At 38.6% G+C, this 144179-nt stretch overlaps 1 long non-coding RNA gene across 1 annotated transcript; it reads left to right on the top strand.

Annotated features, from left to right (window-relative positions):
• The first annotated feature begins 33184 nt into the window (after positions 1-33184).
• Positions 33185-98761, top strand: LOC129480457 (uncharacterized). Its single transcript, XR_008657051.2, has 6 exons — positions 33185-33507; positions 50718-50819; positions 86225-86377; positions 92796-93000; positions 96064-96325; positions 98646-98761. It is a non-coding gene; the product is annotated as an uncharacterized lncRNA (long non-coding RNA).
• Positions 98762-144179: the final 45418 nt, after the last annotated feature.

Here is a 144179-nt window from a genome sequence, read left to right as displayed (position 1 = left end):
TTAGGTGTATCTCCTAATGCTGTCCCTCCCCCCTCCCCCCACCCCACAACAGTCGCCGGAGTGTGATGTTCCTCTTCCTGTGTCCATGAGTTCTCATTGTTCAATTCCCACCTATGAGTGAGAACATGCGGTGTTTGGTTTTTTGTCCTTGCGATAGTTTACTGAGAATGATGTTTTCCAGTTTCATCCATGTCCCTACAAAGGACACGAACTCATCATTTTTTATGGCTGCATAGTATTCCATGGTGTATATGTGCCACATTTTCTTAATCCAGTCTATCGTTGTTGGACATTTGGGTTGGTTCCAAGTCTTTGCTATTGTGAATAGTGCCGCAATAAACATACGTGTGCATGTGTCTTTATAGCAGCATGATTTATAGTCCTTTGGGTATATACCCAGTAATGGGATGGCTGGGTCAAATGGTATTTCTAGTTCTAGATCCCTGAGGAATCGCCACACTGACTTCCACAATGGTTGAACTAGTTTACAGTCCCACCAACAGTGTAAAAGTGTTCCTATTTCTCCACATCCTCTCCAGCACCTGTTGTTTCCAGATTTTTTAATGACGGCCATTCTAACTGGTGTGAGACGGTATCTCACTGTGGTTTTGATTAGCATTTCTCTGATAGCCAGTGATGATGAGCATTTCTTCATGTGTTTTTTGGCTGCATAAATGTCTTCTTTTGAGAAGTGTCTGTTCATGTCCTCTGCCCACTTTTTGATGGGGTTGTTCGTTTTTTTCTGGTAAATTTGTTTGAGTTCATTGTAGATTCTGGATATTAGCCCTTTGTCAGATGAGTAGGTTGCAAGAATTTTCTCCCATTCTGTAGGTTGTCTGTTCACTTGGATGATAGTTTCTTTTGCTGTGCAGAAGCTCTTTAGTTTAATGAGATCCCATTTGTCGATTTTGGCTTTTGTTGCCATTGCTTTTGGTGTTTTAGACATGAAGTCCTTGCCCACGCCTATGTCCTGAATGGTATTGCCTAGGTTTTCTTGTAGGATTTTAATGGTTTTAGGTCTAACATATAAGTCTTTAATCCATCTTGAATTAATTTTTGTATAAGGTGTAAGGAAGGGATCCAGTTGCAGCTTTCTACATATGGCTAGCCAGTTTTCCCAGCACCATTTATTAAATAGGGAATCCTTTCCCCATTTCTTGTTTTTGTCAGGTTTGTCAAAGATCAGATAGTTGTAGCTATGCAGCATCATTTCTGAGGGCTCTGTTCTGTTCCATTGATCTATGTCTCTGTTGTGGTACCAGTACCATGCTGTTTTGGCTACTGTAGCCTTGTAGTATAGTTTAAAGTCAGGTAGCGTGATGCCTCCAGCTTTGTTCTTTTGGCTTAGGATTGACTTGGCGATGCGGGCTCTTTTTTGGTTCCATATGAACTTTAAAGTAGTTTTTTCCAATTCTGTGAAGAAAGTCACTGGTAGCTTGATGGGGATGGCATTGAATCTATAAATTACCTTGGGCAGTATGGCCATTTTCACGATATTGATTCTTCCAACCCATGAGCATGGAATGTTCTTCCATTTGTTTGTATCCTCTTTTATTTCATTGAGCAGTGGTTTGTAGTTCTCCTTGAAGAGGTCCTTCACATCCCTTGTGAGTTGGATTCCTAGGTATTTTATTCTCTTTGAAGCAATTGTGAATGGGAGTTCACTCATGATTTGGCTCTCTGTTTGTCTGTGATTGGTGTACAAGAATGCTTGTGATTTTTGTACATTAATTTTGTATCCTGAGACTTTGCTGAAGTTGCTAATCAGCTTAAGGAGATTTTGGGCTGAGACAATGGGGTTTTCTAGATATACAATCATGTCATCTGCAAACAGGGACAATTTGACTTCCTCTTTTCCTAATTGAATACCCTTTATTTCCTTCTCCTGCCTGATTGCTCTGGCCAGAACTTCCAGCACTATGTTGAATAGGAGCGGTGAGAGAGGGCATCCCTGTCTTGTGCCAGTTTTCAGAGGGAATGCTTCCAGTTTTTGCCCATTCAGTATGATATTGGCTGTGGGTTTGTTGTAGATAGCTCTTATTATTTTGAGATACGTCCCATCAATACCTAATTTATTGAGAGTTTTTAGCATGAAGGGTTGTTGAATTTTGTCAAAGGCCTTTTCTGCATCTATTGAGATAATCATGTGGTTTTTGTCTTTGGTTCTGTTTATATGCTGGATTACATTTATTGACTTGCCTTTGTTGAACCAGCCTTGCATCCCAGGGATGAAGCCCACTTGATCATGGTGGATAAGCTTTTTGATGTGCTGCTGGATTCGGTTTGCCAGTATTTTATTGAGGATTTTTGCATCAATGTTCATCAAGGATATTGGTCTGAAATTCTCTTTTTTGGTTATGTCTCTGCCAGGTTTTGGTATCAGGACGATGCTGGCATCGTAAAATGTGTTAGGGAGGATTCCCTCTTTTTCTATCGATTGGAATAGTTTCAGAAGGAATGGTACCAGTTCCTCCTTGTACCTCTGGTAGAATTCAGCTGTGAATCCATCAGGTCCTGGACTCTTTTTGGTTGGTAAGCTATTGATTATTGCCACAATTTCAGGACCTGTTATTGGTCTATTCAGAGATTCAACTTCTTCCTGGTTTAGTCTTGGGAGGGTGTATTTGTCGAGGAATTTATCCATTTCTTCTAGATTTTCTAGTTTATTTGCATAGAGGTGTTTGTAGTATTCTCTGATGGTAGATTGTATTTCTGTGGGATCGGTGGTGATATCCCCTTTTTCGCTTTTTATTGCATCTATTTGATTCTTCTCTCTTTTCTTCTTTATTAGTCTTGCTAGCGGTCCATCAATTTTGTTGATCTTTTCAAAAAACCAGCTCCTGGATTCATTAATTTTTTGAAGGGTTTTTTGTGTCTCTATTTCCTTCAGTTCTGCTCTGATTTTAGTTATTTCTAGCCTTCTGCTAGCTTTTGAATGTGTTTGCTCTTGCTTTTCTAGTTCTTTTAATTGTGATGTTAGGGTGTCAATTTTGGATCTTTCCTGCTTTCTCTTGTGGGCATTTAGTGCTATAAATTTCCCTCTACACACTGCTTTGAACGTGTCCCAGAGATTCTGGTATGTTGTGTCTTTGTTCTCGTTGGTTTCAAAGAACATCTTTATTTCTGCCTTCATTTCATTATGTACCCAATAGTCATTCAGGAGCAGGTTGTTCAGTTTCCATGTAGTTGAGCGGTTTTGACTGAGTTTCTTAATCCTGAGTTCTAGTTTGATTGCACTGTGGTCTGAGAGACAGTTTGTTATAATCTCTGTTCTTTTACATTTGCTGAGGAGAGCTTTACTTCCAACTATGTGGTCAATTTTGGAATAGGTGTGGTGTGGTGCTGAAAAAAATGTATATTCTGTTGATTTTGGGTGGAGAGTTCTGTAGATGTCTATTAGGTCCACTTTATGTAGAGCTGAGTTCGATTCCTGGATATCCTTGTTAACTTTCTGTCTCGTTGATCTGTCTAATGCTGACAGTGGGGTGTTAAAATCTCCCATTATTATTGTATGGGAGTTTAAGTCCCTTTGTAGGTCACTGAGGACTTGCTTTATGAATCTGGGTGCTCCTGTGTTGGGTGCATATATATTTAGGATAGTTAGCTCTTCTTGTTGAATTGATCCCTTTACCATTATGTAATGGCCTTCTTTGTCTCTTTTGATCTTTGTTGGTTTAAAGTCTATTTTATCAGAGACTAGGATTGCAACCCCTGCCTTTTTTTGTTTTCCAGTTGCTTGATAGATCTTCCTCCATCCCTTTATTTTGAGTCTATGTGTGTCTCTGCACGTGAGATGGGTTTCCTGAATACAGCACACTGATGGGTCCTGAATCCTTATCCAGTTTGCCAGTCTGTGTCTTTTGATTGGAGCATTTAGCCCATTTACATTTAACGTGAATATCGTTATGTGTGAATCTGATCCTGTCATTATGATGTTAGTTGGTTATTTTGCTCGTTAGTTGCTATAGTTTCTTCCTAGCCTCGATGGTCTTTACAATTTGGCATGTTTTTGCAGAGGCTGGTACCGGTTGTTCCTTTCCATGTTTAGTGCTTCCTTCAGGAGCTCTTTTAGGGTAGGCCTGGTGGTGACAAAATCACTCAGCGTTTGCTTGTCTGTAAAGTATTTTATTTCTCCTTCACTTATGAAGCTTAGTTTGGTGGGATAGGAAATTCTGGGTTGAAAATTCTTTTCTTTAAGAATGTTGAATATCGGCCCCCACTCTCTTCTGGCTTGTAGAGTTTCTGCTGAGAGATCAGCTGTTAGTCTGATGGGCTTCCCTTTGTGGGTAACCCGACCTTTCTCTCTGGCTGCCCTTAACATTTTTTCCTTCATTTCAACTTTGGTGAATCTGACAATTATGTGTGTTGGAGTTGCCCTTCTCGAGGAGTATCTTTGTGGCGTTCTCTGTATTTCCTGAATCTGAATGCTGGCCTGCCTTGCTAGATTGGGGAAGTTCTCCTGGATAATATCTTGCAGAGTGTTTTCCAACTTGGTTCCATTCTCCCCATCATTTTCAGGTACACCAATCAGACGTAGGTTTGGTCTTTTCACATAGTCCCAAATTTCTTGGAGGCTTTGTTCATTTCTTTTTATTCTTTTTTCTCTAAACTTCCCTTCTCTCTTCATTTCATTCATTTCATCTTCCATCAGCGATACCCTTTCTTCCAGTTGATCGCATCTGCTACTGAGGCTTCTGCAATCTTTGCGTAGTTCTCGAAACTTTGCTTTCAGCTCCATCAGCTCCTTGAAGCCCTTCTCTCCATTGGTTATTCTAGTTATGCATTCTTCTAATTTTTTTTCAAAGTTTTTAACTTCTTTGCTATTGTTTTGAATTTCCTCTCGTAGTTCAGAGTAGTTTGATCGTCTGAAGCCTTCTTCTCTCAACTCACCAAAGTCATCCTCCATCCAGCTTTGTTCCATTGCTGGTGAGGAACTGCATTGCTTTGGAGGAGGAGAGGTGCTCTGTTTTTTAGAGTTTCCAGTTTTTTTGGTCTGTTTTTTCCCCATCTTTGTGGATTTATCTACTTTTTGTCTTTGATGATGGTGATGTACAGATGGATTTTTGGTGTGGATGTCCTTTCTGTTTGTTAGTTTTCCTTCTACCAGACAGGACCCTCAGCTGCAGGTCTGTTGGAGTTTACTAGAGGTCCACTCCAGACCCTGTTTGGCTGGGTGTCAGCAGCGGTGGCTGCAGAACAGCGGATTTTCGTGAGACCACAAATTCAGCTGTCTGATAGTTCCTCTGAAAGTTTTGTCTCAGAGGAGTACCCGGTTGAATGAGGTGTCAGTCTGTCCCTACTGGGGGGGTGCCTCCCAGTTAGGCTGCTCAGGGGTGAGGGACCCACTTTAGGAGGCAGTCCCGTCTGTCCGTTCTCAGATCTCCAGCTGCGTGCTGGGAGAACCACTACTCTCTTCAAACTGTCAGTCATACAGGGACATTTAAGTCTGTGGAGGTTCTTGCTGGGTTTTTGTTTGTCTGTGTCCTGCCCCCAGAGGTGGAGCCTACAGAGGCAGGCAGGCCTCCTTGAGCTGTGGTGGGCTCCACCCAGTTCGAGCTTCCTGGCTGCTTTGTTTACCTAAGCAAGCCTGGGCAATGGCGGGCGCCCCTCCCCCAGCCTCGCTGCCGCCTTGCAGCTTGATCTCAGACTGCTGTGCTAGCAATCAGCGAGACTCCGTGGGCTTAGGACCCTCCGAGCCAGGTGCGGGACACAATCTCCTAGAGTGCCGTTTTCCAGTCCCGTTGGAAAAGCACAGTGTTAGGATGGGACTGACCCGATATTCCAGGTGCCGTCTGTTTCCCCTTTCTTTGACTAGGAAAGGGAACCCCCTGACCCCTTGCACTTCCCGAGTGAGGCAATGCCTCGCCCTCCTTCGTCTCGCGCACAGTGCGCTTCACCGACTGTCCTGCACCCACTGTTAGGCACTCCCTAGTGAGATGAAACCGGTACCTCAAGCAGAAATGCAGAAATCACCAGTCTTCTGTGTCGCTGGGGCTGGGAGCTGGAGACCGGAGCTGTTCCTATTCCGCCATCTTGGCTCCACCCTCAGATATATTCTATTTTATAATTTTTATTAGTATTTAGTGTAACCAGTCTTAAGGGGATGCCTGTATTACAGATAGAATCAGAAACAGAATAAGAATTGGCATTAGAATGTACTCAGTCTCTTTTTCTTGTTTCGTAATTACAGCTTTCAGTCTGCCAAGTAGAATCATTTTATAGATGAAGATTCACAGTTAACTAGACAGCAGAAGCTGGAGAAATAATTGAGCTTTACTATCAATTAGATTTTATTTTCATCATACAATTTTGCTTTACATGCTTGCTTTTCTTTCTGCATTTTAATTACCAGTGTCCCTTCTTCTGGTTTTCTGTATGTGATATCATTTATATATGATTTTAAAATATTTTGTATCTTTTCCTCTTCTCATTTTGATGTTTCCATTTGTCCAAAGCAGTAATGACCTTTATGGTAATACTTGGCTCATAATAACTTAATTCCTCTGAGAATCAGCCCACCTGTAGGAAGTGGTCTTTGCAGATCAACTTATACTGTGTGCCTCTCCCCCTTTACCAAAGCACCTTTGCTAGATGTCCAGTCATATTCTCTCCCCGTGAGTCACCCTCTGTGGGTGGCTTGAAATGAACTGATGTCCACTCAGGACGCTCTGGGGCAGGCATCTCCCACCCACCTTCTGTGCTGGGAAAAGAAAGTGAACGTCCAGAGAGAAGCAGAGATGGAGAGAAGGCATGACTGGTTTTTATTTTTACTTTTTGTAACTATTTATTTACTGTTTCAAATGCTTCCCCAGTCTGGCTATCTTTGAGTGTGTTACCCAACATCTTCCTAATAGAGTCTTTTTCCCTTTCTTAAGCCAGGATAAATTGCTTTCTTTTACTATTAGGATAACTGGGGCTATTATTACCAAAGTGAAGAGCCTCCAATACAGTACTTTGGGAGCAGTCAATTCCCTTCTTCATGTCCCACCTTTTTTCTCTCACAAAAATTACATCAGTATTTTCTTCTCTCACAGCCCCATAGCTAACATATTGTGCCCCTTGAGTTCCTTTGCCATTTGTGTTGCATGTTCCGATTTTGAATTATGCTTGTCCACGTTCAGGTCATTTTTCTTATTCTGTCAAGTATTCCTCTGAGCCCTCTTCCCTCTTTGTCTCTCCTTGTGCTTCTGGCCATCTCTTAGGCCCAGATATTTGACACTATTTTGGACTTGGATTTCCACCTACAATAGGCATGCTGCTCTCCTTGGCTATGGCCTTTCCCTACATTAATTCTTCTGCATCTTTTCTCCCTTATTCCATTCTTCCTGCAGGTTTTTGACAAAGCTGCATATATTGATGAGACTGCAAGTAGTTTTTGTCTTCTTCCTTCTGTAGGAACAATTTTCTCTCTACTGTTTTCCTCATGTTGGCTCTTATTTATCTCTAGATTCTTCCTCTTTTCCTTATAAATTATAAGATTTTCTTCATTGGAAATAAACTTTCTTCTTTATATTCCTCTAATGGTTCCTGGAGTCTTATCTTACTGCCTTCTTATTGGCCCATATGTCCTCCCTGCATACATTTGGGCTGAGAGAATAAGATCCTGACTCATTCAGATGCTCTGGCCAGCTTCCCTTAAATAAGGCCAGTTCTTGAAAAATTTGTATGAGTGTGGCTTTGTAGACATAGAGATTAAAAAGGAAAAGAATATTTTAGTCTGGGTTTTCCAGAGAAACAGAAGCAATTATAGATATATTTGTACCTATATCTTTATACATTTACCTGTTAGTTTTTAAAATATATATATATATTTATTATACTTTAAGTTCTAGGGTACATGTGTACAACCTGTAGGTTTATTACATATGTATACATATGCCATGTTCGTGTGTTGCTGCCATTAACTCATCATTTACATTATGTATATCTCCTAATGCTATCCCTCCCCCCACCCCCCACCCAACAGGCCCCGGTGCGTGATGTTCCCCTTCCTGTGTCCAAGTATTCTCATTGTTCAATTCCCATCTATGAGTGAGAACATGCGGTGTTTGGTTTTTTGTTCTTGCGATAGTTTGCTGAGAATGATGGTTTCCAGCTTCATCCATGTCCCTACAAAGGACATGAACTCATCCATTTTTATGGCTGCATAGTATTCCATGGTGTACATGTGCCACATTTTCTTAATCCAGTCTATCATTGTTGGACATTTGGGTTGGTTCCAAGTCTTTGCTATTGTGAGTAGTGCTGCCATAAACATACGTGTGCATGTGTCTTTATAGGAGCATGATTTATATTCCTTTGGGTATATACCCAGTAACGGGATGGCTGGATCAAATGGTATTTCTAGTTCTAGATCCCTGAGGAATCGCCACACTATCTTCAACAATGGTTGAACTAGTTTACAGTCCCACCAACAGTGTAAAAGTGTTCCTATTTCTCCACATCCTCTCCAGCACCTGTTGTTTCCTGACTTTTTAATGATGGCCATTCTAACTGGTGTGAGATGGTATCTCATTGTGGTTTTGATTTGCATTTCCCTGATGGCCAGTGATGATGAGCATTTTTTCATGTGTCTGTTGGCTGCATAAATGTCTTCTTTTGAGAAGTGTCTGTTGATATCCTTTGCCCACTTTTTGATGGGGTTGTTTGTTTTTCTCCTGTAAATTTGTTTGAATTCTTTGTAGATTCTGGATATTACCCTTTGTCAGATGAGTATATTGCAAAAATTTTCTCCCATTCTGTAGGTTGCCTGTTCACTCTGATGGTAGTTTCTTTTGCTGTGCAGAAGCTCTTTAGTTTAATTAGATCCCATTTGTCAATTTTGGCTTTTGTTGCCATTGCTTTTGGTGTTTTAGACATGAAGTCCTTGCCCATGCTTATGTCCTGAATGGTATTGTCTAGGTTTTCTTGTAGGGTTTTTATGGTTTTAGGCCTAACATTTAAGTCTTTAATCTATCTTGAATTAATTTTTGTATAAGGTGTAAGGAAGGGATCCAGTTTCAGCTTTCTACATATGGCTAGCCAGTTTTCCCAGCACCATTTATTAAATAAGGAATCCTTTCTCCATTGCTTGTTTTTGTCAGGTTTGTCAAAGATCAGATAGATGTAGATGTGTGGTATTATTTCTGAGGGCTCTGTTCTGTTCTATTGGTCTATATCTCTGTTTTGGTACCAGTACCATGTTGTTTTGGTTACTGTAGCCTTGTAGCATAGTTTAAAGTCAGATAGCGTGATGCCTCCAGCTTTGTTCTTTTGGCTTAGGACTGACCTGGCAATGCAGGCTCTTTTTTGGTTCCATATGAACTTTAAAGTAGTTTTTTCCAATTCTGTGAAGAAAGTCATTGGTAGCTTGATGGGGATGGCATTGAATCTATAAATTGCCTTGGGCAGTATGACCATTTTCATCATATTGATTCTTCCTATCCATGAGCATGGAATGTTCTTCCATTTCTTTGTGTCCTCTCCTATTTCGTTGAGCAGTGGTTTGTAGTTCTCCTTGAAGAGGTCCTTCATATCCCTTGTAAGGTGGATTCCTAGGTATTTTATTCTCCTTGAAACAATTATAAATGGGAGTTCACTCATGATTTGGCTCTCTGTTTGTCTGTTATTGGTGTATAAGAATGCTTCTGACTTTTGCACGTTGATTTTGTATCCTGAGACTTTGCTGAAGTTGCTAATCAGCTTAAGGAGATTTTGGGCTGAGACAATGCGGTTTTCTAGATATACAATCTTGTCATCTGCAAACAGGGACAATTTGACTTCCTCTTTTCTTAATTGAATAACCTGTATTTCTTTCTCCTGCCTGATTGCCCTGGCCAGAACTTCCAACACTATGTTGAATGGAGTGGTGAGAGAGGGCATCCCTGTCTTGTGCCAGTTTTCAAAGGGAATGCTTCCAGTTTTTGCCCATTCAGTATGATATTGACCATGGGTTTGTCATAGATAGCTCTTATTATTTTGAGATATGTCCCATCAATACTTAATTTATTGAGAGTTTTTAGCATGAAGAGCTGTTGAATTTTGTCAAAGACCTTTTCTGCATGTATTGAGATAATCATGTGGTTTTTGTCTTTGGTTCTGTTTATATGCTGGATTACATTTATTGATTTGCGTATGTTGAACCAGCCTTGCATCCCAGGGATGAAGCCCACTTGATTATGGTGGATAAGCTTTTTGATGTGCTGCTGGATTCAGTTTGCCAGTATTTTATTGAGGATTTTTGCATCGATGTTCATCAGGGGTATTGTTCTAAAATTCTCTTTTTTTGTTGTGTCTCTGCCAACCTTTGATATCAGGATGATGCTGGCCTCATAAAATGAGTTAGGGAGGATTCCCTCTTTTTCTATTGATTGGAATAGTTTCAGAAGGAATGGTACCAGCTCCTCCTTGTACCTCCGGTAGAATTCGGCTGTGACTCCGTCTGGTCCTGGACTGTTTTTGGTTGGTAAGCTATTAATTATTGCCTCAATTTCAGAGCCTGTTGTTGGTCTATTCAGAGATTCAACTTCTTCCTGGTTTAGTCTTGGGAGGGTGTATGTGTCGAGGAATTTATCCATTTCTTCTAGATTTTCTAGTTTATTTGCGTAGAGGTGTTTATAGTATTCTCTGATGGTAGTTTGTATTTCTATGGGATCGGTGGTGATATCCCCTTTATCATTTTTTATTGCATCTATTTGATTCTTCTCTTTTTTCTTCTTTATTAGTCTTGCTAGTGGTCTATCAATTTTGTTGATCTTTTCAAAAAACCGGAACCTGGATTCATTGATTTTTTTGATGGGTTTTTTGTGTCTCTATCTCCTTCAGTTGTGCTCTGATCATAGTTATTTCTTGCCTTCTGCTAGCTTTTGAATATGTTTTCTCTTGCTTCTCTAGTTCTTTTAATTGTGATGGTAGGGTGTCAATTTTAGATCTTTCCTGCTTTCTCTTGTGGGTATTTAGTGCTATAAATTTCTCTCTATACACTGCTTTAAATGTGTCCCAGAGATTCTGGTATGTTGTGTCTTAGTTCTCGTTGGTTTCAAAGAACATCTTTATTTCTGCCTTCATTTTGTTATATACCCAGTAGTCATTCAAGAGCAGGTTGTTCAGTTTCCATGTAGATGAGTGGTTTTGAGTGAGTTTCTTAATCCTGACTTCTAGTTTGATTGCACTGTGGTCTGAGAGACAGTTTGTTATAATTTCTGTTCTTTTACATTTGCTGAGGAGTGCTTTACTTCCAACTATGTGGTCAATTTTGGAATAGGTGTGGTGTGGTGCTGAGAAGAATGTGTATTCTGTTGATTTGGGGTGGAGAGTTCTGTAGATGTCTATTAGGTCCACTTGGTGGAGAGCTGAGTTCAATTCCTGGATATCCTTGTTAACTTTCTGTCTCGTTGATCTGTCTAATGTTGACAGTGGGGTGTTAAATTCTCCCATTATTATTGTGTGGGAGTCTAAGTCTCTTTGTAGTTCACTAAGGACTTGCTTTACGAATCTGGGTGCTCCTGTGTTTAGGAGCATATATATTTAGGATAGTTAGCTCTTCTTGTTGAATTGATCCCTTTACCATTATGTAATGGCCTTCTTTGTCTCTTTTGATCTTTGTTGGTTTAAAGTCTATTTTATCAGAGACTAGGATTGCAACCCCTGCCTTTCTTTGTTTTCCATTTGCTTGGTAGATCTTCCTCCATCCCTTTATTTTGAGCCTATGTGTGTCTCTGCACATGAGATGGGTCTCCTGAACACAGCCTACTGACAGGTCTTGACTCTCTATCCAATTTGTCAGTCTGTGTCTTTTAGTTGGAGCATTTAGCCCATTTACATTAAAAGTTAATATTGTTATCTGTGAATTTGATCCCATCATTATGATGTTAGCTAGTTATTTTGCTCATCAGTTGATGCAGTTTCTTCCTAGCATCGATGGTCTTTACACTTTGGCATGTTTTTGCAGTGGCTGGTACCAGTTGTTCCTTTCCATGTTTAGTGCTTCCTTCAGGAGCTCTTTTAGGGCAGGCCTGGTGCTGACAAAATCTCTCAGCATTTGCTTGTCTGTAAAGTATTTTATTTCTCCTTCACTTATGAAGCTTAGTTTGGCTGAATATGAAATTCTGGGTTGAAAATTCTTTTCTTTAAGAATGTTGAATATTGGCCCCCATTCTCTTCTGGCTTGTAGAGTTTCTGCTGAGAGATCAGCTGTTAGTCTGTTGGGCTTCCCCTTGTGGATAACCTGACCTTTCTCTCTGGCTGCCCTTAACATTTTTTCCTTCATTTCCACTTTGGTGAATCCTGACAATTTTATGTCTTGGAGTTGCTCTTCTCGAAGAGTATCTTTGTGGCATTCTGTGTATTTCCTGAATGTGAATGTTGGCCTGCCTTGCTAGATTGGGGAAGTTCTCCTGGATAATATCCTGCAGAGTGTTTTCCAACTTGGTTCCATTCTCCCCGTCGCTTTCAGGTATACCAGTCAGACGTAGATTTGGTCTTTTCACATAGTCCCATATTTCTTGGAGGCTTTGTTTATTTCTTCTTACTCTTTTTTATCTAAACTTCTCTTCTTGCTTCATTTCATTCATTTGATCTTCAATCACTGATACCCTTTCTTCCAGTTGTTTGAATCGGCTACTGAAGCTTGTGCATTCATCACGTAGTTCTCGTGCCATGGTTTTCAGCTCCATCAGGTCCTTTAAGGACTTCTCTGCATTGGTTATTCTAGTTAGCCATTTGTCTAATCTTTTTTCAAGGTTTTTAACTTCTTTGTGATGGGTTCGAACTTCCTCCTTTAGCTCGGAGAAGTTTGATCATCTGAAGCCTTCTTCTCTCAACTCGTCAAAGTCATTCTCTGTCCAGCTTTGTTACATTGCTGGTGAGGAGCTGCGTTCCTTTAGAGGAGGACAGTTGTGGTTTTATCTACCTTTAGTCTTTGCTGATGGTGATGTACAGATGGGGTTTTGGTGTGGGTGTCCTTTGTGTTTGTTAGTTTTCCTTCTAACTGTCAGGACCCTCAGCTGCAGGTCTGTTGGAGTTTGCTGGAGGTCCACTCCAGACCCTGTTTGCCTGGGTATCAGCAGTGGAGGCTGCAGAACAGCGAATATTGCTGAACAGCAAATGTTGCTGTCTGATCGTTCCTCTGGAGGTTTAGTCTCAGAGGGGTACCTGGCCGTGTGAGGTGTCAGTCTGCCCCACTGGGGGGTGCCTCCCAGATAGGCTACTCAGGGATCACGGACCCACTTGAGGAGGCAGTCTGTCTGTTCTCAGTTCTCAAACTCCATACTGGGAGAACCACTACTCTCTTCAAAGCTGTCAGACAGGGACATTTAAGTCTGCAGAGGTTTCTGCTGCCTTTTGTTCGGCTATGCCCTGCACCTGGAGGTGGAGTCTGCAGAGGCAGGCAGGCCTCCTTGAGCTGTGGTGGGCTCCACCCAATTCGAACTTCCTGGCTGCTTTATTTACCTACTCAAGCATCAGCAATGGCGGGCACCCCTCTGCCAGCCTTGCTGCAGCCTTGCAATTCTATCTCAGACTGCTATGCTAGCAATGAGCAAGTTTCCATGGGCATGGGACTCTCCAAGCCAGGCATGGGATATAATCTCCTGGTGTGCCTTTTGCTAAGACCATTGGAAAAGCACAGTATTAGGGTGGGAGTGACCCAATTTTCCAGGTGCCATCTGTCACAGCTTTGCTTGGCTATCGAAGGGAATTCCCTTACCCTTTGCACTTCCCAGGTGAGGCGATGCCTCTTCCTGCTTCAGCTCATGCTCTGTGTGCTGCACCCACTGCCCTGCACCCACTGTCTGACAAGCCCCAGTGAGATGAACCTGGTACCTCAGTTGGAATTGCAGAAATCACCTGTCTTCTGCATTGTCCATGCTAGGAGCTGTAGACTGGAGCTGTTCCTATTCGGCCATCTTGGAACCTCCCACCTGTTGATTTTTTTTTTTTTTTTTTTTTTTTTTTTTTTTGAGACGGAGTCTCGCTCTGTCGCCCAGGCTGGAGTGCAGTGGTGCGATCTCGGCTCACTGCAAGCTCCGCCTCCCGGGTTCAAGCCATTCTCCTGCCTCAGCCTCTCCAAGTAGCTGGGACTACAGGCGCCCGCCACCGCGCCCGGCTAATTTTTTGTATTTTTAGTAGAGACGGGGTTTCACCGTGTTAGCCAGGATGGTCTCGATCTCCTGACCTCGTGATCCGCCCACCTCGGCCTCCCAAAGTGCTGGGATTACAGGCGTGAGCCACCGCGCCCGGCTGTTGATTTTTATATAACCATGAAAAAGACACTTGCACACACGTTTATAACAGCACAACTTGTAATTGCAAAAATACGGAACCAGCCTAAATGCCCATCAACCAACAAGTGGATAAAGAAAATGTAGTATGTTTACAACATGGAACACTACTCAGCCATAAAAAGAAATGAAGTAATGGCATTCACAGCAACCTAGGTGGAGTTGCAGACCATTATTCTACATGAAGTAACTCAGGAATGGAAAATGTTGCATGTTCTCACTTATAAGTGGGAGCTAAGCTGTGAGGACACAAAGGAATAAGAATGATATAATGGACTCTGGGGACTCAGAGGTAAGGATGGGAGGGGGATGAAGAATAAAAGACTACACATTGGGTATGGTATACACCGCTTGGGTGATGGGTGCACCAAAATTTCAAAAACCACCTCTAAAGAACTTATCCATGTAACCAAAAACCACCTGTTCCTCCCCCAAAATAAAAATAAAATAAAATAACAATTTTTAAAATTTTATACAACTATATATTTATATGTAAATAAATAAATCTCTATGTTACATATATGTATGTATGTATACAGAGAAAGAAGAGAGAGAAAGAGATTATTATACAGAATTATATAAAATTTATTCAAATAATTTTGGAGGCTGTGAAGGCAAAGAACTTCAGTCAGCAAGCTAGAAACCCAGAGAGCTGATGGTGTAATTACAGTCTGAGTCCAAAGTCTGAGAACTAGGAAAGCAAATGGTGTAAATTTCAGTCCAAGTTCAAAAGCAGGAGAAGACCAATGTCTTCAAGGCAAGTTGAATTCTCTCTCTCAGCCTATTTGCTCTATTCATGCCATCAACGGACTGGAAGAGGCTCACACACATTAGAGAGAGCATCTGCTTTATTCAGTCTACTAACTTCAGTGTCAATCTCTTCCAGAAACTCCCTCAAAGACACACCAAGAATAATGCTTAACCAAATATCTGGATGCTCTGTGGCCCAGTCAAATTAACCATCATTACTTCAACTGCTCATCCCCATCTTGTAGACACTCAACTCTTGGTGAATGCCTCTGGGCTCACTTTCCTTTGGTCTCAGAAATATGAATTCCTGTTCTCAATGAATTCCTTGCTTCTCTCACACATGTCTCCCATGGCTATTCTTTCTCTTTGCTCTTTAATTTAATCCAGAAAAGGAAAGAGTTTGCACAAAAAGTGCCCACATATCGCATTTGAGGATAGTGAGACCTACAGAGGGGTTGGGGAACAAAGATATTGTATACTCCATCAGTGCCATCAGCTAAGTCATATAGTAGGTTCTATTTTTAATACATCTATTTAGTCACTCCACCTGCAGGATTTTTTCAGTGGCCACGTTTCTTCCATGAAATGGCTCAATTACCTGTCTCCCCTTCCCCCTTATTCTATACCTCCCTTCTGTCCTGAAGCCCCAAATTCCTATTTGTGTCATATGGGCAGCAGTTTAGCCTATTCTTTGTTGCAATGCATCCTTCCAAATTATAAATTTACAAGTTCACTTTTTCTACACAAGACAATTTCTTTCTACAAAGCTATTAAAATAGTTTATTCACTTCATCTTGTTTATTCAGGCAAGTAATCATTTATTAAAGTTAAATATACACCTACTTGACATTCATTGAAGATGGAGATGCAAACGATGGGCAAAAGATGTGTCGTAACTGTTTTAAGTGATACTACTAGCATGTTGTGCTATGATTTAGTATTTATTGTATTATGACAGAAAATTTAGAATAAGAAAGAAATGCATTGTCTCATGGGTTTAGAAATTCTGGTCTGAATAAGGGCTGAAAAAATAAAATATAAATGATAAAAAATAAATTACACATTTGTTGAAGCTACCGCTTTAAAAAATATAAAACATACTTCCTATTCCTAAGGGAATTTATAGGCCAGAGGAAGAGATGTATAAGGAAAGAGGAAACTCCAGCACAGTATGACACAATAGAGGTAAACGTGGGATGGTAGGACTTAGCGTGGATGGACGGTGGTCATCACTGAAATGGTGCCACTTAAGTTGGGTCTCACAGGGTCTCACGCAAGTAACAAAGCATTTGTGTGTTCTTGTGTACTTCAGAGTGAAGATGGGCCATGATGTTGAAGGAAGATTCAACATCTCCACAAAGGTACCTCCCTAATAGAACTCAACGCATCCTAAATTAAGCTCATTTTTTCCTCCAATTTTGCTTTTCCTCTGACATTATCAGTACATGACACCAATGCTCACCTTCTTCAAGCCAAAACCTGGGCATCCTTTTTGTGTCTCCTCTCCTTCAACAACATAGGGAGTCAATTTGTTACCAATTCTGGCTATTCCAAACAATTTTCAGATCTCTAAGTACGCCAAACTTCCTTTGACCTCTAAACATTTGTAACTATTATTTCCTTTCCTTGGGGCACAGTTCCTCTCCCATCACCCACATTTCCCTGGGTAACTCATCTTCATTCTTAAAGCCTCAGCTTAGACATCACTTGTATCAAAAAGGCTCACATAACAACCTATATCCAAATTAGATGCTCTTCCTGCAGGCTCCCCAATGTATGCCAGCAAAGCACTTATGACACTCCATTGTAATTCCCTGCTAGTGTCTCTGTCTCCTTCAATAGTTTATAAGCACCGTAAAGGAAGATATTATTGTCTGTTTTAACTATAACTGCATTTACAGTGATTGGCACAGTCGTTGCCACAAAGTAGGTATTCCATAGGTATTTGTGAAATGAATGAGTAAACACATGATTGAAATGTCACAGGTAGAAAGTTCTGAGAATGGTAAAAGCCATAATGTGGATATGGGTCTGTGTAGCAAAATTGAAATGGAGGTAAAAGTCACCAGAATTGAGAAAGACAATTGTCTACCTTGCATGTGTCTGGAGGGAATTGAAGTTGTCCAGAGTGGTAGTCAGTCATGAGGTGAATAGAAAGATCATGAGCCACTAGCCAAGGTCTTCAGTGAACATGATGAATGATATGGTTTGACTGTGTCCCCACCCAAATCTCATCTTGAATTGTAACTCCCACAATTCCCACGTGTTGTGGGAGGAACCCGGTGGGAGGCGATTGAATTATGGGGGCGGGTCTTTCCTGCACTGTTCTCATGACAGTGAACGAGTCTCATGAGATCTGATGGTTTTAAAAACAGGAGTTTACCTGTATAAGCTCTCTTGTCTCATCTGTCTCCATGTGAGATGTGCCTTTTACCTTCTGCCATGATTGTGAGGCCTCCCCAGTCATGTGGAACTGTAAATTCAGTAAATCTCTTCTTTCTGTAAATTGTCCAGTCTCGGATATGTCTTTATCAGCAGCATGAAAACAGACTAATACAATGAAGGACGAGGAAGGCAACAGATCACCAATGAGAAAGAGTAAATGATTCAACAGTCAGATCTATTAGTGTCAAAGGAGTAAGCGATTTTATACAAACATACTTTTTACACCAAAAACATTTTCTTCTGTCCCTACAGAACTCTCAGATTGTCTTCACGACCTATCTCTAGCACATATTTACCGTCCTTAATATCAGCTTTAATCTTGGACCCCTAAGTGGAAAGCATCAGGTGAATATTTCTCATTGCTTCCTTTCAGTTTTTCATTTCCAAGTTCAGCTTTCCAGTCAGCCAACCCTTTTACTGAGACTGCCAGTTCAACATCATGCCTTTGAAAACAGTCACAATGCCTCCTATAGTGATTGTTTGCTTCCTGGAGATAAAAATACGTGTTTTTAACCTTAGCTTTCAAAGTATGGTCTCTCATTGGTTCGTTCTTTTTCTTTTAATACTCTCTTCAAAATCCAATTTTTCTGATGCTCTCTGGCTCACATTGAATGACTTATTTTCAAGGATTTGAATTGCAGCAAACAGGTCTCTTGAGTCTGTCCCAGTGAAATCAATAATCGGCATTACTACTGTGTAATATCTTGCCAGAAGTATTTTGTATTCCTTTTTATTTAGATCATCACAGCAAATCTTTATATAATGGTTCCCTTCTCCTATCCTTCTCTGCCAGAAGTTTCTCTGTTTCCCTTTCTTCTCCTTCTTGTCACTGGTAAAAAGGTACAGCAGAGACACCAGTGATTTTTATTTTGTTCCCATTTTTCTCATATTCACCATTACTTTTCTTCATACTGCTCCATTTCCAATTTCTCAGCTATTTCTCCCTTGTCACTTTTTAAAAGTTTCTGCTTGCGCTTAGGAGCTGAAACAGAGCCTCTTGAGACACCGTCTCACTCTGAATGAGACATAGACTCACTCTGAAGGACTCAGAGTATAGTGCTGAGATCTCACCCATAGTAGGGGCTCTCCCCACCTTACCTTTCCCCACCAGGGTTTGCATGGCCAGACCAGACCCTATGCTCGCTGTCTTCATAGTCCTCTATTCTCCTAGTTCTTGTTCTTCCCTGAGGTTTACTACAATGTCCCCAACAGTTACTCACTCTGCTGAAAGAGATACATTTCCACCAGAAGACAGCAACTTGCTTTGGACAATTGAATTTGATCAGCACTTGAAGGAAAGAAGCCTTTGAAGATGAACTCACATGAAGCTGTTTTCACTACTTTGAGGCCTCCAAGTGACAATAATGAATAAAATGGCACCATTTAAGTTGGTAACATAAATTAGTAGCATATGAATATTATGCATCCTTGATAGAAAAGAAAGCTGTCTTCATATTTGAAAAGTGTATCTTCTTTGACCAAGAAGGCAGCTCCAGTAGAAGCATGACACAAGAGAAGGAAACTAAATTAGCTCTTGTAACTAATAGGTGACAGATGTCACAGATAGATCACATTTACATCTGAGTAGAATTTCTTCTCTTAAAATCAAACAGGATTGGTGGTAATATAAATCTTGGCCTGTTGCCTGCGTTTTCCTGTGGGGGTTGCAGAAAGGCTTAAGTTAAAAGGAAAATACAGAAATCTTGGGTTTTCTTTGTGCTGATGATTTTCCCTTCAGTACTGTGGTACTCTGATGTCTGCCTTTCTAGGTTATCAGGGTACATGTCTATGAAGAGACCGCATCCCCTTTCTCGACCATATCTCCCTCTTGGAAGCTCTTTTACAGGAAACACTGGACTAGAGCCCAGGCTGCTGGTTGCTGCTGGCTCTGATGCTTCTTTCTGACATGAGAAATAGGCAGAGGGACAGGTCAGAAGGATAACTCATCCAGCTCAAAATTAATTCCTGTAGAACAGACAGCAAACCTGTGCCCACTGCTGACTCCAGGGTGAAGATGTGGGCATCTAGAGGCTGCTTGTCTTCCCACAGTGGGAGATTTTTTTTCTCTGTGCTTTTTAAAATTCATTATGTAGGTAGAGAAACTACTGTTACACCATTTTAAAAATGAAATGGAAGCAAAGATGATTATGTGTCTGGCCAGAGGCCAGAAAACACATACAAGATGCAACTAAACCCAGGCCCCAAATATTCTGACAACCAGCCTGGTTTCTTGCTGTTGGTGTAAGCCACCACTCTCCCAAGCCCTCATTCTTTCTCAGAAGTCATATCATTCTATACAAAAAGGAGTTACATTTTAAAAATTCTAAGCATGCACTTTGTTCTTCTGCCACTGAGCTGATTCATTTATCTAATCTGCACACAAAGAGTCCTGACTTCATTGTGTTTTGCTAGAATCACATTCTGAGGCTTTGTGGTCGATATTATGCAATGCCACTTTGCCAGTTTGTGCTTTGCCAATTTTTTTGAGCAAGCTTAATTATGCAAATGCATCTGATAATAGATCATTCATTTTAGTCATGCACAATTATTTATTTTTTATGCATAGCTCCAATGACTTGGACAGAGCTTAGTAACAGCTCATCTCATACCTATCAAGGATATGTAAGAGAGAACATAATTGTGATGCAGGTCAACTGCTCTGGTGAGCGTCAAGCTGCTTCAGGGAACGTTATATTTGAGGCAAAGCCAACTATTTCTAAGGAAAATGCCAGCTGTTGCTGCCAATCTGTTCTCAGAATGAAAGTCCATTTCATGGGGGGCTGGAGGAGCAATGACAGCTAAAGGCAGATATAATGTTACTTAAAATTATGGTTTGGAGGTGGATGGAACTCCCACTGTTTGGTTACTTCCACTGACTCCTAAACTGTAACTTTTTGTCATTTGTGCCCCTTCTAACTTTAGAGATAATAAAAACAGGCCTGGAAGGAAATCCAGTAGATACAAGTGGAAAGAGATATCCTAGAGTGTTTTGCCCTTCTCAGAAGAAAGTAGGTGACGCAAATCCTATTAAACAGAAACAGAAAGACTGGCTTTCTTTAACTTATTCCATTTTTCCACACGTGCCATGATCTTATTGCCTCTGGGTCTTTGCGTACTCTAACTGCACTTAACTTTGGACTCATCCTAGAGTTATCAGTTTAAATATTATTTCTCCCAAGAACACTTCCCTGATCACTTCCCCTCTAACCTCACCCCTAGAATAGGTCAGGTATCCCTATTATGTCCTCTCATAGAATCAGGTACATCATTTATCATACCTCTTATTTCACTTTGTGGGACTACACAATTCATTATTTCCTATTTATGAAGGTGGAGACCATGTCTATTTTGTTTATTGATGCTCAACTAACACTTAACTGAATCCATGGAATGGTAGTATTTAATAAACATTTGCTAAACAAAAGAATAATTTAATGAATAAATAAAGGGTTGGAAATTGTGATAGGGGCTCAGGCTTTGGCTTCTTCCTTAATGTCCCATTGAAACCCTAAAGGACTCATCTAACATGTCAGCAATATCTATTTCTCTCTAACTTTGGAACACAATACAATATCGTTTCTAGTGTTCGGTGTTAATTTGAATGATGCTTTTGTGAGAATGGTGGCCGATGTTGGCAATAGTACTTGTCTGCCCAATAAATTTTGCCTTAATCTTTCCCCCGCTTTTATTACACTGTTCCTCCTGTCCTCTACTTGCTCATATCCACCAGAGAGATGAGAAGAGGATGTAGACCTGGCCAATAATGACTCTTCCCCAGGATCAATTTTAGAAGATAGTACTCTCTTTTCTTATGAGGTTGCCAAGCTGGAGAATTTGGATCTGGGGCCACTGATGGCCATCTTCAAGAGTCTATGGATAAAGCCAATCAGATCAAGTAGGAAGTCAGAGTCTAAGGTCCTGATTCTTATACCTCTTTCTTTGTTGTCATGGTCTTTTTTTGGTATGCATTCCAAAGCTGCTCTCCTAGCCCAGCTAAACTGGGCATCAGCATTCTTTTCAAATATCAGCCGTTTGCCTATTATCTTCATTCCTTTTTGCCATACCTATATGTGGCGGTTTTTAAATATATTATTATTATTTATTATTTTCTTTAAACTAACTCACTTTTTAACCCAAATATATTTACTTTAAAAGAAAAGAAATATTTTTTCCTAACGTCAATATGAGTTTAATTTCTATTTGTTGCAACCGAATAAGATCTGGCTAATGCAGTAATTAAAGTGCATTTATCTTCAGGGAGATACGGAGAATCGGCTGAAGTCAGGGGGAAACGCAGTCACATTCTTAGATTCCATGTTTAAGTGGGGTTCTGACTTTTAAACCTTGAAAAGTCCTGATAAATATAGACATTGACGCCTGAGGCCAGATTTAAGGGTCATGTTTTGATAAAGTGTCTGATGTTGGTGACTAAGTAGTGGAGGGTACAAGAATTGAACAGATCAGCACCCAACTGAGATTTTAAGGAAATTTTATATTGACAAAGGCACCCCAAGCCTGGCAAAGAATGTCCTATAATTACTCAACTCCTTAAGGCCCTTACCACAGCTATACTTGTACCAACAGAAAGGAGATAAAGCACTGTAAGACAGAGAAGTCATATTCTGAGGCATATCCAAGAAGGCCAATGGTTGTGGTCAGGTAGCCAGGGAGGGGCAGAGAAGCTCATCATGGGCTTGCACTATGAACAGAGAGGTAAGTCCTTGATATTCTGGCTCCATAATATGCTGTATACGCTGTGGACCAGAGGTGACTAGCATTGCTTCTTTTTTTCTGTGCTTTCCAAATGGTAGTTTTAATTGCAGACATTGTATATTTCTCTGTAATTTTATACTGGTCATGTAGGGCTAGTTAAATTTATTATATGACAAAACTATGAGAAGAAAGGCTTGGGATTAGATACAGCAAATGATGTGCTTTGCTTTGTCTCTTTGGAAAGGGTGGATGTGTTTTCTGTTGTAGATGGGATACTGGCATTTTGGTAGGTGGGCATTTTGTAATTCAGTGTCAGGAGAGAAGGGTACCTTGAGTGTGCTAGGAAGTCAAGGGCTGGAATGTAGTAAACTATGGCAGATATTGTGTTGTCCACAGGGTTTATCCATCCTCTTCCACGGTAATATGCTCCTTCTTGTCATTTCCCCCATCTCCTCCCACCACCACCACCATCCCAGCCATAGGGATGACCTTGTAACCCACGCCTGACCAAAATTGTTTCCTTGGATTGAGAAATCTTCGGAAAAAAAAGACACTCTATTTTCTACTGGGTTTGCCTTAATGGGAGGATGTGAATCTGAGAATGCTGAGACTAAAGGGAATGAGAAGTAGGAAGGAAGGTTGTGTTTTCGTGGTTTGATTTCCCATCTCTGAGGCCCCAAGGCCCTGGACCCTGTGGTTACTCATTTGATCATGAGGCTACCTTAGTGTCCTATCCACGTTCTTGGGTCAATAAAATCTGTTTTTAGTGTTATTTGATACGGATTTTTATTATTTGGAACTAAAAGAGTTGTGAGCTTCTCTCCTTGGAGAGTCTTTCTTTGACTCACTGTAGCTAATTTAGGATCCTTTCTGCCACGTACTACATTTTATAGCTCTATTGCTCTCTAAAATTACCTTTCTTTGTCTAATTTTCTGTGTTTATTGCTCATTTCCTTCCTCCTCACTCTGCTGGCTGCTAAAATGCAAGCTCCATGATGTCAGAGATTTTGTCTGTTTCATTTATTAATTAATTTCTCCAAGGCCTAGAACAGAACTGGGTATAGACCAGGTGTATCTTAATAAATACTTACTAATTGATTCACTCACTATCGCAGGTATAAAGACTAAGGAGTGACAAAGAGGAAGGAATCTGCAGAAGGAGATATTCATCTGTTTATCCTGGTTCTCCTCGTTTCCATATTACTTCACTAACTGATATTACATGTTTCCCCCTTTTTTCTCCTTCAGTTGCTTTTCTCAATCCTTGTTCTAAAGTAACCTCCTACTTGATCTACAATACTACTTTCCATTACCCATCTCTGCCCCTTTGCTGTTTTTCTGTTTAAAACCACCAACCTCATTTCACATCCACATTCCATAAATACTTATTCACTGGGTGATTTAATTAGTAAAAACACTGCATTTCCTTTTGCTTCTTCATCCAAAGAACCAAATTCATCACAGGGCCTGAACTCTTTACGACCAGCCTGAATAGTTTTCTCGACCTTCCTGTGGGTAGAAGGTGATTAAGAGATCTATTTTCTTAAAGGTATATAGTATTTTATTGTCATTAAAGAATTTTTGATAAATTAGTTAATCTCAGTTGATTTAGATAGCATCACTTATGAGGTAGACTGGGATAGGAATTCGTATCAAAAATTCAGAAATGAGAAAACCAAGATACAGAAAAGCTGATGATTTTTCTAAAGCCACAGAGGTAGTGAAGGTTAAGTCTGTACTTTAGTATTTTGCTTCTTTGTAACATGCAGTTCTGTAGAAGACTGTCTATTGGTATGAGAAAAAAATCATAGAGCTTTGGTGAGCTCCATGATGTCAAGGCCACAAACTCACTTATGACCATATTTGCCCAGATTTCCCAAACAAAGTAGGAAGTCAAATCTCTCTTACTAGTCAAATTTTGATATTAAGAAACTGAAAGCTGTCATTTGGATTTTCTTATGGTACTATCTATCAAATATCAGACATAAGGTATAGAAAGATATCTTTTTTTTAACAATTTGCATTTACCAGTTTTAAGAAAAATCCAATGCATCATAGGCCCAATGACATTTTGAGAGTTTCAAGTCTGTAATGGCTGTCACGATATGAATCATTCAAGCAGAGTCCACAGTCCTGAACAAAGTAGACAGCTTGAAGAGAGACAAACACATTTTCCCTCTACTTGGAGCCATTGTTCGAATGAAATAAATCCACTAAAACCATGGATACTATGAAGAAGGCTGAGGCTTCTACTGTGTCCATGGCAGAAGCACATTCTTGAGGAAAGGCCACCAAGCCAAAAGCAGGGACTTTTCTTCTCTGCTACAGATAAGAAATGTGACCCGGACAGATGTTTTCAGTTCTCCTTGCTTCAGTTTCTTTGTTAAAATGCAAGAATTAGACTACACAAGCTTAGAGAGACTTCTGGTTCTAACACTTGTTGAGTTGGAGTCATTTGACTTCAGTGCTGGAGTTGTTACTGATTATAGGTATTTTCTTACTCATTAAGAGAAACAATGACACCAAGTAAGAAGACCACAGAGCATGGTGATACAGGTGCTGATGGGTTGCTCCCAGCTCAACTACCACTGTGGCCAAGAGAGTAGAAGACAGAGTTATTGCCTGGGTGGCAAATACTTTAATTTGCACAAAGATGTTTGTATAACTTGGAGTGAGACACTAGGTTCTTACCTACCTGGTGTCTAATTAGAACATCTTTTTTTTTTTTTCATGGCAAAGGAAAGTACATTCGCCAGTACTTTGGTTGCACTTTTACATACTTTCTTGTCACCATTCCTGGATTCCTATTCTGCCTCCTAACCCCAGGAGGGAAGGAGAAATGGGGATTGATAGAACTTAGATTTGGTCCCTGCCCAAACCTCATGTTGAATTGGAGGAGGGCCCTGGTGGGAAGTGATTGGATCATGATGGTGGATTTCCCCCTTGCTGTTCTTGTGATAGTGAATGATTTCTCAACAGATCTGATGGTTTAAAAGCATGTGGCAGTTCCCCCCCCGACTCTGTCTCTCCTCCTCTGCTCTGGTAAGATGTGCTCCCCCTTTGTCTTCGGCCATGATTGTAAGTTTCCTGAAGCCTCTCAGTCATGCTTCCTGTTAAGCCTGTGTAACTGTGAGTCAATTAAACCTCTTTTCTTCATAAATTACCCTGTCTTCAGTAGTTACTTATAGCAATGTGAGAAGGAACTAATACAGTGATGTTAGAGAGAATAAAGTGGTTTCATCTGTGGCAGGGGTGTGATAGAGCAACCACTGGTCTGAAGGATGGAGTTGATCTCTAACTGCTGCAGGATTGGATAGTAGCAGAGCATTTTCCTTTACATCCAAGCACTCATGACTCATCCTTCCAGATATGACTGAAGGGAAGTTTTGCTCAGGCCAAAGTAGCTCCTTGATGGAGGCTTTGTTTATTGATAGATAACTTTTCCTTAGGTTCAAATTTTTTCTGGGGAATAAGTTGGAGAGGTTTGAGAGGTATGCAGAGGGAAGGAGTCCCATGGTTTCAAATTCCCACTTTTTCAATCAATAATGTTCAAGTGCTTCAAAAATTTAAATTATTGTATCTAGTGCATACTCTTATATACTAATGACCTAATTAAACCCATTGAATTCAAATATTCACACAATTGAAGCCATTGATTCAAAACAACTTGTTTACAATTGCTGAACCTACCGGTGTCCTCCTGAAACCATCTTCTGGGAAGTATCACAGGGTTGCCTGTCCTCACAGGGGTTTTTCTGGGACTTCCCATGACAAGCAGCTTCAGGGATTCTTAGGGTGCTTTCAGTGGCCCTTGGACTGGATACAGCAAAGGTTGATAGAATTATGGCTTGTGTGTGAGTGGAGGGGCAAGGTAGGAATCAGGGTGAGAATGGTGGGTTCTAGTGCTATATATATTTTTAATTGTGGTAAAATATACGTAACATAAAATTTATCATTTTAACTATTTTAAGGGCACAATTCAGTGGCATTAAATACATTCACAAAATTCTGAAACTATCACCCATGTCAATTTCCAGAAAGATTTCATCATTTCAGAGACTCTATCCATTAAACAATAACTCTCCACTCCCCTCTCCCCTCAGCCCCTGCTATCCTATAGTCTACTTTCTGTCTCTACAAATTTGCCTATTCTAGATACCTCATATAAGTGGAATCATACAATATTTGTCCTTTGGTGTCTGGCTTATTTCACTTAGCATAATGTTTTCAAGGTTCATCCACATTGTAGCATGCATCAGAATTTCATTCCATTTCATGGCTGAATAATATGCCATTTTATGTATATGCTACATTTTGCTTGTCCATTTATCTCTTGATAGATATTTGGGTCATTTACTTTTGGCTATTGTCCATAATGTTGCTATGTACATTAGCGTGCAAGTGTCTGTCAAAGTCCGTGGTGTTTATTCTTTCAGATATATACCTAAGAAGGGAATTAGTTTGTCATATGGTAATTCTATGTTTAGCTTTTTGAGTTACCACAAAACTGTTTTTCACAAAGCTTGCACCATTTTACAATCCCATTACAAGGGTTCTAATTTCTCCATGTCCTCACCAATTCTTGTTATTTTCTGCTTTTTTTTAATAATAGCCATCCTAATGGTATGAAGTGGTATCTCATTGTAGTAGTGCCATAATTTTGATAGAGTAAGAGAAGCAAGGCATAGAAAATAATACATATGCTTAGAAATATCATGATTGACTATATCCCAGAAGATATAATGTCTGCTTCACAGTCCTGAGATCCAAATAGAGCAAGTTACTTCAACTCAACTGACTGTTCTCCTCTAGTATGTGTGATCGTGAAGCTCCTATTAAAGAAATCACCCAGGAGACACTGTATATCTGCATAAGTCATTCAGAACACGTGGTGAACCATGGGCCATGTTCCTTGCAGACTGATTTGCCTTCAGCAAATTACAGGTTTGGCACAATTTGGTAAGGCCCAGCATGTAATAGACTCCATTTTTGGAAAAGATAAGCATTACAACCCTTAACTAAACCTTTTTATTTAAAATACATTCTATTTAAAATACAGGCCAATTTATTATTTATTTATTTTTTATCAGTTATCAGTTCAAATTTCTCAAGCTAATATTTTAGATAAGGAGTAGGTAGAGTTTGCCCATTGCTATTATACATGACATATATTTATTTTGTGCAGAAATGAGATGTATTGAGATATATTTATTTTGCACAGAAATCTATCAGGAATAATATATAGTATTATTTGTTATTTTTATTGATCTTCCATTAGCTTTTGGTTTGTGCATAAAAAGTTGGTTAAATAAATTCAAAATACCTTTGTCTCCTTCTTGCCCAACACTCAGCTACTGATGTTTGTATAGCATCTGAAACATAATATTCCATGAGTCACAGAGAGTAGGTGCCCCTTAATCAAACAGGCAAGCTTTTCCAGTGAGATAAAGCATGACTATGTCCTAACTTTCCTTCATTTTAATTAGTTTCTTATCATCTGATAACACACTGAGATGTGTTATGTTTTTAACATTATTATCTAGGAGAGATCTTACTAGGCAACTTGACATGTTATCTAACTATTACAGAAAAGAAAGACTACGGATTGAGTATACCAAAATGAAAAATAACTTCGTAGAAAGCAACTAATTTGTACTTAATTCTTATTCAATAATTTCACAACTTGATCAGTGGTCTTGGCACATGTTTTTCATGAAGGTAATGGGAAGTGATGTACCTCAAAATTAGTCATTCTGTGAATGGTATTTTAAATGGTGGAGAAGTCATGTGGATTCACTTGGCTGTGAAATATTCCATGTTAAAGCAATTTTGGCCAGGCTACTTAGATCTTTCTGGAATATTGATTGCCTTTTATTTTGTTGGGATAAGGTAGGGGGAAGCAGATATAAAGATGAATAAAAAACTCAGCTTTGTTCCCATGAATGGCTTGAATCCCTTTTTAGAATGTAGGTGAGATATACATCCATGTTAGTCTTCTCAAATTTCACAAAAAGATGTCAACTCATCCTCCATCTCAGCTGCCAGTTAAGACACACCATTTCAAATTTAAGTAGCAAGAGGAAAGTGCCCCAAGCCAGGTAATTGTCAGGAATTGAAAATGTGAGTTCTCTTGTGCTCCATTTAAACTCTTAGTCAAGAAAAAAAATTTTATAGAGTAGGGCTTCTAGAATAGACAACTTATTTAAACTTCCAGATAAGGGCTTCCCAATTTCTCTTAACAGATAAGATAGTAAAATTAGTATTTATTAAACATAAGAATGTTGGTATTTGACAACTGGTGCAGCACTGGCACTAACCATTTCAGATGGTGGCTGCAAACAGCCATGTGCTCATGTTGGTCCTGCTTTTATTTCTTCTTCACATTGCAAAGTCATGCAGAGCCCCTTGCCACACTGTCACCCCATGAGAGTAATTATATTTTTAATATCTATGGTCAAAGAATGAGAAAATAAACTTCCAGTAGTCCTATATTAAAATTTACATTAACATATTTTATAACCACAACAACATCTACTCATATTTGAACATTTTTTATATACCAGTGAGTGATACAATTATTTATGGAATAAATGTATGAACACTACTTCTGAAGCCCTTTCAAAAACATCAAGTTTCCTCAGTGATTTGTGTGCACAGGCTAGGAGTCATAAAATAACCTAAACAAATTGTGTAGTGCAGTCAACAGGTGAAAATCAGAACAGCTTGTAGAGCATGTTGAAACCCAGTTCATTACATCACACAATGCCAGTAATACAGGAGTTATTAAGAAATAATTTTAGGCAGCTAGATAGGGTAAAGGATTTTGATGGAAATTTTTCTTTTAATGGAAACAACCCTCAAAACATTTTTTGTTTTGTAACAGAAAAGTGGCTTAAAGAGCCAGACAGGCAAGCTTTCATATGTAAATGCTGGCAATTAAAAACTAGGTCCATTGGTGGCTCACACCTGTAATCCCAGCTCTTTGGTGGATCATGAGGTCAGGAGATCAAGACCATCCTGGCTAACATGGTGAAACCCCATCTCTACTAAAAACGTACAAAAAAAATAGCTGGGTGTGGTGGTGGGTGCCTGTAGTCCCAGCTACCTGGGAGGCTGAGGCAAGAGAATGGTGTGAAACAGGGAGGCGGAGTTTGCAGTGAGCTGTGATAGCTCCCCTGCACTCCAGCCTGGGCGACAGAGCAAGACACTCTCTCAAAAAAAAAATAAAAATAAATAAAAAAAAGAAAAAAAAACTAGGTCCATTTGACATGGCCAATATGGCGATTCCCACATTCTTCTCCTTGCCATCAGGTAAGTGTCATGGCCACCTCTGAATAACACTATGTGCTTAAAACATCATGGTGGCCCACATTTACATATTAAAGGGCTAAGGTGGAAGGGCCAGGTTTTTCTCAGGCTATGTAAATAGCATACCTGGTCAACCCAATCCCCTGGGCCCTATGCAAATCCAATACCACTTCCTCCAGACTTCAATATAAGCAACCACTTTTCCACCGCACATGGGGTTCCCTCTCTTGGCTTGGAGTGCCTTTCCATCTGTCTCTCTATAGGGGGCTTCTTCCTTCTTTCTTTCCTATTAAACTCTTTGCTCCTTAAAACCACTCCAAGTTTGTTCATGTCATTTTATCTACATCAGCACGAGACCAAAAACCCTGGTGTTCCTCCAGTCATCAGAGCCATATAGTTTTGGTGCATTGGCCAGGAATGAGAATTCATTTATCCAAGTGGTGAGTACCAGAGCAGAGCAAATCTCAATCTCAAATCTGTCCTTTAATCTCAAGACTGTCTTCCTGCTATCCTGTCATAAAACTTTCCTCCCCTTTGTATCCACAGTCTCCTACTCTCTCTGTGTGTGTCTAACATGCAGGAATTCTTACAGTTCAGGGAAACAGTTCTATTAGAAAAGATCAGCAATCAAGCAGGCAGTAACTTAATAAACATCTCCCTCTAGGGTTTCTCTGGGGATCACATGGTATTTTAAGACAACAGTGCCAACCAGCAGAAATAAAAATCCTCTTTATAAGACACATTGCTGGTTGTCTGTGGTACATTGCAGCTTCACAACTTTTCCTTTTTGCGTGTTTTCTACTGGAAACTAGGTTCCAGGCAGCCTCTGTGAACAGGAAAGTTTTACCTTTAGCAGTTTGGAGTAAGATGTCTTCCACAGCCAAATTTTAGTCCTGATACTGTTCCATCAGTGGGAAAATAGCCATTTGGTTCCTATGTTTCTTTAAGGTACCTATTGTCTCCGATTAAGACAATACTTAATTAGTAAGGGAATCTTAAGACCAGAAGTTAACTGGAGCCATTTTTCAGAGGGTTAATGCTGTAGCTTGAGCCATAATAGAAGGCAATCTAGCACATTACTTCCGTTAAAGGAGCCTTGCCCAAAGGTGACACAGTCTCTCTGGAGATCTGTTTTAAGGGGAGCCAGGGAGATCACATAGGTTTAGAAAGTCAAAGGGAAATCCCACAAGGCGAATAAGCTAATGTTTTGTGTGTAAGCACGGGTAGTCCCATCACTTATTTCATCCGGTTCCATAGCTTGTAGGACCATGCCTTCAACTATGGGTGGCACATTTAACATGGTGCTGGGATCCAGGAACAAGGGAGGTAAAACAGTTGGAGAATGCTCCTATGGTCTTCTTCTCCACCTTGGGTCATAGCGAAAGGAAGGAGGCTAAGAGAATGCTTTTATTCTGGCTTCATTTTCTAGATGGGTAATACATTATCTTCAGCTGGCACCCCCCTGGAGGGCACTCTGAGACACTGGAACTTTCTTAACTTCAGAACTTTGAAGAGAAAAACTACTCATTTTATTTTGCACCAGGGCATGGCATTTTTACTAAACCTTTGCAAGCATTGTAAAATCAACACAGCTCTTTCAGCAATCATATCAAGCAGGCCCAGGGAAAATAGTTCCCCAAAGTTAGAAAAGCAACTTCCAGGGGAACCATCAAAGGATTCCCCTTATTTTGGGCCCCTTCAAGTTCCCTTCTCATTACAGGACCTTAGGCAAAGCCAATTTTCTAAAGACCCTGATAGGTATATAAAAGCTTTCCAAAATTTATCTCAGGTGTTTAACCCCACACAGAGGGATGTTACACTGCTCCTAAGGCAAACCCTAACAACAGATGAAAAGCAGGCAGCTCTGCAAGCAGCAAATAATTTCAGAGATGAGCTATATATCCCCTATAATACACAAAAAGGGAAGAAAGTGGATGGGGAAAAAAAGAAACAGCAGAAAAGCCATTCCCAATTGTAAGGGAAGCAGTTCCCCTTGACAACCCTAATTGGGACCACAATAGCTCTGCAGATGAATGGAAATGGAAGCATTTTTTAATATGCATTTTACAAGACCTATGGGAAACCAGGGCCAAACCTCTCAATTACTCTAAACTGTCTATAATAGACCAAAAGCAAGATGAAAATCCTGCAGCCTTTATGGAGAGGCTGAGCAAGGCACTAATAGAGCACACCTCCTTATCCCCTAATTCAGTTGAGGGACAGCTCATCACAAAAGACAAGTTTATTACACAGGCAGCTCCTGATATTAGAAGAAAACTACATAAGCAAGCTATAGGACCCAATAGCACTTGAGAGAACCTCTTGAAAGTGGCCACTTCAGTCTTTTATAATAGGCACCAGGATGAGGCCCCAAAGAAAAAGAGAAAGCTCAAAAGAAGAACAAAGTCTCTGGTAGCAGCTTTGCAGGCTTGCAAAGTCCAGGATCCCCAAGGAGCATCTGCTAGTTGCTATTGGTGGGGCAGGCCAGGGCATTTTAAGAAGAAATACCCAGACAGCAAGACGAAGCAAACTAGACCCAGTCCAGGCTGTGGCAAAAACCACTGGAAATGAAACTGCTCCTGAAGGCAGAGGTCATTGGGTTCAGAACCAATCTCACAGGTGGTCCAGCAGGACTGATTGGTCACGAGATTCAAACCTCAGCTCCAGCGGCTCAAACTGCCATTATAGCACAGGAGTCCCAGATGATTCTGGAAATTATAGGAAGGAAAGTAGATCTCCTTCTAAACACTAGAGCCAATCTCTCTCTTTTCTTCTGTCCAATTCAGGCCTCCTCTCTTCCCATAGCACAACCTTAAGGGGCATCTCAGGAAAAACTCTAATTCAATGTTTTTCTCAACCTTAGTTGCAGTCAAAAGGACCTATTGTTTACACATGCTTCCAAACTATGTCATGATAGCTCTACTAGCCAGAAAAGCCTCCAAGTTAACCCTACAAAATAATTTAACTGTTTACACTCACATAGTGTGGCAGAGCTACTGTTCTCTAGGGGGAGGTCTTAGCTAACAAACAGCCAGTAAAGTAAGAAGTACATAAGGCAGGATAAGCAGTAGTCGCTCTGAATAACATCTCTCCCCAGATGCAAGCACTCAATTGCTGAGCTAACAGCTCTTACAAGAGCATTTAAATTAAGCAAAGGAAAGGTTGCTAACATTTATACTAACTCCAGGTATGCTTTCTTAGCTTTCCATGCTCATGTTGCCATTTGGAAGAAAAAGCATTTTCTTACCACCAATGAATCTCCTATAAAATATCACCAGGAAATTAGCAGGTTATTATCCTCAGTTTTTCTTCCCCGAGAAATTGCAGGGATGCATTGTAGGGAACATCAAAAGAGAACAAGTGAGGTAGCTGAAGAAAATAGATTAGCTGATCAGGCAGCTGAGTCAAAGGCAAGGAAACCTCAAGGCATTAACACACGTCAGGCCCCTTCTAATCCAGGAAGGCTTCATAAGAAAAATGAAACCTCAGTATTTTCCTGCAGAAATAGAATAGGCCACTTTTCAAGGGCATTCTTTCCAGCCCTCAGGATGACTACAGTCAGGATGGCAAACTCTATTTGCCAGCCTTCAGCCAATGGAAAGTCCTTAAAATTCTTCACCAAGCTTTTCACTTGGGAAAAGATAAAACTTATCAAGTTGCTCAAAGATTGTTTTTAGGCAGAAAACCTCTAAATTGGTTAATCATGTAACCTCTCTTGCTCACTTCCAATAGGAATTAACACAACTGGCAGAAGCCCAACCCCAGGCAATAGAACCACCTTTATTTAATCTAGGAAATTTGGTATTAGTAAAAACCCTCATCTCTCGCTCCTTCCCTAAGCCAAGCTGGGAAGGGCCCTACACTGTTCTTCTTTCAAACCCCTCAGCAGTAAAAGTTACAGGAATCAACTCCTGGGTACATCACACTCAAGTAAAAGCATGAAGAGCTGAGGGAGCAACCCATGACAGCACAGAGGAATGTCCTGAATATTAATGTAAAGAAATAGAAGATCTTAAGCTGAAAATCATAAAAGGTAAGTAACTGAGTGAGGGCTACTCATCTTACTCAGTCCCACTCCTACCTCACCAGATACTTTTTATTATTTCTATCCTTTCCTCTCAAATTCACTGCCAAATATTAAAATTTCTTTTTAACTCATATTTGCAGGAAGATTTTAATTATACATAGGATTAAATTTGTAACTTTGCAAATCTTCAAAGGGAAATGTTATATCATGGCAAGTAAAGTTTTAAACGGAAATTATTTGCTATGTCACTCTTGTGGGAATTGTTATAGTCACGCTACTATTTGCAATGGAACTATGCAGTGTGGTGCCCACAATGTAGAATTCTGGTTGTAAAATTCGAATTGCTGTAACATTTTGCCTAATTATTGTCCTTATAACGTAAGTAATAATTGCAGGAAAGATTTAGTCAAGGTTGTTTTGCTTATAGTAGGAGTAATAGTTACGGATAAAAAGCAAGCATGGAAGTTTTACTATCATTAAGTTTAATAGGACTTTTTACTGAAGGTTGGTAATATAATGCACTCTAAGCTATAAAAGGAAAGTTATAAAGAAAAATATTTTATGTAAGAAAAAATTTTGTATGGTAAATACTTGTCCTAAAAGAAAATGACTGGTTGTTTAAAGAATGGATGTTTAGGACAATCAGAAAGTTTAAGTATGTTGCAAATGGGTCTGTGAAAGTCATGAAAAAATTTAATAATTAAAGAAAAGGAATTGCCAAGATTAACACTGAAGTTATTTTAGCCACTTAATAACATATTTCTCCCAGTCATATTACAAGTTATAAAAATGCCCTGAGCCTAAGTTATTTTCTAATAGCAAGTCAAAGGGGAAATGTATACTTTTCTCAAGGAAAATGTTACTTTTACGTTAACGTTGCTGGTAATGTACAGCAACATCTAGTGGAGGAAAACCAGTATTGCGGTCCACTGGTGTAACAGGCATCTACCTCTCTGGCCTACATCCATAGGACCCCCACTAAACAATGATCATCTTAATGCTCGCATTCTAACCTTATAATTTAAACTTTCTTGTAAAATGTATCTCTGTTTGCCTGGAAACAAACTCCAAACAGTGCTGTGAGCAGAGCCACATGTGGACATGCCATTCTTTCAAGAGCCCTTAGATCAACCTCAGGAGAAGGCCTAACTGCTGTTCCCCCACACAATGCCCCTTTTCAGCAGGAAGTATCCAGAAAAAAGTCGTCGTTCAATGCCTCCTAACAGCAGTTAGATTTACTTCTCTTTAAAAGGGGAATAATACAGGAATTATTAAGAAATAATTTTAGGCAGCTGGATAGGGTAATAGTTCTCAGTGGAAATTTTTCTTTTAATGGAAATTTTTCTTTTAATGGAAACAACCCTTGAAACATTTTGCTTCTAACAGAAAGGTGGCTTGAAGAGCCAGGCCAGCAAGCTTTGAAAGGCAAATGCTAGCGATTAAAAACTAGGTTCATCTGACATGGCCAATATGGCAATTCCCGCCTTCTTCTCCTTGTCACCAGGTGTGCCGAGTGTTGTGGCCACCTGGAAATAACACCAGGTGATCAAAACATCATGGTAGGCCACATTTGCATATTAAAGGGCGAAGGTTGGAGGACCAGGTTTTTCTGGGGCTATGTAAATTACACACGTGGTCAACCCAATCCCCTGGGCCCTATGCAAATCAAACACTGCCTCCTCCAGGCTTCACTATAAGCAACCACTCTTCCATCCCACGTGTGGTTCCCTCTCTTGCCTGGGAGCCCCTCTTTCTCTGTGTCTGTATCGGGGGGCTTCTTCCTTCTTTCTTGCTTATTAAACTCTGTTCCTTAAAACCACTCCATGTGTGTCCATGTCATTTTACCTACATTGGCGTGAGACCAAAAACCCTAGTGTTCCTCCAGTCACTGGGGCCGTATCACCAGGCCCCTTAAGTGAAACATTTGACTTTAACTTGTTTTTTCTTCTTGACAAATAATTTGATTTTATTCTGGAGAAGCAGAATTATATGATGGAATAAATGAATCATTGACTGTTGGGATATTGAGAGGCAAATATGCCTCTTTTGTGTGGCAAGCAAATAATGCTTCATGATATGTATTTTATATCAACCTCATTCTTAGCTTGATTTTATTTCCTTACTATTGTAGTCCCATGCATTCACTTTATCAACTACTTCTAATGTCATCTCAAAGTATTTTATGTATTTTTGAAAGATAATGTAAGTCTTTTTAGAATATAACTATATCAATATACAAAATTAAGTGACTGATGGTAATAAGGTAACTAGCAGACATAAGCAAAGGGGAAAGACCTAAATATTTGTGGATTTCTTATGTACAATCTATGGCCATTTTGAATATTGTGTTAGGATTTATCTGCAAATGCTATAAGATCCTGCTTCACTTACCAGGTTGAAAGCAGGTATAGTTTGGCTGAGGAAAGTCACTGGAATGAGAGGAAATTCTGCACTTTTAACTTCAGTGTGGTTATTATTAACCAGGTGCATGACCTTGGCCAAGGCTCCTGAGCATTGCTTTCCCTATTTTAAATGTCAATGGGTGATCAGTTCAGAAATAATATCTTAATGTCTTCAGTGAGGAAGTAAATGTGTGAAGTTCTGGGTGTGAGACAGGCCAAGTGGGGGCTGTGCGGGGTGGAGAACACCTGCCCTGCCCACGGCATTCCAGCAGAGTGAGCAGAGTGGGTTAAATTTGTCCATAGGCTGTCAGGTGGGATTTTACCTCCTTTTTCATTTTTATTTTATTTATTTCTTTTTCTAATCCCTGGCCCCAGTGATCCTGCTGGGCCCTGGCTGTTCTGACAGTCTGTGGCGATAATTCTATTGTTCCATGCAGGCCGCCTCTTTCAGCCCAGACAAGTGTGAAGAATGAAATGAAATGACAGGCAGAGTGGGAGCTCGAGCAAGGGGATCACCAGCCTAGAGATGGGAGAAACCTTTTAAGAATTCATGGACAGCCTCTGGCACTGGCACCAGGGCATAGTTGCATATAGCTGGGGAACAACGCAGCTAACAGACTGGCCTGGTGGGTGCTGTGAGGAGCGGGTTGCCCTTTCTGATTCTGACTTTGGGCTGGCCATAGATCTAAGCAGCGGAATCACAAATAGTGGCAGGTGGTAATAAATAACTCTTTCTTGGCTTCCCTTTCTTCCCTCCCCTAGGCCCCTAGGCATTCAGCCTACTTTCTGTTCCTTTTACAATTTTCTCATTATATTCTAACCATCACTCAAGTGCAGTTCAAATGCCAGTTCCTCCTGGAAGCCCTACTTTCTCCTCAGCTGGAGTTTTCCTCTGTGCTCTATCAGTGTTTTGCTTGGCATTCATTGAGTGCAGATTGCATTCTACCAGATGCTAGTATTATATAGGGTCTGATTTCCCCTGCTGGAACATAAGGATGTTGAGAGGAGAAACCACATCTTTCCTGATTTTCTACCTCTCTCCTAGCCTAGAACAGTGCATTGCTCAAAATAGATGGTAGTAAATGTTCAGTAAATAAGGTAGGAAAGCCTAGGGCAGCCAGAAACAAAGGCTCAGTCCTGGCTGCTGAATCTGTTAGCTGTGCAACTTTGAATGAATTATCAACCTATGGCTTGGTGTTTATCATTAGTTAAGTTCTTTTAAAGGATTGTATGAGAAAATCATGTATGATTCTCAGCATAATAATATCTTGTACCTATTAAGCACTGAATAAAGGTTAAAAACAATGTTGCTTTGTGTTGAGTTATATGTGCACTGTGACTGCATTCCTGTTTTCACTGTGTGAAAAATGAGTTTATGCATGTTGATGCCAAAATGCCAAAGATGGCTTTGTGAGTGATGGCTTTATGATGGACCAGGAATGCACTGACAAAAATTGGGAAACACAAATTCTGCATCTTCGATTTAGAGGGATATGGAGAGACAGTGACTGATGTTGGAAAGCAGCAATTGCAAACTAATTATGAAAAGAGGACCTGAGGTAAACAGTAAATTTAATTAAGAGGAGCCGTTGTTCTAGCTGTCCAGAATGACATATTTGTTTTTTTGAGAGAAAGAGAGTCAGAGGTAGAGATTAAGCAAAAACTGACAAAAACTCAAAGACAGAATCTGCTTGTGGAATCTCTCCCACTAGGGTTGGTGAGGTAGAGAGACGAAGTAATTCTTATGTGTGGATGGCTGAGGGTTGAACAACCTACTTGGAAACCTTGGGCTGTACCTGGGTCAGGGGATCCACACTGGGTCTTAGCAGAAGGGGCCAGACATACTCCAAGCTGAGGGCAGAGAATCCTCTGTTCTCTGGGAATGAGAAAACTCCTAACTAATCTGTTAAAACATGCCAAATACAAGTTGGTGACTGAGCTATGCGTGGTGATTCCCTCCTTTTTCTGGAGCCAGGAATTTCACAGTTTCTTATAATTTGCATTGCTGTTCTTGATTTTTAAAGCACCCATGATGAATGAACTGATGTTGCATTAATGGAAGGCTTTGAGACTAGATGAAGCTTTATGGAAAGCCCAATAATTAGAAGGTTGCTTGCCGAGCATGGAATTAAACTACCGTATTTCACTAACTCTTAAGACATATGTATGCTCACATTTTAACGTCTTCAGAATTACGATATGTATTAGACAATGATTTCTTACTGTTGCTGTTGATCAGGCAGCAATTGAAATGTAGCTTGTTAAAGTCTGCATATGCATAAAATCAATAATCTCAGCATCAAAACTTGGAAAATGGGTCAGCGACTTGGGAGAAAATCTCAGAGACAAATGTGGATCACTCTTTTAAGACATGTGAGAAAAAGATAAGAGAAGTCCAGAATAGGCAAATATAGACAGAGAGTAGATAAGTGATTTCTTGGAACCAAAGGGTGAGGGTTAGGGGATAGGGTAGGTGAGGGTGGGGGAAAGAGAGAAATTTGGAATGACTACTAATGATTAAGGAGCTTCTTTTTTGGGTGATGAAATGTTCTAAAATCGATTATTGTATTGGTTGCACAACTCTATAAATGAACTAAAAACCACTGGGCTGTACACTTTAAATGGGTGTATTATATGACATGTGTATTATATCTCAATAAAACTATTTGTATAAGGAAACGTGAACTTACTATGATTATAATGGCTCAGGAGATGGAAAAGAACCTTAGTAACTCTCAGGCAAAAAGTGGTTAGGAAGAATCGGGTTTGTACTGTGAAGAAACTTAGAAATATTTTGAATTTCACTTATATTTTTCAGTTTGTATGTATACATGATAAAAATGCTTAAATCAGTCTCTATCATTTGGGAGCCAAGAGGAAACTACGCATGTAGGAGAGAAACAGAGAGGAAGTGCTGTGACCTGGGACTGGTAACAGCAAAGCCTTTGCCACTGCTAGTTGGAAGAGGGAAGATGCTACTAGCAGCCAGAGGGAGAGAGTTGTGAGACAAGGCCTATGGTGATAAGTATAAGAGGAGGAGGGCTAGAACTGGTGCATGTGGCCCCTCTGGCAGGGAGCTGGGGGAATAAATAGCCCCATCTCCTTTTCTCTCTCTCAGTCTCTAATCTCTTACTGAGGCTCACCATTGGTCAAACTCAGTTGGAAGCCGGAAGTTAGAGTGTATAATCCATTAGCTCTCAAACTTTTTGGTCATAGGACTCTTTTACACTCTTAAAAATTATTGAGAATCCCAAATGACTTTTGTTTTCTTCACTAATATCTACTGATATTTACCACACTGGAAATGAAACCTAAGAAATGAAAATAATTAACTCAATGAAAAATAATAAAAAACCCATAGCATATTAATAAAAATGACATATCTCAACAAAAATAGCTATAGATTTCAAAAATAGTGAGTAGAGTAGCATTGTTTTATACTTTTGAAAATCATCTTAATGTTCAGCTTAATTAAAAACAACTGGATTCTCACATTGTCTCCTGCATTCCAAATATTTTGATATATTGTTTTGGTTGAAGTGTATGAAGAACATCTGTCCTCATACAGGCATGTGGTTGGAGAAGTAAGAGGTATTTGAAGTACCTTTTTACATAAGTATGAATGTTCTTTTTAAAGAATACACCACAACTTAACAAGTTGTTTCTTAAAGGTTAGGGCAGTGTGGAATCTGAAATTATATCACTGCGTTTTTTTGTACTTGGTTACATTAAAATCCATTGGTCTATCTTGTATGTTGAATGTACCTTTTACTTGTGCATGATTTTCTAGCTTCATGCTTTGGTTATTTAACAAATATAGGTTTAGTGAATTATGCACATTTACCACATATTGATACATATGACAATATTAAAAATAACCACATTTGTTTCTATCACTACTGATCTCATCTGAAGGATCTTTAAACTCTGGGAAGTTGTAACATCATTGTAGCAGATACAACTTTTTAAAAAAATCTGATGTTTACTTGAAAGCTCAAATTTTATCATTGGCAACAAATATTAATACCATCACTTTTTTTTCTTGAAGTGATAGGCTCACTTGCATTATTTTTGAGAAGATGTCTGTCAAATACCTAATTTTGAATACCATTGTTTGTCTGCCAGTCTTCTTTCCAAATGATGTTTAATGAGAAAAGCAGGCAGTTTAACTTGCAGTTCAAACAATCCTGCAGCTCAAACAATCCTGCATGTGCTTTTCTGGGAGGCAACACTCGTGCTTTGGTATGCAGCAGAAGTGCTTTATGCATGCTCCCATTTTGATAAACCACTACTTCTTTTTAGAGACGGGGTCTTGCCGTATTGCCCAGGTTGAAGTGCAGTGACTATTCACAACCCATAATAGTGTACTTACAGCCTCTCAAACTCCTGAGATCAAGTGATCCTCCTGCCTTAGCCTTCTGAGGAGCTGGGACTACAGGTACATGCTACTGTGCCTGGCTCATATCTCCATTTTGTAAGATGGAATATTAAAAAGAGGAACTCCACGGTTTAAATGGAATAAAATTAATATTGTGTTTGCTGCTTTATCACAGACATCCTTAAATGAAAATTGATTTTTTAACTAATTGAGAGTGTTTGGTGAGTGAAAAACATAAAGACTACTAGCACAGTTTAGTGCCCCTGCCTTGATGCCTAAGACGACAATAGACAGGCGTTATTCACCTCTGCTTTTACACCATCAGTGCAAATGCCATCGCAGCAGAGAAGAAGAATAATGTATTCATATTATTATAAAGATAGTTTTGACCTTGTGTACATCCTGGAAAAGTCTGGTGGAGGTCTGAGGATCTGAGGGCCACACTTTGACTACAGAGGTAGCTCTTCTAAGGCAGGCTTCTGGGACAGAAAGCCATACGGAAAAAGATGGGGAGTCGATTTTGCAGGGAAAGGTGAAAGGAAGTTATATAAAACAAAGCCTAAATAAGCACTTTACTGTAATATTTTAAAAGTCTCTCTTATAAGAAATAGTACAGTATAATTGCAGCTTGTTTTTTCTTTAGTTGTATATAAAATAATGTGAATTTTTGAATGGATTCTTTGAGTCTGAGATTCTATGATCTATGATAAGGAAAGAGAATCAGAAGAATCACATGGTGGAGAGGGCCTGATGCATCTCTTTCCATGATCGTGTGGAATTGCCATGGGGACCAGACAGGTTGGGGTCTTTGGGATTGAGTTTCTGCTCCGTAGGTGGAATATTGTAAATATTTATCTGAGAAAAACATGGTTTTCTAGGCTTCCGTTGCTAATTAATCTCTTTTATGACAGACATTTTGTCTTTTAAATTTATGAATGCATAGATGGATAGGTGAATGAATAACTATTGATGGCCTAGAAACCACTGTGCCTTTTTCAAGGGCCTTTGCCTATCCACTCTTGTGGGATGATTTTGTCCCTTAATATTTATAGGGCAGATTTACCTTCTTTACCTCCGAGCCTCTTTCACCCTTGAGGAGGAAGGATCATCTCACTGTCACTCTTGTACTTCTTGCCCTATATGCTTAAAGACTTAATGAAGAAATGGAACTGATCTGTGCATCCCAGTATCTTCAGACTCTCTTCCACATTTGTCTGGCCAGCATTTCTAGTTATGGCTCAAGAGAAAGGTTAGTGTCATCTGCAAACTGCAAGCACATGGGTTTATTTCCAAAAGAAATGTCAGCCTGAAAGCTATTCTTCTCTTCGAGGGGATTAGAGCTTCAGCTGATATTGGACTCTCTTATTTGTTTCTATAAATTTTTAACAGCCTGAAATGACATTAAACTCTGCGGAGAGCACAATGTAATGCCACTAATCCTGTTGATCTTACATTGCTTTACAGAGGTGAGAAGAGCAATAAATCCTTTTATGTGTAAATCAGGAGAGATGTTAGCCATTTCTCTGCAAGGACATATCTTATTACTAGAGTTGGCTGAAACAAATCAGAGCTCAAGTATTAAATTTGAGATGCTCCATTTTTCTTCTCCCTGATAGTCCATTGATTCTCACCCTCCTCTGATTGTCCCTTCTTCAAATAGTTGTATGTTTCCATCTGTCTGTCTGTCTGTCTGTCTACCTCTCTATCAATTTGCTAAACCTCAGGTTTCGGCCATCCTGCTATTTTAGGATATATTCCTGCAGAGTATTGTGACAGATATTTTTAGGGAACAGAGTAAAACTTGATTCTTGGTTTCTAAGAGCTTGCAGTCTACTAGAAGGAACAAATCAAGTGTGGACATGTAACAGGAACTTAAGGCTGTATTTAATAGACTATTGGTAAGGGTGAGTGAGGGCTTAGTGGCTGTGCTTGAATTCTGTGCTTGTCTCTCCCACTTACCACCTGTACAACCCCAGCAAGTCCTTTGACCTCTCTGAACCTCAGTTCTTCATTTGCAATACAAATTAATTACATAGGGTTTTTCCTATGATTAAATGAACATAGACTATTTAGCACAATGGTATTTATTGCTATAATTAGTATTATAATTTGTGTTCAATGAGATGTATAAGCAATGACCAAAGTGGTCCTTATAATCATTGTAAATGGTGGATTTGCTCCACTGCCAATAATAAAATGCATTAGGTTTGGGTTTTTATGCATGTACATTAGGATAGACTGCTTTCAGAAATAAAGCTAACCAAGGGCTCCTCAGCACTCACCAATATTATACATATGGTAAAGTCATTTATTTTACACAATTGATATGGCCATGATTAAAAAGAGATACTCCTGAAACTTCTTTCCTGTGGTAGAATATGTTGCAGTAAAACACCCACACTGTTTCAAATAATTCCTATTCAAGTGTGTTACCTTTCCAGAGCTGGAATTTATCCAGACCAAAGATAGTCATGGTCACTGCCCTGCATATGTCATCATGTTTGCTGTGTTTGGTTCCAAATACACCAAGCCCACTGTCTTCAGCTGTTTGCAGGTTTGGCCAGTATCTGTGCTTAATGTCTTCCCATTTTCTATTATAGAGGGTGATACCTACCACTTCCCCCTCTTTCTGCCCCTTCTCATTCCAACAGAGACACCCATGACTCACTTGAGTTATGGAGGAAAAGGAATCACAGTCTCTAGAATTTAGGGTACCAGAAGAGGCCAATCTGCTTTAGGACTTTGGCGATCTGGAGTTCCCAGTGGAACAGGAGAGCAATGGAGATAAGTGAAAGAGGCCTATAATCAGAATATCAAAGTGTCTTGTAGCCTAAGTTCTGATTTACTTCTTATGCTAGATGAATCACTGAGACTTCTGGGGCCTCAATCCACCCATGTGTATAGCAGATGTATTGCACTGTAAGGTTATTTTATTCGCCACCTCACCCATTTAACATTATAAAGAGCCTACTCTGTATTATGCATTGTGTAGAATATGAGACACAGTTACACACACACCACACGTATCATTGCTCGGAATGTGTTGAGAGCCACAAAAAGGTAAAAAAAAAAATGTGAAGGGCTTCAGTTGTTCTGTTGTGTTTCTTTAAGCTACTTCTTAGTTCTAGGCATTAGAGCCAAATCTGTGATTTGTCTCCTCAAGTTCATTCACATCTCATGGATCATCACTACGTTTCTGGGACTCCGTTGTCTCCTATAAAAAATGAGAGAAATGAATAAAAAAGCTATTTCAAAGGATTTTTTTTTCAAGAGGGCAGATGGAGAAAGGTGAGGAAGATTAAAGGAGAAAATCCATCCAGATGAATCATTCTGTGGTCACATATCCGTATCTTATTTGTCTCCTAAACTCATTGTGAGTTGGGCAATGAAGATATTCTTCTTGTTCCTTTTTGAACTAGAAGAAAATGAAGATCAGAGGCTGAATCATGTTCTGAAGGATAAATCAAGGTCAGGATGCTCAGTACAGTACTATCAGTATGATGCACAAAGGAATCTATGTTAATTCCTTAAACTCAAAACTCACCTTTGCCATGATTTTAACCTTCTTTACCAAATAAGCTTTGTCAGAATTAGCTAGTCATCAGCACTTTCTTCTCCTAACTTATAATGCATGTAGTAGAGAAGATAATGTATGGTGCTATCAGTTTTTTGGTGAAAAATTTTCATCTAAGTTGAGGTTGGAGTGCTTAGAATTAGCTCAACCAGAGGATGTTTCTCCTGCCAATAGGTGGCAGAGTGAGTAAGCTTGTCTGAGAATGAAAATGAAATCTGAAAGAAGGGCACTTGGATTGGGATCTCCTGTTGAATCAACCTACAATGATGATGTACCTACAGTGCAAAGCCCATCACAAAGCATGGAAGACTTGAAAAAGACACCATCTCTTTCTCTTTTGCAGCTCGCATTTAGCAGATCCATAAAAGGGTTTTTCTTTTTATAACAAGAAACATTATGCAAATGGTTAGTAGAGCAAAAGAAACATAAAGAGCAAAATACAACTCTGTTAAGTAAACTATACATTTCTTATCTCTTCTTGATATCATTCATTCCTTAGTCCTAACTCTAATATTGAGGAAACCAAACTGTGCTTATAAGGAGCCACAAACAAATGAAAAACAATAAAACCCCAAAACTCTGACTCAGACTCAGGGGCCCAGGCCTTCTCTAAAGGAGTAAAGTGCCCTCTTCTTTTCCTGACTATCCACTGATACTGATAAATGCTAAAGAGTTTTCTCTGGAACAAGTTGTCTTTATTCTACTCCTTTGAATAACCAAAGGAAATTCAATTAAAACTATTTATAATTTTATTTAAAGAAGAAATAACTTGTGAAAGATATTTTTTACTTATCTATTTGCCTACTGAATTATTAAAAGGCAAGAAATGGGAGATGAAAATACTGGTGAACTCTTATTCATTCTCTAAACCCAGCACAATTGGGGTTTCCCTAGGGAAGATTTTTCTGTCTCTTTAATTTGTTTATCCTTTCTTCTGGGCTTCTAAAGCACAGTGTACCTTTTGACATCACATACATTTATCAGGCTCTTTTAAAAAATCTTTATATTTTTCTCGCCTGAGATCTTGGATGTCATGAAGATATAATTAGTTATCTTGATTCTCAGTGCCAAATGCAGGAATCATATATTAAGTATTTATGAATAAATGATGTACAAATAGACAAATGGTTAAAAAGGAAGGATTGAGTAGTTTCTAAACTGCATCTTCATTTTTGGATGAATATGAAAGCAACTATGCAGAAATTATGAAATGACAGACAGCTTGACGGCATCAGTTTTGTGACACATCAGCCATAACATATTTTAGAGCCATATCTGAGTTCGTATTTGACCCTGCCACATTCTTGAAAATAATTGAACAGCTTTGAGTTTGTTTACTCATAAAAATGGGAAAAAATAGTGCTTTACAGAACTGTTATTAGCTTAAATTGCTAATAAAAAGCTTTATACGATGTGAATATACATAAGGTATGATGACTATTACTGTTATCTCTGTGACAAACCACTTTCTCTTTTAAGTGGTATTGAATATCTTTACCAAATTGCAGCCAAATTGGCAAACAAATCAAAAGTAGTTTTTGTTTGTAGTTGTGAGAAACAAAACAAGTTGTTTGTTTTCTTTTTTGTTCTTTTTTTTATATCACCTTGGTGTTGCTACCAAAGAAGTAAAGACAATTTTGCAGATGAAAAATTGCTGATTCATTGAAGAAAAAAATGGTTTGCATTTGTTATTTATTTTTATGATTTACTTTAATGGACAGTTTGTAAATGAAAAGGGCTTATTTTATTTTAGTCTTATACTACATTTTAAAAGGTATTTTTATAAAGATCCTGAATTGTGTTACCTCTCTGATAGGTCTTAGATACTTTTTTTCCTCTGGAAGATTTATAAATTAATAATTTGATAGGCTATAATTTAAAGTATGACTTTAAGTTCAAATTGGGGTCTGTGAAATTTTGAGAGTGGAGAATCCATTTGAGTAAAGAGAAAACACTCAAAATACATTTGTGATTTGTAAAGTTGTTTACAGAATGATTCAAAAACTGTTTCTGGGTACTCAGAGATCCAAGTCTAAGTTAAATTGTCTGTGATACCCACGGCTGTGCAGTCTCCTTCTTTCAGTTCACTCCGGGGTCAGGTTAGCTGCATCGTTAGCTTTTGGCATGGAATGTGCTTCGATGAACAAATGTCTCATCAAACAGCCAAAATGGTAGAACTCGCATACTTTGAGGTCAGACACCAGGTCTTAACATAATTAAAAGATCATGAAACAATAAAAAGTAGGTGACAAGATCACCTGCTGAATTCACCTCAATTCTTTAAAGTTAGTTCTTTGAGGGCATGCAGCTTGCAAAACCCATGCTTTAAAAATGCACTGCGATTTTCTCACCCCCCCACCCCCTGTCTTAGCTGTATCCAAAGAAAATTTTTATCCTTATTTTTGTCTGTGGAGTGAGATTTTCTTTTCAAGTGCTTGGGAGATTTCCATGGTGTCCTGTGGATGCTTCGAAATGAAGCCCTCTCTTTTTAAATCCTTTCCTTTTCTTAGACAGAATTGCCTCTTATAATTTCTTCTTTTTTACTCTCAAAAAAAAAAAAAAAAAATCAAAAGAAAGGAATAAAAAGAAGCAGAAGGAATCCAGTTGGAGACTGCAGCCCAGGTATTACAGAGGACAACTGCTGTAATTGGTTGTTAAAAATGGCACTGCAGTCATTTTCTCCACTGATGGAAAATCGACTTTTCCTCTCAAAATTTTGTTCTGTGGCTAGGGAAATTAACAATTTAATTGATTTTAATGAAATGACCATTTAAACATGCTCAAATACTAGCTTTAAAGAGAAACAAAAGCATTTTGAAGCATCTCTTCCCTAAACCAAATTCTTATGTAATTTGAATGGTGCAGTGTGTGAATGTTGATATTTAAATGCTAAATCATTCAGATTTGGTTCTCAGTATAAATTTTTCTAATCAAGAAATATTGCAAAGATTTAGCATAACTTGTAGCCTATTGCGAGGACAATCCAAAGTGATTTTGTTTTGTTTTGTTTTGGTGTTTTTCGAGACAGAGTCTTGTTCTGTCACGCAGGCTGGAGTGCAGTGGCACGATCTCTGCACACTGCAACCTTCACCTCCTGGTTTCAAGTGATTCTCCTACCTCAGCCTCCCAAGTAGCTGGGATTACAGGCATGTACCACCATGCCCGCCTAATTTTTGTATTTTTGGTAGAGATGGGATTTCACCATGTTGGCCAGACTGGTTTCAAACTCCTGGCCTCAAGTGATCCACCTGCCTCGGCCTCCCAAAGTGCTGGGATTACAGGCGTGAGCCACCATACCCAGCCCATAATTGAAATATTCTACACTGTGTTAAATCATTGAAAACTGATTGGGGGAAATCTGAAAAGGATTGTATGATAGCCATATGTAACTAGTCAGGGAAAAGAAAGGTTTCTAGGGAAATGAACGTTATTCTCAACCATATTCTTGGACCATCCAAGAATCCTTCAGTGGTTATTGGAATGTATGGCAATATGAGTGACATAAATTAAGAGGAAAATGTTTCCATCAGTACAAATAACCACACTATGGGTATGAGCAGTCTCACACTTTGCAGATACTAAATTTCTGTAGGGAAATTTGTAACTGTTTTGACAAATTTTAAAAGTGTTCCTATTTCTTGTCTCCTCAATTACATTCTAAAAATCTATCATAAGAAAATTTAGGATGTGTACAAAGATTAACCTACAAGCATGTTCATTGTGGAAGTGTTTATTATTGAGATAAAGTGGAAAGAAATCCAGAAATCCAACAATAAGTTTAAATAAATCATAAATAAATGTCTATGATGCTATGTCATTAGGCTTGAAATTGCTATCAAGTTAATGAAAACAGGTTATAAAATTATATAGAGTAGAATTCCTTCTCCCTTATTTTTACAATTAAAGCATATGAAAACATCTAGACAGTACACTTTAAAAGGTTACTAATGGTTATCTAATTGGTTTTGGGATTATAGGTGCTCCCTTTTTATTGCTTTCTTCTTGATATTCTCTACTTTTTCTACAAAGAACATGTGCTTATATAATAAAATTGCCCATTTGTCCACATATTACCACATTGGGATGGCTCAGAGCCTCCCAGCCTTCCTGGGCACAATCAGAATTTTTGTTTTAGTAGGAATTAGTTTTCTTCAGAATATAAAGATTTTGTAGTTTTCAACATCTTAACACTTTCTGATTTTATAACATCTTACGTCTTTAAAACCTATACTTCCTCGAAGTGCTATATGGTATGTGTTAATTTTTTAATTAAACTTTTTTTAAATTAAAAATATATTTGAGTATCTTTTGTGATAGCTACTTAGATAATGGGGGAAATCCAAGACTGGGAATTACTTCTTCTGAAATATTGTTTTATGATCTACTTCATAGATATGAATCACTTTGGTATGGACACTGGGTAGTGACTCTTAAAATCCTTTTCAGTAGGTTGGCACTGAGGAGCAAATCAGAGTCAGAAAAGAAAATCTAGGGAACTCCAGTAAGAAAATAGCTCTCCCATATTCATCCCTGTACTAGCATCCTAAAGAACTCCAAAACATCCTTAATTTCTGTGAATGAGGCCAGTGGACTCTCCCTGCTTCCATTATGCATGCAATCCAATCATAATGATCTGGATCAAAGATTAAACAGCCATATGCTTCTGGCTATAATGGAAAACAAGTCATATCATCCAACTTTCAGGTGTACCAATTTTATAATTTCCCAAAGAAATTTTCCAAACAAAATTCTCACCCATTTGTGTGCCTGATGCCGTGATTTTCGTGTCCAAGTTTCCTACTGTCATTGTGCCCTAATGCTCACCAACTTAACTACATCAGGGCTTACACCCTTGTTACTAAACCTTCTTTGCCATTTTGACTAGGTCCTCAGAGGGGAGCAAACCTAGAATTAAGGTGATTAAAGTCTGGAGAAACAATTTCTATAGTGATTGGGTTAAGGCATCTTGCTTTTGTGTGAATTAAATTAGTAATTTCTTTGTTGGGGCTAGTTTGTCCAGACTGTTGGTATAGTTCATGCTAAATGAATAAATTCAAGATCTTCATTTCATCAGAATCATGTATAGTTTATATTACACAACCAACTATTTTATTAATTTACTATTTGAATAGAAATATATTGACCTTAGGAGGCCCCAGAGAGTGAGTGCCTCCAAAATTCCCAATGCATTGCAGGTGAATTTCCCATGATAATTTCTCAACAAGACTAGCCCTCCCAAATCCCATCTCCCCACCCAGGCAAAGGTAGACATTTCTTCTTTTGTGATATCACATTACATTGTAAAATCTTTATTGTTGCACTCATGATAGTATACGCTGGCTATTTATTTGGTCTATTTTCTCTTAGTAGACTTTGAGCTCCCTGAAGTTCAGTACTGTGACTTATTCATCTTTCCATATCCAATATCTGCCATAAAATACCAATCAATGGATTACACACGTGGAATGAATGAGGAGATAACTAAGAATTTGATATTCTCCTTTTGAAGAAATGCTACAGGAGGAGATGTTCATTTACTGTGAAGAATAACCTTATGTCTTGACTAGCAGCAATAAAAAGCAAGAAAGGAAAGTAATGGTATTTTATAGCGCCCATTTAATGATATTTAACGTTGGGAGAAAAGAAGGAATTTTCATTCTCTACTGTGTAAGTCAATTTGATAAAGTGGAGACTTTCCGGTTCTTTGACTGCTAGGGCATTTCATGCATATGCAGTTACTGCTCAATCTCACCAGATAGCTTTCTTTTTTTCAATAAAAGTGCAGCTAACTTCTGCAAAATGGTGATATCATTCTGCCACTTAGAAATCTTGCACTGTATCAGAGTTGCTGTAGCAAACACCAGCCAGCACATCAAACCTTGTCTGGAGAAATGAGCAGTCTGTACAGCAGCAGATTTCCTTTCAAAATTGTAGTGTAATTGAATAAGCTTTTACTTTCTCAGACACTAGATAAAATATTGCTTGAATATATCATCGCTCAGAAAAAGGTAGAGTCTTTCTGTGTTTTTTTTTCCCTATTCTCTCCATATCTATTCATTTCTACAATCTATGACATTCTAGTCAGCAGACAGATTTAGGAGAAAAATGTCTTAAAATGTACCCTGGGTATCAGCATCTGTTCTCATCAGTCTCCACACCCCTTCAGGTTTCCTGAACTGAAGTGCCTTGTGAACCCCGCAATAAACTGTTTTGCAAATTCAAAAAAAATTAAAAAAATAAAATGACAGTATGCAGGAATGCCTAGAAATAACCTGAAGTTGGTAAAACACATTGGGTTAAAATCTAGTCTTTAGCTCTAGGACTTAGAGGATATAAGCTAGAGGCTTCCTCATTCTTAGAGGTCAGTGTGACAGCAGAAATAAGGTTGTTATAAACTAACTGTCAAACAATGTGCTGGGTTGCTTATGCATCCATTCTCTATCTTGGAGATGGAATGAGAAATTAGCTGAATTCCCTCACAGTTAGTGGGGAAAAGAGACAGTATGGTAAATTATAAAGACACTCATTGGGGACTTTGGGTTCCTAAAGGAAAAAACATGTATTCCTCCACATCTTCTTTTGTAGTTACATTTGTTATGGGATTTTAGCACTTCTAACAAAAGAGTTCTGGCTATTTCAGTCTCTTGGCCCTAGGAATACTAGACCATTCTTTCCAGTATTCTGTGCCCTATATAGTTTCTCTCCTGAGATCAATGGCTATGTCCCTGACCTTTGACCCCAGCCTTCCTCTTGATCTTGAGGCAGGACCAATGTCTACTCTCAGACTACAGCTGACATGCTTAGATTTTGAGACTTGTCATTTGGCTCACCTGGTAACACACTCCTGGGTTTTTCATTACAGGGCTTCCTCTCTGTCTCTTCTTGGATCCAAACCACAGCAACTCAATCACAAAGTTGCTGAATGCAGATGCCAGACCGAGACTTCCGTCTCTTGTTTCATAAGGTCAGTAGATTTATTGTGTTATCATGGACCCCAAGGGGACACCTAGCTCTCCCTCTCTGGTTGCCACTTTTCAAGGCAATTAAGAGCAAATTAGGTCTAGTGAAATGGAAATTTAATTTTTAAAACATTTCTTATTTATTCAATGAGTAATTTATTCAGCATTTTCTGGGTGCCAGGCACTGTGCTAGGAATTGGAAATACAGAGATATTCTCATGTACTTGATAGTCATTGGGAAGGCTGAGATGGAACCAAATAGTTACACTGCAAATGTTTTATGAGCTCAGTAGAGACCTTGAGGGGAAAAAGAAAGACCAGGAGAACAGAATAAACCCCCACAGAAGACAAAACATTCTACCTGGGTCTTAAAAGTCAAGTAGTTCCTCAAGGAACAGGGAAAACAGTCTGTTCAAAGGCATTGCAGTGAGAAAGAGTGGTGTGACTGGGCAATGACTTTAATGTTTGAAGTAGGAAACAAAGAAGGGTCAGGGGATTGACAGGTTCTGTCTGTGATGTATGTGAATTGTTCTCCTCCTGCCTGTGCATTTCCTGCTATGTTTCTCCTCTCCTTAGTGGAGAAGAATCTCCACTTTCTCTCTCCCTGCCAAGGGCCAGAGTTTTAATAACTCACTACTCTCAAAAAGTTAAATTCAACTTGTTCTGGGAGAAAAAAAACATTACATTTTTGACTCTCACCATACATGCTAAATTTTATCAGATGGTCCCCAACTCATCTGAAAAAATTAATACCATTTTTTAAAAAGTGAAATTTACCGAGTATTTTACATTTAAGGAGTAGTTGAAAGATTTGGTGCTTCTGATTCATAGTTTTACTATCATACAAAATAAAGCCCCACAGCCGACATATAACTGCTCTAGTAATGTACTTCATACCCACAAAATGGTCTCAGCAGCTTATAACCATCAGGGAGAGCCTCTGTCTTCTTAAAATGAAATGCTTAAATGATAAGTAAGAAGACGACTCTTACTGCAAACATCTGCACTTCTGGAGTTTCAATTTCTCAAGATGGAAGATTAACAATTTGGTAAGAAATGGACTGCACCAGTAATTCTCAAGCCTGCATGTACATCCTAATCACATATGGAATTTGTTAAAAAATAAAATAAAGGGCAGATGGAGGTGGAAATTGAAGTTTAAAAAAATTCCACAGATGACTTTGGTGCATAGTCAGGTTTGCAAGTTTCAGGATTCAATGACTTATTTGGATACATCCAAATAAGTTAGGCAATTTTGTGGGTGAATAGTTAAATAATTCTACTTTGTCAAGATTGTGAATTGTATGTATATAAAAATAATTTGTTGGGAAAGGATTCCTAAGTGTTTTTATGAATTGTGAAGGATTGTTTTGAAAAGCATACCTTGAGCTGCTCATTTGAACTGTAACCATTCTTCTATTCTGGTATAACAGAGCATACAAGATTGCATCTGTTATTTCTTATTTTTTCCTAAATTGATAAATAAAAATTGTATACACTTACGGTGTGCAAAGTAATGTTCACATATATGTGTGCATTATTAAATGATTGACTCAAGCTAGTTAACTATTTATGTTTTTCTCATTCTTATCTGTAATACCTCTGTTGCTTTTGGCCATTAATTCGTAAATGTCTTTCACTCCAGGCAAACACAGGCAGGACTGTGCTGTTATTAGTGCAGAATTGTCTTCTCTTGGTGGGAGCAGGTTTCTTCAATCTGTACAGCATGTGTAAGAATAGAAAAAAAGTAGATTAACGTTCTGTTGTGACTTTTCACATGGTTGTTTAAAAAGCGTGAGAGCTGGCTGGGCATGGTGGCTCCACCTGTAATCTCAGCACTTTGGGAGGCTGAGGCGGGCGGATCACCTGAGGTCAGGAATTTGAGACCAGCCTGGCCACATGACAAAACCTCTTCTCTACTAAAAATACAAAAATTAGCCAGGAGTGGTGGTGCATGCCTGCAATCCCAGCTACTCAGGAGGCTGAGGCAGGAGAATTGCTTGAACCCAGGAGGCAGAGGTTGCGGTGAACCAAGATGGCGCTACTGCACTTCAGTCACTTCACAACAGAGTGAGACTGTCTCCAAAAAGAAAAAAAAACGTGTGAGGGCTAAGCATTGTCGAATTGTTTAATTTAAAAAATAGATGAGGCTTACGGTAGAAAAATCAAGTTGAACATGGATTTTTGAGGGCTTGTTTGGAGGTTCTAGCAGGATAGTGCAGCTACTCGTATTCCTTTGATCGAAAACTGGTCCTCTTCTATCGGGGATGATCGATTTCTTTCACTGAGTCCACAGCTTCGGGAGGGACACACACGGCATGGTGAGAGAGGAAGGGATCACTCGCCTAGCCAGCTGGATCAGCTGGATCAGCCGAATCAACTCAGCCAGATCAGCCGAATCAATGGGGTAACAGATGTCGCAGCCAGATCATCCTCCCATCCTAAACATGGACGTTTGAATCACACACAATGACATTGGTCATTTCCCTTGCTACACTTCAAGTGCGTGTCTGCTGAAGAGTGGACCAAATTGGTGATGTTTGTGTTGGTGGTCCACCTTCGCAGAGAATGGGGTTACAGGAAGGGGATAACTGTTCTGGAGGACCTGCCACAAGCAGGTAGAGAGCCAGTTCTTCCAAGGCAGAGAGGAATGCTGTTACCAGAAAATAGAAGAAAGGATAAAAAAACAGATAACAATGTAGGTCCACTGCAATTGTATATCAGATTACATTGTTATTTGTTTGTTTTCTCTGAAACTAAAATTGAAGCAGAGGTACAAGAAATAAGGCTGTTTATTTTAAAGCCATTTTTAGCATGTAGTATAAAGGAATGCATATATTAACCACTTAATACACACCAGAAACAAAGGGAAGAAGAATTTGAGTAGTCAGGCATTTTCCTGCATGAAATAATTGTGTTGATATGAGTCAAAGAGGGATCTTATTCCGAATGTACATTACATTAATACAAAAGTAATTATAAAACAGTATGATTTTGTAAGCTAAGTCACAAAGTTTTCATGTGAGAAGAAACTGAGTTGTTGTTTTGGTTGCTGTCCCTATCAATTGCACTGCTCACTTGTATCAAAGCTATTTTTATTGAAGTAAGTAGAATCAGACGTTTCATTTTCACTAACAAGTGCAATGAGAAGTTGCAAGTTGTTATGTGTCATAAGGGTAAGCATTTTCTTTTTAAGTTTTTTTAATTTTTAATTTTTGTGGGTACATAGTCGGTGTACATATATGTATATATGTATTGTGTATATATATATATATATATGGTAAATATATCAAACATGAGATGTTTTAACACAGGCATGCAATGTGAAATAAGCACATCAGAGAGAATGAGGTATACATCCCCTCGAGCATTTATCCTTCAATAAACCATTCAATTACAAACCATTCAATTGAACCTTACAAACCATTCAATTACATTATTAAAGTTATTTTAAAATGTACAATTAAGTTATTATTGCCTATAGTCACCCTGTTGTCCTATTACATACTAGGTCTTATTTGTTTGTTCTAACTACTTTTTGTACCCATTGACCATTCCCATCTTCCCCCCACCTGGCCCCCTACCCTTCTTGGCCTCTGGTAACCATCCTTCTACTCTCTATGTTCATAAGTTTAATTGTTTTGATTTTTAGATACCATAAATAAGTGAGAATATGCAATGTTTGTCTTTCTGTTCTTGGCTTATTTCACTTAACATAATGGTCTCCAGTTCCATCCATGTTGTTACAAATGACTGGATTTCATTTATTTTGGCTGAATAGTACTGAATAATGTATGTACCACTTTTGTTGTTCCATTCACCTGTTGATGGGCACTTACGCTGCTTCCAAATCTTGACTATTATGAACAGTACTGCAACAAACACAGAGCTGCACATATATCTTCAATGTATGGATTTCCTTTCTTTTGGGCATATACCCAGCAGTAAGATTGATGGATGATATGGTAGCTCAATTTTTAGTTTTTTGAGGAACTCCAAACTGTTCTCCATAGTGGTTGTACTAATTTACATTCCCAGGAACAGTTTATGAGGGTTTTCTTTTCTCTACATCTTCACCAGCATTTGTTATTGCCTGTCTTTTGGATATAGGCCATTTAAACTGGGGTGAGATAGTATTTCATTGTAGTTTTGATTTGCATTTCTCTGATGATCAGTGAAGTAGAGCCCCTTTTCGTATGCCTGTTTGCTATTTCTATGTCTTCTTTTGATAAATGTCTATTCAAATCTTTAGCCTGTTTTTTGATCGGATTATTAAATTTTTTTCCTGTAGATTGTTTGAGCTCCTTATATATTCTGGGTATTAATCCCTTGTCAGATGGGTAGTTTTCAAATCTTGTCTCCCATTCTGTGAGCTGTGTCTTCACTTTGTTGATTGTATCTTTTGCTGTGCAGAAGCTTTTTAACTTGATTGATCCTATCTGCCCATTTTTGCTTCGGTTGCCTGTGCTCGTGGGGTATTATACTACTGAAGAAATTTTGCCCAGACCAATGTCCTGGAGATTTTCCCCAATATTTTCTGGTAGTAGTTTCATAGTTTGAGGTCTTAGATTTAATTCTTCAATTACTTTTGATTTGATTTTTGAGGCAAGAGATAGGGGTCTAGTTGTACTGTTCTGCATGTGGATATCTAGTTTTCTCAGCACCAGTTATTGATGAGACTGTCTTTTCCCCAGTGTATGTTCTTGGCACCTTTCTCAAAAATGAGTTCACTGTAGGTGTGTGGATTCATTTCTGGGTTCTCTATTCTGTTCCATTGGTCTACGTCTGTTTTTATGTTAGTACCATGCTGTTTTGGTTACTATAGCTCTGTAGTATAATTTGAAGTCAGGTAATGTGATTCCTCCAGTTTTATTCTTTTTGCTTAGGATACCTTTGGCTATTCTGGGCCTTTTGTGATTTCATATAAATTTTATGATCATTTATTCTATTCTGTGAAGAATGTCATTAGTATTTTGATAGGGATTGCATTGAATCTGTAGATTGCTTTTGGGTAGCATGGACATTTTAGTAATATTACTTCTTCCAATCCATGAACATGGAATATGATTTTTTTTGGTGTTCTCTTTAATTTCTTTCATCAGTGTTTAATTGTTTTCATTAGAGAGAGCTTTCATTTCTTCGGTTAACTTAATTCCTAGGAATTTAATTTTATGTGTGGCTATTGTAAATGGGATTACTTTTGAATTTGTTTTCAGAATAAACATTTTCTCTAGGCAATGTTTCCCAAGCCCAGCAGTTTGCCCAATAGTAACAATTTATAAACTTAGTTGATGATCACACCACCAAGTGGATCCTAACTCCATTTTACTATTTTATTCTGCTCTATTTACTCTCGCTGTGATTCTTTTTTCTTTATGTTCTCTTCCCATTACATACACTAAAATCCATTCAAAACCTAATTATTCACTCTTCTCACAGTTCCTATTTACTCTAAATAATTTATCACAATAATTACTTTTCCTCATTCTTTTTTTTTTCCTTTTTCTCCTCATCCTTCTTTTCCCCAGTTACTTCTTTACTTCTTGAGGATATGAATGTAGAACAGAGAAGTGTGCTTAACAAAAATGCTTAGTGAAAATAAAAAATAAGAGAGGTAGAAAATAAAATAAAAGTAAGAAATGAAAGCCTTAGAGACAGTGTGTTGCTTTTGGTCTAAAAATAGAGAAAAGTGCACTTGAAAATTGAGGCAAACTAAATGAAAAGGGTCATGGTTGCTAGCTATGTGTAAAGCTTTAAAGCTATCCTTTTAGATTTGAGGATTCCTTTCTGAAAGCAAGAAGTGTGGAGGGGAATTCCTCAAGTGGTTTAAAGGGCTTAAAGTCATCCTGCTTCCTCTCCACACTTTGGAGAACACCTTTGATTAAAAGGATTCCGAAGAGGAATGTGGAAGAAACAGAGAAAGAGAAAACTGGCATTGACACTAGAATAGAACTTGATAGTGAGGTAAATGAAAAGATGACAAGCACTGAGAATAATATTATTGCTTAGATGTTACCTGGGCCTCTGTGTGAACCAAATTGTCACTTAAAGGCATAAAAGAGGTCATGGTTTTTGAAGAGCCTGTGGCTAAAGGTAAGATTTAGGTAGTTGTGCTTGAGTATCCAGTAATTCAGTTATTCAGTAATATTATGAGATTTTTTTTAATGATAATATAAAAAGTCACCAGCTAAATTTAGACTGTTTACTGAAAATAATGATTTTGAAACATGGTCATCAGAAACTCAAGGGGTTTGGCAATTCTGACCCATCTGAAGACCTTTGTAGGAGAAAGTAAAATTTAGTGAACTTGAGTTTTCTTTTCTGTGTTTGAGTCACACTTGTCTTGCATAAGCTGTGGATCCTAGGTGCAATCTCACAACTGTGAAAGAGGGAGGGTACAGATTCTTCTTACTTTAGGAGATAATAAACAGAAGCAAATGTACTTATCTATGAAATGGAATTTTGATAAATAGTAAAGCTGTTTAATGTCAGGGATTCTTAAATATCTAACACACACATTCATATTAGGTGGGTTTTTTTCACAATCCATTTTCTTATTGATTATGTTTATTACATTATTGTCAGGAAATATGGACCATATGACCACCAACTTTGAATGTACTGATATTTTCTCTTTTTTCTTTTTTTTTTAACTTTTAGGTTAAAAGTGTACATGTGCAGGTTTGTTATACAGATAAATTGCATGTCTTGAGGGTTTGTTGTAAAGATTGTTTCACAAGCCAAGTAATTAGCATAGCACCCAGTAGGTAGTTTTTTGATCCTTACCCTTCTCCCTCCCTCCATGCTCAAGTAGGCTCCAGTGTCTGTTATTCCCTTCTTTGTGTTCATATGTACTCAGCGTTCATAAAATGTCAAAATAGATGATGCATTTCTCAGAATGTGTCCCCACATGACTCAGACCCGTGACTGTATGTACATATATGTAACTACTTCCCTGATCAGTTGTAGGATATTTCCAGTACCCATAAGGGCTCCTATGTAGCCCTTTCTATTAATATTAACAGTGGTTTATTATGCACCAATAGACAGTGAATACATGTCTCTCTCTCCGTGTTTATTTAACCTAAGAATGAGCACAGTTTTCTTCTTTAATATTTCAAAACATAATATATTAATCAACATAGGGTAAGTCCACGCTATGTTAATAAATAACCTAAAAATCTTAGCAGTGTAATCTGGAAACATTTATTCCTTCTCATGCTACATGTTCTGTTCATCTTGGCCACTCAGAAAATAGGTTTATGGATAATTTATTTTGACACGAGCTTCCATGTTTTAGGACTTCATTAGGGACTACCTCACTCACAGTACCAACTTCTGGGTTAGTCAGATTAGGCAGAATTAAACTAAAAACATGACATAATTTTAAAAATCATCCAAATGTTAATGGCTCAACATAATGAATGTATTGTTGTTCACATTGCATATCCATCTCAAGTCAGCAGGTGTGTCCTGATTATTGTAACTATTTAGGGACTAGGGATGGTGGAGGATCCATCTTGATACTTTTTTCTATAATTACCAAAGCAAGGAAAGAAGATGCAGTAAGTCACAAACCAACTCAAAGTTTCTGCCAGAAAGTGACACTTATTACTTCTGTTCATTAAGAAAAGCAAGTCACGGGGCCACATCTAAGAGGACAGGGAAGGGCAATCCTCACACCTGGTTGCAGAGTAGTTATATTTGTGAACAACTCCATTGCTTATCACATGTTGCAAAGGCCATTTCCTGAAACTTAATGAATGTTTATGAATAGCACAAGTGCAGAACTGAGAGTGACTATTTTAATATATTAAGTAGTTACTTTTAGTAGTCATGGACCCCAAGCCCAAACTTAAGAGCCTTAACTTTGAAAAGGATCTCATGTGTTAGATTATTTCTACTTCTAATGAGCTATTTCCACACCCCCCTTTTTTGGGGTGGGGTGACAGCGTCTCACTTTGTCACCCAGGCTGGAGTGCAGTGGTGCAATCTTGGCTCACTGCAACCTCCGCCTTCTGGGCTCAAGCGATTCTCCCGCCTCAGTCTCCCAAGTAGCTGGGACTACAGGCGTGTGCCACCATGCCTGGCTAATTTTTGTAATTTTAGTAGAAATAGAGTTTCACCATGTTGGCCAGGTTGGTCTCGAACTCTTGACCTCAAGTGATCCACCAACCTCGGCCTCCCAAAGTGTGCCGGATTACAGATGTGAGCCACCGTGCCCGGCCCTTCTACACCTTTCCACACCCCTCCACCCCTCAGAATTAGGGGGCAGCATCTTTTGTTTTCCAGAATTTAAAGCTTCTCTTCCTTTCCCCCCACAGAATAACAATAATTCATTTTTACCCCAACCTTATTAACACTGCCATTGCCCGTTTCTTTTAAGATAAATATAATATCCCCCTGCACCTGCTCCATATGTCATCTGATCTTCATGACCAAGGCACATGCAATATTCAACAGACTAGATCCTAGTAGGTTGCCCATCTGAATGAGAGAGCACAGATTTCTTCTCCTTTTACTCTCTTCTGCATCCTATTTTCCTGAATGAAGTTTTGGATAAGAATAAGAAATATGGTTTAGGGTATAATTTGCCTCAAATGTGTAGCTTCCCCTACTCACTGGAGTTCCCAAGGGGTCAAGAAACCTACTCTCTCTAACACACGGCCCCTCCCCCAGAAAAACTTTTCAGGGAAGATTTCTCTCAAAGAACTTCAACCTTTGAATGCTTGCCCTAGGCTTCTTCACTCGTCAGACTGCGGCTCCTAACTAATGCAGTGGTAAACCAAGTTCTGTTCTTGCCTTTAGCTTGTGGCAGGGGTGTTATTGTATGTACTCTTCAGGCTATTCCAGGGTGCTCATTCTAGCTGTTTTGCTTTGGGGATAATGCAAAATGGGACTTAGGTAGGATAAGACATCAGCAGCACATGTTCAGGTGTTATCTACTCAAAATACCCACTCACAAAAACCTTTGCTTTCCTTATCTGAAGGTTAAGGCATGGAATTTCTTTTGATGGAAAAACATATTTTTGTATATTCCTTGGCTTCATTTATAGCTTATATATTATTTTTTACTTGTGGCTATGTCATGTCTTTCTCCCAAATTCTTTCCCTTTGGGGATAATACAAAAGTCATTATTGTAAGTGAGGTTCTCTTAGTGCTTACTGTATGCCAGATTCTGTGTTAAGTACTTTTTGCATATTATTTCATTTACTTCTCCTTACAGCTCTAAGCTTATTGTTTCCATTTTACAGATTCCAATTCCAAGATTACCAACAAATGAGAAGAGTCTGGTTTTCAATCCAGGTCTTTCTGACTCAGTTCATATGTCTGTCGTGTATATAGCTTTGTGATTTTTCTTCCTGTATTCAACTGTGGCTCTTGCTATCTTTTTTACTGAACAATTGCATTGAATCATGCTTAGTAGAGTGATCCCTATGAGCCCAGCCTTCCTCCCACCCAGGAAAATAAAAGAGAAAAAAGAAAACAAAAGCCAAAAACAGCAAACCAACAAACATTCAATAACCCAGTGCTAAATAGCAATTTACACTGTAGTTTTTAATCTGTCAGCCATTCTACTGAGGTTGTGACTGTTAGTTACATGGAAGAATGAATCAATTGCCCCTTTTGCTGGTCTCAGTTTCCAGGGTGAGCATCTTTCTGCTGAACGTGATTCAGGGAGATCCTTAACCAAAGTCATTGACTTCATCTGAGACTCAACTAAAGGAACTTACCAACAGAGAAAAACACAAAGAGGAAAACTGTTCTTAAGGAGTGATGTATATCAGTTTCCAGTATGATATCCTTCTTAGAGAAGTTTAAGGGTAATTTTGATCCTTTGCTGACATCAGAGCTTCATCTTTTTTCTTTTCTTTTCTTTTTTTTTTTTTTTTTTTTGAGACGGAGTCTCGCTGTCGCCCAGGCTGGAGTGTAGTGGCGCGATCTCCGCTCACTGCAGGCTCCGCCCCCCCGGGGGTTCACGCCATTCTCCTGCCTCAGCCTCCCGCGTAGCTGGGACTACAGGCGCCCGCCATCTCACCCCAGAGCTTCATCTTCATGCAAGCTGTGACACTTTTACCATGACATATTGATATGGTTTGGCTGTGTGCCATACAAATCTTATCTTGAATTCCCACGTGTTGTGGGAGGGACCCAGTGGGAGGTAATTGAATCATTGGGGGGCAGGTCTTTCTTTTTTTTTTTGAAAAAAAATCTTTATTTTATGGCAGCATGGCACATTTGAAATAAAATTGGAAAAGATAGGTATTATTAGGTACATATACCCTTTAAAATATTTAGATCTTTCTCTTTTTTATTTTTAAAATGTTATTTCCAGGAGCATAGATTCAAGCTGCCCTGAATAGACACTTCCTAAAATATCTTAGCTCTATTGTGCTTTTACGTTGTATGTATTCTTTCAGGCCCCCAATTTTTCTTTTCTTTTTTTTTTTTTTTTATTATACTTTAGGGTTTTAGGGTACATGTGCACAATGTGCAGGTTTGTTACATATGTATCCATGTGCCATGTTGATTTCCTGCACCCATTAACTCGTTATTTAGCATTAGATGTATCTCCTAATGCTGTCCCTCCCCACTCCCCCCACCCCACAACAGTCCCCGGAGCGTGATGTTCCCCTTCCTGTGTCCATGAGTTCTCATTGTTCAATTCCCACCTATGAGTGAGAACATGCGGTGTTTGGTTTTTTGTCCTTGTGATAGTTTACTGAGAATGATGTTTTTGACTTTCATCCATGTCCCTACAAAGGACACGAACTCATCATTTTTTATGGCTGCATAGTATTCCATGGTGTATATGTGCCACATTTTCTTAATCCAGTCTATCGTTGTTGGACATTTGGGTTGGTTCCAACTCTTTGCTATTGTGAATAGTGCCGCAATAAACATATGTGTGCATGTGTCTTTATAGCAGCATGATTTATAGTCCTTCGGGTATATACCCAGTAATGGGATGGCTGGGTCAAATGGTATTTCTAGTTCTAGATCCCTGAGGAATCGCCACACTGACTTCCACAATGGTTGAACTAGTTTACAGTCCCACCAACAGTGTAAAAGTGTTCCTATTTCTCCACATCCTCTCCAGCACCTGTTGTTTCCTGATTTTTTAATGATGGCCATTCTAACTGGTGTGAGATGGTATCTCACTGTGGTTTTGATTTGCATTTCTCTGATGGCCAGTGATGAGGAGCATTTCTTCATGTGTTTTTTGGCTGCATAAATGTCTTCTTTTGAGAAGTGTCTGTTCATGTCCTCTGCCCACTTTTTGATGGGGTTGTTTGTTTTTTTCTTGTAAATTTGTTTGAGTTCATTGTAGATTCTGGATATTAGCCCTTTGTCAGATGAGTAGGTTGCAAAAATTTTCTCCCATTGTGTAGGTTGCCTGTTCACTTTGATGATAGTTTCTTTTGCTGTGCAGAAGCTCTTTAGTTTAATGAGATCCCACTTGTCGATTTTGGCTTTTGTTGCCATTGCTTTTGGTGTTTTAGACATGAAGTCCTTGCCCACGCCTATGTCCTGAATGGTATTGCCTAGGTTTTCTTGTAGGATTTTAATGGTTTTAGGTCTAACATATAAGTCTTTAATCCATCTTGAATTAATTTTTGTATAAGGTGCAAGGAAGGGATCCAGTTGCAGCTTTCTACATATGGCTAGCCAGTTTTCCCAGCACCATTTATTAAATAGGGAATCCTTTCCTCATTTCTTGTTTTTGTCAGGTTTGTCAAAGATCAGATAGTTGTAGCTATGCGGCATCATTTCTGAGGGCTCTGTTCTGTTCCATTGATCTATGTCTCTGTTGTGGTACCAGTACCATGCTGTTTTGGTTACTGTAGCCTTGTAGTATAGTTTAAAGTCAGGTAGCGTGATGCCTCCAGCTTTGTTCTTTTGGCTTAGGATTGACTTGGCGATGCGGGCTCTTTTTTGGTTCCATATGAACTTTAAAGTAGTTTTTTCGAATTCTGTGAAGAAAGTCATTGGTAGCTTGATGGGGATGGCATTGAATCTATAAATTACCTTGGGCAGTATGGCCATTTTCACGATATTGATTCTTCCAACCCATGAGCATGGAATGTTCTTCCATTTGTTTGTATCCTCTTTTATTTCATTGAGCAGTGGTTTGTAGTTCTCCTTGAAGAGGTCCTTCACATCCCTTGTGATTTGGATTCCTAGGTATTTTATTCTCTTTGAAGCAATTGTGAATGGGAGTTCACTCATGATTTGGCTCTCTGTTTGTCTGTTATTGGTGTACAAGAATGCTTGTGATTTTTGTACATTAATTTTGTATCCTGAGACTTTGCTGAAGTTGCTAATCAGCTTAAGGAGATTTTGGGCTGAGACAATGGGGTTTTCTAGATATACAATCATGTCATCTGCAAACAGGGACAATTTGACTTCCTCTTTTCCTAATTGAATACCCTTTATTTCCTTCTCCTGCCTGATTGCTCTGGCCAGAACTTCCAGCACTATGTTGAATAGGATCGGTGAGAGAGGGCATCCCTGTCTTGTGCCAGTTTTCAGAGGGAATGCTTCCAGTTTTTGCCCATTCAGTATGATATTGGCTGTGGGTTTGTTGTAGATAGCTCTTATTATTTTGAGATACGTCCCATCAATACCTAATTTATTGAGAGTTTTTAGCATGAAGGGTTGTTGAATTTTGTCAAAGGCCTTTTCCGCATCTATTGAGATAATCATGTGGTTTTTGTCTTTGGTTCTGTTTATATGCTGGATTACATTTATTGATTTGCGTATGTTGAACCAGCCTTGCATCCCAGGGATGAAGCCCACTTGATCATGGTGGATAAGCTTTTTGATGTGCTGCTGGATTCGGTTTGCCAGTATTTTATTGAGGATTTTTGCATCAATGTTCATCAAGGATATTGGTCTGAAATTCTCTTTTTTGGTTATGTCTCTGCCAGGTTTTGGTATCAGGACGATGCTGGCATCGTAAAATGTGTTAGGGAGGATTCCCTCTTTTTCTATCGATTGGAATAGTTTCAGAAGGAATGGTACCAGTTCCTCCTTGTACCTCTGGTAGAATTCAGCTGTGAATCCGTCAGGTCCTGGACTCTTTTTGGTTGGTAAGCTATTGATTATTGCCACAATTTCAGGACCTGTTATTGGTCTATTCAGAGATTCAACTTCTTCCTGGTTTAGTCTTGGGAGGGTGTATTTGTCGAGGAATTTATCCATTTCTTCTAGATTTTCTAGTTTATTTACATAGAGCTGTTTGTAGTATTCTCTGATGGTAGATTGTATTTCTGTGGGATCGGTGGTGATATCCCCTTTTTCGTTTTTTATTGCATCTATTTGATTCTTCTCTCTTTTCTTCTTTATTAGTCTTGCTAGCGGTCCATCAATTTTGTTGATCTTTTCAAAAAACCAGCTCCTGGATTCATTAATTTTTTGAAGGGTTTTTTGTGTCTCTATTTCCTTCAGTTCTGCTCTGATTTTAGTTATTTCTAGCCTTCTGCTAGCTTTTGAATGTGTTTGCTCTTGCTTTTCTAGTTCTTTTAATTGTGATGTTAGGGTGTCAATTTTGGATCTTTCCTGCTTTCTCTTGTGGGTATTTAGTGCTATAAATTTCCCTCTACACACTGCTTTGAACGTGTCCCAGAGATTCTGGTATGTTGTGTCTTTGTTCTCGTTGGTTTCAAAGAACATCTTTATTTCTGCCTTCATTTCATTATGTACCCAATAGTCATTCAGGAGCAGGTTGTTCAGTTTCCATGTAGTTGAGCGGTTTTGACTGAGTTTCTTAATCCTGAGTTCTAGTTTGATTGCACTGTGGTCTGAGAGACAGTTTGTTATAATCTCTGTTCTTTTACATTTGCTGAGAAGAGCTTTACTTCCAACTATGTGGTCAATTTTGGAATAGGTGTGGTGTGGTGCTGAAAAAAATGTATATTCTGTTGATTTGGGGTGGAGAGTTCTGTAGATGTCTATTAGGTCCACTTTATGTAGAGCTGAGTTCAATTCCTGGATATCCTTGTTAACTTTCTGTCTCGTTGATCTGTCTAATGCTGACAGTGGGGTGTTAAAATCTCCCATTATTATTGTGCGGGAGTTTAAGTCCCTTTGTAGGTCACTGAGGACTTGCTTTATGAATCTGGGTGCTCCTGTGTTGGGTGCATATATATTTAGGATAGTTAGCTCTTCTTGTTGAATTGATCCCTTTACCATTATGTAATGGCCTTCTTTGTCTCTTTTGATCTTTGTTGGTTTAAAGTCTATTTTATCAGAGACTAGGATTGCAACCCCTGCCTTTTTTTGTTTTCCAGTTTCTTGATAGATCTTCCTCCATCCCTTTATTTTGAGTCTATGTGTGTCTCTGCACGTGAGATGGGTTTCCTGAATACAGCACACTGATGGGTCCTGACTCCTTATCCAGTTTGCCAGTCTGTGTCTTTTGATTGGAGCATTTAGCCCATTTACATTTAACGTGAATATTGTTATGTGTGAATCTGATCCTGTCATTATGATGTTAGTTGGTTATTTTGCTCGTTAGTTGCTATAGTTTCTTCCTAGCCTCGATGGTCTTTACAATTTGGCGTGTTTTTGCAGGGGCTGGTACCGGTTGTTCCTTTCCATGTTTAGTGCTTCCTTCAGGAGCTCTTTTAGGGCAGGCCTGGTGGTGACAAAATCACTCAGAGTTTGCTTGTCTGTAAAGTATTTTATTTCTCCTTCACTTATGAAGCTTAGTTTGGCGGGATAGGAAATTCTGGGTTGAAAATTCTTTTCTTTAAGAATGTTGAATACCAGCCCCCACTCTCTTCTGGCTTGTAGAATTTCTGCTGAGAGATCAGCTGTTAGTCTGATGGGCTTCCCTTTGTGGGTAACCCGACCTTTCTCTCTGGCTGCCCTTAACATTTTTTCCTTCATTTCAACTTTGGTGAATCTGACAATTATGTGTCTTGGAGTTGCCCTTCTCGAGGAGTATCTTTGTGGCGTTCTCTGTATTTCCTGAATCTGAATGTTGGCCTGCCTTGCTAGATTGGGGAAGTTCTCCTGGATAATATCTTGCAGAGTGTTTTCCAACTTGGTTCCATTCTCCCCATCATTTTCAGGTACACCAATCAGATGTAGGTTTGGTCTTTTCACATAGTCCCAAATTTCTTGGAGGCTTTGTTCATTTCTTTTTATTCTTTTTTCTCTAAACTTCCCTTCTCTCTTCATTTCATTCATTTCATCTTCTATCAGCGATACCCTTTCTTCCAGTTGATCGCATCTGCTACTGAGGCTTCTGCATTCTTCGCGTAGTTCTCGAAACTTGGCTTTCAGCTCCATCATCTCCTTTAAGCCCTTCTCTCCATTGGTTATTCTAGTTATCCATTCTTCTAATTTTTTTCAAAGTTTTTAACTTCTTTGCTATTGTTTTGAATTTCCTCTCGTAGCTCAGAGTAGTTTGATCGTCTGAAGCCTTCTTCTCTCAATTCATCAAAGTCATCCTCCATCCAGCTTTGTTCCGTTGCTGGTGAGGAACTGCGTTCCTTTGGAGGAGGAGAGGTGCTCTGTTTTTTAGAGTTTCCAGTTTTTTTGGTCTGTTTTTTCCCCATCTTTGTGGTTTTGTCTACTTTTTGTCTTCGATGATGGTGATGTACAGATGGGTTTTTGGTGTGGATGTCCTTTCTGTTTGTTAATTTTCCTTCTACCAGACAAGACCCTCAGCTGCAGGTCTGTTGGAGTTTACTAGAGGTCCACTCCAGACCCTGTTTGGCTGGGTGTCAGCACCGGTGGCTGCAGAACAGCGGATTTTCGTGAGACCACAAATTCAGCTGTCTGATAGTTCCTCTGAAAGTTTTGTCTCAGAGGAGTACCCGGTTGAATGAGGTGTCAGTCTGTCCCAACTGGGGGGGTGCCTCCCAGTTAGGCTGCTCAGGGGTGAGGGACCCACTTTAGGAGGCAGTCTGTCTGTTCTCAGATCTCCAGCTGCGTGCTGGGAGAACCACTACTCTCTTCAAAGCTGTCAGTCAGACAGGGACATTTAAGGCTGTGGAGGTTCTCGCTGAGTTTTTGGTTGTCTGTGCCGGGGGACAGGTCTTTCTTGTGCTGTTCTTGTGATAGTGAATAAGTCTCATAAGATCTGATGATTATATAAAGGGAATTTCCTTGCACAAGCTCTCTTCTCTAGTCTGTTGCCATGTGAGACATAACTTTCACCTTCCACCATGATTATGAGGCCTCCCCAGCCATGTGGAACTGTAAGTCCAATAAACTTCTTTCTTTTGTAAATTGCCCACTCTCAGATATGTCTTTATCAGCAGCTTGTAAACAGACTAATACATATATTATGTAACATCAGACAGAGAAAGGACCTTAAAAGTCGTTTAAAACAACCCCTTCAGAGTATGTGGAAACTGAGCCATAAACAAGTCAAACAGTATATCCAACAAAACTAGATTGAGATACCCCACCCCATCCTGCACGTGGAGGACAGGGCTCAGGGCTTGGACTCAATGGCCAAGTTGCAGACCCAGTTCTATGGTTCCTATTTGTGTGCCTATGGGAAAGAGATTTTTCTCTCTTCCATTCACAAATGTTGAATAAAATACCCCCTCCTCTTTTTTTTTTGCTGTTAAGATTAGGTAAAATAATGCATGTACACCTCATTTTTAAACCATTATGTATTATATAGATGCAAAAGATTATGATCATTTTACCTACACCAGGCTGCCTCTTTTAACCTTTGCCCTGCCTTTTACATTTTCTTTGCCTTTAAATTCTTCATCTCTCCATCTGGAGTGAACCGATAATTTTGCAGATCTTTCTCCACACTTTACCACACTCAGAAGGTATAATAAGAATAAGTTGAGGGAGTCTGAAAAGGATTCTTTTTTTTTTTTTTTTTTTTTTATTATACTTTAGGGTTTTAGGGTACATGTGCACAATGTGCAGGTTTGTTACATATGTATCCATGTGCCATGTTGATTTCCTGCACCCATTAACTCGTCATTTAGCATTAGGTGTATCTCCTAATGCTGTCCCTCCCCCCTCCCCCCACCCCACAACAGTCCCAGGAGCGTGATGTTCCCCTTCCTGTGTCCATGAGTTCTCATTGTTCAATTCCCACCTATGAGTGAGAACATGCGGTGTTTGGTTTTTTGTCCTTGCGATAGTTTACTGAGAATGATGTTTTCTAGTTTCATCCATGTCCCTACAAAGGACACGAACTCATCATTTTTTATGGCTGCATAGTATTCCATGGTGTATATGTGCCACATTTTCTTAATCCAGTCTATCGTTGTTGGACATTTGGGTTGGTTCCAACTCTTTGCTATTGTGAATAGTGCCGCAATAAACATACGTGTGCATGTGTCTTTATAGCAGCATGATTTATAGTCCTTTGGGTATATACCCAGTAATGGGATGGCTGGGTCAAATGGTATTTCTAGTTCTAGATCCCTGAGGAATCGCCACACTGACTTCCACAATGGTTGAACTAGTTTACAGTCCCACCAACAGTGTAAAAGTGTTCCTATCTCTCCACATCCTCTCCAGCACCTGTTGTTTCCTGATTTTTTAATGATGGCCATTCTAACTGGTGTGAGATGGTATCTCACTGTGGTTTTGATTTGCATTTCTCTGATGGCCAGTGATGAGGAGCATTTCTTCATGTGTTTTTTGGCTGCATAAATGTCTTCTTTTGAGAAGTGTCTGTTCATGTCCTCTGCCCACTTTTTGATGGGGTGGTTTGTTTTTTTCTGGTAAATTTGTTTGAGTTCATTGTAGATTCTGGATATTAGCCCTTTGTCAGATGAGTAGGTTGCAAAAATTTTCTCCCATTGTGTAGGTTGCCTGTTCACTCGGATGATAGTTTCTTTTGCTGTGCAGAAGCTCTTTAGTTTAATGAGATCCCACTTGTCGATTTTGGCTTTTGTTGCCATTGCTTTTGGTGTTTTAGACATGAAGTCCTTGCCCACGCCTATGTCCTGAATGGTATTGCCTAGGTTTTCTTGTAGGATTTTAATGGTTTTAGGTCTAACATATAAGTCTTTAATCCATCTTGAATTAATTTTTGTATAAGGTGCAAGGAAGGGATCCAGTTGCAGCTTTCTACATATGGCTAGCCAGTTTTCCCAGCACCATTTATTAAATAGGGAATCCTTTCCCCATTTCTTGTTTTTGTCAGGTTTGTCAAAGATCAGATAGTTGTAGCTATGCGGCATCATTTCTGAGGGCTCTGTTCTGTTCCATTGATCTATGTCTCTGTTGTGGTACCAGTACCATGCTGTTTTGGTTACTGTAGCCTTGTAGTATAGTTTAAAGTCAGGTAGCGTGATGCCTCCAGCTTTGTTCTTTTGGCTTAGGATTGACTTGGCGATGCGGGCTCTTTTTTGGTTCCATATGAACTTTAAAGTAGTTTTTTCGAATTCTGTGAAGAAAGTCATTGGTAGCTTGATGGGGATGGCATTGAATCTATAAATTACCTTGGGCAGTATGGCCATTTTCACGATATTGATTCTTCCAACCCATGAGCATGGAATGTTCTTCCATTTGTTTGTATCCTCTTTTATTTCATTGAGCAGTGGTTTGTAGTTCTCCTTGAAGAGGTCCTTCACATCCCTTGTAAGTTGGATTCCTAGGTATTTTATTCTCTTTGAAGCAATTGTGAATGGGAGTTCACTCATGATTTGGCTCTCTGTTTGTCTGTTATTGGTGTACAAGAATGCTTGTGATTTTTGTACATTAATTTTGTATCCTGAGACTTTGCTGAAGTTGCTAATCAGCTTAAGGAGATTTTGGGCTGAGACAATGGGGTTTTCTAGATATACAATCATGTCATCTGCAAACAGGGACAATTTGACTTCCTCTTTTCCTAATTGAATACCCTTTATTTCCTTCTCCTGCCTGATTGCTCTGGCCAGAACTTCCAGCACTATGTTGAATAGGAGCGGTGAGAGAGGGCATCCCTGTCTCGTGCCAGTTTTCAGAGGGAATGCTTCCAGTTTTTGCCCATTCAGTATGATATTGGCTGTGGGTTTGTCGTAGATAGCTCTTATTATTTTGAGATACGTCCCATCAATACCTAATTTATTGAGAGTTTTTAGCATGAAGGGTTGTTGAATTTTGTCAAAGGCCTTTTCTGCATCTATTGAGATAATCATGTGGTTTTTGTCTTTGGTTCTGTTTATATGCTGGATTACATTTATTGATTTGCGTATGTTGAACCAGCCTTGCATCCCAGGGATGAAGCCCACTTGATCATGGTGGATAAGCTTTTTGATGTGCTGCTGGATTCGGTTTGCCAGTATTTTATTGAGGATTTTTGCATCAATGTTCATCAAGGATATTGGTCTGAAATTCTCTTTTTTGGTTATGTCTCTGCCAGGTTTTGGTATCAGGACGATGCTGGCTTCGTAAAATGTGTTAGGGAGGATTCCCTCTTTTTCTATCGATTGGAATAGTTTCAGAAGGAATGGTACCAGTTCCTCCTTCTACCTCTGGTAGAATTCAGCTGTGAATCCATCAGGTCCTGGACTCTTTTTGGTTGGTAAGCTATTGATTATTGCCACAATTTCAGAACCTGTTATTGGTCTATTCAGGGATTCAACTTCTTCCTGGTTTAGTCTTGGGAGGGTGTATTTGTCGAGGAATTTATCCATTTCTTCTAGATTTTCTAGTTTATTTGCATAGAGGTGTTTGTAGTATTCTCTGATGGTAGATTGTATTTCTGTGGGATCGGTGGTGATATCCCCTTTTTCGTTTTTTATTGCATCTATTTGATTCTTCTCTCTTTTCTTCTTTATTAGTCTTGCTAGCGGTCCATCAATTTTGTTGATCTTTTCAAAAAACCAGCTCCTGGATTCATTAATTTTTTGAAGGGTTTTTTGTGTCTCTATTTCCTTCAGTTCTGCTCTGATTTTAGTTATTTCTAGCCTTCTGCTAGCTTTTGAATGTGTTTGCTCTTGCTTTTCTAGTTCTTTTAATTGTGATGTTAGGGTGTCAATTTTGGATCTTTCCTGCTTTCTCTTGTGGGCATTTAGTGCTATAAATTTCCCTCTACACACTGCTTTGAACGTGTCCCAGAGATTCTGGTATGTTGTGTCTTTGTTCTCGTTGGTTTCAAAGAACATCTTTATTTCTGCCTTCATTTCATTATGTACCCAATAGTCATTCAGGAGCAGGTTGTTCAGTTTCCATGTAGTTGAGCGGTTTTGACTGAGTTTCTTAATCCTGAGTTCTAGTTTGATTGCACTGTGGTCTGAGAGACAGTTTGTTATAATCTCTGTTCTTTTACATTTGCTGAGAAGAGCTTTACTTCCAACTATGTGGTCAATTTTGGAATAGGTGTGGTGTGGTGCTGAAAAAAATGTATATTCTGTTGATTTGGGGTGGAGAGTTCTGTAGATGTCTATTAGGTCCACTTTATGTAGAGCTGAGTTCAATTCCTGGATATCCTTGTTAACTTTCTGTCTCGTTGATCTGTCTAATGCTGACAGTGGGGTGTTAAAATCTCCCATTATTATTGTGTGGGAGTTTAAGTCCCTTTGTAGGTCACTGAGGACTTGCTTTATGAATCTGGGTGCTCCTGTGTTGGGTGCATATATATTTAGGATAGTTAGCTCTTCTTGTTGAATTGATCCCTTTACCATTATGTAATGGCCTTCTTTGTCTCTTTTGATCTTTGTTGGTTTAAAGTCTATTTTATCAGAGACTAGGATTGCAACCCCTGCCTTTTTTTGTTTTCCAGTTGCTTGATAGATCTTCCTCCATCCCTTTATTTTGAGTCTATATGTGTCTCTGCACGTGAGATGGGTTTCCTGAATACAGCACACTGATGGGTCCTGACTCCTTATCCAGTTTGCCAGTCTGTGTCTTTTGATTGGAGCATTTAGCCCATTTACATTTAACGTGAATATTGTTATGTGTGAATCTGATCCTGTCATTATGATGTTAGTTGGTTATTTTGCTCGTTAGTTGCTATAGTTTCTTCCTAGCCTCGATGGTCTTTACAATTTGGCGTGTTTTTGCAGGGGCTGGTACCGGTTGTTCCTTTCCATGTTTAGTGCTTCCTTCAGGAGCTCTTTTAGGGCAGGCCTGGTGGTGACAAAATCACTCAGCGTTTGCTTGTCTGTAAAGTATTTTATTTCTCCTTCACTTATGAAGCTTAGTTTGGCGGGATAGGAAATTCTGGGTTGAAAATTCTTTTCTTTAAGAATGTTGAATATCGGCCCCCACTCTCTTCTGGCTTGTAGAGTTTCTGCTGAGAGATCAGCTGTTAGTCTGATGGGCTTCCCTTTGTGGGTAACCCGACCTTTCTCTCTGGCTGCCCTTAACATTTTTTCCTTCATTTCAACTTTGGTGAATCTGACAATTATGTGTCTTGGAGTTGCCCTTCTCGAGGAGTATCTTTGTGGCGTTCTCTGTATTTCCTGAATCTGAATGTTGGCCTGCCTTGCTAGATTGGGGAAGTTCTCCTGGATAATATCTTGCAGAGTGGTTTCCAACTTGGTTCCATTCTCCCCATCATTTTCAGGTACACCAATCAGACGTAGGTTTGGTCTTTTCACATAGTCCCAAATTTCTTGGAGGCTTTGTTCATTTCTTTTTATTCTTTTTTCTCTAAACTTCCCTTCTCTCTTCATTTCATTCATTTCATCTTCTATCAGCGATACCCTTTCTTCCAGTTGATCGCATCTGCTACTGAGGCTTCTGCATTCTTCACGTAGTTCTCGAAACTTGGCTTTCAGCTCCATCATCTCCTTTAAGCCCTTCTCTCCATTGGTTATTCTAGTTATCCATTCTTCTAATTTTTTTTCAAAGTTTTTAACTTCTTTGCTATTGTTTTGAATTTCCTCTCGTAGCTCAGAGTAGTTTGATCGTCTGAAGCCTTCTTCTCTCAATTCATCAAAGTCATCCTCCATCCAGCTTTGTTCCGTTGCTGGTGAGGAACTGCGTTCCTTTGGAGGAGGAGAGGTGCTCTGTTTTTTAGAGTTTCCAGTTTTTTTGGTCTGTTTTTTCCCCATCTTTGTGGTTTTGTCTACTTTTTGTCTTCGATGATGGTGATGTACAGATGGGTTTTTGGTGTGGATGTCCTTTCTGTTTGTTAATTTTCCTTCTACCAGACAAGACCCTCAGCTGCAGGTCTGTTGGAGTTTACTAGAGGTCCACTCCAGACCCTGTTTGGCTGGGTGTCAGCACCGGTGGCTGCAGAACAGCGGATTTTCGTGAGACCACAAATTCAGCTGTCTGATAGTTCCTCTGAAAGTTTTGTCTCAGAGGAGTACCCGGTTGAATGAGGTGTCAGTCTGTCCCAACTGGGGGGGTGCCTCCCAGTTAGGCTGCTCAGGGGTGAGGGACCCACTTTAGGAGGCAGTCTGTCTGTTCTCAGATCTCCAGCTGCGTGCTGGGAGAACCACTACTCTCTTCAAAGCTGTCAGTCAGACAGGGACATTTAAGGCTGTGGAGGTTCTCGCTGAGTTTTTGGTTGTCTGTGCCGGGGGACAGGTCTTTCTTGTGCTGTTCTTGTGATAGTGAATAAGTCTCATAAGATCTGATGATTATATAAAGGGAATTTCCTTGCACAAGCTCTCTTCTCTAGTCTGTTGCCATGTGAGACATAACTTTCACCTTCCACCATGATTATGAGGCCTCCCCAGCCATGTGGAACTGTAAGTCCAATAAACTTCTTTCTTTTGTAAATTGCCCACTCTCAGATATGTCTTTATCAGCAGCTTGTAAACAGACTAATACATATATTATGTAACATCAGACAGAGAAAGGACCTTAAAAGTCGTTTAAAACAACCCCTTCAGAGTATGTGGAAACTGAGCCATAAACAAGTCAAACAGTATATCCAACAAAACTAGATTGAGATACCCCACCCCATCCTGCACGTGGAGGACAGGGCTCAGGGCTTGGACTCAATGGCCAAGTTGCAGACCCAGTTCTATGGTTCCTATTTGTGTGCCTATGGGAAAGAGATTTTTCTCTCTTCCATTCACAAATGTTGAATAAAATACCCCCTCCTCTTTTTTTTTTGCTGTTAAGATTAGGTAAAATAATGCATGTACACCTCATTTTTAAACCATTATGTATTATATAGATGCAAAAGATTATGATCATTTTACCTACACCAGGCTGCCTCTTTTAACCTTTGCCCTGCCTTTTACATTTTCTTTGCCTTTAAATTCTTCATCTCTCCATCTGGAGTGAACCGATAATTTTGCAGATCTTTCTCCACACTTTACCACACTCAGAAGGTATAATAAGAATAAGTTGAGGGAGTCTGAAAAGGATTCTTTTTTTTTTTTTTTTTTTTTTATTATACTTTAGGGTTTTAGGGTACATGTGCACAATGTGCAGGTTTGTTACATATGTATCCATGTGCCATGTTGATTTCCTGCACCCATTAACTCGTCATTTAGCATTAGGTGTATCTCCTAATGCTGTCCCTCCCCCCTCCCCCCACCCCACAACAGTCCCAGGAGCGTGATGTTCCCCTTCCTGTGTCCATGAGTTCTCATTGTTCAATTCCCACCTATGAGTGAGAACATGCGGTGTTTGGTTTTTTGTCCTTGCGATAGTTTACTGAGAATGATGTTTTCTAGTTTCATCCATGTCCCTACAAAGGACACGAACTCATCATTTTTTATGGCTGCATAGTATTCCATGGTGTATATGTGCCACATTTTCTTAATCCAGTCTATCGTTGTTGGACATTTGGGTTGGTTCCAACTCTTTGCTATTGTGAATAGTGCCGCAATAAACATACGTGTGCATGTGTCTTTATAGCAGCATGATTTATAGTCCTTTGGGTATATACCCAGTAATGGGATGGCTGGGTCAAATGGTATTTCTAGTTCTAGATCCCTGAGGAATCGCCACACTGACTTCCACAATGGTTGAACTAGTTTACAGTCCCACCAACAGTGTAAAAGTGTTCCTATCTCTCCACATCCTCTCCAGCACCTGTTGTTTCCTGATTTTTTAATGATGGCCATTCTAACTGGTGTGAGATGGTATCTCACTGTGGTTTTGATTTGCATTTCTCTGATGGCCAGTGATGAGGAGCATTTCTTCATGTGTTTTTTGGCTGCATAAATGTCTTCTTTTGAGAAGTGTCTGTTCATGTCCTCTGCCCACTTTTTGATGGGGTGGTTTGTTTTTTTCTGGTAAATTTGTTTGAGTTCATTGTAGATTCTGGATATTAGCCCTTTGTCAGATGAGTAGGTTGCAAAAATTTTCTCCCATTGTGTAGGTTGCCTGTTCACTCGGATGATAGTTTCTTTTGCTGTGCAGAAGCTCTTTAGTTTAATGAGATCCCACTTGTCGATTTTGGCTTTTGTTGCCATTGCTTTTGGTGTTTTAGACATGAAGTCCTTGCCCACGCCTATGTCCTGAATGGTATTGCCTAGGTTTTCTTGTAGGATTTTAATGGTTTTAGGTCTAACATATAAGTCTTTAATCCATCTTGAATTAATTTTTGTATAAGGTGCAAGGAAGGGATCCAGTTGCAGCTTTCTACATATGGCTAGCCAGTTTTCCCAGCACCATTTATTAAATAGGGAATCCTTTCCCCATTTCTTGTTTTTGTCAGGTTTGTCAAAGATCAGATAGTTGTAGCTATGCGGCATCATTTCTGAGGGCTCTGTTCTGTTCCATTGATCTATGTCTCTGTTGTGGTACCAGTACCATGCTGTTTTGGTTACTGTAGCCTTGTAGTATAGTTTAAAGTCAGGTAGCGTGATGCCTCCAGCTTTGTTCTTTTGGCTTAGGATTGACTTGGCGATGCGGGCTCTTTTTTGGTTCCATATGAACTTTAAAGTAGTTTTTTCGAATTCTGTGAAGAAAGTCATTGGTAGCTTGATGGGGATGGCATTGAATCTATAAATTACCTTGGGCAGTATGGCCATTTTCACGATATTGATTCTTCCAACCCATGAGCATGGAATGTTCTTCCATTTGTTTGTATCCTCTTTTATTTCATTGAGCAGTGGTTTGTAGTTCTCCTTGAAGAGGTCCTTCACATCCCTTGTAAGTTGGATTCCTAGGTATTTTATTCTCTTTGAAGCAATTGTGAATGGGAGTTCACTCATGATTTGGCTCTCTGTTTGTCTGTTATTGGTGTACAAGAATGCTTGTGATTTTTGTACATTAATTTTGTATCCTGAGACTTTGCTGAAGTTGCTAATCAGCTTAAGGAGATTTTGGGCTGAGACAATGGGGTTTTCTAGATATACAATCATGTCATCTGCAAACAGGGACAATTTGACTTCCTCTTTTCCTAATTGAATACCCTTTATTTCCTTCTCCTGCCTGATTGCTCTGGCCAGAACTTCCAGCACTATGTTGAATAGGAGCGGTGAGAGAGGGCATCCCTGTCTCGTGCCAGTTTTCAGAGGGAATGCTTCCAGTTTTTGCCCATTCAGTATGATATTGGCTGTGGGTTTGTCGTAGATAGCTCTTATTATTTTGAGATACGTCCCATCAATACCTAATTTATTGAGAGTTTTTAGCATGAAGGGTTGTTGAATTTTGTCAAAGGCCTTTTCTGCATCTATTGAGATAATCATGTGGTTTTTGTCTTTGGTTCTGTTTATATGCTGGATTACATTTATTGATTTGCGTATGTTGAACCAGCCTTGCATCCCAGGGATGAAGCCCACTTGATCATGGTGGATAAGCTTTTTGATGTGCTGCTGGATTCGGTTTGCCAGTATTTTATTGAGGATTTTTGCATCAATGTTCATCAAGGATATTGGTCTGAAATTCTCTTTTTTGGTTATGTCTCTGCCAGGTTTTGGTATCAGGACGATGCTGGCTTCGTAAAATGTGTTAGGGAGGATTCCCTCTTTTTCTATCGATTGGAATAGTTTCAGAAGGAATGGTACCAGTTCCTCCTTCTACCTCTGGTAGAATTCAGCTGTGAATCCATCAGGTCCTGGACTCTTTTTGGTTGGTAAGCTATTGATTATTGCCACAATTTCAGAACCTGTTATTGGTCTATTCAGGGATTCAACTTCTTCCTGGTTTAGTCTTGGGAGGGTGTATTTGTCGAGGAATTTATCCATTTCTTCTAGATTTTCTAGTTTATTTGCATAGAGGTGTTTGTAGTATTCTCTGATGGTAGATTGTATTTCTGTGGGATCGGTGGTGATATCCCCTTTTTCGTTTTTTATTGCATCTATTTGATTCTTCTCTCTTTTCTTCTTTATTAGTCTTGCTAGCGGTCCATCAATTTTGTTGATCTTTTCAAAAAACCAGCTCCTGGATTCATTAATTTTTTGAAGGGTTTTTTGTGTCTCTATTTCCTTCAGTTCTGCTCTGATTTTAGTTATTTCTAGCCTTCTGCTAGCTTTTGAATGTGTTTGCTCTTGCTTTTCTAGTTCTTTTAATTGTGATGTTAGGGTGTCAATTTTGGATCTTTCCTGCTTTCTCTTGTGGGCATTTAGTGCTATAAATTTCCCTCTACACACTGCTTTGAACGTGTCCCAGAGATTCTGGTATGTTGTGTCTTTGTTCTCGTTGGTTTCAAAGAACATCTTTATTTCTGCCTTCATTTCATTATGTACCCAATAGTCATTCAGGAGCAGGTTGTTCAGTTTCCATGTAGTTGAGCGGTTTTGACTGAGTTTCTTAATCCTGAGTTCTAGTTTGATTGCACTGTGGTCTGAGAGACAGTTTGTTATAATCTCTGTTCTTTTACATTTGCTGAGAAGAGCTTTACTTCCAACTATGTGGTCAATTTTGGAATAGGTGTGGTGTGGTGCTGAAAAAAATGTATATTCTGTTGATTTGGGGTGGAGAGTTCTGTAGATGTCTATTAGGTCCACTTTATGTAGAGCTGAGTTCAATTCCTGGATATCCTTGTTAACTTTCTGTCTCGTTGATCTGTCTAATGCTGACAGTGGGGTGTTAAAATCTCCCATTATTATTGTGTGGGAGTTTAAGTCCCTTTGTAGGTCACTGAGGACTTGCTTTATGAATCTGGGTGCTCCTGTGTTGGGTGCATATATATTTAGGATAGTTAGCTCTTCTTGTTGAATTGATCCCTTTACCATTATGTAATGGCCTTCTTTGTCTCTTTTGATCTTTGTTGGTTTAAAGTCTATTTTATCAGAGACTAGGATTGCAACCCCTGCCTTTTTTTGTTTTCCAGTTGCTTGATAGATCTTCCTCCATCCCTTTATTTTGAGTCTATATGTGTCTCTGCACGTGAGATGGGTTTCCTGAATACAGCACACTGATGGGTCCTGACTCCTTATCCAGTTTGCCAGTCTGTGTCTTTTGATTGGAGCATTTAGCCCATTTACATTTAACGTGAATATTGTTATGTGTGAATCTGATCCTGTCATTATGATGTTAGTTGGTTATTTTGCTCGTTAGTTGCTATAGTTTCTTCCTAGCCTCGATGGTCTTTACAATTTGGCGTGTTTTTGCAGGGGCTGGTACCGGTTGTTCCTTTCCATGTTTAGTGCTTCCTTCAGGAGCTCTTTTAGGGCAGGCCTGGTGGTGACAAAATCACTCAGCGTTTGCTTGTCTGTAAAGTATTTTATTTCTCCTTCACTTATGAAGCTTAGTTTGGCGGGATAGGAAATTCTGGGTTGAAAATTCTTTTCTTTAAGAATGTTGAATATCGGCCCCCACTCTCTTCTGGCTTGTAGAGTTTCTGCTGAGAGATCAGCTGTTAGTCTGATGGGCTTCCCTTTGTGGGTAACCCGACCTTTCTCTCTGGCTGCCCTTAACATTTTTTCCTTCATTTCAACTTTGGTGAATCTGACAATTATGTGTCTTGGAGTTGCCCTTCTCGAGGAGTATCTTTGTGGCGTTCTCTGTATTTCCTGAATCTGAATGTTGGCCTGCCTTGCTAGATTGGGGAAGTTCTCCTGGATAATATCTTGCAGAGTGGTTTCCAACTTGGTTCCATTCTCCCCATCATTTTCAGGTACACCAATCAGACGTAGGTTTGGTCTTTTCACATAGTCCCAAATTTCTTGGAGGCTTTGTTCATTTCTTTTTATTCTTTTTTCTCTAAACTTCCCTTCTCTCTTCATTTCATTCATTTCATCTTCTATCAGCGATACCCTTTCTTCCAGTTGATCGCATCTGCTACTGAGGCTTCTGCATTCTTCACGTAGTTCTCGAAACTTGGCTTTCAGCTCCATCATCTCCTTTAAGCCCTTCTCTCCATTGGTTATTCTAGTTATCCATTCTTCTAATTTTTTTTCAAAGTTTTTAACTTCTTTGCTATTGTTTTGAATTTCCTCTCGTAGCTCAGAGTAGTTTGATCATCTGAAGCCTTCTTCTCTCAATTCATCAAAGTCATCCTCCATCCAGCTTTGTTCCGTTGCTGGTGAGGAACTGCGTTCCTTTGGAGGAGGAGAGGTGCTCTGTTTTTTAGAGTTTCCAGTTTTTTTGGTCTGTTTTTTCCCCATCTTTGTGGTTTTGTCTACTTTTTGTCTTCGATGATGGTGATGTACAGATGGGTTTTTGGTGTGGATGTCCTTTCTGTTTGTTAATTTTCCTTCTACCAGACAAGACCCTCAGCTGCAGGTCTGTTGGAGTTTACTAGAGGTCCACTCCAGACCCTGTTTGGCTGGGTGTCAGCACCGGTGGCTGCAGAACAGCGGATTTTCGTGAGACCACAAATTCAGCTGTCTGATAGTTCCTCTGAAAGTTTTGTCTCAGAGGAGTACCCGGTTGAATGAGGTGTCAGTCTGTCCCAACTGGGGGGGTGCCTCCCAGTTAGGCTGCTCAGGGGTGAGGGACCCACTTTAGGAGGCAGTCTGTCTGTTCTCAGATCTCCAGCTGCGTGCTGGGAGAACCACTACTCTCTTCAAAGCTGTCAGTCAGACAGGGACATTTAAGGCTGTGGAGGTTCTCGCTGAGTTTTTGGTTGTCTGTGCCGGGGGACAGGTCTTTCTTGTGCTGTTCTTGTGATAGTGAATAAGTCTCATAAGATCTGATGATTATATAAAGGGAATTTCCTTGCACAAGCTCTCTTCTCTAGTCTGTTGCCATGTGAGACATAACTTTCACCTTCCACCATGATTATGAGGCCTCCCCAGCCATGTGGAACTGTAAGTCCAATAAACTTCTTTCTTTTGTAAATTGCCCACTCTCAGATATGTCTTTATCAGCAGCTTGAAAACAGACTAATACATATATTATGTAACATCAGACAGAGAAAGGACCTTAAAAGTCGTTTAAAACAACCCCTTCAGAGTATGTGGAAACTGAGCCATAAACAAGTCAAACAGTATATCCAACAAAACTAGATTGAGATACCCCACCCCATCCTGCACGTGGAGGACAGGGCTCAGGGCTTGGACTCAATGGCCAAGTTGCAGACCCAGTTCTATGGTTCCTATTTGTGTGCCTATGGGAAAGAGATTTTTCTCTCTTCCATTCACAAATGTTGAATAAAATACCCCCTCCTCTTTTTTTTTTTGCTGTTAAGATTAGGTAAAATAATGCATGTACACCTCATTTTTAAACCATTATGTATTATATAGATGCAAAAGATTATGATCATTTTACCTACACCAGGCTGCCTCTTTTAACCTTTGCCCTGCCTTTTACATTTTCTTTGCCTTTAAATTCTTCATCTCTCCATCTGGAGTGAACCGATAATTTTGCAGATCTTTCTCCACACTTTACCACACTCAGAAGGTATAATAAGAATAAGTTGAGGGAGTCTGAAAAGGATTAGACCATGTAGTCAAGAGCTACGTGAGCCTCTGTGGTAGAGAGAACTCTCAATTTTTATTCCTCACCGCATTCTTCTTCATCTTTCCAATAAACTAATAATTTTTATAACAGTGCAATTCAGGCTTGCAACAAGGGTTCAGAACAACAGGGTTAATCAGTTATCTGTGTGTATGTGAGTGCATCCAGTGTCACATGTGGGAGTGATAATTGAGTATCTCCCAATTCAGAGGTTATTTTGCTCTCTAGGTGTGTTGGTGGTGACACCTACAAGTAAAGTGTAAGATTAGTAGTATCCCATACAAGTTGGAATTATAGACTTTTGACTCAGAACATCCTCGGTGGAGTGAAGGCTCCGAGAATTATCAGTTTTCTGATAATTGGCAAATTATTTATTCTCTCCCAGGCAAGGTTTCCTTATTTTGAAAATGGACATACTATTGTAACTAACCTTGTTGGGTTGCTGTGAGAATGATGTAATTATGGATGCATGTATAGAGATATCATGGTGGTATTAAAACACATCTATAAATTCTCTAACACAGTTCCCATGAAGACATGGAGTGGACATCCCTTCCCTTCACACTTTGCCCTGACCTCGTGACTGCCTTGGTGAACAGAGTGTGTCAAAGTGACACTACATGGCTTTTGAGTCTAGAATCTAAAAGCCTACCCAGCTTATGCTTGTTTCTCGTGGGAAACACACTTTGAGAACCCTCAGCTGGCAAATAAGGAATATAGTAACTCAAATTACCTTTTATAGAGAAGGAGTGGGGGGAGAGACGGGGGGTGGGGGGAGAGAGAGAGAGAGAGAGAGAGAGAGGGAGAGAGAGACATGTCTGAGTTCCAGTTGGTCCAGCTGCCAGCCTCCAACTTTTGAGTCTTCTTTTCCAGGTACCATATGAGTAAATAAACCCTGAAGAAGATCCCAGCCCTAGCCATTGTCTGCCTGCAACTGTATGAGATCCCAAGCATAAACTACCTAACTGAGCCCTGCCAACCCTCAGAATCTTGAGAAATAATAATAATAAATTATTATTGTTTTATCCACCATTTTTGTTCATAGAGAACCAGACAATCAGGGCAGAGCTTAACATTTAAGGTATTATTTTAAGTATTTCATATATTTAACTCATTTGCTCCTCACAACTCTGTTACTTTTTCCATTGCACAGTTTGAATAGTTGATGTACAGAGAAGTTAAATGTATCACCTGGCCTTTTCTCCATGCAACAAATAATTCCCAGATCTAGCAATGTAAAATAATAATTCTGTTAATCTGGGCCTGGTTTGGCTGATCTTGGTTGGTGCCACTTATGTGTCTGCAATTAGCAATTGGCTCACTGGGGGCTGGGGAGTCTGCAACGGCCTCATTCACATTCCTGGTCATTGACTCCTCATCTGGGAAGGGGTGAGTGGGCCATGTGATCTTTAATTCCTTTGCAGACTAATCTGGCCTTGTCCTCATGGTGGTGGCAGCATTCCAGGAGAAGAAGTGAAGCATTTCAGGGCTCCTGAGGCCTAACCTTGGGGGTGGATCACTTTTGGTTCTGCCATACTTTGTTCATCACAACAGGTCACAAAGCCAGCCCAGATTCAAGGCATGAGGAAATAAAATCTGTCTCTTTATAGCAAATCATATTGCAAAAGGCAGGGTTATAACGAAGGAGATTCTTGGGGCCATTTTGCAACAATAGGCCACGTTAGGTAACTTGCCCATTGTCACACAGGTCACAGACAGCAGAGCCAGGATCTGAACCCAGGTACCAGGGCTCCAGAAGGCATACTTTTAACTACCTCACTACATTGCCTCTGAGTACATGAGAGCTATTGTTAGGTCTTGGTGAAATCCACCTCAAAACACAAGCTGGTTCCTATATCAAATGAGGGACCTAAGGTTTTCGTAATATGTCGCAGCGGCTAGCTTGAATCTTTGCTTAACCACTTACCAGATGTTGTTCTTGGGTAAATTACTCAAACTCTTTGAATCTCATTTTCCTCACATGAAAAATGACAGTTTTTGTAAGAATTATACTAGACAATAAGGTACAGTCATTTCTGCTAGAACACAGCATATGCCTTCCTAAAAATCACCATGCTATGCAAAATCACACAAGAAACCACAGGCTTATGAGAAAAGTGGGATTAGAGGCACAGCACTAAAACATCGGTGACACATGCAAAGAGATGATAAGACTTCAATGAAATGGTGGTGCTGTTTTATGTGTGTTAAATGGTTAGGCAATACATACATAGTACAATAAATACGGCCCTTTACTTTAAAGAAGATCCAAAGTTTGCCTGTGCAACTAGGTGTCAATAGGGTTGCAGCTTGTGAGTTATTGTGGCATGATAGATGGAGTGCTATCTGAAATTGGCTTAAAAGTTTTAACACTGGGTGACTCATCACATATGTGGTGAACTGAGGCAGCTGGTAGATGTTCAAAGTGTGTTCTTGCATATATTTTGTGTATTCCTAAGCAGTTTGCTTCATCTGAGTGCCGTTTTCTGTATTCGATTGGTGTTTCTTGAGGAAAAAAGTTGTGCATAAGCAAACAAAATTCACATTATATTCAAGTTGTTCCCTAATATATCATTTCGTTCTGGAACAAGTTTCTGTTTTCAAAACAAGTATTATAACAAAATTGCCCATAGAGTGGTTAGCATACATCTAGCACTTATTTCCACCCAATAAATATTAGCTCATTACTCTTAATAATGTGGCCTCATTGACTGTAAAAGAAACACATATTCTATTCAATGGTATTAATGTAGGTGAAGAGAGGATGCATGGGTGTCTGGCAAGGAATCTGCAAAAAGTAAGGCCAGTGAGCAAGAACTGTCAGTGTGTTTCCAGCACCGGCTGGCGAATCCAAGTGTCCTGCTTTCTTGGCAAGTAAATGTCAATTTGAAAATGGATGTGTCAGGCCTAATGGCACTGGTGATTAAGGTCATCCAGCTTCCTCCTCCTGCTCCCAGTCTGGGCTCACTTGGCAAACTCCTGATTATGATCTACCCTTTCATGTCATTGCAAGGCTGCGTTCTCCTGCTGACATAAACATTCTGGACCACTTGGCAATTACATTTCTTAGAGTAAATTGCAAAATTGGCACTCTGCTTTGTACATTGGTCTCTTGTAAGTTCCCAGGGATTAATCAACTACAAGTACACTGACACATTCTATTCTCTGGATCTGCAAAGCTAAGGAGCAGATGCTGGAATGCCATGACCTGCAAAATGACTGTGCCCTACCACGCCTGCCAGCTGCCTCCCCAGATGACACATTTACCCACTCTCGAACTGCAAGTGCTGGCACATAACTGCCTCAGATCTGGACAAATGTATGTGTGGGATGTAATACAGGCTTTTTCTAAGGTCCCTTCTCTTACAGAATTAGAATCAAGTTCTTCCTTCATTAGTAGTTTGTTTCAATAGCTAGGGTCTGAACTTCAAGCATAGCATCTCTACTTATAACAACTTAGATTTTGGCTAGCTGACTTGACTTTGAATGAATTTGCACCTGCAAATACTGATTTTTCTCTTTCTTTGGTAGGTAAATTACCTTAAAAGTAAAAGACTATGACATTCAGAGGTCTACTCTATTCCCTATTCATCTCGAACCAAGCTTGAACTAACAAAAGCACATATGATTAATGTCATCAAAGAAAGAACTAAAATATAAATAGACCCTTTTCTTATTTTGCTTCATTGCAATAGTGTCAGACGTCTAACTCCATGACTAGTTCTGAAATGCACCACTTTTGAAGATGCTAGGTTTGCAATCTTTTTTCTTACCAATTGAGTGAATTTGTAGGTTTTACCTATGGATGAATGTATAGTAGTATAAATAAACTGGATATTTGTAAATGTTTATTGTAGTCTGAAGGCAAAAATAATTATCCATTTCGGCAAGTTGGAACCATAACCATCACCTGAAATGTTCAAAACCTGTAAAGCTCAGTATTATCAATATCTGTCATCTCATAAGAATGCCTTAGTGTTTAAGCTAATTCAATTATAGTTTGCATATTTCTAGAATGAAATACCATCTTTTATGATATAATGTGCTAAGGATATAATAATTGTATGATCTTTGGCCTCCAAGAGTATGAATCTGACTGAAGCAATATTCAAATAAATTATTAGTCACTCAATCACTAATTCATTTATTTAACAAACTCATGTAGAGAACTTGAGGGCTAGGAATTGTTTTAGACATTGAGATTGCAATCATAAACGTGAGAGACAAGGTCTCTGTTTTGGTGAGAGAAGTACACAAATAAACAAGATAATTTTAGATAGCCAAGAGAGCAATGAAGAAAATAAAGCAGGTCGAATTAATGCAGAATGAGTAGGGAGGATGGTACTTTAGCTGGGATTATTAGGGATGGTTTCTTTGAGTAGATGACATCTGTGCTGAGATCTGAATATCAGCCCATGGCCAGCTGTGAGGATCTGAAAGATGTAGTCAAGGGCTTCAAGACTGTGATAAGTCACCAGGAGCACTGGCTCACGCCTATAATCCAAGCACTTTGGAAGGCAGAGTGAATGAGACTCAGTTTCAAAAATAAATAAATAAAAAGAAAAGAAAAGAAAAAAAAAAAAACCGTCATAAGTGACATAATTTGGATATGTGTCCCTGTCCAAATTTCAGGTTGAAATGTAATCCCCAGTGATGGAGGTGGGGACTGGTGGGAGCCCACTGGATCATGGGAGCAGACTTCTCAGGAATGATTTAGTACCATCCCCTGGGTACTGTTCTTGTGACAGTGAGTGAGTTCTTATGAGATCTGGTTACTATAGCTCAAAAACAGGCATAGACAATGCATACGCAAATGAATGTGGCTTTGTGCCAATTAAACTTTATTAACAGAATCAAATATCCATCATGTTTGGCCTGCTGGCCATGGTTGGGCAACCTCTGGTCTAGATATAACCATTTTCAGCACTTCCAAGTTTCTTCTTTTTCTCCCTTGTTTCTTATTCCCTATCTCTTCATTCTCATTCTTTTGGTTTTGTTAGTCTTAATCTTTGAAATCCAGATATTTTTGTTACATTACTTAAATCATTTATAGTCTCATCAACTATGATGTTCCAAAAAATCCATCTGCTTGAAGATTTGGTTGGATGACCTATGATAGTGACTTGCCCAATACCACACCACTTTCTTGGTGAAAAGCATACAGCAGTATTCATTTCTCATTTACTGCTCTATCTTCTGAATTAGTTTTCTGGCACTGATAAACTGATTACAAAGATAAGGAGTCATATATTATTAGTTATTGTCTTCAACTGCTATGTAAAATCAAATAGCAAGTTCTATTAACTCTTCCTCATGAATTTTTCTATCTGTCTGTTGAGAATAATCTTGGATGATCTACGTAAGATTGGATCCAACCAGAAAAGAAAATAATGTAAATGTTTAAAATTTAACAGAGTGAATTGATATCACCAGTGATTAAGCTGTGAAGTTACATAGGGACCAGTAAGACCACTTAGAGATTAGCAACAACAAGAAGCTTCTACCAACCATACTCAAGGTTGGGCTGGGGACAGAGGAAGGAGTTGGGGTTACTTTAGCCCAGGGATTGGAGCCACCAGTTAGAAAGCAGAACTCAAAGAAGGCCTACTTGTCAGGAGATAGAGCTCTGGAATGAACAAAGCTATTTCTGACAATGCCAAAGACATAAAGCTGAGGAAAAATAATGAGTTCTTTCTTTCTCTTACCTTCCAATCACCTGCCAAGTCTTCTGCCAGTCAAACAGCCCGAAGCCAATGACACAAGAGCCTGTGAAACAAAGTGAGAGAGCAGGATGGAGGAAGGGCAAGGTGTGGGTCTGAGGGGAACAGACCCAGGATCTGTTCATCCACTCTGCCTTTTGCCACCATGCTGGATCAGGTAATCATTGCCTTACACATGATTGACTTGGATAACATCTTAAGTTCCCCAATTTCCAAAATTAATTGGTTCTTCAAGTTGTATTGCTCTACATGATTGGTCAAACTCACAGCCAACTTTTATGTTTGAACTCAAGTCCTACTTCTTTTTTGAAATGTTTTTCATGGCTCCAAAAGACCATGGTAAACTCCACCTTTTTTGAAACCCTGTTTGAGGCATCATTTCTTTTTTTTTCCCATAGGTTTTTGGTGAGCAGGTGGTGTTTGGTTACATAAATAAGTTCTTTAGTGGTAATTTCTGATATTTTGGTGCATCCATCACCTGAGCAGTGTACACTGTACCCAGTTTGTAGTATTTTATCCCCCACTCCCCTTCCATCCTCCCCTGCACAACCCCTGAGTCCTCTAAGTTCACTGTATCCTTCTTACATCTTTGCATCCTCATAGCTTAGTTCCCACTTATGAGTGAGAACATATGATGTTTAGGTTTCCATTCCTGAGTTACTTCACTTAGCATAATAGTGTCCAACCCCATCCAAGTTGCTGCAAATGCCATTATTTCATTCCTTTTTATGGTTGAGTAGTATTCCATGGCGCATATATATATATATATATATATATATATATATATATATAAATAAAATCACAGTTTTTTTAATCCACTTGTTGACTGATGGGCATTTGGGCTGGTTCTGTATTTCTGCAATTGCAAATTGTGCTACTATAAACATACGTGTGCAAGTATCTTTTTTGTCTGCAGCATACCACCCTGAAAGTGCCCAATCTTTTCTGAGGCATCATTTCTAAGAAGTCCTAGACATCTTACCATGTATTTCCTTATATTGGTTCTAAACATTTATTGTAAGTAGCATGTAGGTTTCTTAAGTGCAGGAACCATATCTATATTTCTTCGTGTTGCCTATAAAGTTTATCATAAGCAAGTCAGTGCCAGATAAACACTTATTGACTGATTAGGTATTAAAATAAGGGAATCTTAAAAGCAAGAAGAAAACTTCACTTGCCTAATTCATATTCTCTTAAATAGTCACACAGAGATTCTTAAAAAGTCAGAATGAGAAATTGGCTAAAACAGAGAAAGGTTTGCAGAGAGGTCAGAATGTGGAAGGGTCTTGAAATTCTTTACTAGAAGGAAAACTGAGCAGAAAACACACACACGGGCACACACACGCACACCCACACACACAGAGGCACCCATCAGTATGGGCAAAATGAGCTTCAAGGCCTAGAATCTGAAAGTGCTCTGGTTACAGGTACAGGGTGAAATGTACTTACCACACACGGAACAACAAAAATCTGTGGTAGTTGCTCTTACAAATGCAAGTAGTTTCAAATATGCTTAGGAAGAAAGTTACTGGGGAAGTCTCTTGTGATCTCTTTGAGGGACCCACTACCACCATAAGTTGTCTGCCTCTCCTTGGAAGGAAGCCTCTCAGAGTTAGCTTCTCCAGGCCCACACTGTCCCTTTGTGATGTGAGCTAACTGGAGGAAAAGAGTTTGGGTTTTGTCCAACTGAACACCAAGAACAGACTGTCTCAGAACCAGAGGTGATCCAAAACTTCATCGTCATTCACAGCCCATTGCACAACCTCAGCTGAGCTCATTCTGTACTGCCTAGGATTATCCTTCTTCAGTGACTCAGCTTCTTTGCCAATCAGCAGCTTCAGCTTTCACACTATGCAACTTTGTGCAAACATTTTCCTGACACATCCTGGATAAGTAACAGGGCGATGTAACATGTGCTACACAGGCATTCCATTCCCTGGCGTCCATCAACAGCCCTTCCACAGTCTGCATGGATGCCCCTTGTAGTTATGCTAGAAACAAGTTCTTGTTGGTTTTTTATAGTGCCTGATGTTCTTCAAAACCACATTCAGCCCTCCAGTCCTTGGGGTACTTGCAGGTCATGGACAGGAAAGAGCTGTGGGATAAAATAAATAAAGAACTGTGTCACTAGATCTCAATGGTTTTGCAAGGGGAACTTCCTCTGAAAGAGGTACTCCTGAGACACAAAGTCATGCTTCTTGTTGCCAGACACAGAGAATGAGAGTGTAGTGATGTGCAGGATGGTTCTGTAGTCGTTTGGTGTATAAGTGTAACATCATTGGCTCTTCAACCCGCTGACCTGAGGATGTCTAAAGGAAAAATGGCCTTATCTAGGACCCATAGTTCCTGGGACCTAAGAAACATGTGGATTATAGGTGCAAGTATTTTGGAGGATTCTCAGAAATATTTGGGAAGGTCACCCTTCCTCTCTGGGTTGAAGTATTTCTAACTAAAGAGCAATGGAGAGTCCTCAGAACAGTTTTTTAAATTGATATGATGGCTGTTGCACTCTCAAGAGGCTGGTGATGCCTAGAACACCTGGGTTCCATGAAAAATTGTCTCCTAACAGCAAGAAAAGACTCAAGAATGGAATGTCTTTGGTGAAAGTGAGCTCTTGAGTGATCCAAGGCCAGGCACACCTAGTAAGCTGGAATTACTGAGGAGATTTGAGTATTGTTTTCCAGGCAGATCATATGACTCTTGAAGTCCCTCTTCATCCTGAAATTTGAAGGTTAGAGAATTTGCATAGGACATTCTTATTGGGCAGATCTAAAATATTCTCTTATCTGTCTCTGACTTCTTTTCTGTGTTGTTATGAGGCTACATGTCCTTATTGCTTCAGCCATAAGTACTTATTTTCTTAGTCAAGAATGTTGGGGGACACAAGGACAAAGTGGCAATAGAAAAGTATCAGAGACAACTTTGGAAAAACCATCTTTGGTAGGCTTATAGATCTTATGGGAATTTAGGCGCACAGTTGCTTGTAGGATCCTGGATGGTTGCCTACAATCTGTACAGTAGACTGTGAGGATTTCAAGCGCAAAATTAACGCTCTCCATCCTACCCGCATGCCTGTATGGCCACAACAGATCCATACAACTGGCAAGATATTTTTATAGATTGTCTCAGTGGGAAAGTACATTGATCATTTGGGGGCTTATTGAGAATTGTCAAGCAGTCAATTGACGCTTCCACTTTGGTAAGCTGACCTCATTCTTAGCTTGGTTTGCATAACTTGACAGCACAGAATGTCAACAGTTCATAATCTGATGGATCACTTTAGACAGGCAGGAAACTAAATTACCCTTCAGACACGATGATAAGGTTGAAATATGTAAAGAGAAGCAGTTTTCTCCTTAGAAAAGGCTCACTATAACATTTGAATCACAATATAGTACACTCCTAGAGCAAGAAGATTAATGATTGATAATCTACTTGAGTAAAATTAAGCCCCGGAGTAATATGAAAGAATTGTGGCAATTTTATGGATGTGGTAACTCAAAATTCTCCTGCCATGCACTATCAGTATGGGCACAGTTGCAGTTTTGGAACTGATAAGTTATCTGGTGCCTGGGGAAAATGACATTTCACAAAAGTAAACATATAATCCAAGCCAACAACCAATTCAAGATTAATGTGCCATTTGTGAGCAGGCTTCCCAGGCTATAGAACTAGAAAGCTTTTTGTATGTTTTCTGTAAGGTGGGAGCGTTTTCACACTGTATCGCTGCTTTATACTACAGATTATTACAAACGCCTTCTCTTATGATATGGAAAGATGAATTAGGCCAGCTTTGAAAAATATTTTTCTATCTTGAGAAAATTTTGTTTTCAGGGCTGGTGTTGCCCAGTCTAAGTTTTACAGGTGAGTAAATTCACTTGTGAGGCAGGAACTCAACATACTCTCTTGAGGCTAGAGGCTGCAATACCACACTTGTACGCAGCTGGTGAGAAGGAAAAGGAGGCCCAGTGGGGTCCTCGGTCCCCATCTGTCTGTGTGACCTCTGCCAGAGAAGTTGCCTATCCTCCACACGGGGGCCACCCCAAGCTTCATCCTTGTCACCTCCGAAGTCTTATTCTTTTCTATTTTATCTACCCCCATCAACTTTCATTTCCTCTTCTACCTCTGCATTGGACATTAATCTGGACTAAAAATTAATTTCACGCAACACCATGAGATTTTGTGTTGCTAATTTATTCCTCTCTCTATGACATTTGTCCACTTTTAGATGAGGAGAAAAGAATCACCTTCCATATAAAAGGAACCTCTGGCAATGGAGAAAGAACTTCAATGAAGCTTGTTCCTATGTCTTCTTTCAGTAATTCACCTAAGTTGGGGCAAATAAAGCAATGAACTTCTACTATGGTCTCTAAAGTTTGAGCTATCTCTTTGATAGGGGAAGAGAAAAGGTGTCGGGGAATCTTTCAGTTCTAAAATCTGTTGCAAAATTATATTATTAAAGAAAGTAAACAAATACTTAAAAGGAGAAAAGGAAAGACTGCTAAGGTTTAAGACCTATGTTTTTTAACAATTATTTAAAAATTCCTCAAAACTTTCCACTTGTAGCACAGGATGATTGATACTCTGTGTGAATATGTGTGTGCCTGTGTGTGTTTGTGTATGTGTGTGTTTGAGTGATAATTGAAATATTATTTTCTTGGAATCTCATGTTTCAGTTTAAAAATGTATGCAAATTATACACTATAATATAGAATATATCTTTCTTTTCATAGAAAATAATACCTCAAGTAAAATTAGCTTTCCATGTTTATGTTTTGGTAGCACCTGAACCCCAGATTAAGAATCATTGCCTTTCCCTACTGAAGAGGGTGTGTGGAAGAGGTGGCCAGCTCTCTGCCAAGATTCATGCCCACACAGAGCAGAGTAATTATTAGGATGGGACTGATAGCCATTTCTCACCAATAAGTCTCACATCTAACCCTTCTACCAGCTTTATGTATGGACATGCGACTTGTTTTTGCCAGTGAAATATGAGCAGGAAAGATATTTGCAAAGATATCCACAAGTTTCTAGACCGTTGTTGCTAAGAAGCAGGTGTGTCTTTTCCACCTTCCCTTTCCCCTTCGGTAATGTGCTTGGTAACATTGTGCTGAAGATGGTAGAGCTGCAAAATGATATGAGTCAATGCTCATGAATCACATGAATGGAAGGTTCCCACCCAATGCTAGTCCTGGACTGTTGCATGAAGAAGAAATACACTTACATTGTGTCATCTGTTACAGCAACTTAATTTACCTTAAATAACAGAGGATGTGCATAGAATTTAGAATCCATGAGTTGTAAAAATTTCTAGATTAAAGTAGGTCCCTGTGTCAATCAATTTGGGAGATAGCCACCAGCCAGAGAATGAGGGGAAGACAGTGGGGAATCCTTCCTTCTGACCATTTCTCCCAAAGTATATGGGGTGAAGTGAGTAGAAACCTCTGCTTAAATGAGATAGAGTGTGTGACAACCCCTAGAACAGTATCTGGCATGCAAGAAATTATCATGAATATTTGTTGAATGTTAGTCTACAGTGAATCTGTATAATTTATTTCTCTCACACATATGTTTTATTGCATTCAATGAGCATTCATTTAGCACCTGTTGTGTGTTGGGTGATTTGCCTCTCAGGGCTGGCTAGGAAATGTGAGCTCACCTTCAAGGTAGGGCTAGCCACTGGAGGTCCAGATAGGAACTTCCTATGGTTCCCTGGAATTCCATTTCAGATTCCCCAAAGGGCAGGACCTTGAGTGCAGACGCATTCTCCTGACTTTATTTCTTCCCCTCCTTTACCTGCTTTTTCTTTCAATTTCTCTATCTTTCCCCACTCCTCTTTTCTTCTCTCATTTTCTTCACTTTTCATCCTCCTATTCTTCTTGTTTCTCTTTTTCTTCCCTTTCTTTCTTCCCCTCCTTCTGCTACCCCCTTTATTTTCCTCTTCTCCTTCCTTTCCTTCCAATTACCCACCATCTTTTATTCCCACTTAGTCCTTCTTCTTTCTTCACCTTTTCTTCCTCAACCTCAACTTGATTTCTGCCCTTCTAAAGCTTGAATGTCCCCTAAAGATTATGTGTTGAAAACTTCATCCCCCAACGGAAGTGTTGAGAAGTGAGACCTTTTTATTTTTTTCCTTTTTGAGATAGAGTCTTTCTCTTGTTGCCCAGGCTGTAGTGCAATGGCACGATCTCAGCTCACTGCAACCTCTGCCTCCCAGGTTCAAGCAATTCTCCTGCCTCAGCCTCCCGAGTAGCTGGGATTACAGACATGCACCATCACACCAGGCTAATTTTTGTATTTTTAGTAGAGACCCAGTTTCGCCATGTTGGCCAGAGCTGGTCTCAAAATCTTGACCTCGTGATCCACCTACCTCGGCCTCCCAAAGTGTTGGGATTACAGGCGTGGGCCACTCCACAAGGCCAAGAAGTGAGACCTTTTAAGAGGTGATTAGATGATGAGGGCTCTGCCCTCATGAATAAATTAATGTTATTGTCGCAGAAGTGGGTTAGTTTTGAGGGAGTGGGTTCCCAATAAAAAAATAAGTATGGCTCCTTTCCCATCCCTCTCTCTTGCAGGCTTTCTCACCATGTGATGCCTTCCACCATGTTATGACACAACCAGAAGGCCCTCACCAGATGTGGACCCTAACTCTTGGACTTCCTAGCCTCTAGAACAGTGAGCCAAATAAACTTCTGTTCCAGGACTTTTCCTTAGTTCAGCTAAAGATGGGGGCCCTTGCCACAAAGCCATGAAAATTTAGGCTCACAGACAATTTGAAGGGTGAGTAGAGCAGGGTTTTATTGGGTGAAAAGGGAAAAATGGGGAAACAGGGACCCTCTGCAAAGCCAGACTCCCTGCTAGTGTGCTTCCTGCCTTGCAGTTTGAATCCCAGGTTCCACTCAAGAAGGGGAGGGGCCAGGCTCCTCCCCACTGCAAAGGGTGCGAACTTCTGTGGCTCCACCCCAGTGTGACTTCTTCCCAGTGAGCAGGTTGGTAAGAGGTTCTGCCAGGGAGCCCTTCTCACCTGGCTGTCTCACTTCTATTGTTTATAAATTACCCAGTCTGTGGCATTCTGTTATAATAACAAAAAATGGACCACAACATACTCTTCCACCTCTGCTTGTAGTTTCAGTTGCTGGAATATGCCAGTTCTACATCAAAGACTCAATCTTGATAAACTACTGCAGTTTTCTCTATAGAAGGAAGGATCATGTCCTAGTTCAGGCTGCTATAACAAAGTACCATAGACTGGGTGGCTTATAAATAACAAAAGTTTGTTCTTCACAGTTCTGTAGGCTGGGCATTCATTTAGCTCCTGTTTTTTATTGGGTGGTTTGCCTCTCAGGGCTAGCTAGGAAATGCGAGCTCACCTTCAAGGTAGGGCTAGCCACTGGAGGTCCAGACAGGAGCTTCCTATGGTTCCCTGGAATTCCACTTCAGATTCCCCAAACGCCAGGACCTTGAGTGCAGACGCATTCTCATGACTTTATTTCTTCCCATAAATGGATGCCAGCATGGTTGGGCACTGGTGAGGGCAATTTTCCAGGTTACGGATGGACATCTCAGTGTATTCTCACATGGTAGAAAGAGGAAAGAGAGCTTTCTGGGGTTCCTTTCCCAAGAGCACTAGTCCCAGTCATGATGGCTCCACCTCCATGACCTAATTACTTCTTCAAGTCTCTGCCTTCTAATTCTATCAATTGGGAGTTAAGATTTCAGTATCTGAATTTGGAGGAGACATAAACATTCAGTCCATCACAGAGCAGTTATGTCTCCACTGGCCATAGTTGCAAGTTTTAACACCTATGAAATACCAATTTGGACCTTTCAAAGAGCTTTTACTTTGATGGGCACATTTCTAGTACAGATATCCCAAAGATCCACAGGAGTATTTAAAACTGGAAAGGATATTGGAGGTCATATAAGTTACCCAAGTATTTCCTTGAAAAATGACAAAATTAATGAGCAGAGAGGGAAAGAGTTTTCCTCAAGACCAGGAAGCTAGCTTGTACAAGAGCTAGAATGAGGCCCAGATTTCCTGACTCTGAGTGCTATTTCTTTAACCCAGTGATTCTCATTTTATTGATCATGTACCACCAGAAGAGTGTGGAAATATTGGTGGTATAACTCAAGACCTTCATAATAGAAATTACGTCAACTTCATTTTTTTTTTTTTTTTTTTTTGAGACAGAGTCTTGCTCTGTCGCCCAGGCTGGAGTTCAGTGGCGCGATCTCGGCTCACTGCAAGCTCCGCCTCCCGGGTTCACGCCATTCTCCTGCCTCAGCCTCTCCGAGTAGCTGGGACTACAGGCGCCCACCACCACGCCCGGCTAATTTTTTATATTTTTAGTAGAGACGGGTTTCACCGTGGTCTCGATCTCCTGACCTCGTGATCCGCCCGCCTCGGCCTCCCAAAGTGCTGGGATTACAAGCGTGAGCCACCGCGCCCGGCCTACGTCAACTTCATTCTTGACAAGGTCCCTGCAATTAAAAAAATCTACAAAGAACGGCATATGAAAGAGGATCCTATAAGCGTTTTAATATCTTCTTCAGACAAAATGTTTCTTTCAAGGAGAAACTAAGCTCTTTGATAATGAGTGGACAAGAGATTTTGAGCACCATTTTACTTCACTAATTAGGCTATCCTTTGTCCACAGTTCACTTTTACAGGGAAAGTGATTTCCTCTTCAGCAGTTTGCTACCACCTCCTTTCCATAGCTGGAGTCTTCTAGTTACTATGGTATCAGACAATTTTACATCGAACCTTTAGAAACCTATCCAAATTTTTGATCTGAATTTGTAGCTTCCTAATGTTTGTAGATTGTGCTGTGAAATGTGATCTGGTCTGTGCTTACACTCCAGTCGTCTATATAGCATGCACGTGTTTTGGCTTAGTGCATATTCTACTGGTAGGAGATCCTGATAGTGAAGCAAACCTGATATAGATGTTCTGACTAGCTCTGAAACATAATTACACCTTCAGATGAGGCTGATAGTCCTCCCACATTTAAGTGGGCAGGCAGTATAGACTTTGCACAGACATTAGTCTCTAGATTCTTTTTGATTACCTGTTTTAGGACTTACTAGCTGTGTTAACCTGGGAAAGTTGCTGGACCTACCTGATCTTCAATTTTCTTGTCCTTAAATTGGACATAACAATAGTACCTACTTAGGATAGGTGTGTGCCTGTGTGTGTGTGTGCATGTGTGTGTATTAGGAACACCGAGAAAATACCGTGAAATATGCAATTAGTGTATCGCAGAGTCTGTGCTCAAAAACGATTAGTAGTTACCAATTGCTGTAGTAAACAGTGACATTATCCTCTTCATCCTCTCCTCCTAAGTTTAAGAAGGTCATGTAAGGTCACATATGTGAAAGCACCTAGTTTAGCTAGCTGTTCATTACATATCTAAAGAAGTTAAAATGCTGTATATTCAAGACTTGATTCTGGATGACCAATTCCTTTTACATACCAATATTGCAAAGTCCATTCAATAAAGCTGGCTATGCAAGGAAAATCAGCTACACCAATGTGTATAATTGCTGAGTTCAAAGTACTTATTACTTTGCTGAAGCTTCACATGTTTTTGTCATTTAATCTTTAAAGAAATTCTCTGGTCTGTTTGAATTCTGAAGACTAGCCCCATTCTCCAAATAAAGCCATCCTCACTATAACAAACAAAAACACATGGAAGGACAATAACCAGATTTCACTCACCACTGACATATTGATCATTTCACCTCAATTCCCATCAAAATGGCAAATGCAATTGCTCTTCTAAGAGGCCACAGATTTCTGTAGTGCTTCCTGAAGATTTGAAACTGTAGTTTTCTCCAAATCAGGCCGTTCTACTTCCACACTGTCCATCCTGACTCTGGACGACGTCACAAGCCCCTTATGTCATTGCTCAGCTCTCCTGCCTCCTTAAGAGATTTGGAAAAGATTAAGATGGCTAAAGACCAAGGTGATGAGGACTGGATGGGAAGATCTTAGTCATGCAAGACTACCTTATGCCCATAAAGATATTTGGGAATTTGCCTGAAGAGTAAAGAAAAATGATCAAATCAGACTCTCCATCAATTGTGTGCTGTGTGCAACATTGAGGTAAGTCAGGAAAATAATGGCCAATCCTCAAATGCTTGTTTTATATAATTTGTTCTGTGTCTCATCACTGAAGGCAAGACCACTTAGCCATTGTAAGTTGGCCTTGTGATAATTTTTTTGAGATGTATGCTTTTTACCTTTTCAACAGGGAACATTATATCTTACTGCTTGTACAACGATTTCAATGCAATTTTATGCTCATAAACCTTTGCTTTTTATGTTGTCAACAACTGAAGGTAAATAAAAATAACATTTAAATAATGCATGCTAATAACATTCATAAAGGGAAGAGTGTTTATAACAAAATTGAAAAATCAATGCCATCAAGCTCTATGTATTCTAAAAACCCATACTCATAATACATTATTATTTCAAGGACTGTGGCATTTGAAAGCTGTTAGGGTGTCTTAAGCCCTTCCAAATTATATGACCTGAGAATATTAAATAATTATTTCTTTTGATTTTTCTCCCCAACTATTCCAGGGAAAACGGGAAAGATAATTATGCAAATGAGTCTGGGCAACTTGCTAAAGGATCATAAATCACTGAGGGTTGTCCAAACACCCATATTTTATGTTAGATGCATCTCCTTAAAAAGTGGAAAATGGATATTTAATTTCCCTGAAGAAAAGTTCAGAGTATATTTTAGCTCTCAGAGCTCCAAATTTATAACACAAGCTAAGCCCAGAATTAGGGGAGAGCGTTTTTTTTTTCCATTCTTCAGAACAAAGGTGAGAGATAGTTTCAGGGTATCGGTGACTGCATTGTACAAATAATTTTTAAAGACCGGGTCTATAAAGGTGATGAATTAGAGAAAATTAAAGAGAAATTCAGCACTTTCATTTTTCTGAGTCCTCACTTTCTGAGATCAAATTGTTCAAATTTTCCTTATACTTTGCATAAGCAGATAGGCATCATTTTGTTGGGGCAAAATAAACTTTTGGATTTCTTTAGTTTATTTCTTAACTTATAGTTCTACATGAGTTGAGTGATAAGAACCATTTATATAATCCAGCCCCACGTGGAGGTCAAAGCTGTTGTACTGCGACTATAATCTTGTCTTCTATTCAAATCTGCTAAACACAACGAGAAAACAAGGGAACAAGAACTGAGTAACTCATGAAAAAGACATACAAATTCTGAGAAATAAATATGAATCTAGCACACCAGCTGGTGAGAAGTGAAGAAAAAACCCTAAAAATAATACTGTCGATTTTAAATAGTAGAAGCCAAGACATGCCAGTAAATATTCACATTCAACTAACATTTATTGAGTGCCTGCTGCACAACAGGTCCCATGCTAAGTATTTCACATACATCAGCTCCTTTCTTCTTCACAATGGTCCTGCAAACAAAGAAAAGAGATGAAGTTTTTACAGAGAAAACACTGATATGTCTAGAAGTTAAATGAAAGACTTCAAGGTTTCACAGCTGGCAAGTCTAACTGGGTTTCAAATTGGAGTTTTCTAACTCTGCCCTAGGTAGTGTTCTCCCAGAAGTAGATCCTGGTCCAAGGACCTGAGTGCAAGTGATTAAGATGGAAATGCTCTCAGGCAAAACCAGTAAAGGAGTAGGGAAGCAGGCTAGAAACAGGCAGGAAACCAGGCAAGGGCACATTTTGCAATGAAGCCTCAGATTTAGATTTTGCTTTGGGGCCAAGAAGCTAACATTTTGTGCTCCATCATAAGTCAGTCTGTGACTGGCCAGTCACTTTCCTGCCTCCAGAGTAATCCTCTGACATAGGAGCATTTAGCAGCAAAGCAAGTAGAAGACAGATGCACAGAGCAGATTAAGGGCATCATCAGTGTCCACTAAAGATAAACTCTAAGACTTTCACTTGCTACTACGCCTTGTGGGCCCGTTTGTTATAACTTTAGAATGAAAAATTTCCCCAAATAATGGAGACAAAATTGCGAGATAAAAAAGGGTACCCAATGCAAGACAAATACAAGAAAGAGACAGGTATTTCAGAGGGCATCTTTGAAGACCGCACGCAATTTCTTTAGTTTCAACAGAAAGAACCATCTGTATAAGATCTATAACTTCATAGCATTTGTGTAACATGAAATGTTTTCCCTTGAGCTTTCCCAAGAATAAGGGGAAAAGGAAAACATTCTTGTTTATTTTGTTTGTTTCCCTCTCCTAATTTTACATTTTTGTGAAAGCCTGCACTTGGATGTACCAAGAACAAGTTGTTGATGTAATAAGTCAAGCCAGATCAATTCACCACTTATTAATAAAAATGAATTACTAGTACTCACATCCTGCTAAATTTTAAAAAATGTTTCTCCTATCTTTGTTTTCTCACACTGCTATAAAGATACTACCTGAGACTGCGTAATTTATAAACAACAACAAAAAAATTGGCTCACAGTTCCATACCTCAGGATACCTCAGGAAACTTACAATCATCGCAGAAGGTGAAGGAGAAGCAAGGTATGTCCTATATGGCGGCAGGAGAGAGTGAGTGAAAGAGTGAGTGAAATAGTGAGGAAGTGCCACACTTAAAACCATCATCTCTTGTGAGAACTCCCTCACTATCACAAGAACAGCATAGGGAAAACTGCCCCCATGAACCAATCACCTCCCACCAGGTGCCTGTCTTGATATGTGGGGATTAAAATTCCAGATGAGATTTGGCTGGGGACACAGAGCCAAATCACATCAACTTGTCTTCATATCTTTATTTCCACTGGGTATGGTCAAATAATTAGTCAAAATAATGACATTTATTTGAATGAGCTGTGCCAATATTCTTCTGTGTTGACCATCACTTTACCAATTACTCGTGAGAGCATACATACTCTAAATCCCCTCTTTGCCTTGGGAACTATAACCTTGACTGCAGTCACTTGTGGATCTTCCACTGAAAACCAAAATAATAGGGTTTGCAGAGCTCATGCCTCTGATGGTATAAGCTATATGCAATATTTCATACAGTTAATCCAGCAAATTGCATGCATTCTATAATGTGGTTCTAATGTCAACTTTCCATCCCTCTTCCCCAAGGATTGGCAGAAATGCCTCCTACCTTCTCTCATGTGTCCTCATCTTTCCATGTTATTTATGGCCTTCATTATTCATTGCTCCCTGTCCCGAGTCATTCTATTTCTTATGTTTCTTTGTGTCAGGAGGGATATTTCATTTTGATTAGGTTTATTCTATAGAGAATTCTCGCCTTCTATCGTTGTTCAAAGTACATGCTTTCAGTAGAGGGCTTAACTGGCTTTCCTAAATTCAACTTTTATAGCATTCTTTGATATAAGAACATGAGGAATATTGGTCCTCTTTCAACACATGCTCTATAGTAAGCAAGCCATAACCACCAGTTACAACAGCAATGGCCTCCCGCTCCTGCTCTGCACATTCTCTGACTTCCGCTCTCTAAGTGATATTATCAGTGTGTGGTATATGTGTGCTATGGTGTCTAGAATTCCTGCATTTTTGTAAGGGATAGAACAAATTCTAGGTTTACTAGCACCTGAACCCCTTGCAAATACTTTTATTGACACTCGATGTGGGTTTCACAGAGGTGTTCTGTACATAGGGAGGGCCCAGGTTAAGAGTATGACTGTGCACATCTATCTGCATTATTGCTTCACATGTAAATGTAGGCTGGGAATTGTAATCACCTTTCTGGGCCAGTTCACAGAATCTCTGTTCATATAAAAGCGTGAAATAGACTCATTGACTTTTTCTTTTAATAGTCAGTATAGTTAGTGAAATATGACTTGTCACTTACTACTAATCAAATATGAGGGTTTCAAAGTTTCTGTGACTCCAGAAAAAAGGTGCTTATGCCTAATTTATAACCAGTTCCAGAAAAGTAAATGACATTCCATAGATCAAATACAAGATAGTCAAACTAGGATACATTAACATCACACTTAATTATATTTTTTAAACCACATGAAGCAATAAATTGAGATGGATTTGTAATTGGAGAGAAGCAGAGAAATTTTAGGCAACTGAAAAGACATTTATCATCACAAATGCAATTTTCTAACAAATAGTACTGATTACTTCCATTATAGAAGCAGCCAGAATCTGACAATGAAAAGAAATATTTCATAAACCCCTTTTTTAAAAGATGCTGAAATTCCGCATAATTCTTTCTGCCTTCAACTGGATGGAAAACTGAACTCTTACTGTCGTATTAAATACTCTTTACCATTCTTCTGTAGACATAACTTCTCATTTCTTGGAATGTGGACCAATTTCATAAGCATATCTCCAGGGTATTTGGTTGCCTTGGGTCAAAATTCATTTCATGGCTTTCGAAGAATGCTGAATTAAATAAGCTGTAGAAGTAGAGTTCCTTAACACAGAGATAATTTGTAACACAGAGGTAATTTTATAAGAAGGAATCATGATAGTAAAACATCGTACCACTGTGCTGTTTTAATGTAGCATCTAAAATGACTTGACTTGAATTTAGGAGGCAGCCCATGCAAAAGAGAACCCAAACAATTTTTTCTCCTGAAGATAATATGGAGTGGATGTTTATTAAAAGTGATACAGAGGTCTAGTGGTCACTGTCATCCATCTGGAATGTAGGCATAATCAGAAATGAACTAGTGCCAGGCAGAACTAGATCTTTCTGTGGTTGATCCATATCTTTGTGCTTTTCAGTGTTGCTCAAGGTTAAGATGGATTTCTGATCATTACCGTATGTTTCATTTCCAGGACCAACTAGGGTTTCTAAACTTCATCTTTTCTTTTGCCTAGACTAATTATTATCTTCCCAAATATACAACTAGTGTTACATTCTATAATTGTGGATAAAACTGAACCAAAACAAAGCTGTCTACTGTCTTAACTCACTGGAGGCACACTTATCTCAAGTATTTAAGATGTGTGAGAGGAATGAGAAAATGGCAAACTTTCTAAGGGATATGAAAATGCTTTTGGTTTTTCCTTGGAAAAAGAAGAATAAAAAGCATATAACATGCTTTGGTTTAAAATGTATTAGTAGAGCAGATGAACTGGATGTATCTTGTAGTGATCATTGAGGCCTAACCTACAAAAATATTTAGGAGTTTTCATTATTCAACCTATTTACAAGCAAAACAGAGCAACTTGTTAAAAAATATATACCTAAATTCCTCCAGTGAGACTTAGGTGTCAGCAAGGCAATAAAAAGTCACCCATTTTTCTGATGTAAAAATATTGGAAAGTAATCCATGAGAAGCAGCTCTGATTTTGATTGCCTTTCAAGTTGGCAGAGAAGGGCCCTTTAAGGGAGCTCTGAGCCTTATTCATGAACGAGATGTATATAGAGTCCTTGGAGCTTGCACAGCTATTTGAGACCTGACTTCACCAACTGTTTGTTCTAATAAATAGTTGAAGATAGAATTCCATCAACCATCTCTTTTTTAAAGTTAGAGAGTCTCTCTAGCACCCCCAAAAAATCTATCTATCTCTCTATCTATCTATCATCTATCTATCTATCATCTATCTATCTATCTATCTCTATGTATCTAATCTATGTGTATTATTATACATAGGAAATATTTAAGACTTTGGAATAGGCAAAAGAGACTACTGGACATTCTCTAACTGGAATGCTGTGAAGTAGAGTCTTGGGACTTATCTGTCCTATAGAGATGTACACTTTTGTCTTTGCTAGACTATGATCCAACTTTGTAGAGAAAGACATTAACTTGTAGAAAATTGATGGTAATGGGAATATTTTATCTTCTTTGCTGTGCCAATGATTCCTTTTCAGTAGAGAATATAAATCTCTATATAAATCACACCTTTATTGAACCAGTTCAAACACCTTTATTGTTTTCTCATTAACATGTCAATTTCTGACATGTTCTTTTTATATTTATATGAGTCATAATTTATACTTTTTAAAATTATTCTTTAGCAGCATTCAGTAAAGGATATCTTTTCCTTTTTAGCGTTAGAATGATTCTGGATAATGAGCAATGATGTCAGTAGGAACAGAAATGTTTGGTACTACCTGTGTAACATAAAACCAGAAAGAGCTGGGGAATGAGGCAGGGCTGAGAGTATTGTGATATTGGGAGCAAAAAGCCAGTTTTGTGTTACACACACACACACTCATAGCAGGACATTACATATGTTTATGGGGTGGAGAAGAAATAGAGAGAGGTCGTTTCATTTTCTGAAACTTTCCCCTTGCCTCTTATTTGATTCTTGACTTAATATTTCTAACACGCATCATTACTTGTTTTTCCTTTTTCCTAGAATACATTTCACAGAATGCCTGCAATTTATACAGCAGCTATATTTATCTTGGCATACTGTCAGTTTTATTTCTTTCAAAATAAAATTTCAAAATACTTAGTTAAAAATTTCTGGGCCACATCCTGGAGAGTCTTGGCAATGCCACCAGTGAAGATGGGTAGTGTTGAATGCCACTTTGTCTCAGCACCACAGATGGACATTGATGGTGACAAGTTACCTTATTAATTAGAGCCCCGCACTTTGTCCTGACTGGGTGGGTGAACAATAATGCAACAAGAACTTTAACAAATAAACTCACTGCAGGTCTCAGGAGTCACCACGGCACAGTCATCACTTTTTATATATTTTCATTTGTAATGATTTCCATTGGCTAATGCCCAAATAAAGGAAAAAATAAAAAATAAAATCTGGGCTGGGTGTGGTGGTTCATGACTGTAACTTTAGCACTTTGGGAGGCCAAGTGGGAGAATTGCTTGAAGCCAGGAGTTTAAGACCAACCTGTGGAACAAAAAAAGACCTTATCTCTACAAAAAAAGAAAAACTTAGCTGCATGCGGTGGCATGCACCTGTAGTTCTCAGCTACTTGGGAGGCTGAGGCAGGAAGATCACTTGAGCCCAAGAGGTGAATGCTAATATTATATATATTTATATATATATATACACATACATTTTTATATATTATATATATAATATATGTATATATATAATGGTTAATACTGAGTGTTAACTTGATTGGATTGAAGGACACAAAGTATTGATCCTATATGTGTTTGTGAGGGTGTTGCCAAAAGATACTAACATTTGAGTCAGTGGGCTGGGAAAGGCAGACCCACCCTTAATCTGGGTGGGCACAATCTAATTAGCTGCCAGCACAGCTAGAATACGAGCTGGCAAAAAAATGTGAAAAGAGACACTGGCCTAGCTTCCCAGCCTACATCTTTCTCCTGTGACGGATGCTTCCTGCTCTCGAACATTGGACTCCAAGTTCTTCAGTTCTGGAACTCAGACTGCCTCTCCTTGCTCCACAGCCTGGAGACAGCCTATTGTGAGACCTTTTGATCATGTGAGTTAATACTTAATACACTCATACATATATACGTATACATATACGTATATATATACATATATACGTATATATGTATGAGTGTATTAAGTATTAATATATACATATATATGTATATATGTATATATATTCATATATGTATATATACATATGTATATGTATATACATGTATACATATATACCTATATACATGTATACAGGTATATATGTATACATGTATATACATATACATATGTATATGTACATATACATGTATGTATGTATACATGTATGTATATATGTACATATACATGTATGTATGCATGTATGTATATATGTACATATATGTGTATACATGTATACATGTATACATACATGTATATATGTATGTATATATACATATGTATACACGTATATATGTATGTACGTATACACGTATACGTGTATATGTTCACGTGTATATGTGTATACATGTACGTATATATACACATATACGTGCATGTATACATGTATACATGTATACATATATGTATATGTACATATATACATGTGTACATACATGCATGTATATGCACGTATATACATGTATACATACATACATATATACATGTGTATACATGTATATATACATGTATATATGTATGTATACATGTATACATGTACGTATACATAGATACATGTATATATACGTAGATATACATGTGTATATCTATGTAGATATACATGTGTATCTACGTATACATAGATACATATACATGTATATATATACGTATATACATACATATATGTATGAGTTTAAGTATTAATATATACGTATATATGTATATATACATGTATATACGTATATATGTATACATGTATATACGTACATATACATGTATGTATGTACATATACATGTATTTATACATGCATGTATACATATGTATACATGTATACATGCATGTATGTATATATACATGTGTATACATATGTATACATACACACATATGTGTACACGTGTACGTGTATACGTGTATACATACAAATGTACACGTGTATACATGTATATATACATGTATACGTGTGTCTACATCTACGTGGACACATGTATATATACATGTGATACATGTGTCTACGTATACACATGTATATATACGTATCTACATATACACATATCTACGTATACACGTATATATACGTGTATCTACGTATACACGTATATATACGTGTATCTACGTATACACGTATATATACGTGTATCTACGTATACATGTATATATATATATTCCATTAGTTCTGTACCTCTAGAGAACCCTGACTAATACAATATGTATATGTGTGTGTATATATATATAATATATATAATATATAATATACATAAAATATAAATTATATATATAATATATATGTACATATGTGTGTGTGTATTTATCATTCTGTGTGCTTATTCTGAGGTGCTTCATAGTGGTATCCACTATTCCTCCATTCACCCATGTCATATAATTAACTAAAAGACATCAATTGATTTTTAAAAGTTTCTTACTAAATGACATAATGCTTTCCCGTAAGCCACTAGGGCAGGTCCTGGGAAGACCTATGAGCTATTGATAAAGATGCAGCCTGTGGTTGGGGAACAAGGGCAGAAGCTGTAGTAAGAAGTGATGGAGGCCTGGTCAGCAGGGTTTCCAAGTAAGAGACAGAGTTTATAGTTATAGACCAAGCAAGACAGGCTCTTAGCAGATAGTGCATATTGCATATGCCTAGTTGACTCAGCCTAGTGCTGAAACAGCATTTGCTCATCTGTTTTCTTCTCTGGAAGATGCTATCAACTGGTGCTGTGTCCCCACAAATGGCCATGAGCTTGGTCAGGGAAGACCATGGCAAAAGGGACTCAAATACATTTTCTGTCCTGAACAGAAGAGCTACAGGGCATTCTACATACTAGTATGCTTTGTCTCTCTCTCTCTAATGTAAAAATCCCTTCTATTGCCCTTACTAAAAAAGATATGTACATAAACATTGGAAAACTGGGGCTTATTAATATGGGGAAATGCCTGATATCCCAATGTAAATATCTGGTTAAACTGAATTAGAAAACATGGCTTAGACTTAAGCCTAACCAAGAAACTTCTACCTCTTACATCAAATCGACAACACCACAATACATTTAGGTAAAAGAAGAGCTCCTGTGGAATAACATCTCCACTCATTCCTATTACCTAGTGGAGAGACAACATGGAGCTTGTGAAGAAACAAATCATGTAACATTCTATCAGGGGAATTAATTTTCTATCACTGGAATTTGCAGTCAGGGGAACCAGTCCCACCACTGGCCCACAGACCATATTTGAGGAGTACTGCCATAGAGTAAGTCCCAGCTTCTCTTCCCAGGTTAACATTTGTAAGCAGATGAAGTGTGGTTAGAATGATCATCTGGATGAATGGTAACTTGATAGTCAACATCAGCAACAACCATTTAAATCTAAGAGTAACAGACAATTTAATTTAAAAATAGTTTATTTTGGGGGAGAGCAAATCAGAGCAGTTATCTTGTGTTCTGGTGTTTGGAGTTTCCTACGAAGAAAGGAAGGGAAGAGGAACAGATAATTGCTAGTGACCCAACATCTTTAGTATTGACATGTATTATGGGTTGAATTGTGTCCTCTTAAAAGATATGTTGAAGCCCTGTCCCTCAGTACCACAGAATTTTGCCTATTTGGAAATAGGGTCATTGCTGATATAATTAGCTAAGATGAGGTCATATATGAGTAGCATAGACTCTAATATGACTCATGTGCTCATAAGAGAGGACAATGCTATGGGAAGACAGAGTCATGCAGAGGGAAAGTGGCTGGTGAAGATGAAGGCAGAGATTGTAATAATGCATTTACAAGCCGAGGAACTCAAAAGATTGCCACTAAACCCCAGATGCAGCAAGAGAAGAGATTCTCCCCTGCAGGTTTCACAGGGAGCTCCTCCCTGCCCACAACTTGATTTTGGACTTCTTGCCTCCAGAACTGTGGGGCAATTATTTTACATTGTTTCAAGCCTCCCAGTTTATGGTACAAACTGGGAATCTTAGAAAACTAATATAGCATGTAAGTTCCAGCCCTAGAAAACTAATACAGCATGTAAGTTCCAGTAAGTAGCTGCATCGCATCTTTGATAAATGAGAAGAATGAACCAATTCATAATCAATTGACTATCAGCATTCATCCATCTATAGTGTCACACATCCAGACTTCTTCTTATTTCTCTAATGTGACACCCCCCACTTTCTATTACATCATATCTTATTAGAATTTTACTCTTTATTTGCACTTGAGATTTTATTGGCAAAAGAAAAGCCACTTTAATGGTTATCTGAACCATACATATAACAAAAGATTTAGGGGGAAAGGACTTTATCACACTCTTCATCTCTGTATCTATCATATCATATGAACATATGCTTCTCTAAATCAGGGAGCTCAAACATTTATTAATGTATCCCACAGAAAGAATAATATTTGATGTTCTAACCAGTGTCCACATACCTATTCATTTACATAAGCTGAAAAAAAATCACTTACCTTTACTGTTCTTACTACATGTGAAATGGATATTTTCTACTGTATTCAATTTTTTAAAATGGTAATATTTACTCTATAAATTGATTTTACACCTCTTATTGAGTAACAACCCACAGTTTTTTTTTTTTTTTTTTCTATGGCCCATATTTTGCCTAGTTTCTGAATGCTAGCCTCCAGGGATGGTTCCACCAAGTTCTATGTTACTCTCATTCTCCTAACCACATACACGTACTAACATCACAGCTTTTTATGATGTGGAGGTCTGAGAATGTGTAACGGTAAACAGTCCTTAAAATTAAAAAAAAAAGTATGGCCTCTCAAACTCAAGTGAAATATTTATCTTATAAAAACAAGTTTCTAGCTATTTACAAACAGAATTGCAGCTATATTAAATCATTGTTTCCTGGTATTTATAGCAATGAGGCACTTTTATTCATGGAGCTATTAAATACAGAAGACCTTTGCACGTGGAACTTCTGGATTATTTGTTACCACTCTGTTTCCTGGTCATTTCAAACAATTATTCATTTTCCTTAAGCAGATTGACTAATTAATTTTCTTTCCTTCCCGAAATAATTCATTGTTTGAGTGAATCCACCAAGTAACAGCTTGTGTTCTGGAGATAATGCAAGTAAATGCAGAGCTGACAGCTAATCTAGATGAGGTCATTTTGTTTCGGGTGAATCTTAATGTGGTCTTAAGAAAAACAATCAGAAACTATCCCCCGACAGATCAGCTAATAATTTTGAGAAAAGGGAGATAGGTATTTTTCAGGCCTCTCTTCATTTTAACTATTTCTTAATAATTTGATCCACTTGGGGATAATGAAAATTGATAATCCCATAATATGGAAGAGAAACATTTGGTTTCCTTTATATTAATAATATATTTTTATTGTCAGAAATTAAACAATTATACCCTATTCCCTAAAGAAGGCCAACAGAAAGAATTGCCTGAGGTCAATTACTCCAATCTGAAATCACTATTTCTGTCAGATATCCTTGCAGATGTCATTGAGTTATGCTACCAACTCTCTAGGCCTCAGCCATTTAGTATATTTTACAATGCAATTATTTCAGAGTATTTACTGGAAAGCCATATCTCTGTAAATTACATAGTCTTGTGTGTTCATCAATAAGCTTTTTCTACAACGAATCTAAGAGAGATTGGTGATTCTCATTTTAAAATTGCATGAGCTGTAATCATCATTGTGAACATACTCTGGCTTTGGAACTGTGAGCCTTGAATAGTCATTTATTTTCTGTTGGTGCTAACTTAAAACTCTTTACTGAACTAAATAATAATTCTGTGTGAATAACTCCTACCTACCTATGAAGGTGGACTGGCCTACACACAAACAGAAGCTTTGGTTGAGCGCCTTAATTTTTAGAAGACATCAACCTCTTTCTTTTTATAGCCAACTGATTTTTAAAGAAAAAGAAACAGTCCAGAATTGACAACACAGAATACCTGTACTTTGAACATTTTTCTAATTATGTAATGCCTGAGTTTTTACCCAAAGCCCAATTACACAAAATTAATGGAAGATTGCCTTTGTGATCTATAGCCTATTTGTTCTTTACTGTGCTTGAAATGAAGGAAATTATAAGAAGCAATCACAATAAATTTGCCCTTACATTTATATAGGAATATAATGTATTTTAACACTTATTGTATCCTCCATTTAGTTAGAGAATAGTGAGGAGAACTTATCCTTTGGTGTCACAAATGATACAAGAGTTGATGACTGGTTGTTGATTCAGATGGAGGTGTTTAAATGTTCCAGTTTGCCCCAAAAGAGCCTGGTTCCTGCCTGTTGTTCTGGTGTAATTGTTAGTAGCTTTTTCCCCCATCCCTCTTATTTTCAGAAGTTTCTGGTTTGAAACACAAATTCTGCCCAATTGGGGGTTAATCAAAGGAGACAGAGCACCTTCCCTGTTAGAAAGAGTTAGCCAGTCTTGCTTAATGAAGTTTGGCTTTGAGGAATGGGAAAATCCCTCAGGTTGTTCCTAATGCTAAGTGAAACATTGTAGTCAATAATCCAGGACTAGACAGACCTTAGAAAAATAAAAATCAACTAATTATTGAGTCTTGGAAGAAGCGTGAGCATTTCAATGCTTCATTGCAGTGTCTTGACTAGGAAATATAGAGTTAGGAAAACTTTTCAATTGGTCATTATAGGAATCAAAGCAGGTGCATGGTAAGAGAGGTGTCCTTAATTTTGATGAATTTTCTGACACACAACTCAAAGACTGACAGCGTCCTATATGTTAATCCTCACGCCTATGACTTAAAATGTTTGAATCTTAAAGAAATAATCTAGTAGATGGCCAAAACTACTGTTTAGAAATTTTGATTCACCTCTAAAGGGGATGTAAAGAATAACTCCGTGCATGACTAACACTCAAGGAACAAAAACTATTTACTTCCTTGAATACATTTATAAGCCTCAGTATAATTTTGTCATCCTAAACAGTGCAAAAAAAAAAAAAAACCCTCTACCATACAATGCAGGCCAGAGGCATTATTTATTAAAAAACCTTTTTTTTTTTAAGATTGAAAATATAGCAGCAATTTGAATGTGAAAATCAGGCATCCTAAACAACTAGCAAATTGCAGGCCCGCAAAGCCAGCCATCTTTTTATCCTTTCCTTGATTGATGAATTGTGCAGAAATGATCAAGATCAATTCAAGCATGCATGAATTTCATCTTCTTCAGTTTCTGAGTGTTGTATTAGGCCTGTAATTCTGTCTACAAGATGATGCTGTTAGAGAATGAACAAAGAAAGCAATTGATATTTTATTCTTATCCTGGCAATGAATTTTGCTTATTACCGTCTTCAAAATACAATTGAGTGAACAGTGATTACTCCTGCATAGGCGTAACTGCACACATGTGGAAAAAGCTAAAAATGAATAGCATGAAAATCACCTTTAATTTCTAAAATCATTTTCCCAATCTGTTAAATGAGGCCAGACTTGTGCAGTGAACTTCAAGCATAAAACAAAGTAGACTCTTTCAGCCTTGCTGCTAACTTAGAGTCCAGTAATGTAAGGTGAACAGAAAAAGATATTACTAATATCAATTTTTCTACCTATGGATGTGTTTAAGGAAGATTCATTTACTAACATGTTCTTTAGGTCCTTGCTACTCAAAATGTGATCATTAAAGTTTGAAAAGTGCTGATTTAGGCTGGTTGTATTTGCACAGCTTTAGAAACATATAAATCCATGTAGACTATTAACCAGGCTTATTTTAATGTCACATCTATTGAGCACTTACAATGCGCTTTGCATATTTTTATGTTTGTATTTGTGAACTTAGTCCATGGATTCTATTCCATTAATTATTGGGAATAAATGTTCAGGTTTCTTAATTAGCAGAATTTTTTCTTCTCTCCTCTTTCTCCTATGATAAATATTTCTTGTTAATCAGTGGTATTAGAATGTAAATAGATCTTTTAAGTTAATTTATTTGCAAATTATCTTCCACAACAGTTTTACCTCATGAATTTCCATTTATTGCAAATATTACTGTTCAGCTCACACATATACAGTGAACTCTCACTGAGTCATAGTAGTGAAGGGATTAACACTATTGGTTATTTGACCATTCTAGTTAACTTAAAATTACATTATCCACTTCCAGAAATTAAGTAAAATCACAAGCACTATATAAAACATAATTTAACTATTCACAATAGCAAAGACATGGAGTCAACCCAAATGCCCATCAGTGATAGACTAGATAAAGAAAATGTGGTAAATATACACTATGGAATACTATGCAGCCATAGGAAGGAATGGGATCATGTCCTTTGCGGGGACATGGATGGAGCTGGAAGCCATTATCCTCAGCAAACTAACACAGGAACAGGAAACCAAACACTGCATGTTCTCACTTATAAGTAGGAACTGAACAATGGGAACACATGGACATAGGGAGGGGAACAATGCACACTGGGGCCTGTGTGTAGTGGGGGACAGGAATGGAGACCATCAGGATAAATAGCTAATATATGCAGGACTTAATACCTAGGTGATGGATTGATAGGTTCAGCATACCACCACATTTACCTATGTAACAAACCTGCATGTCCTGCAAATGTATCCCAGAACTTAAAATATAATTTAACCTTTTCTTTTACAGGCACAATGAAATTCAGAATCTTCATGTGGCTCAAACTCCATCTAGTACCTTATTGATTATTTGGGTACCAAGGCCTGTAAAAATTTATCTTTGGAATATATGTGGAATCAGCCCTGCTTCTCTCCATCCCTGGTGTCATTACTGTGGTTCCAGTCACTCTTGTCTCTTGACTAGCTTAATGCATCATTTTTTCTACCCGGTCACCAGGATTGTCTCTAATTCATTCTTCCTTCTGAAATCTGAGTGATTATTGAAAATAAAATCTCATATATTTATTTCTCTGCTTAAAACATACCAATGCTTTTCTATTTCTTGCAGGATAAAGTTCAAAATTCATTAAGTATGGTCTGGACTATACTTAATTTTCAGTGTCATATATAATTTGTCCCCTCTATGTTTCAACCCCACCATCCACATACCTGTCTTTTCACCTTCAGTCTGCTCTCTAATTAGAATAATGACTTTCAGATCCCAGAAGAATCTATGTACTTCCTTGCCTCCAAGCCTCTGCACTTGCTGCCCCCTTACGGGGTCATTGTTTTTCTGTTCTACTCTTTCTATCCTAATACACAACTAATTCATGATCATGCTTCAGGTTGCAGTACCATGATGGGTTCATCCAGGAACACTTCCTTCCTTTCTCACTCCTCTCTGAGCTCCAACTCAACTGATACATCTTCTTCATGATCCTATAGCAGCCTATACACTCCTTATCCCAGGACATACATTTTGGCCTTGAATTTCCTGTTTCCCAATCTATATTCCAAAATCTGTAAGGGCCTTCATGGTGGTGTGTAAGTCTTCCTCTCTGTTATAGCCCTAATGTCTAGCACAGTGACATAGAAGTCATTCTAAACATTTTTTTATAAACAAATGAATGTACTATTTTTATTGACATCAAATGCATAGAACCTAATCAGTTTAAATAACAGCTTTCCCTATGCACTATAAAAAAGATAGTAGATAAACTATTTACATTGATTCTTTAGTTACCTGAGGTTGTACCCTAGAAGATGCTTTATAAAATTAATACCCACTTTTAACATGTTTCCTGCTCACTTATTTCTTTTCATAAAAGTGCAGATTTTGCAAATGCAGACCTGGCTTCCCTTTATAAAATGAACATAAGATTTTGCTTATTTGCATGCCTTGAACTACAAGCGAGGATGGATTGTGGAATATATTCTTGGAATCAAAATTTCTAAAATGAGAATGGGAGAGTATACGAACAAGGAATGGGGGATGATACTTCAATAGATGATCAAATCTTGAGAAATTGCAAGCTAAATATAGTAAGCCATGATACAACTCTGAGAATTTAATCAAGCAATTACATACAGGGAAAGTATTTAATTAAGATGTAATCAACAGGATTTCAGGTTTGTTAAGGAATAATCAAATCTGGCTGACGTCATCATCATCCAATAAATCATCCTCCTAAAGAATTGGCAAATAATTGGTATTTCAAATTCTCAAGAGTATAGCCCAAGGCTCAAATGCTAGTTGAGATGATTGAGAAAGAGCTATCAGTTGTGGAAAAATGAGAAGTAATTAGCCGTGGTAACTAATGACCTCCAAATCTCAGTGGTTTCCAATCATAAAAATTATTTCTCTTGCACATTTCATGTGAGCTGCCAGTGAACTACAGCTCTGCTTCAACAGGTCTTAACTTCAAGATCCAAGCCTAAGAAGCCCCTATTTGGAACAAAGAATTCTTGTGGGAAAGGATATACAAGAGGCAGTATTTAAACACAAAACCATCTTTAAAGATTCTCCTCAGATATGGCATATGTCACAACTGCTTACATTCCATTGACCAAAGCAAGTCATATGACTGTTAAATCAAGTTTAATGCAAAGCTGCCTCCTTACATATTTTTAAGTTCAGCCTAAAGGTTCCTCTGTACATCGTGAACCATAGCCTAAATGGAAGTGTAAACAGATTGTAGCCTACTATTGTGCCAATCATTGAGTTTTCACCAAAGGGGCCAACTGTTCAAACAATGTTCAAATAAGGCAAATACCAAGCTGTAACCAATCTGGCTGTTTCTGTACCTCACTTCCGTTTTCTGTACCTCACTTCTATTTTCTATACATCACTTTCCTTTTTCTGTCCATAAATCTTGTTCCACCATGTGGTTGCCCTGGAGCCTCTGAACCTACTCTGGCTTGGGAGGCTGCCCAATTGGTGAATCATTCTTTGCACAATTAAACTCTTAAATTTAATTTGGCCAAAGTTGCTCTTTTAACATGACCAAGTCTTCTACTAGTCTGAGGAAATTTTAGCCACTAACACAGAAGCTCTGCAACTCATGTTTGGGGGAGTTAGTGTTATATACTTCTTATGTGGAAGGGGATGGATATTTGGAAACAAGGTACCATAGTATTTGAATGGAGAAAGAGAGAGGACAGAGTCAAACTGAGATACTTGGCAGGGATCTGGAGTTAGTTTGAAAATAACAGCCTTTGTGGGCTAACATTCTGAAATTCATATCTAGCCCAGTATCTATTCAGGCTATGTGGCTGGAGGCTAAGGACCTCAGATCACATAGATCTCAGAGAGTGATGGCTAGAGATATGGGCTCTACTGTTTATTAACTTTGTGACCTAGTGAGTCACTTCATCTCTCTGAATCTCAGTTTTTGTGGCAGCATTTGTTTTCTGCTCACCAAATATCCAAGAAATATTTACATGCATCTCCATATTTACTCACCCCACTTACGATTAGGGAGAGGCTATGTGAGAAGTTCTGACTAATGGGATATGAACACTTAATGGCTCCTAAAATCTGCCCTGAGATCTTCAGCTCATTGTCTTCTCTTCTGCAGAACTGGGGGTGCTAGATGGTGGAAGTAGAGATCCCTGAATCACCTTCTGTAGAAGAGTGGCACAGGAGAGTCCCTTGACCCACCGACACCAGACTGTGGGATAACAAGCCTGGTTTGTGTTAAGGCCTTGAAATTTTAGGATTTGTTTGTTTCTTCATTACTGGCCAACATTCATCTAAGCAAGAGGATAAAGAATATCTCCAGGGTTTTTGCAAAGATTAATTGAGATAATTTACATAAGCACAGAGTAATGTCTTCCATAATATAGACTCAGTATATGACAACGATTACAGTTTAAGATTGATTACATTCAACTAGAGATTAAGAATAAGGTCTTCAGAATCAATTGATATAGTTCATGTCTCAGATATGCTACTATGTATGTTAAGAACATTATTTAATATCGTTACAGTTTAATTTCTTTATGAAATGGCATCCGATCCACAAGGTAATGTATGGGGTAGTGGTGGCAGTAATGGTAGCTGATAATCTTCTGCCTGATCCCTCATTAGAGCTGCAGAACTGGTCATTAGGGAAAAGAAACAAATAGATAAGCTTATGTGGAGATCCAACTGTGGTTTTGATCAGACTGATGGAACTAACCAGACACAACCCAGCTACTAATAGTGTGGTCTCCAACCACAAAGGCAGTGATCAGATGATGGCCAATTATCTGAGTATCAGCAGTGATTCTGCTGCTGGAGACAAGAAAAAAAGACAAGCAAGAGTTCAGGATTTGGAAAAACAATGTATACGATTTTGCCTTTATGTTGAGTTTGTATTTCTCTTTAAGCAATTTTAGAGCGATGATGGCTGCAGCATTAAAAATTAATTTTACTTTTTCCCAATCATAATAGTAGTAGAGTTTATTACAGAAAGTTAGAAGTACAGAAATTTGGACAGAAAGAAAAACATATATTGTTCTAATCCAACAAATAACTAATAATTTTTCTGTATTTATATTCACTCTTTTTTTCTATATATAAGTTTTGTTTATTTAACATAGTTGGATTTTCTAATGTTATATTAAAATTACTTCATAAATATTATTTTCAAGGACTGTAAATTATTTAATCATGTGAATGTACCATGGTTTACTTATTTATTTCTTTCATGACATTAGCTTTTTTGCTGTTGTAAATAATGATCCTGTTAACTTCTCTGTTACATATTTTTACATCCTTTGATTTATTTTGTTGGGACACATCCACAGAATTGGAATTACTAGGACAAGTAGAAAAGATATTTATAATAGTATACTACATTGCCAAATTGCTATCCCCAGCAATACTTGAAAATGATGGTTTCACATGGCCTATTATGGGATTTATTTTTGTATATTGCTAATTTAAAAAACCTTTAAAATATTCTTTGTTAATATAGAATATCTAACTACATATTTATTAGTAAATATATACATTCATCACTTTATTTTATTTTGCATTTATTCATGATATGGAAATTTGCCTAGTCTTCTGAGATTACTCATGATAGTGCATGATTTTTGAATTATCTCCTTATGTCAGTTGCCAATTTAATATTTTTCTTATTGATTTCCATGAATTTTTTTTATCTTAACAATATTAGATATATAATCTTCTTAACATATCTTATGATTTATTATCAGGAGAAATAGTAGGTGGCTGCCCAGTTCTCCTTAACTCATCTTCAGCTGAATATGTGGCTGTTTACCCTCTCATATTTTCTTATAACTGAATTGTCCACTGACTATAATTAAAATCTCCCTTTTGGATGCACTCTCAAGCTTAGTAGTAGCCAACTCTTCATGAGGTGAGGCCTAGGTACAGACTTTTCAACTTTTAGCAAATATACTTAATATCTGTTGGTTGTTTCTTAAAAAATGACATAGTTTCAGAATTTTATTTTTAAGTCCTTCTGTCTGCATGTAAAATGTTTCATCCAAAACAACTTTGGAACTGTCAGAGAGGTACTGAACTGTGGCTGAGTGTAAAGTGAAATCTAAGAAATGATTGGCACTTCATAGAAATTTGTGTTTAGAACCACAATTTACATCGTTTCTACTTCAGTCATTTTCCAATATTTTTTCACAGATTACCATTCTAAGACCTAGGAATGTTTTCTCAGAATTCTCCCATGGAGGTGCTGCTTTTCACGATTACCTATCCTGGTGTAAAGCCAAGAAGAAATTGGCAGAGACTGTGGTCCAAGCAGTTAGTTGAGCTCCTATGAGTGGTTTCAGTATAGGTATTTTTCTACTTACTGTTGGTGTAGCTAGGTTTCCAAATGTCACAATGTTAAGCAAATATCTCCAAGGTCATATGTGGTTTTCACACACTGAGGATTCTTTTTGGACTATTGCCTTTCTTCAACCCTGGCCTATTTCAATGTTTAGGAGAGAATATCTTAAAGATTTTGGCTTCTAGAATTTCAAATGCACCAGGACACACACTGAATAACTTTACTACCAGATAGTATTACAAGAAACGTCTTCTCAGTTTAAAAGGTATCACTCATTCATTCATTAATTCAACAAATATATATTGCCAGCCTAGGGGAGGAATTGTGCCTGCATTTGAATTTCAGTTATTTAGCAGCTGTGTGTATTGGGCTAAATCAATTTGATCTTCTCAATATTTCTTATCTATGTTGCGTTATTTCTACTACAACGACCATAAGCTAAGCATGGTGCTAGGCACAAAGCATATTTTAGTGAATAAAGCAAGCACAGACCTTGCATGGGGTTCATGGGGTTAAACACAAGCTGGAAAGAGACTTCTAGGCTTTGGAGAGGGTAATAGAGACTGCCTAAATTTGCATCTGTCTTTCTAAAATGAATATAGGATACAAAAAAGGAAATAAAATTTCTCATAGCTCATAATTTCAACTTTAGTAGGAGAAAAATTACCAAAAACTTAATTTACATGTAGATGGAGTCTGCCCAAGAATTTAAAAAGAGCTTAGAATCAGGAAATTGGGTGGAACTGAAGAGAGGGCAGTGGAGTCTTAGTGTCAGTGTGACACTGATTTTATCAATCGAAGTTCATCCCCAAAAGGACTGAGTCCCTCCCTGAGTGGGTAAATATGATGTGAAGTTTCAGTAACCTGGCAGATAAGAGCCCTGGCAACTAGTGAGTCTGAGGAAAGAGGTTCAGAAAGTGAGCAGCAACTGAGGTGGCTCTCATGGGAAGGCATCATTTCTAGGGGAAAAGAATGTATCATGGAAGATGGAAATGTTTCTGGGTGGCTTGGAGGTAAAGGGAAAGGAAGCTGCTGAAGATAAGAGCCACAATATCACATGAAAAAAAAAACAGTGATTCAGAAGAAAACACATACACACAAACAAATTCTTAAAGAAACTGAGCATCACTGTAGCCATAGAATAAGGCACTCTTAAACCAAGACATTAAGTATAATAGCCAATCTCTGACATTACTGCTGGTCTAGGAAAATCCAACATAAACAAAGACACCAATAAAAAAATGACCCAGCACCCCTATAAGGTTATTATACATGATAAAAGAAGTGGTTACAGAGAACTCAAACCCTTAAATACTTACAAAGATGAGAAATGCCAATACATGAATTGAACATCCAAATCAGATAGATAAAAGATTAAGCTCAAAGAAAGCAGGGAAAATGTCAAAGCAAAAGAAAACAGAAAAACATGAGCACTAATAAATAATTAAATATTATAAATTATTTTTATATGTAATAATGACATTGTGGTCATGTCTTTAAAAACTGTCCTGGAGCTCGCTTACATTACTAGTCAAAGGCAAAAAAAAGATCCGTCCACTTCAGAAAAGAGTTAGTTAGTTCCTTAGAAAGTTAAACACACACTTATCGTAAGACCTGTCAATCCTGCTCTTTGGTATTTACCCAAGATCAATGAAAATTATGTTCACACAAAACATCAAATACAAATGTTTATAATGGATCCTTTCTGTAATTATCAAAAAGTAAAAACAATCCAGTTCTTCAACTGATAAATATCCAAAATGTGATACATCCATAAAACTGGATTCCTACACAACAATTAAAAGGGATAAGCTATTGATAGATGCAACAGCATGAATGAATCTCAAAAGCATTGTGCTAGGTGAAAGAAGTCAGATTCAAAAGACTACTGTATGATTCTATTCACGTGGTATTCTGGAAAGGCAGAACTACTGGAAGAGTAAACAGATCAGTTGTGCTGGAGCAGGAGGAAGATTGAGTACTAAGGGGCATAAGGGAATTTTTTGGGATGATGGAAATGTTGTATGTCCTAATTTTAATGATGTTTACATGATGTATACATGGCTCAAAAGATGGAACTGAACATCAAAAGGGCAAATTTTACTGCATGTGAATTATACATCAATAAATCTGACTAAAACAGTCTTACAGATTTATAAGAATTTTAGAGATTCTTGCTAAAACTTTTACAAGTAAAATAATATAATATTTGACATTTTCTTCAGGATAACCTGATGGTTTGGATAAAATAGGTAGAGAAATACATAAAATGAGATTGCCCAAGAGTTGCAATTGTTGAAACTAGAGCTCATTATATTGTACACTTCACTATTCTATGTATTTGGTATTCTTTATAGTAAACAATATTTTAAATATATAAAGTTAAAAGTAATTGGAAATTAGTCAACATAGAATAAAAATTTGATTTCCTATATTATTGTGATGGAAAAGCATATCTTGGCATATTTTGCAGGAAACTGTTATGTGGTCATCATTGAAAAATTCTGGCTTGAAAGTCCAAAAGTTTGAAAGTCTAATTTGGAATTTTGTAAAGTAGATCTGTTCTATGGGAGTTCCATATTAAACAAAATTAAACTGCAGTTTCTCAGAGAGGTTAATATACTACTGTGGTTATACAACATTGCCCAAATTTATTTGTATATAGAATTCCCTTTTTTCTCAAAACATTTGCAGAAATAATGTTACATAGAACATACCTGAGATTCCATATCATTTTCAAGACTGACAGTACATACTTGTAGTAGCCTAGGTGCCAAGAGGCAACTTAATGCTGGAATCAAAACTTGGTGCTTCATGTATTAGAGTAATGCTTGTTCCTATAACCTAATTCCCTGAAGTAAAGTGGCTTAACATACTAGAAGTGATTTCTCCCCCATATATCTGTCCAATGAAAGTATTTTGGATGGGAATTCACTTTCCCTCATGCAGTGCTTTAGGAATTGGAGCTCTATCTTATCCCTTTGCCATCCTCTAGAGCAGCATTCCTGAGCTTTTTGGCACCAGGGACTGGTTTCGTGGAAGACAGTTTTTCCATGGACCAGGGACGAGGGATGGTTTCGGGATGATTCAAGCACATTACATTTATTGTGCACTTTATTTCTATTATTATTACATTGTAATATATAATGAAATAATTATACAACTCACCATAATGTAGAATCAGTGGGAGCCCTGCGCTTGTTTTCCTGCAACTAAATGGTCCCATCTGGGGGTGATGGGACACAGTGACAGATCATCGGGCATTAGATTCTTGTAAGAAGCACACAACCTAAATCCCTCACATACAGTTCACAATACAGTTTGCGTTCCTATGAAAACATAATGCCGCCACTGATCTGACAGGAGGTGGAGCTCAGGTGGTAATGAGAGCAATAGAAAGAGGCTGTAAACACAGATGAAGCTTCTCTCATTCACCTACAGCTCACCTCCTGCTGTGCAGGCCAGTTCCTAACAGGCCATGGACTGGTAGCGGTTTGTGATCCGGGGTTGGAGATCACTGCTCTAGAGGTTTAGGTGCTTCTTCATCTAACCAGCCTGAAGGAAGAATGAATGGAAAAGGCACATTGATACCTTAATCACCTTCAACCAGAAGACACATACATCACTTCTGCTCCCATTCCATTGATGATCATTCGTCTCATGGCCTATTTAGATACAACCAAATCTGAGAAATGTAGTTACTGGCTGGACAGTTATTTTGCACGACAGGAACACACGATTTTTTTTTTTTTTTTAAGACAGAGTCTGGCTCTGTCGCCCAGGCTGGAGTGCTGTGGTGAGATCTCAGCTCACTGCAAGCTCCGCCTCCCAGGTTCACACCATTCTCCTGCCTCAGCCTCCCAAGTAGCTGGGACTACAGGCGCCCACTACCACACCTGGCTATTTTTTTTTTTTTGTATTTTTAGTAGAGACGGGGTTTCACCGTGTTAGCCAGGATGGTCTCGATCTCCTGACATCGTGATACGCCCGCCTCGGCCTCCCAAAGTGCCGGGATTACAGGCGTGAGCCGCCGGGATTACAGGCGTGAGCCACCGTGCCCGGCGCCGAAAACATGAATTTTTAATACACAGTTAGCTGTCTCTACTATGGCCTACAGTACTTTTGAATATTGCATAAGTGCATGTAGACGTTTCAAGGAATTCAGTGGTTCCACCAGAGATTATGATTCAAATAATCTGAAATGGGGCCACTGATTCTTACTGTAGAAAAATAATTTCTTTATTGCCAATCCTGAGCTACTTTTTCAGAGAGATTAAGCATATTACCTTATAGAAGATTGGGTTCTTCAGGAAGCAGAATCATAGCTGGTACTTAGCATGTAGGGTGTTTATTGAGGAGAATCAGCCCCTGTGGCAGGAAGTGAGCTGGGGGAAGCAGGATTGATTGGGCAGAGTGGGAGGTTGAGCTGTAATGCAGGCCCTGCATCATACTTTAGAGATAAAAGAGCTCATCAGTTTTCCTCTTTGGGGAAGAAATAGCTAGGTCTTCACAACCCTGCTTCCATCTGTCGTAGAGTAGATTTACCCAAAAAGGGCACATCCTTGGGTGAAGCTGCTCACTTTAGCTAAGGTAATTTCTGAAAGCCTGATGTTGAAGGCGGCTTGCCTACAGCACACTCAGCAACTGGGCTAGAAGACTTTCCTTTAAGGAGATGCTTTAAAGAGGAAACAAGCAGCGCATTTCCATGTTCATCACAAGCCTAAAGTCCTTCACTAGTAGGCAAGAGAATGGGCTCTAGAATAAGATTACTTGTGTTCAGAGCCACACTGTTTACTAAATGTGTGACTTTGGAAAAGATGATTTCAACTCCTTCAAACTTAAGATTCCCCATGTAGAAAACAAGATATCTTTTTAAAAGATCGTCATGATAACTAAATATAATACATATAAAATATATACATTGATTGGTGCTACTTCTTCTTCCCAATTATTTTTATCCTCATGGTTATAACACATCAAGAAAGAACATGTCAGCAGCCTCTGCAACATGTGTACTTTCCAGTCAGAATCAAATTCCTTCCAAGTCTTGTTCAGGGACCTTACAGTTGGTTATTCAATCAAAATTCTTATCTGCCTTGTCTGTTCTACGAGTCTTTACAGTACCATAGAATTTTTGTGACTGCAGGTCCTGCAATTGCTGAAGCGGCTTCTGGCAGAACTGCTCCTTCATAGCTTATTCAGAAAGGAAATATTTTTTTTCTCTGCTGAACATTTAAAACATATTAGATATGTTTGAATGATTTTTCAGCACAGCTAACAGTAATTTGCTAACATTTGCTCAGAGTGCCAAATGATTCTGTTCATTGGGCTATTGTCCTGAAATCTTTGTTATTTTAGTCTGTGGCCACACCACCCTAAACATGCCTGATCTGGTCTGAAATCTTTGTTATTTGGGACATTAATAGGTCAGATGAAACAATTAGGAGCATCGTTTCCAGGAAGCCCTGGATGAAATATCCATGTGAAATCTTGGGACAGCTCTCCAATTTCCTCCCTCTGAAGCCTCAGGGTAGATCAGTTTGTTGCATTAATTAGCTGACATCTTAGGCTTGGAGGGGCTAAGGTATAGGACAGGAGCTTTGCAATCATTTGTGGTAACATGATAAGTAAAAAGGATGGATGAAGGGCTGCCCAGAGTTCTGGTTCTGCCTGTAGACTCATAGACTGCAGGTAGAGAGGGTGAGAGGCCAAGTGGGAGGAAGGGGACCACATTTCAAAGGGGACACCAAAAGCATACCTTATCGATTTTTGACTTAGTTTTCTTAATGTTTGAAAAACATTTGAAGGAATTTGATCAAAAGGAGAACAATTCAAACAATACAAAAGTGTAGAAAATGAAACATATTTTTCCCTCCTATCCCTTACTCCATTTCACTATTCCCTTCCCCAGAGGTAAACACTGACACAATCTTCCAGATTATTCTTCCAGAGCTCTTCTCTAAAGATAAGCAGAAATGCGTACATGGATATACAATGCCTACTTAGTGCTTTACTAAGGTTAACTAAATTAATTAGATTACTATGAGGTTGACACTCTTATTATCATCCCCACTTTATAGATGAAGGCATAGAGAGGTTCAAAAAGTTGCCCAAGGATACACAACTTGTAAAATGTGGGTGAAGAAACATACAAGTAAATATAGATAGACATAGAGATACGGATACAAAAATATATTGACACAAATGTATATACACATATCATATAGTGGATTTTATAGTGATATATTATTTGAAGGTTATTAGATTGCAGTCTTTTCATATTTTAAACCATGCATTTGTGCATTTCCTTAAAGGTCATCTGTGCAGGTCATGCATTGCACAATGCAAGGAGGGCCATTCATGTAGATTACATTGTCAGTGCCAACCTTGGAGCAGTTCAACATGGCAGCTGTACTTGCTTATATTAATCTAATTTTAAATGGAATGTCTCATCTTGTGATCAACTAGCATTTCCTTGGGCTATTTGTAATGGAGGATAAAACATAGTCCCCGTACACAGCAGTATTACAATGTTCACACTTGTTAAAACTAGAGGAATTGTCTGATCAAGATCCCTTCCCTCTGATTGCCTTGGTTTTTAAGATAAGTATGATAGTAACATGATTGAATATTTTTCTTTCCTGTTGCTTCTACCTCAACTAATTTTTCATAAAGAATGACTGCACTGTTTAAACAGTGGATTCTTGCATTCTTTAAAGATATGAATAATTATGAGTTGGCTCTAAAAAGATTCATTGGAAAAAATAATATTTGAATAGATTCTCTCTTAGGCATTCACAGAAGGTCTTGCTGTCCAAATCTGTGTGCAGTGCACTCCCAATGTTCTGGAGCCAGAGGGAATAGGAATTCTATTCTTTTATGCTCTGGGAAAGGGTCCCAGCCACACATGACGATCTGCAGCCAGTGACACCTGCATGCCCTTGGGCAGCTTTTCCAAGAATAATATAGTTTTGCCTCCCAACAAAATAGTTATTTTTTTAACCCAGAATACTCCTGGAATATAAATCATCCAGATGACTGAAACTTATTTTTTGACGGCATGACAGATCACTGGGTATTAGATCCTTGAAGATATGTTATTTTTTAGAATTGCCTTTAAAATATCGCTCACCCTGTCACAACAGATCCAAGTTTTATAATCCTTTAGCTAGTATTCTAAATTGTTGAAGTCAACACTAACTAGGATGCCCACTATTAATGATTGAAATAGACTATCTTTTTTAAGTGTGTTTGAAATTATTTATTTCAATTGTTTATTTTGATGAATTGCATTAAACTCACCTGAATTTATCACACAAGTGGCTACAGCTAATATTTATCTACCATGTATACAGTTTTTCTATTCTTTAAGACACAATTTATTTTGTTTTAGTTACACTGGTCCAGAACACACTTGTCTATTTGCATTTGTATGTAAAGGTCTTCATGTTGTTTTCATTATGGAGCATTTTCATGCCCCTGGAACTGAGACAAGAATAGAAAAGAGTTGGCCTTTTATCCTATAACCTCATTTCTGCTTCTGAACATAATCAATTGAGTTCTATATTTGTCAATTTGGTTTTCTCGGCCACCATAATGGTTAATTACTAAATCAGAATTGATCACCAAGTGGCCTGATGCTGTTATCTTAGCAACCCTGCATGCCTTCTAGTTCTTTTAATCATTTAAATGACTAGATCAGATTAGCCATTTGCCATTTGATCAGTAGCACAGTCACCAGTATAAGACAGACTAATCTTATTGTGCACTAAGGCAAAGTCTTAGTGGGGGAAATGGTTGTTTAATGAATATATAAAAATATTCATCTGGGCATAACAAAATATTTGCAAATCTAGTATCTAATATTGAAGCAATTTTATTTTTTCTAATCAAATGAGAAAAACGCTGGCCTTAAATGGATACCAGGTAGCACACCACAGAAAATTCATTAATCAACAAACATAATTAAGAACTAAGTAAGTTTTCATGTGTTGGACACTGGAGATATAGTGGAGATAACCCATAGCCTCTGTCACAAGAAATAAATCATAGACTCTTGAAAGAGATACATTGATAAGGTAATAATTTTAATAGAGCATGGTGAATGCAAACAATGTGTGATGACTGGAAGAAAAAGTGAATTATCTTTTCTACCTGGAGAAGCCAAAAAATATACAAACTGAGGAAGTTAAGTTGAATAGATTCCTGAGAATTATTAGGCATACTCAAGGTATTCCAAGAAGAACATCATAGGCTGGGGAAAAGCACAAGATAGCACAGCATTTTTGTTGTTTATATTTCTTAATAGAAAGTGACAACAATCAGAAAAGCTAATTTGAGTAAAGGGGATTTTTTACTGGAAATCATGGTAGACAAAATAATGGCCACACCAAGATGTCCACGTTCTAATTTCCTAAGCTTGTGACTATGTTATGCTACACAGCAAAGGGGGACTAAAGTTGTCAATGGAATAAAGTTGCTAATCAATTGACCTTAATTAAAATAAAGACATGATCCTGGATCATCCAGGAGGATTCCGCAAAATCCTCAGAGTTTTTACTTGGAGGAGAAGGAAGCAGAAGCATCACAACCAGAGAGACGAAATTGTTAGAGACTCGACCAACCACTGTTGTTGGTTGTGAAGATAGAAGAGGTTCATGATCCAAGAAATGCTGGCAATCTTCCAGAAGCTGGAAATGATAGGAAAGCAGATTCTCCCCAAGAGCCTCCAGAAAGGAACACAAGCCTGCTGACACCTGGATTTTAGCCCAGTGACACCTATTTTGGATTTCTGACTTCTAGAAATGTAAGGTAATAAATTTATGTTTTAAACCACTAAGTTTTTGGCAATTTTAACAGCAACAATAGGATGCAAATGCAGAAATCTACTGAAGTTGTTAATGTAATTCAAAGAAAAACTGTGCAATCAAGACTCAAGAAGGGAAAGTATGACTGGACCCACGTTCGAATATCATCAGAATGCTCCATTGTCTGTCTTCCTCTAGATCTATTGGCTTCATTTTCTAAGAGTAGCTTTCCCCATGAGGCAGGGGATCTGGCCACCAGCTGCCCCAGATTCGTATAATGATGGCTTTTCAATCAAAGAGAGAATAAGTTTCTCCATCTTGGCTCCAATTAAAAAAAATGCCATGAAAAAAATTTATTGTTCCATTTTGGGTCAAAAGTCCAACTTTTGAACTACATTCATGGAGTGAATCATACTAATTAGTCCGGCCTGCATCATGTGTCATCAATTTGACAAATAGGATGAGATTTGTTACCAAAAGAAAGGGGACAAGAATGTAGGGAAAATCGAAATAGAAATACCACCTACAACATGTTGAAAGAACTACATATGGTTTATTATAGTGACAGCATAAGTGAGGAATTCAACTCAAACTTATACAAATAGACCACACGAGTAAGTTCCAACTCTGTGGGCTTTATATTATTTTCAGAGCTCCAGCTTTACAAAATATATGTTTATGAAGTTTCCTATCAAAAGGTGGGGGTCAAGACAGATGAGTTCAATTTATGTTAGTTCCACCATCTTGTTTTCAGTATAGAAATTCAGGAATTGGTCAGCTGTGTGGACAGTCAATTTAGAGATACTGAAGCTTGGAACTAGATTACTCTGAGAGTAGCTTTCCCCATAAGGCAGGGGATCACTACTAAGAAGTGGTAGTGCTTGGGTCAGATTCAGCTGTAGGCAATAGGAAAGTCCACTCACAATTCCTCAGCCTTTTGGATAATGCCTTGGATGCCTGGATTTAAGTATAAGCTACACTCTTTCCTAATTTTATTACTTTAGGCTGGTCACTCAGTACTCTAAGTCTTATTTTCATCATTTACAATCTACATATTGATCATAAAACCTTTTCCCTGTAAAAGCATTCATTATTGCAAGTGTATATGTACGAGACATTTTACTGGGTTCCAGGAAACTTCAGTTATGAAGAAATCACTTGGGATACAAATTCTAGTGTAAATGAACGGAAGAGGCAGGAGACCTGGTGTAGTAACATAGACATAAAATCAACCAGGACCTGCAGTGAGTTTAGCTTGATGCAGAGGAATGTAAGTTAGATAGGAATTCTGATGTTGTCTCTGCCAGCAGATGTGATGGGTTGATGAGCCAGGGAAGCAGGGAAGTCTGGGTGTACTTTCAGTCTGCACTCAGAAGAGGTCAGTTAGAGAGAGAGAACAGGGAAGCAGAGATGTCATTATACTCTCAGTTCTGCCTATTCCCTATTCCCGGTCTCAGATTTTCCAAGTATGGAAACCAATCTTAAGCCTGATATTCATTAGGCAGTTTCTTAAAGAAAATGATTCAAGTAAACCTAGGAGAGGAACATCCAGCCAAGAGTGTGTTCACAAAAGGCCGAAATGGCAACTTTTCCCAAAATCTTAGAATTAGATCATTGCTGATTCTGATGTCTTAGACCAGCTAGACCTGCAGTCACTCAGTAGAGTGTCTCATTCAATGAAACACAATATTATTGTCAGGAGTTATTCCAGCCCATCTCTGTCAGTTTCCTAGAGCTGCTATAGCACAGCACCACACACTGGATGACTTAAAACAAAAGAACTTTATTGTCTCATAGTTCTGGAGGCTAGAAGTTTTAAATCGTGGTGTTGGTAGAACTACACTATGAAACCTGTGAGGAAATGCTTTCTTGCTTTTCCTAGCTTTTGCTATTGCCAGCAATCCTTGGTAGTTTGGCTTGCAGCTGCCTAACTCCAGTCTCTGCTTTCATCATCACACATCCTTTCCATGTGTCTCTGTCTTCAAGTGGCCATTTTCTTATAAGGATGCTAGTCCTATTAAATTAGGAGCCCATCTTCCTCCAGTCTACCTCATTTTAACTTTCTTAATTATATCATCAGTGACCCAATAAATAAGGTCATATTCTGAGAGATCCTGGAGGTTAGAACTTCAACATACCTTTTTTGGGGGGACATAATTCAGCCCATAACACCACCCCTTATTTTTTTTTTTTTTACCAACTCCTCTTTAGAGTCTATATTCACCTCATTACTCATTCCTGACTCCTGATTTTCTCTTGTATGTATCACCCAGTTCTTACCCTTGGGATTAGAAGTTGGCATATTGTTTATACAGAATTGAGACAAAGAAAAGCCTCAGGGAGCTGTCTGGACATTTTTATCTAGGCCTTTGTGTTACTATGAGCTGCCTGGCATTTACAGCTATGCCTTGGCATTCTCTGGTTAAACAACTTCACAGAACAGCAACATCAGACAAAGCTACTGTGAACATGATCAATCAAGACAAAAATAAGGCCACTCTAATCATGCCTGAATACAAAGCAAAATACAAACACTATCCAAACCACACAAATGACCAAATATCTCTCTATCTTGACAATAGAAGTGACTGCTGCTTTTTTTTCTTCTTTTAACCAATTACTGCTTTGCCTTGGTCTAGTCGTCCCTCCTTCTAGGTAAGATTAATTAAGGTAAATAACTAAAATTACCTAACTTTCTAAGAGGATGTAATCCAGAGCAAAGCCTCACATCTTTAAATCCTCCCTAAGTCACATAACACAACCCCAAATCTTATAGTAAATTCTTTCTAACACCCTCTTCCTGAGACACTGCAACAAGTAATAAACCCAACTTGTTTAACTATGAGTGTGTTCCTAAGGATATTTGACTGGAGGGCATTCACAGGCATTTTAATAATACAAATTAGCTAAAATGTGATAACTGAATTGGAGACATGTTTTACATGTGGAATATATCAAACTAACAGATGATTGCTGTTCAGATTATACTGCAAATAGAAAAACACAGGTATAAAAAAGCTTGTCTTTGCAATATTATTAATTGCTATACATATCTAGGGTTCAATTCCAGTCATGTTTCTTTTATTTTATAAATGAAATAGAACTCAAGCTTTGATATCACAGTATGGTGTCAGATCTAGTCTCTCTCTCTCTCTTTTTTCGTGTCACCTTCCTTTGAATGGTCAAAAAACCTAGCAAATCTATTGAATCCATGAGGAATGAGATCTATCCAACTTCCCCATCCAATTGTGGGATGGGAGAGGGAAGGCCTAAAATATAATCTAGCCAATGCCACTACTTCTGGCTGCCCTACAGCATCACAGTTGGAAATTCATCCTATCCTGTGAGGTGAGGTGGTCAGAACTCTTTGAGGCAAGATGACTCCAATCCCTCAGCACCTTGCACCACCAAAGGCATTCTTATCTTAGCTCTCCAGGTCGCAGCTGTTAGTGCTTGAGTCCTTCAGACCCAGCAACAGGCATTCCACTGCAGTGTTAGCCACATCAGGACTGCAGTATTAGAGGTATGTCAGGCACCTGCCCCTTATGGCTGAAACCACTCTCCTTTTCCCTTTGTAAAGAACTGTCTCTCAAGGGTGGGTAGCTCATCTGATTAACTCACCAATGTCTCTTTACGTTCATTGCCCTGACAATGTGAGAATACTGAATCTCTAGAGAGTTCTTAAATTTCCACCCCTTTCTGCGAGGGAAGGAACTTTTGCCTCAATGAGAAGAAGCTTTCCCAAGGATGACATGGGGACTTTCTAAGCCTTCTCTCAGTGGAAAAAAGAAGAAAGGAAACCTTTTTAATAATGTATTTAAACACTCAATGGGGTCATACTGTGGCATGCGTGTGATATAGTAAAGGAACGCAGTTCCTCACCAGCAATGGAACAAAGCTGGATGGAGGATGACTTTGACGAGTTGAGAGAAGAAGGCTTCAGATGATCAAACTACTCTGAGCTACGAGAGGAAATTCAAAACAATAGCAAAGAAGTTAAAAACTTTGAAAAAAAATTAGAAGAATGGATAACTGGAATAACCAATGGAGAGAAGGGCTTAAAGGAGCTGATGGAGCTGAAAGCCAAGTTTCGAGAACTACGCGAAGATTGCAGAAGCCTCAGTAGCAGATGCGATCAACTGGAAGAAAGGGTATCACTGATGGAAGATGAAATGAATGAAATGAAGAGAGAAGGGAAGTTTAGAGAAAAAAGAATAAAAAGAAATGAACAAAGCCTCCAAGAAATTTGGGACTATGTGAAAAGACCAAACCTACATCTGATTGGTGTATCTGAAAATGACGGGGAGAATGGAATCAAGTTGGAAAACACTCTGCAAGATATTATCCAGGAGAACTTCCCCAATCTAGCAAGGCAGGCCAACATTCACATTCAGGAAATACAGAGAATGCCACAAAGATACTCCTCGAGAAGAGCAACTCCAAGACACATAATTGTCAGATTCACCAAAGTTGAAATGAAGGAAAAAATGTTAAGGGCAGCCAGAGAGAAAGGTTGGGTTACCCACAAAGGGAAGCCCATCAGACTAACAGCTGATCTCTCAGCAGAAACTCTACAAGCCAGAAGAGAGTTGGGGCCGATATTCAACATTCTTAAAGAAAAGAATTTTCAACCCAGAATATCATATCCAGCCAAACTAAGCTTCATAAGTGAGGGAGAAATAAAATACTTTACAGACAAGCAAACGCTGAGTGATTTTGTCACCACCAGGCCTGCCCTAAAAGAGCTCCTGAAGGAAGCACTAAACATGGAAAGGAACAACCGGTACCAGCCACTGCAAAAACATGCCAAATTGTAAAGACCATCGAGGCTAGGAAGAAACTGCAGCAACTAATGAGCAAAATAACCAACTAACATCATAATGACAGGATCAGATTCACACATAACAGTATTAACGTTAAATGTAAATGGGCTAAATGCTCCAATTAAAAGACACAGACTGGCAAACTGGATAAGGAGTCAGGACCCATCAGTGTGCTGTATTCAGGAAACCCATCTCACGTGCAGAGACACACATAGACTCAAAATAAAGGGATGGAGGAAGATCTATCAAGCAACTGGAAAACAAAAAAAGGCAGGGGTTGCAATCCTAGTCTCTGATAAAATAGACTTTAAACCAACAAAGATCAAAAGAGACAAAGAAGGCCATTACATAATGGTAAAGGGATCAATTCAACAAGAAGAGCTAACTATCCTAAATATATACGCACCCAACACAGGAGCACCCAGATTCATAAAGCAAGTCCTCAGTGACCTACAAAGGGACTTAAACTCCCACACAATAATAATGGGAGATTTTAACACCCCACTGTCAACATTAGACAGATCAATGAGACAGAAAGTTAAGAAGGATATCCAGGAATTGAACTCAGCTCTACCTAAAGTGGACCTAATAGACATCTACAGAACTCTCCACCCAAAATCAACAGAATATACATTTTTTTCAGCACCACACCACACCTATTCCAAAATTGACCACATAGTTGGAAGTAAAGCTCTCCTCAGCAAATGTAAAAGAACAGAAATTATAACAAACTGTCTCTCAGACCACAGTGCAATCAAACTAGAACTCAGGATTAAGAAACTCACTCAAAACCGCTCAACTACATGGAAACTGAACAACCTGCTCCTGAATGACTATTGGGTACATAATGAAATGAAGGCAGAAATAAAGATGTTCTTTGAAACCAACGAGAACAAAGACACAACATACCAGAATCTCTGGGACACGTTCAAAGCAGTGTGTAGAGGGAAATTTATAGCACTAAATGCCCACAAGAGAAATCAGGAAAGATCCAAAATTGACACCCTAACATCACAATTAAAAGAACTAGAAAAGCAAGAGCAAACACATTCAAAAGTTAGCAGAAGGCTAGAAATAACTAAAATCAGAGCAGAACTGAAGGAAATAGAGAAACAAAAAACCCTTCAAAAAATTAATGAATCCAGGAGCTGGTTTTTTGAAAAGATCAACAAAATTGATAGACCGCTAGCAAGACTAATAAAGAAGAAAAGAGAGAAGAATCAAATCGATGCAATAAAAAATGAAAAAGGGGATATCACCACCGATCCCACAGAAATACAATCTACCATCAGAGAATACTACAAACATCTCTATGCAAATAAACTAGAAAATCTAGAAGAAATGGATAAATTCCTCAACAAATACACCCTCCCAAGACTAAATCAGGAAGAAGTTGAATCTCTGAATAGACCAATAACAGGTTCTGAAATTATGGCAATAATCAGTAGCTTACCAACCAAAAAGAGTCCAGGACCTGACGGATTCACAGCCGAATTCTACCAGAGGTACAAGGAGGAACTGATACCATTCATTCTGAAACTATTCCAATCGATAGAAAAAGAGGGAATCCTCCCTAACACATTTTATGAAGCCAGCATCACCCTGATAGCAAAGCCTGGCAGAGACATAACCAAAAAAGAGAATTTCAGACCAATATCCTTGATGAACATTGATGCAAAAATCCTCAATAAAATACTGGCAAACTGAATCCAGCAGCGCATCAAAAAGCTTATCCACCATAATCAAGTGGGCTTCATCCCTGGGATGCAAGGCTGGTTCAACATATGCAAATCAATAAATGTAATCCAGCATATAAACAGAACCAAAGACAAAAACCACATGATTATCTCAATAGATGCAGAAAAGGCCTTTGACAAAATTCAACAACCCTTCATGCTAAAAACTCTCAATAAATTAGGTGTTGATGGGACGTATCTCAAAATAATAAGAGCTATCTATGACAAACCCACAGCCAATATCATACTGAATGGGCAAAAACTGGAAGCTTTCCCTCTGAAAACTGGCACAAGACAGGGATGCTCTCTCTCACCGCTCCTATTCAACATCGTGCTGGAAGTTCTGGCCAGAGCAATCAGGCAGGAGAAGGAAATAAAGGGTATTCAATTAGGAAAAGAGGAAGTCAAATTGTCCCTGTTTGCAGATGACATGATTGTATATCTAGAAAACCCCATTGTCTCAGCCCAAAATCTCCTTAAACTGATTTGCAAATTCAGCAAAGTCTCAGGATACAAAATTAATGTACAAAAATCACAAGCATTCTTGTACACAAATCACAGACAAACAGAGAGCCAAATCATGAGTGAACTCCCATTCACAATTGCTTCAAAGAGAATAAAATACCTAGGAATCCAACTTACAAGGGATGTGAAGGACCTCTTCAAGGAGAACTACAAACCACTGCTCAATGAAATAAAAGAGGATACAAACAAATGGAAGAACATTCCATGCTCATGGGTTGGAAGAATCAATATCGTGAAAATGGCCATACTGCCCAAGGTAATTTATAGATTCAATGCCATCCCCATCAAGCTACCAATGACTTTCTTCACAGAATTGGAAAGAACTACTTTAAAGTTCATATGGAACCAAAAAAGAGCCCGCATCGCCAAGTCAATCCTAAGCCAAAAGAACAAAGCTGGAGGCATCACGCTACCTGACTTCAAACTATACTACAAGGCTACAGTAGCCAAAACAGCATAGTACTGGTACCACAACAGAGACGTACATCAATGGAACAGAACAGAGCCCTCAGAAATAATGCTGCATATCTACAACTATCTGATCTTTGACAAACCTGACAAAAATAAGAAATGGGGAAATGATTCCTTATTTAATAAATGGTGCTGGGAAAACTGGCTAGCCATATGTAGAAAGCTGAAACTGGATCCCTTCCTTACACCTTATACAAAAATTAATTCAAGATGGATTAAAGACTTACATGTTAGACCTAAAACCATTAAAATCCTACAAGAAAACCTAGGCAATACCATTCAGGACATAGGCATGGGCAAGGACTTCATGTCTAAAACACCAAAAGCAATGGCAACAAAAGCCAAAATTGACAAATGGGATCTCATTAAACTAAAGAGCTTCTGCACAGCAAAAGAAACTACCATCAGAGTGAACAGGCCACCTACAGAATTGGAGAAAATTTTTGCAACCTACTCATCTGACAAAGGGCTAATATCCAGAATCTACAATGAACTCAAACAAATTTAGAAGAAAAAAACAAACAACCCCATCAAAAAGTGGGCAAAGGACATGAACAGACACTTCTCAAAAGAAGACATTTATGCAGCCAAAAAACACATGAAGAAATGCTCATCATCACTGGCCATCAGAGAAATGCAAATCAAAACCACAGTGAGATACCATCTCACACCAGTTAGAATGGCCATCATTAAAAAATCAGGAAACAACAGGTGCTGGAGAGGAGGTGGAGAAATAAGAACACTTTTACACTGTTGGTGGGACTGTAAACTAGTTCAACCATTGTGGAAGTCAGTGTGGCGATTCCTCAGGGATCTAGAACTAGAAATACCATTTGAACCAGCCATCCCATTACTGGGTATATACCCAAAGGACTATAAATCATGCTGCTATAAAGACACATGCACACGTATGTTTATTGTGGCACTATTCACAATAGCAAAGAGTTGGAACTAACCCAAATGTCCAACAACGATAGACTGGATTAAGAAAATGTGGCACATATACACCATGGAATACTATGCAGCCATAAAAAATGATGAGTTCGTGTCCTTTGTAGGGACATGGATGAAACTGGAAAACATCATTCTCAGTAAACTATCGCAAGGACAAAGAACCAAACACCGCATGTTCTCACTCAGGTGGGAATTGAACAATGAGAACTCATGGACACAGGAAGGGGAACATCACACTCCGGGGACTGTTGTGGGGTGGGGGAGGGGGGAGGGACAGCATTAGGAGATATACCTAATGCTAAATGACGAGTTAATGGGTGCAGGAAATCAACATGGCACATGGATACATATGTAACAAACCTGCACATTGTGCACATGTACCCTAAAACCTAACGTAAAAAAAAAAAAAAAAAAGAAAGCTGCTTTATTTTGGGGCGGCTGCTCACTTGGAATTGTTTTCTTCAATTTACATTGGAAATTGATTTCTGTGGTGTGATTTATTTTGATAATTTAGAAAATCAAATATTTTGCCAATATTTTGTGCTATCCCAATTTTTTTATTTTAATTAGGTTTGCTCTACTCAAATTTTGTCATCACATTATTATCTTTAGCTTTAAATAACAATGTATCCTTGTATTCTTAAAAATATTATTCAAATTCTTTCTAGGAAAATCAAATTATCATTGAAAGTTAATATTTCCTTAGCTCTTAGCTCTTTTTTCCCAACGAAACTATTTTTTTTTTTTTTTTTTTTTTTTTTTTTGAGACGGAGTCTCGCTCTGTCGCCCAGGCTAGAGTGCAGTGGCGCAATCTCGGCTCACTGCAAGCTCCGCCTCCCGGGTTCACGCCATTCTCCTGCCTCAGCCTCTCCGAGTAGCTGGGACTACAGGCGCCCGCCACCGCCCCCGGCTAATTTTTTGTATTTTTAGTAGAGACGGGGTTTCACCGTGGTCTCGATCTCCTGACCTCGTGATCCGCCCGCCTCGGCCTCCCAAAGTGCTGGGATTACAAGCGTGAGCCACCGCGCCCGGCCGAAACTATTATTTTTACAGTGTAATTTGTAAGAAATGTGATACTATCTAGGTGCCATCTATCAACAACAATTATGTTGTAACAGAGCAGAGAATATTACTGCTCATTTTAAACCTGGTCAGGACTTTGTCCCTGACTACCTTTCCCCTCTTTTCCTTCTTGCTACCCTGGAAGAGTACCTCATTCTCAGATAAAAGTTTCAGTATCAAATCATTGGCTTCTGTACAAGTCTTTTGAAGGCAACATTTTGGGTGGATTGCCATTATTTATTCAAATGTTACTAACGTTACTTTACTTGTATGAGTCCATTCTTACACTGCTATACTATAAATAACTGCTTGAGACTGGATAATTAATAAAGAAAAAAGGTTTAACTGACTCACAGTTCCACATGGCTTGGGAGGCCTCAGGAAGCTTACAGTCATGGCTGAAAGGGAGGCAGACACATCTTACATGGTGGCAGGTGAGAGAGCACATGAGGGAGCAACTGTCAAACACTTATAAAACCATCAGATCTCGTGAGAACTCACTCACTATCATGAGAACAGCCTGGAGGAAACTGTCCCCATGATCCAATCACCTCCCACCAGGACCCACCCTTGACACATGGGGATTATGGAGATTACAATTTGAGATGAGATTTGGGTGGGGACACACAACCAAACCATATCACTACTCAACTGCAAAATAACTAAGGTCTATTTTACAGGAGATTGTGCAAGCAGAAAAACATTTCTATTATACTATTAGCAAGTGAGACCTCCTTTGCTTAAAAGTGCTTCTTAATGTCCAAGCAGGGAGCAAGCCTGAGAAGATGGGCCTTATAATAGGTCGATTTTTGCTGGAACCAGAAAGAAGTAGAGAATGTAAGTTCCCGGACATCAGTTTGTAAGAGTGGCTGGGATAAAGGGAGTGGCAGTTTATAGGAGTAGCAGTTTGTAAGAGTGGCAGGAGTGATGGGGAGATGGGTAAAGGGTAAATAAATCAAAATTAATTTGTTTACTAGTTTTGATTTGGCCTTTTCCAAAACTTGAGTTTGTCTACAGTAGCATTTAGTGTCTTTTAAAATCATTAACTAAAATTAATTGAGATAAGAAAATCAGTTGTGTCAGGTGTGAATTTTTTTTAATGGACTTAAACTAAATAATATTCACTCTCTTTGCAACTCCTGACACTTCTTTCATGATTATTACTATTATTTTCAAAGACTATTTTTAAAGCAGTTTTAGGTTCACAGCAAAATAGAGAATATACAGAGATTTCCCATGTAGTCTCTGCCCCACATTCATAACCTCCTTCATTATCAACATCCCCCACCAGAGTGATACGTTTGTTATTGGTGATGAAGCTAAAGTGATGTAATATAATCACCCAATGCCCATAATTTACATTAGAGTGCACTTTTGGTGTTACACATTCTATGGTATTGGACAAATGTGCAATGACCCATATCCATTATTAAAGTATACAGAGTATTTTCACTGCCCTAAAGATCCTCTATGCTGTGCCACTTCGTTCTTCCACCAACCCAACTTCTGTTTTTTTCATAAAACTTTGAGTTCATTTAGATTTGTAGTACATAGCTGTAATCAATGTAGATCAGATTACAATCTGTAGAAAGCTGGGAGACATGTTCTGTCTCACCCATCACTGATCTCATCCTTATGGAATGCAATTTCAGCCCTGGTGAAATCCAACTGGGATCATAGAAAAACACATTTCCCTGATGCTTTTAACTCACTCTCTGTTCCTGGATAGTATTTATTTATATCTGTTCTTTACAATCAGACATAGTACAGAGAAAAGCTAATAGGATAAATACAACGTTTCTTTTCTGCTCTATACTGATTCCAATGAAAACTGAATTCCCAATTCTCTGACAAAAATATTTCATAGGAATTTTGACCCTGAATCTCATGTATTATATGCTTTTAAACTAAGCTATATGCATATATATTGTTCAAATTAGCAGAATCTTTAGGCATTTTCTTCTGTTAAGTCATATTCTTATAACCAGGAACCTCAGTTTAAAAAATATATTTTAATTATCCACATTATTTTTCTTCGTTTCCTCCCCTCTCACCTCTTCATTCTTTCCCTCTCTAAACACTCCCTTTGGCAATGCATACTTACCTAATTATACTGTCGCCTAAGAAATCCCAGAGGCTAATCTTGCAACAACCTAGGCACGCAAACCCTGTTGTGGAATCCGCCTACTTTGGGAAAGTTGTGAACAATGAGTCCACCACCAACAGGCCAAAGTCAAGATAATGCTGACCAGACTTCCTGATGGGTGATTGCCCAAGATAACCAGCAGAATGAAGACACATAGGCCCCGCACCCTGCACAACTCCTCATGTCTCCCATGCCAAGTTTCCCTTTAAAAACCCTATGGTAAATTTTAAAATTTAAGACAGTACTTTAAAATGTGAATTTACCATCCTCTTGGTTTGCTGTCTCTCCAATTAAACCCACCTTTCTGCCCACCAGCCCTTGCCTGTCATGTTTGGCTTTCAAGTGGCAAACAGTCAAACCTGGGCCCAGTTACATTCTGGTAATACAAAATTTCTCTATTTGCAGAATTATTACTTCAAAAAATGCTTATTTACTTTATATTGCTCAGGAATTGGAATTAAAATATCTCTTTATTAAAGCACCATCAATAATGAATTTTCATCTGAAGGCAAGATTTCAGTGAATAGAATAATATAAAGTTTCTTTTTTGACATTTTATGTTACTTTTAGTTTTATGATTTCTTTTGCATTTCAGTGCTTGATAAGTACAGCATTCTAATATGCCTTTAGAGTAATAAATTCACTGACATATCTCAAATAGTAGAGATATGATTGAAAAGTCATGGAACTAGTTGGCAGATAAGTTATTTCAAATTTTGTTCCTGTTACGTATAAGTTATGTGATCATTGGAAAGTACTTAAACGCTCAGATCCTCACTTATTTTGCTAAAAAAACACCGATAGTAATTATCTATGTAGAGTTATTTTTAGAATTAGGGATAATGTGTACAATGTAGTAATGAGCTTGACATATTTAGATACTGACTAAAAGGTAGCATTTACATGAAATCCTTGGGACAATGTATTAGGCAACCTGTGAGAGGAGTCCCAATGATCCTTGCCTCCTAGTGTTCCTGGCCTTAGGCAATCTCTTCTTCTTTGGGGTGGCTGGAATTATTGCCTTGCTTCTAATGAATAGAATATGGAAGAGTGTGCTCTCCCTCACAGCTCTGGGGTCACTTGCCTTGGGGGAAGCCAGCTGCCATGCTGTAGGGCAGTCCTATGGAGTAGCCCATGGGGTGAGTGACCAAGGCCTGTCAACAGCCATGTGAATGAGCTTGTACACAAATTTTCTGACCTCAGTGATCTCATCCACATGAGACTGCAGCTCTGCCTAACATCTTGACTACAGCTCATGAAAGAGCTTGAGTCAGAAACACCCAACTAAGTGGTGCCCAGATTCCTGATTGACAGAAAATGTGAGATAATTAGTGTCTGTCATTTTAAATTGCAAAATTTTGAGGATTTGTTACATGACAATAGATGACAAATATGTCACAAAAAGCATTGCAGCTAAATTTTAGGAAAAAAATCATTTGGTAAATTTTTATATAATTCATCATAAAACTATATCTGATGTGTATTGGTATGGGAAGAGGTGGAGCAGGGATTATGAGGCAATTTTATGAGACAGACTTTAGGCTGTGTCTGTTCATCTGACAGTAGCCATGAATCTCAAAAATGTGTCTATGAAACAGTAGTCTGCTTTTTTAAATGCTCCAAGAAACACGAGCATTGTGGTCACCTATGTTTGGGAAACACTAATACATTTTTTGAATCTTGGAAAATCACAATGAACATAGTATGTTACAGGCTCTAGAAATCTCAGAGCTGCTAAAATTTCTATTAAGTTAACGCTTTGCCATGGACTGAATGTGTCCCCCAAAATGCATGCATTGGAAAATTAATTCCCAATGCAACTACAGTGTTGACAGGTGGGCCTTTTGGGAAGTGTTTAGTTCATGAGTGGATTAAGTCTGCTATGAAAAGGGCTTATGACCATGAAATTGCTCTTTTACCCTTCTTCATTCTGTTTCATTCACACAGCTGGAAGGCCTTTACCAGATGCCGGCACCTTGATCTTTGATTTCTCATCCTCCAGAACTGTGAGAAATACATTTCTCTTCTTTATAAATCATCCAGTCTCAGATATTCTGTTATAGTAGCACAAAATGGACTAAGACAAACTTTAATGTTAAGCATCCCACAATACACTCTGGCAAATTGCGGGTTACTTCCACCAAAAAGTGCTGAAATCCTGGCCTGTTCCTCACTGCAGCCTGAACTTAGCTTATAAGCAGCTATTTGCAATCTATTTAAACTTGCCTCAGCCCCAGGCCTTAGGGGTTCAGCCTTTCCCCAGAGCAAATGTTTTGTTATAAAATAACAAGAACTCAGTGTTATAATCAACAGATGGAATAGCTGAGCAAGTTCTAATCTCACAACACAGAAGAACTTGTTCCCAGTCTCATTCTGTCATTCCTATTTCATCATTTTCTTCTGATTTGTTGAGTTATTGCTTAATCTCAATAATCTACTTATTTTTTCAGAAGGATTTGTTAACAATACCTTCTCCCCCCTCGGAGCACTCAATTTTATATATATATGTTTTTCAAATTTAAAATTTCTGGCTAAGTACAATTTTAGTTCTCCATGAAAGACTTGTCTTCACTACGACTTGCAGCATTTCTGCTAAGTTTTGTATAATGTCTTTGCAACATATTTAAAAATTCTTTTGAAATGTTCGTGTACCATTTGCAGCAGTGTATGGAAGTTACTATGAGAATTACCCTTAAAATTTAAAACAAAAATGAAAAGTTTTGCATAATTGGAAGGACTTTCTAAGTTTAAAATGTTAGGATTTTAACATAAGCTATATCTATGTGTGTAGGTCCGTTCTTATTTGGATATAATTTTTGAGATTATCACTGGAAATGTTATTACATCAAATTTTCTATGTCAGCTACGCTAATATCACTGTCAGAAAAATTTTAAAAAATTCTCCAGCGTATACATTTTATGGAGTGTGCTTGGTTAACAGATTCTCTTCTCTGAGCACTAGCAACAACCAAAACAACAGCATTGGCAATCATTGAATGTCTGTGTGCTATGAACTCCACCAGGCATTTTACATATGTATAATATATCCCTGTAGGATTTTACAACAATCTTACAAAATAGATATTATAATTCTTATTTTACACATAAAGAAACTGAAGCTGAGAGCAATTAGATCACTTTTTCAGGGACTTAAAGCTAGTGGTGGCAGAGCCAGCATTGAAACACAGGTTTGTTTACTCCCAGAGCCATGTTCTTGATAATTATATTGCTTTAACAATTTTTATGTATTTTAATTTACACTCTCTGCAATTCTTACGCAAGGGTTCTTGACATGGTGACAGGACAGGAGAGATCAAGACAGAGGTTCTCTAAGGCACTGAAAAGACTCTTCCTATCTCCTCTGGCTTAACCTGGATTTATGCTACTTTCCTGGCCCTGTTGGTATAATCAGCAACATCTGTGTTGTTAGAGGGTGGAGAGGGCATGGATCATCTTAGCTCAAAGGTAGGTTCTAACAGCACAGAAGATGGAGTAGAGAAAAATAAATGGTGTTTTTTTTTCTCTCTACTACTTACTAGAGCCATGCTATCTAATATGGCAGCCACTAACCACATGTGACTTTTGAGCACTTGAATGTGGTTAGTCCAAATTAAGACGGACTGTAAAACATACACCCCCCACCCCCATACATCATCTTTCATTAAGGCAACATAAAAATGCCAATTATCTCATTTATAACTTCTATAATTATTGCATTTTGAAGTAATATTTTTTAAAACATTAGCTTAAATAAAATGTATTACTAAAATCAATTTCTCTTGTTTCTTTGTATTTCCTTCAATGTAGACACTAGAAAATTTAAAATTGCATATGTGGCTTGCCTTTGTGGTTTTCATTATATTTTTGTTGGATGACATTGTCTCAGAAGGTAAAAGACAGGAAGAAAACATTCCTATTTTTCACAATTTGCCTGCCCTCAGACCTGAAACCTTGAAGATAAATATTATCAAGCTCCTATTTTCCTGAAAGGGAGTAGACAAATCCAGCTATCTGCAATTTCTGGCACCATAAATGACTTGTAGACAATTTTAATGTGTTTTCTAAAAATATTTCTTCCATATATGTGGCATGCAGTCCTGAATAAAGCTCCTGTGGATCAGACAAGTTCATTTTTGGGTCACTGGCACTTACGTATCCACCATTATCTTGGCCCAATCTCATTATATTATGCCAACTTTGAGGGAAGAACTGAGTCTTCACCTTCCTTTGTAATTTCCTAGACAATGCTCCACTCATAATGGGTTTTCAGAAACATATCTACCTGAACAAAGTCACTCGCCCACTCATTCACCACCAACCTCTGATGATGAGATTTGTGGCACCATAAATAAATGACTTGTAGACAATTTTAATGTGCTTTCTAAAAATATTTCTTCCATATATGTGGCATGCAGTCCGGAATAAAACTCCTGTGGATCAGGCAAGTTCATTTTTGGGTCACTGGCACTTATGTATCCACCATTATCTTGGCCCAATCTCATTCCTTGTGATTCATCTTGGTGAATGTACCATGCGGTTTTGAAATAAATGTGTATAATGCAGATGTTGGGTCTACTGTTCCCTAACTTTTAGATCAAGATAGCTAATAGTGTTGTTCAAGTTGTCTGTTTTTACTGACATTTTTGTCTAGTTGTTTTATCAAATGGAGTATTGAAATCTCTAACTATGGTGATATAATTATCTTTTTCCTTTTAATTCTTTCAATTTTTGCTTCATGTAACCAAGCTTTTCTTTTTTTAATTGATAGATAACATTGTATGTTTTGATCATGTATAAAACCATATCATGTTTTGAAGTATATACACATTGTAGAATGTGTAAACCTAGCTAGCAAAGAAATGCATTACTCACATAGTTACGACTTTGTGGTGAGCATTTAATATCCACTCTTCACATTTTTCAAGAATACAATATATTGTAATTCACTATAATCAGTTTATTGTACAAAAGACCTCTTAAAGTTTATTCCCCCATCTAACTCATCTAACTGTAGCTATGCATCCTGCGACTAACATCTTCCCACATCCTCCCAACCATCCCAGCCTCTGGTAACCACTATTTGACTCTCTACTTCAATGAGATCAACTTTTTTAGATTCTACATATGAGTGAGAATATGCAGTAATTATCTTTCTGTGCCTGGCTTATTTCACTTAACATAATGTCCTCTAGGTTCATCCATATTGTCACAAATGACAGGATTTTATTATTTTGTGTGGCTGAATAGTATTCTATTGTGTATATACACCACATTTTCATTATCCATTCATCTGTTGGTAGATATTTGGGTTGATTCCACATCTCAACTATTGTAAATAATGCTGCAATAAACACTCGAGTGTAGATATCTCTTTGGCATACTGATTTCCTTTCTTTTGGACATATACTCAGTAGTGGGATTACAGGAACATATGGTAGTTTCATTTCTAAATTTTTTAGGAACCTCCAAACTGTCTTCCATAATGGCTGTACTAATTTTTAATTCTCACCAATAGTGTGTAAAGGTTCCCTTTTCTCTACATCCTTGCAAACACTTATTATCTTTTGGATTTTGGATAATAACCATTCTAACTGGGGTGAGGTGATATTTCATTGTGGTTTTGATTTGCATTTCCCTGATGATTAGTGATGTTAAACATTTTTTCAATACCTGTTGGCCATTTGTGTATCTTCTTTTGAGAAATATTTATTCAAGTCTTTTGCTCACTTTTAAACTGGGTTATTTGCTTTTGCTATTGTTTGAGTTTCTTATAAATCTTTGATATTAATCCCTTGTCAGATGCATAGGGTGCAAATATTTTCTCCCAATTGTGTAGGTTGATTTTTTCACTGTGTTGATTGTTCCTTTTTCTGTGCAGAAGATTTTTAGTTTGATGTAATGCCATTTGTCTATTTTTGCTTTTGTTGCCTGTCCCTTTGAAGTACTATCCAAAAATACTTGCCCAGACCAATGTCATCAAGCATTTCCTCTATGTTTTCTATTAGTAGTTTTATGCCCTCATTTTTAATGCTTTATGTTTTTGTGGTATATATATATATATATATATTTTATAACTCTTTACTTTCAAGTTATTTCTGTCTTTATATTTCTAGTGCATCCCTTAAGGATAGCATTAAGTTGATTGGGTCTTGCTTTCTTATCCCCCTGATAATCTCTGCCCTTTAACTGGAAGTGCTTCATTCATTAACATTTAATGAATTATTTGTATAGTAAGATTTAGGTCTGCCATTTTATTACTTTTTTATTTGTCCCTTCTGTTTTCTCGTTCTCTTATCTCCATTCCTTGCCTAAGTACTGAATATTTATCATATTTTAATTATAATTTATGTATTGGCTTTTTGGCTAAACCATTATTTTTAGTGCTTGTTCAAGGGATTTCAACATACACTCTATTCGTTCATTTTCATGTTGCTATGAAGAGATACTCAAGACTGGGTAATTTATTTAGAAAAAAAGAGGTTTAGGCCTGTCACCTGTTCCACTCCATACTACCACAGCTGATGCTCTCTTGAAAGCACCGCCTTCTGACAGGAAGCCAACCAGCACAAAAATATTGCATTAATCGACCAAAGCTAAGAACCCTCACAGAGTCCATTTCACCCCCCTGCCACCTCCACTGAAGCAGGTGCTGGTATCCATGACTAAGAGACCCACAGATTGTTCACATCACAGGACTCTGTGCAGACAACCCCAACTACCAGCCCAGAGCCTGGTGGACTTGCCGGGTGATTAGATCCAGAAGAGAGATAACAGTCACTACAGCTTGACTCTCAGGAAGCCACTTCCTAGGAAAAGAGGGAGAGTACTACCCCAAAGGAAACACCCCATGGGTCAAGAGAAACTGAACAACAGCCTTGAGCCCTAGGCCTTCCCTCTGAAAGAGCCTACCCAAATGTGAAGGAACCAGAAAACCAACCCTGGTAATATGACAAAACAATGTTCTTTAATACCCCCAAAAAATCACACTAGCTCTCCAGCAATGGATCAAAACCAAGAATAAATCCCTGATCTATCTGAAAAAGAATTCAGAAGGTTAGTTATTAAGCTAACCAGGGAGGCACCAGAGAAAGGCAAAGCTGAATGTAAGGAAATAAAAAAAAATGATACAAGAAGTGAAGGGAGAAATATTCAATAAAATAGATAGCATACATAAAAAACAAAACTTCAGGAAACAATGGATGCACTTACAGAATTGCAAAATGCTCTGGAAAGTCTCAGAAATAGAATGGAAGAAGCAGAAGAAAGAACTTCAGAGCTTGAAGACAAGATGTTTGAATTAACCCAATCCAACAAAAGACA

The sequence above is a fragment of the Symphalangus syndactylus genome, chromosome 4, assembly GCF_028878055.3.
Source record: "Symphalangus syndactylus isolate Jambi chromosome 4, NHGRI_mSymSyn1-v2.1_pri, whole genome shotgun sequence".
Classification (NCBI taxonomy): domain Eukaryota; kingdom Metazoa; phylum Chordata; class Mammalia; order Primates; family Hylobatidae; genus Symphalangus; species Symphalangus syndactylus.
This window is presented reverse-complemented; position numbering and strand designations above follow the sequence as displayed.